Genomic DNA, 144,179 nt, shown 5'->3' with positions numbered 1-144,179 from the left:
TAGATTATAACGCAACTGACTCAGCAAAGGCTAGTAGGCGGGGCTTCAAGAGCTAGACTTCACTTCCCCGTAAACACTAATAGGCAAGTACCACCACAACCACCACCACTATCACAACCACCTCCGTCAATTGCTGGGTCGATGCAACGCCATCATCTAGTTGGACATGTTGGACGGAACGAGCAGAGTCTAATTTGCTTGAGAATTTTACGAAACTCGGTTGTAGAGTTGTGGAGAAATATGAAACCATAACTTTGGTTGGGGAGGCCGGAAATTAGCCAATTACCTGGCTGAGGCAAATAAACTTGGAAAGACCTTCTTCAGTTATAAACGACGAGCGGCCTTATTATCTATGAAATATGAGAAGGGGGAATTTGCTTGTTCTGTTGTTTGGAAGATAAACTGCATCACTAATTATCTACACTGTGGGAATGATGAATCCCTTAGAGTCTGATGAATCTTACTGGCCTGTGGAGACTACTGGTTCGTCCCATCCTACGGTTGGAGGCTACTGCTCTGTAGGATGTTATGTAATCCTCTAGTCGAGAATGTTTACAAAATCCATACATACAACATTCATGAAGAATTTTGTATCTCATCTTTTACATCAACTTTCACATTTACATTTGCTCTGCATAAAATTGTATGAAATAAAAATAAAAATATTCATAAATGATTATACATTTATAGATGATTTTATAACCAAAATTAATAGATCATTTAGTTAAAATACACAAGAGTAATGAAAGTAAAATTTATCGTTAAAATACAAAATATATTACACACTGGTAATGCCCTTTACTGAATGTGTGTTAATGATAAATGCAAATAATGCACAGAGAAATCCTATTAACGTGATGTATCATTGAGAAAACCAGGAGGATTCGAACCCTGTGGTCTGGGAACTCTCAAGCACACGCCATAGACAACTACTGCTTTTGACGACATTGTCAAAAACAATACCAGCAGGGATTAATCTCAATCCTCGTGGTGTAGTGGTCTAAGGTGTGTGTGTTTGGGAGTACCCAGAACACAGGTTCGAATCCATCTCATGGCTCCGAAACTGATTTTCCTCAATACATATAATTGTAATAATCTAACATATTTGGAAAAAACGTTGGTAAGTACTTACTTGTATCTGCAAGTACTTACTTGAATCTGCAAGTATTTACTTCTATACTTATATCTGCAAGTACTTACTTGAATCTGCAAGTATTTACTTCTATACTTATATCTGCAAGTACTAACTTATATCTGCATGTACTTACTTATATCTGCAAGTACTTACTTATATCTGCAAGTACTTACTTATATCTGCAAGTACTTATATCTACAAGTACTTACTTATATCTGCAAGTACTTGAATCTGCAAGTACTTATATCTGCAAGTACTTACTTCTATCTACAAGTACTTATATCAGCAAGTACTTACTTCTATCTACAAGTACTTATATCAGCAAGTACTTACTTATTTCTGCAAGTACTTGTATCTGCTCCGCAAGTAGTTACTTGTGGACACAGTATAAGACTGGAGACATAACTATTACCATAACCTACAATCATCTCCCTAACAGCGACTCAGCTTACTCTCAAAATTTATACAATTTATCGTATACAAATTGTATTAAAATAGTTGCAGTTTTGGCACAACCAAAGAGGCGTAGAAAATGTAATTGAAATAAAGTAATTGAACAACATATACCGTAGCTGTCCTAATTGTGACATATTTACAAAACGTACTATAAAATTTGGATTATGTGGCCTACATAAACTATATAAGATAGAAAGTAATAATAATATCCATACCAAAAGAATGTCACATAACATATAAGTGTATGACAAAAATAAATATGTAAATGATCCGTCCATCATCTTCATATTCATGTCATACTCTGGGTGAAATTAACTTTTAACACATGCAAGACGAATATGACTTAAGCTGGCTATATATTACCTGTCAACATGTCATCTATTAGTAATAATAATTCCTTCATAAGCCAAGGTAAACTCCAAGCTTATTAATAGGTATTGCGTCGTTTTCAGTATGAAAATGTTATAATTCACTGACAAATGCAGGTTACAATTATTATTCTTGACGTACGAGGTAATTAAATCTTTGAGTCTTAATTCCTCTCTGAAATATTTATGTCTGGATTCATGTTTTCTTTAAATTGTCTAGGTTACTAATCTGGGAGATATTTAGTATGAAATTTTCTGACCATTCAAACGGAGTCGTTTATATATTGCTAGATATCTTTCAACGAAAGTTTTGCCATAAACCAGTGTCCTATGTTATCTTTTACAAGTTTTCAGGTGACTGATTATGGTAGAAGTTAGAAAAAGAGTCTTCGGTATAAGTAAATATAAGGATATAAGTATATTTATTTATATCCTTCGGTATAAGTAAAATAATAGCCAAACACCGTACAATAATGACATCAAGGTTATATATATTAATACAGGTGTCTGGCGGAACAGAAGTTGAGATTGATTAGAGCCCAGAGGAATAACTTTCACTTGGTATCTATATTGAAATATAAATCGCAACTGAAAGTAAATTTACTCGAGGTAAATTTGAAATGTTGAAACTGAACATTTCAACTTTCAGTTTTGTTAATTGAAGATGGACATGTGTGAGGAAGTTGATATCCACGGCTGTTAAGTGTTGCGTATTGATTTTTTAGAGTGTGTCGATCCTTGAGTGCAAACCACCAAGAGTGCATAATGCCCTGAGATCTGGGATAACGGGGGTAGATCAAGCACGTTTGGTACCTGTGTGAAGGTCAAGTTACTATGGGACTGATTACTACAAAACGCCCTTTATGTACTCATTGAGAGATTAGACAAGGACACAGTGAAACATTACGATAATGTGAGGAAAGGCAGATGTTCAAAACACGGGAGACATCTCCCGTCACGGAAGATGCAGTCGCACCTCCACAGATCTCCAGTATCATCTATTGATACTGGTAATGGCTCAAAAGTGCCACCACTTACGGGCTATTCATGCCCGTGCCACCTTTTGCGTGGCTTAATCTTCATCATCAGATGTTCAAAGAGTTAGAAGCTGGGGTCTTACGCCTGAGGCAGGAGAGAGAAGATTAGTGTCAGCTCACTTGCTTATGACTTTCTTTTATTCCGTTAAAAATGGCTGCGTCTGAATAACCGAGCTTCACAATAAGCTTTGTTCACAACCGAGCATCGTTCTGTAACACTTAGTCACACCACTGCACAAGGCAGTTGGGTGATTGAGTGTTTGTCTTTTAAGCCAAAAATATCACTCATTTTCCACCAAGCTCAAACGTCAAGTTAAACTTGACTTTTTACTATATACATCTCACGGACGCCCATAATCACGGGCGTGAAATTATAAACGTAACTAAGTTACCAATTAAGAAACACTACGATCTAGTGTAACAGGTTTAGTGAAGGTTCATGGTTACATTGGTATTCGAGTCATTACATGCATACCCATTTAGCTAACCAGTGATAATTGTGCATGGCTAACCACTGATAATTATAATCCATTAGAATAGACACTGAGATATACTGCCCATGTATTGTGATTAACCGAACATCAGTAAGCTCCACTGACCCAGTCGAGTATCGGCAGTGACTTAAGAAGCCGGGTTAATAACTGATTGTCCTGAGTGTTTCGTGAGGTTGTTTCTGGGGGGAAATCAATTACCCATCAGTTACACGTCTCATGTCTTCCTAATGCGATTTGGCTTTGATCAACATCAATCGTGAGTAAATTCATTACACTGCATTAGCGAGTAAATTAATTCATTAAACTATGTTAATTATTGCCTTGTGTTTTCGTGAAGACATTCCAGAGATAATTGCTATTCGCTACGTGTTATACTGATAACATAATCACTTCATAGGCATAAGAATTATACCATCAATTAGTCATTGTTTATAAATTTGATGAGTACCACTAGAGACTCAATAATTGCTTCATAAGCCTTATTAGATCCTCACGACCAAAGGCATCACTACCCTGTGAACACTGTAGAAGGACGACCCACAGAGAACTCCAACTCGAATGCTGTACTCAGAGTGCTCAATGATCTGGTAGTTACTTGTGATTTTGTTTAGCATAAAGAAGATGCTGGTCATAACTGATTTGATGATGTAACTTGTAATAGCAATCAATAAACAGAAAGTACAATCACATCACGCTTACCATCCTGACTTATAAAACCTCAATATATTGAGGTTTGCCCGAAACCTGCCCGAAACGCTGTGCGTAATAGTGGCTTTAGGCTTTGTGTGTACTAGCTCTATATATAAATCCATCAATGTTTGTATCTCACTTTGTATGTGTGTACTTTACCTGAATAATCATTTGATTTGATTTGATATTAAGGTGATGAGTCACAATAACGTAACTAAAGTATGTTGACCAGACCACACACTAGAAGGTGAAGGGACGACGACGTTTCGGTCCGTCCTGGATCATTCACAATCGACTTGAGAATGGTCCAGGACGGACCGAAACGTCTTCGTCCCTTCACCTTCTAGTGTGTGGTCTGGTCAACATTTGATATTAATTTAATTGACTACATTCTAAGTAAAACAGAAATTCGACCATCAAAATGAATACCGAAGTCCATTATTTAGCAATATAATAGTATAGATATTAACATCGTATATACAGAATATACTGGAGACAGCTAGGATCCAGATTTCTTTAAAATATATGTTTCTGTTTCTATTGAAAATATCGTTTATCTTCTTACTATTCATTCGTTAAAAGTCACGAACTGCGATGTATATTTTGTTCGGTCTCCTCTTCATGCACAAGAAGATTATAATCATTGATGACGAAGTATTATCTTCACGATAAGAATTCTCTTAGCCATGAGCTAAAAAAATCTCATGAATAAAGACGTTCACTCTTACGAACCATCTCATCATTAAACAAGCAGGACCAGGATTGTTCTCGTTAACAAAACGACTTAAACCGCCCATGCAATATCTTTGAATTTCTTATTAGGAAACCGAAGAAATGCAGATTCCACAATATACCGTAGCTACGAATATAGAGTGGTGTAGAATACATAGAATCATAACACTGGGTAGTTTCGCCGCTCTCCAGCAGAGAGAGATCCACCACTATCAGGCCGGGACTAAATAAATGGAGGACCCTAATTCTTGGAGATCTACTTCTCATTTGGCAGTGGAGGGCAGACTGAGCTCTATTCTCTGAGGCGACGAGAGTGAAGCTTCCATGACCATGATAAAAAAAAATGATGAGATACTGTGTTGTGGGTTTTGAGTAATTTTGTGTTTTTATTTGTGGGTGCAAGTATTTGTGTATACGCAAGGATGTATTTATGTATGCATGTGTGTGTGTGTGTGTGTGTGTGTGTGTGTGTGTGTGTGTGTGTGTGTGTGTGTGTGTGTGTGTGTGTGTGTGTGTGTGTGTGCGCGTGAGTGTGTGCGTGTGTGTGTGTGTGTGTGTGTGTGTGTGTGTGTGTGTGTGTGTGTGTGTGTGTGTGTGTGTGTGTGTGTACTCACCTAATTGTGCTTGCGGGGGTTGAGCTCTGGCTCTTTGATCCCGCCTCTCAACCGTCAATCAACAGGTGTACAGGTTCCTGAGCCTATTGGGCTCTATCATATCTACACTTGAAACTGTGAAACTGTGTGTGTGTGTGTATATGTGTGTGCATGTTTGTTTCACTTTTAGTGTAGGTTCTCACATTCATTCCGATGATGTACAGGTTCCAGTACCCTTCAGTACTGACATATTTAAATGTGACTCCGAGGGCTGTCATCACCACTTCACTCAGTAATTCATCTCATTATTCGCATCCCCCTCTGGCTAAATACTCTTTCTTTACCTGTCATGCATAGTATCCGAGAAGGGTGTCCAGACGTACTCTACACATGCTATTCTGATGTTGTGTGTTCGACATTCAGTTTGGAATGTTCAACTCTTCCTCATTCGACATTGGCACTGGAGTTATTTTCATTAATATTTATATCCTCGTAACTTGGGAGTTTGCAATTACTAAAGCTCAGAAGTTGCTTTTATTAATAAGATTTTTAATTTATTGCAGTCAATTTCTTTTCAGATTTGACTAACTTCATTTGAAGTAATTTCGTTTACTAATTAATTTCTCTACTAATTTCACTTCGTAAACAAAAATTAATACGAAGGATGTAATTTCTTCTCCCATGTCGTTGAGGTATGTTAAGATTGGAATAAGATCCCGGTGCAGATCCTTACGGGTTTTCCCTCAGAACATCCCCCCACTGTGATGTGTCTGCTCTCTGTTTCCTATACGTGAGTACCTCAGCCACCCAACACATCACTCTTCAAAAACCACAATACGTGCCACAAGCCATCAGCCTTATGTATCCAAAGGTAAGTAGTGATGTATTGTTGATGTATCTACTTCTATAGCAGATGTATACATATATACATCTACTACTATAGTAGATGTAGACATATATACATCTACTACTATAGTAGATGAAGACATCTATAGTAGATGTAGATATACCTATATATCGACGATATATCCCTGCAGGTAGCTGATATTGAGCACTTCCTGAGTCTTGAGAATGCATTCGAAGTTCTGTGGTAAGGTCTTACGAGACTGAGAGTGGAGGTAGACTACCTTTCCTAGATGTAATAGTCTGGGAAAGGAATGGGAACTTTAACACTGTAGTCTACACTACGACAACTAACAGAGGGAATGTGACTTAATGTTAAGAATGAGTGCCCTGATAGGTACAAGCGGAATGTTGTCAATGCTTACGCCAACTGCGCCTTCAAACATAGCTCCAGTTGGAAGCAGGTTGACGAGGAACTCGGTAGAATATGGCAGGTCCTGGCCAATAATGGATCTTATCTTGAGGTTATCTTGAGATGATTTCGGGGCTTTAGTGTCCCCGCGGCCCGGTCCTCGACCAGGCCTCTACCCCCAGGAAGCAGCCCGTGACAGCTGACTAACTCCCAGGTACCTATTTACTGCTAGGTAACAGGGGCATTCAGGGTGAAAGAAACTTTGCCCATTTGTTTCTGCCTCGTGCGGGAATCGAACCCGCGCCACAGAATTACGAATCCTGCGCGCTATCCACCAGGCTACGAGGCCTCCCTGATACTCTAAGATGGATACTCTAATGGATATGTCGAGGAAATCATCAAAAGGACGGTGAGCCGCCTTGGGACTTCACATTCAACAGACAACAGTACATCATCGGTCACTACTATTAAAATATTCTACAGGAACGTCTTCACCACCGCCCATCAAAGGGAAGAGAGGGCCTCCTGGATAACATTATTTATAGAAATGTGACCCTTACTGACACCAACCTGAATATTGAACTAATAATATATTATATGAGCAAGAAGACTGCCAACTTACTCATGAAGAACTCTTCTGACACCATGAAAGAGACGGAGAAGGGGCCACTATATCCGCCCATCACACTGTCTCAGGATATGAAACAGGTCACCGAATATCCGTAGAGTTTAACTTTCGTTAAAAAGTTTTGCATTTAGATAATGACATGTAAACCATTCTAGACACAATCTTCTGGTTACAGTGATGGACAGTGTGAAGTAAAATTGGTTATGGTGAGGGGAAGATATAGGTAGAAAGGGAAGAAAGGGGGAAATATGACAGGGAAATTGGGAGAAAGAGCAGAGAAGAGAAAGGGGGAAGCCCGCCCCGGGCCCTGCTGGGTGCTACATCTATTTTAAATCCATAAAAGATACTGTCTTGGGGGACACCTTGAAGCACGGGGCGTCTAAGATACTAACATCAGAAGGAAGCAAGGCGCTCTGCAACATCCAGCTTCGTTCTGTATATTTGCGTGATGTGATGTGTGTGTAGTATTGACTGAACACTGTATGGACAGACACTCAAGGCAAAACTGAAGGATTCTAATCGGGTGCTCTACCTAATTTTTTATTTCTTATGTTAGTTCTTCTATTATTTCCGCATCTACTCTTATTCTTGCTTCATTTCCATTTACTTCTGCTTTTCTTCCATTTAATTCTACTTTCATCCTACTTTTGCTATATCACTTCATCCTGCTTCTTCTCCCTCATTCTGCTGCTTCAATCCTCTTGTTACATCTTTCTCCCTCTTGCTTTTTCTCTTTCTCCTACCACCTCTACTTCTCTTACCTTATTTCAACTTCGTCCTGCTCCTAGTTCTCTTCCTGTCACATCCGCCTCCACTTCAAGTCATTAATGACATGTCACTAAAAACTCCGGAAACGCGAAGTAGCAATAATCTTATCAGACTGGACGTCACATCCAGTTTTCTTTACTATTTTTTGGAGGGCTATCTGTGTCTGCCATTACGTTCCTGGGTCCGCAGCCCTTCCTCCACTCTCGCCAACCTTCGTTCACTCGCGCAAGTTTTCGTTCATTCGCGGAAATCTTCGTTTACATTCGGAGGCGCTCGCGCGTCCACTTTTCTGAATTTACCTGACAGTCAACTTCTCACTAGTGGCCTCGGAGGGAATAGGAAGCCAGAGGCTTGTCAAGCGCTCCCCCCAATTTTTTTTATAGAGACTCTTCCACTCTTGATGACTTTAGTCCACTCTTGAGGACTTTTGTCCACTCTTGATGACTTTTTGTCTACTTTTTGATGACTTCTGTCCACTCTTGATGACTTTTGTCCACTCTTGGATGACTTTTGTCCACTCTTGATGACTTTTGTCCACTCTTGATGACTTTTGTCCACTCTTGATGACTTTTGTCTACTTTTTGATGATGACTTGTTTTCACTCTTGATGACTTTTGTCCACTCTTGATGACTTTTGTCCACTCTTGATGACTTTTGTCCACTCTTGATGACTTTTGTCCACTCTTGATGACTTTTGTCCACTCTTGATGACCTTTGTCCACTCTTGATGACTTTTGTCCACTCTTGATGACTTTTGTCCACTCTTGATGATTTTGTCTACTCTTGATGACTTTTGTCCACTCTTGATGACTTTTGTCTACTTTTTGATGACTTGTTTTCATTCTTGATGACCGCCATCTACTCTTCTTGAATCCCGAGACAATTTTTGTCCAAATAAAATTTCTAAAGACCATTGCTAATCACGTGAAATTATTTTACTGCAGGAAACAAAATTATTATATGATGATTGTTGACTATGAAAGCACTTTATAAGGGAATGCGGTAAATTAACTGCACAAATATTAGTAGACTAGCCTCCTAATGGTCTTTAACTACCTAATGGTTTCCACACCAACATAATTACTGTTAACTACGTGATGTTTTTCCAAGCCATATGATTTCCGTTAGGAACGTCAGAACCATTAAACTGCATTAAACTGTTAACAACTAAATAACCTCTAAACTACACGACGAATGTTAACTGTGCCAGCAAGAAGTTGTAATTCCATCAGCGGGAACAGTAATGGAGCTGCTCCCATGTAGTACATATATCATGTGCAGGTTACTATATGATACCAACATCTGAACACATATTTTGTGAAATAATTGTGAGAAAAAACGACCATTACTAAAAATGATTCAAGAAGTGCATCAGCCACTGTGTATTGATGTAGTTTCAGTCTATTCTGAACCATTTTCATGTCGAATTTGCAAATGCATTTGCAAATTATCTCTAGATAATTGTCCTTACATTTAAGTTGAGATAAAGACGTCTGTTCTATATGAACTACGATCAAATAAATTTTGCATAATCATTCAATTCTTTGGATAAAATATGTAATATTCTATATGCAAACCAAAAAGTATTCTTGGATAAAAAAATATATACTTGTTGAGCAAGAAAGTATCATCTGTTGGAAATTTGGCTGGTAAATAAAGAATCAAATTTCAAGTCAGATGAATTCAACTGCATTTCAATCCTAAAATCGCTGCTGGAATCCCGTAAGGAGTTAAAAGAGTGAACAGAAGCAATGAGGAGTCCATTGTGCACTACAGATAGGGTGTTCGCTGTAAAGAGGGTGTTTGCTTCAGGGGGGGGGGGATGTTTGCCGCTAAGAGGATGCTCACTGCAGAGAGAGAGTTCACTGCAGAGAGTGCTTTCACTGCTGAGCAGGTCTTCACTGCAAACAGGATGTTCACTGCAGAAATGAGAGAAAGTGAATGGTTTTCTTTTCTGTTAATATGGGAATGGTAGCCGATTTGGTTTATAAACGGACTCGTTTCGGTGATAGTGATTAATGTAGTGATAACAGTATCAGTAGTCGCAGGTAATTTCGGTAGTAGCATTAACATTAATAGTAGTAGTAGTAGTAACTTTAATAAAAATATAAATAGTAATGGTTGTTAAACTAGTAATGGTCTTGGTTAGGGAAGATGTAGCAACAGGAACAGTGTAAGTAGCAGTAGTAACAAATAAAGCTGAAGTAGTAGTAGCAGAAAGAGTAATAACAACAGTCGTAATAGTAGTAATGTCAGTTGTTTGTTAATGTTTTTGCTCTTGCAACATTGTCAGCAGCAGTAGTAAGAGCCATCGCAAGCATTGTGGTTGACCAGAAGGTGAGCCTCATGACTCTCCTCACTTTCCATGATCATTGCATGTGTGGGAATATTGATTTTATTATTCTGACATATTCTCTGCACTATCGCAACCCTCTTGATATAAAAGAAAGTGATATCTCTGTCATTCTTTGCGATCTTGAAGAGAGTTTACCAATCAGAATAACAACTCGATACCTTTGCAATCCCTTTAGCTACTAGCCACAAATTCACCCGAATAATCAAGGAAATAGGGTCTGGTGCACCTGGAATCTATTCTTTCGCTACCATTAGTTGCCGGAGAGCAACAGCTCTTGGCTCGCTTCCAGCACTTAACGAAGCTGAATCTTCCCTCAAGTGAATCGGCGTATATTGTTCCACTCCGTTACAGCTGCTATTACTCAGGGCCCAACCCAGGCAGGCATTACTGTGCGATTCCTCTCAGCTACACACCACACTTCCAAATCCATCCAGCCAGTCAGCCAGCCTGAAAGTCAGCCAGTTAGTCAGCCCGTCAGCCAGCCAGTCAGCTGGTTAGCTAGCCGACAATTCAATTGGTCAATATATTCACTAAATAGGCCACCAACTGCACAAGTCTCATTAGTCCTCACTTTCGTTGCTCTTAACACACGGGGGAAGAGGATAATCACAAGGATAATTACCAAGAGATATGAGAGAAAAGCCATTCGTCGTTAATTGTTCTCGTTACCATACTCTTAACCTAGAATTACTAGCAATCTGCAACAAACCTTTCTCATTTCCACTGATATTTAAACTACTCTGATCACCTCGTAACTCTATAATGATCACATAACACTCATGTTAATCACAGAGCAGAGAACGATTCTTCTTGAGGAGTCTGTAACGATAAACGGGGCTTTGTGAGGCGTCTGTGAGGCATCTGTGAGGCATAAGTGAGGATAACCAATACTTTGTGTGGCGTCTGTGTCAGAATCCATGGTTCAAGCCATGCCTGATTGAACCATGGATTCATTTGTTGTTTTTAATTTGTTTTCCTTTTGGGTCTGGATAAACTTATCTGCGGCTTCCTGGCACTACTGGGTGACGTAGTCGATCATATATTGTACAGTTTTTTCTCCGATTTCTGTTTCACATGGCATTCTCATTAGGAAGTTCCTCATCTCATCGTAGTTTCTTCTTCGGTAAGCCAGTTATTTTCTTTCTGATCCCTTCATACAGCCCTCAGTCCGCAAGTGGTCATAGCCGACATGCGTCTCTGGCAAGGGGCTTTGTTTGGTGTCAGGGGAGTGCATCATGGCAAAGTTTGCAGTGTTGTTGCTCTTATAGTAAGACCATCACTACCACCACCACTACTACCACCGCCACCACCATCACAACCACCACAAGCACACGCCTCTGACCTACACGACGAAAAACCCCGGCCCAGCAAATGAGCGCCTGAGCCACCTCATTGGAAAAAACAGAGAACAATTTTTCAGTTGATTTGTACTGGACGTCATTCGTGCCAGACATTTAGTTATTTCCACGAATTCCAGCATTTTAGTCAACACAGGAGTATCGTACACACTTATATTCGAGATTCACGTCGCAACGAAAGAGTTTCGGGAACTTGTAACGTGTACAAATTTGATCTGATCATTAGCATAGACAAGTCGGCTGAAGTGTATGATATATGAAGCTCGCACAACCTGGAATGAGGCTCCTCCATCACCGGATCTACATATCAGAAACGTCAGAGCACAACGTTGTTCTTGCATAATATCACGATCCAGTGAACAATAACCGGCACTTATACAATTCAATTTCAGTGCTAACTTGTTAAAGTGGAACAAGCGCCTGCAGCAAGCAGTCTCTGCCAATGATGCAAGTGCGTGCAGGAGCATTACTGACGAACAGTCCAAGCAGCCAGGAAGGATATGTGCCGGACCTGCTATCCAGGCAGCCAGGTAGGATACGTTCCGGACCCGTTATCCAGGCAGCCAGGTAGGATACGTTCCGGACCCGTTATCCAGGCAGCCAGGTAGGATACGTTCCGGACCCGTTATCCATAAAGATAGAAGGGATATGTGCTAGTCGACGAAGCCCTAACTGGCCAATAACGAGGCCAGAGCTACTGTCCCTTGGGATCTAAGAGACTTACTCGATTAAGTAAACTGCTGCAATACATATGCATGTATTTACTGGAAGCGCTGGAAGGCGGGATTCCAGTTTCCAGCGGCAAGTACGAGGACATTTGCTGTTATTAAACAAGAGAAAATACCTCCGAGGAGCAAGTTAAAGGCTGAAACCTCGACAGTGATTATAGCACATAATCGTATTTTGTCTAAAACATTAATAATTCTGAAAGTGTTTTTGTTAATTGCCAGATAATAAATTTTGGCTCGGTAGTTTGCCAGAAGGTAATCAAGGACCAAGTTAACGACCAGCGGCACAGCTATTCGCGGTAATCTCGGGGCGATGAATTTGTAGGAGAAATTAAGAGGACGAGGAATGAACTTTAAAATAAAAGAAAAGAAACGTTTGGATGACAAAGTCGCATCATAGACGATGTTTGTCTATCATCGTCTACTTGATAATACATGTGATGTATTGGAAATGTTGGTAAACATCTGATAAACCAGATGTTTACCAACATCTAGTTTACCAGATGTTGGTTTACAGATGTTGATAAACATCTGACAGACAGAATATCTGTGTGTGTGTGTACTCACCCACCTAATTGTACTCACCTAATTGTGCTTGCTGGGTTTGAGCTCTGGCTCTTTGGTCCCGACTCTCAACAGTCAGTCAACAGGTGTACAGGTTCCTGAGCCTATTGGCTCTATCATATCTACACTTGAAACTGTGTATGGAGTCAGCCTCCACCACATCATTTCCTAATGCATTCCATTTGTCAACCACTCTGACACTAAAAAAGTTCTTTCTAATATCTCTGTGGCTCATTTGGGCACTCAGTTTCCACCTGTGTTCCCTAATGCGTGTGCCTATTTTTCTGTGTGTGTGTGTGTGTGTGTGTGTGTGTGTTTGTGTGTGTGTGTGTGTGTGTGTATGTGTACTCACCTAATTGTGCTTGCGGGGGTTGAGCTCTGGCTCTTTGGTCTGTGTGTCACACACTCTTTGTGTGTGTGTGTGTGTGTGTGCGTGTGTGTGTGTGTGCGTGTGTGTGTGTGTGTGTGTGTGTGTGTGTGTGTGCGTGTGTGTGTGTGTGTGTGTGTGTGTGTGTGTGTGTGTGTGTGTGTGTGTGTGCGTGTGTGTGTGTGTGTGTGTGTGTGCGTGTGTGTGTGTGTGTGTGTGTGTGTGTGTGTGTGTGCGTGTGTGTGTGTGTGTGTGTGTGTGTGTGTGTGTGTGTGTGTGTGTGTGTGTGCGTGTGTGTGTGTGTGTGTGTGTGTGTGTGTGTGTGTGTGCGTGTGTGTGTGTGTGTGTGTGTGTGTGTGTGTGTGTGTGTGTGTGTGTGTGCGTGTGTGTGTGTGTGCGTGTGTGTGTGTGTGTGTGTGTGTGTGTGTGTGTGTGTGTGTGTGTGTGTGTGTCTGTAGATATAAACAAATAGTAGGTAGATGGATGCATAGGTAGATAGATTGATAAATACACGGATAGATGGTGGGATAGATGATTGAATAAATTGATGAATAGAATCATGGATAGACAAATAGTAGATAGATTCATAGATGAATAGATTGATAGATGTATAGATGGATGAATAGATTGATAGATTGATAGATAGATGGATAGATTGATAAATGGATAGACTGATAGATGGATAGATTGATAGATAGATGGATGGATAGAGTGATAGATTGATAGATGGATGGATAGAGTGATAGAGTGATAGATGGATAGATAGATGCATGAATAGATGGTTAATTAGATGTATGGATAGATAGTTGAATAGCGAAAAGGATACATTGACCGACAGATTAATGGACACAGATGGATAGATAGATTGCTGAATAGGTAAAAAAATAGATAGATGGGATGGATAGATGGATAGATACATGAACAGACAGCTGAATAGATAGATAAATAGATGGATTGATGGATAGAAGAATGGATAGATAAATGAATAGATATATAGATGAATTGAATAAATAGATAGATTAATGGGTTGATAGATGAACAGATAGAAGACAAAGACGACTCGGACAACGCCGGGTAACCCCTCCAGTATAATATAGTATAATATAAAGAAAAGCTTTACCATTCTAAAACATATAAAAATATATCATTTCAGGAACACACTGCTTATTATATACGTAATATACGTTATATATGATTCTCACAAACGTTCAGTTTTGTACTACTAAATCAGGTTTCGAAAGCGTGTCACATCATTCCACCCGACCTCCCTCTTACTCGGCCTTTTAATACAAAATATGACAAAACGTTAAATATGCAATAAAAAGGCAAATTCTACTGGTTCGTTTTACGGGTTGCAGCCAATGAGAATCCGGTTCGATTATTGGTTGAATATTTAATCCAGTGTGTGTGCACTTTTGCGAGTGTGTGTGTGCACTCACCGAGTTGTGCTTGCGGGGGTTGAGCTTTGGCTTTTTGGCCCCGCCTCTCAACTGTTAATCAACTGGTGTACAGATTCCTGAGCCTACTGGGCTCTGTCATATCTACATTTGAAACTGTGTATGGATTCAGCCTCCACCACATCACTTCCTAATGCATTCCATTTACTAACTACTCTGACACTGACAAAATTCTTTCTAATGTCTTTGTGGCTCATTTGGGTATTCAGCTTCCACCTGTGTTCCATTGTGCGTGTACCATCCGAGTTAAATAATCCATCCTAGTCTACCCAGCCGGCTCAGGAACATCTATACCAGTTGATTGACAGTTGAGGGGCGCTACCAAAGAGACGAAGCTTAACCCCCTGAAGCAGAAATAGCAATAGGTGAGTACACACACACACACACACACACACACACACACACACACACACACACACACACACACCTAGTTAACAACTCAGTAAACACCCACTGCCCGTTACCTCAGTAAACAACTAGTCACACTCTCTCAACAATCGTCGATTGGTGTCTTCATCTCTATAAATTCTTACCAAAATCAACCAGTTTTTGACCACACGTGCTGCTGCTGCTGCTGCTGCTGCTGCTGCTGCTGCTGCTGCTGCTGCTGCTGCTGCTGCTGCTACTGTCTCGTTGCCGCCTGCCACTGCGACCCGCCTTACTCCATTACTATAACTCTTACAACTCTCCCACACAAACCGCACTATCATTACATTTTACATTTTCATCTCTCTTCTTCGTATCTTCCTTTTACTCTCCCTCCTACCCCTCCTCCCACCCTCCTACCCCTCCTCCCACCCTCCTACCCCTCCTCCCACCCTCCTACCCCTGATCTGTTACATCTTCTACCTTTCCTCGACATTTCCCTTCTACAGATTTCTGTAAATATCTGCTCGCTCTACTCCTTCAAAGCTTCGACATTTTTAAGAAGCTCCTCTTTTATACTTCCCACCTCCCGGCCCGCTCTACCACCTTTTCCTGTCTCCACCTTTTGCACTTAATTTTCCTCCTTCTTCATGCCTCCTGCTCCCATGTTCCTTCTACTCATTACACACAGAAATCACAACAGCGTGATGCATCATATGAAAAAAATTTACCATGTCGTAGCTCAGTCGATTAAGGCAGCGTTTGGGATGCTCTCGGACGTAGGTTCGAATCCTCGTCACGGTCATTGTGGATTTGTTCCTTCTACTCTCTCCATTCTACTTCACATAACCTACTTCATACTCCAACTAATCCCGACTCGGACTCTGCTGCGCCGTCCTCGTCTTTCCTCACCATTCACTTTACATATTACGTAGAGAGCAATCCATTACCCCTCTCTCCTATCCCTTGCTTGCCATCACCTCTCACAGATACTCATTGCTAAATTTCCTCTCTCTCCTCCCCGTTCTCTTCCCTTCCTCCTGTGAAATTAGCTGTCACCCCTCGCCTTTACTATCTCACATGGCGACCTAAAATGCTTGCCATTAGTTTCCAGCCTTATACTCCTGCTTCTCAATTTCATTATCCATAACCTGCTAAGCCTTCAACCCAAATATTATATAATATATATATATATATATATATATATATATATATATATATATATATATATATATATATATATATATATATATATATATATATATATATATCGTCTTCCATGTTTGAATATATAAATATTATCCGTGCATATATTCGAAATATTAAGTAGGCAAAACCAAGTTGATTAAATCTTGAAAAGTAAAGGGGGGGGGAACTATCAGGAGAAAGAACCAAGCCATTACGCCTATATAGCTCATGAAACTTAAGAAAAAGATCATTGTTTGAATACACATCTGCACGCGTGCGCATTTGTATTCATTTAAAAGAAAAATCCCACTCTTAGGAAACGAAACGTTAGCATGTGTGTGCTTCCACCAGCGGATTAAAAACCAAATTAAATTCCTATCTCGGTGACCTGTTTCCAAGGACGCCAGCGATAACCAGACAGCTTAATTAGTAAATATTTTTCCGGTATTTCCTGAACTCTTTGGCATGCGACGCGTGAGATGGTTTCCCACCAATAGTCGCTGATGCTGAATGTATTATTCAGATTAGTAGGTCGTGAGTTACTGAACGTGGGAGAACGGTCGAGTGGGTCACCGTGAGAGTCAAGTAAGTACCCGCTGGACATTCCGGTGAAGCCCAGCTCTTTTCTTTCACTGTTGACCTCTATCTTGGAATATTCCTCTTGTTCGTGGTCTTTGGACAAGGGCCAATTAACCAGCAATCTGCTAGCCTTCTTTATTGGAAAGTCGATCATTCCTCGATGGATTTCTTTTTTACTGAGATTCTGGAGTACATCTTCATTGCTGCTTGTAATCTATGCATATTTTTATTGCTGTGTTGTTTTCCATCATATTTCTGGGTGGTTCTGCATTTTATTTTTAAATTTGTATGTTTCGAGTCTATGGTCTTGGGTTCTCCTATTTGATGATGTATGTTCACCTTTACAAATCATGGAATTTTTATGCACTCATTAATTTGGATCCTTGCGATCAAAAAGGCCAATTTTCTTCATTCACTACCCTTCATATACATTTCTCACTCTACTCTTTGGCTGCTCTATCCTCAGTAGAAGGGGTAGATGAGGAGAGCAGATGAGCGTCTAGTAGAAGGGGGAGAAGGTAGATGAGGAGAAGTTGCTGTGGAGAGTGTTAGTGGAAGCTGTTGTGGAGAGAATTGGTAAGGTGTTGTGGAGAGAGTAAGGAGGAGGCTTTTGTTGAGAGAGTTAGACGAGGCTGCTGTGGAGGAGTATATAAGGAGGCTGTTGTGGATGAGAATAGGAAAGCTGTTGTAATTGATGCATAATTGACATATTATTTTAAACATTGTTTTCAATTTCTCTCATGATTCGCCTTTCCTCAAACGTAGTAAGTTTCAGCACATTGAGCATTTCAGTGTAGGTGAGTCATAACAGTTCTTTTGACAATTCGATTCACCTATAATTGTAAAGAAATTTATTTTATGTTTATAAAGTGTGGACACCATTCAGGTGCTGCATACTCCAGAATTATTCGTATATTGGATGTAAATAGCATTCTGAAGGATCGCCTGTCTAGTTCATGAAAGCTGTCTTGATATTGGCCACTTTGCTATATCTTGATTTGCTTTGATAATTTGATCTCCCATTTAAAAGTTTTCAAGCCTCCTCGTTTTCTCCTTGCTGTGATCCTACGTCTCTTCGATTCCTATTTCCTTGTATTTGTCAGGGTTAAAGGAAATTAACCATCCATCAAACCTTCGCTGGAGAGCATCTAGACCTTCTTGTAGTGTCCCATAGTCATCTTTGTTTCAAAATCTCATGAATTTACTAATCAGCAAGGATGCAGTTGAGTCCATTTCCTCTATCATGCCATTAGCATAGAAAAATAATAGAATGGTTACCAGCACCGATTCCTGAGGGATGCCACGTGTGAGGGGAGTAGATTCTGCATCCTTAACGTCCTTCTTATCTTGCTCCCACTTGCTGACTTCAACTCAACCAAACACATCCAGACATCACATCCACCCTACTCTCCGCTCTTGCTGTCCTCCCAACTATTCCAGTCGTCCACCGCTCCACACTTTAGCAGATCCAGGAGCCCTTCCGACCCATTCTCTCCACACCTGGTTAGCCCTCATAATGAAGAGTCGAGTTAAAGAATAATTTAAGATGGTCATTAAGGTCACTTAAGAGCACTTTACTACGAACTGCCTCGTTCTGGAGGAGTTGTGAAGAATACAGAGAATACCGGGAAAAGGTTTGTACTGTCAAGGACAACGAGAACACGTGATATACAAGTGTACTGTGAGAACCCAGAGAACACGTGGGAAACATGGGTACTGTAAAGAATAATAGGACACTGAGATACATGAGTCTATAGTGAAGAACAAAGATACACGTTGGATACATGTCTATACTGAAAGTGACGGGGAGTACACGTATTAAGCGAAGAACAGTGAGACATGAAGCTATATGGGTACTGTCAAGAACATAGAAATACATTAGTGTGATAAAGAACAAACAATAAAGAGCAAAGATGGTATAGCGAGGAAGAGAGAGAAAACACGGAAGACTTTGGTAATGGAAGAAGAGAAAACCTTCTCTAATGTAAAATCTGGACCTCCTTGTATGATGTGAACACTGAACACTCTCCTATAAAGTGAACACTGAACCTTTTCCACTCAAATTTACACTGGACTTTCTCCTATGAATGTAAACACAGGTTCTATTTAGATGCAAAATCTTAATTTACGGGATTTGAATTAAAAATAATGGATGAATAATTCTGTTATGCACTGTTGAAAATCCAACGATATTATCCTCATAATATTTAATAATTCCAATAGTAAAAGTTGTAATATTCCCTTTTAAACAATTTGAGTGTTCCAACATTTTTCAAACGTAGATGAAAACTAACAAACAATTGTAAGTTAATATTTGCGACCATAAGGAGTAAGTTCCTTAACCTCCTACGAACAAAGCTAATTAAAAAAGGAAATTAACACTTTTCCCGTAAAAAATAACCATTCCACCCCTCTCCCTCCCACATATCCCCCATCCCACCCTTATCACTTTCTCTCCCATCTACCCTATCCCATCCCCTACCGTCCCCATACCATAAATATCACCTGCTCCTCATCCATTGTACACATAAATTTTGGCCATGCATCCTCCACTGGATGAGGTGGGTGACTTTTAGGGCCTGTGCCGGCTCCTCGTGATGCAAGACCTGCAAAAATTATGCACTCACGTCCTCCTGCTTGGGGGACGTGAGTGCATAATTATGCACTCACGTTCTCCTGCATACTCTCACGGAGCTTGGGTGCCTGTCAGACCACCCCCGCGGTACCTGATCCTGGTTTATACCTGGTTGATTCCTGGTTGATGGGGTTCTGGGAGTTCTTCTACTCCCCAAGCCCGGCCCGAGGCCAGGCTTGACTTGTGAGAGTTTGGTCCACCAGGCTGTTGCTTGGAGCGGCCCGCAGGCCCACATATACCTAGTTGATGGGGTTCTGGGAGTTCTTCTACTCCCCAAGCCCGGCCCGAGGCCAGGCTTGACTTGTGAGAGTTTGGTCCACTAGGCTATTGCTTGGAGCGACCCGCAGGCCCACATACCCACCACAGCCCGGTTGGTCCGGCACTCCTTGGAGGAATAAATCTAGTTTCCTCTTGAAAATGTCCACGGTTGTTCCGGCAATATATTCCGGCAATATTCAATCCAACCTTAGAGACCGGATAGTGATGCGTTTCTTAATCTTTTCTTCGCCAGATACCTTTGTTTCCTGGTCTTGGAAACACACGTATCATTCACGTAAGCCGGATGATACAAACGTTCATATTGAGAACATAAATGGTATATATATGAACTGGAGAAAATCCTTTACCGGAATAATTAGATCGACCTCGAAAATATTAGTAGATTCGTGAAAACCTGTTTGTTTTGAAAGAGTAAAATTATGGAGCTTACTCGCTTGTGACATCGTATGAAGTTACCGTATTTGGCACTCTCCGTCTCATGTTGGACTGAGGCGTCAGGGTGCCACTGCCAGTAATGACTAAGTCTTCAGACTGAGGCCTCAGGGTGCCACTGCCAGTAATGACTAAGTCTTCAGGAAGAAACATCACAAGGCGGCTCATATACTATCTCATCACCAGTCGTCAAGAATGTGCTAAAAGTCCTTAATCTTATTTTAGTGTTTAGTCATTATAGGCCCAAACTGATCGGATTTTATTCATGTATTATTTCTGTCTTTATCTACTGTAGAGACTTCCTTTTTGTCTGTCTGTCTGTTCGAGGATTGGGTCAGACGATAGAAGCTAGTGTCTAAATTTTGCAGTGCGACGGGTCTTCGTCCTGAGACAGTCATAGGCGAGTCGATTGCCATGCCCCGATCCTCGTTTGCATGGAATGACAAATTACTCTAATTTTCCACCTAGCTAAATACCAGATTCCATCCTCACACAGATTATTGCAACATATTATTTTCTACAAGACGATCAAATGTTAAGAAGCAAATGAAGTAAATAGATTAATTATCAGAAATACATGAATTAAAATCATTTATGTTTCTTATTAATTTATAAAAAAAAATTAATAAGAAACATAGATGATTTTAATTTTATATAAAATTAAAATTTTTATATAAAAATATATAAAGTTTTTCTATAGACACACACACTCAAGCAAAAGTCATAAAATCATAAATAAAGTCAACTGAGAATCAATTCAATGACAATATTGCAGGCACTTGCCTCCCCCGTAGTCTCCATGATGAAATCTTGCGCATCCTCAGGCCACAGAATATATTGGCTCTCACCACACCCGTCTGACTTATGAGGTTTCCCACAAACTATTCACCAGTCGAAACGTTCTCCAGTTAAATAAAAACCTTTACAGCTCACAAACAGTTCGCCGTAAACCCCTAAGCATACAGGTCACCTACCAACATGTGAGAAAATATGTAGTGTATGAAAATGTGTAGTGTAAAATATGTAGTGTATATGCATCCCTTCAATACGTATCATATACGTATTGAAGGGTTGCTAATAAATTTACAAACAAATAAATTTTAGCTAAAAAATAAATTGTAGTCTTCTATTGGGACCTTTGCAAATAGGGGTCACTTTGGCCCACATGATTGTTATAGATAATACTGTTCTAGTTAGCTAATGGTAATTAGTCCCTAATGAACGCATTACTTACTGTATTCTCTAATCATGGCACGTATAAACTTCATCCACTTCAGACCGTCCGAGCACTTGCCGGATTTCGTCCAAATGGGTTTAAATATAAATATAACTCATTATATTGACTCAGACATTGAAGCAAAATTAGTGTGTAACACAGATGAAGGTTTCCTTATCTCTGTTATCAAGTCTATATTGTTCCAAACACTCAGGTCTAATAGGATGGGAAATAACCGACTCCCAAAGGCCTGAATGCATCAGTATAAAAATCTATGATTTGTTCAGATCCGAAACCTATGTTTATGGGCAGCACAAAACCTCTATCAGAGTGTACGAGACAGTGGTTGGCAGGATCAGGTTTGTCTACCGTTACCTGTGGCAGGTGGCTACAGGTGTCGGATCTCCCAATCCTGAGCATTCCAGGTACAAACTCTATGAACAGGAATTTGGTCATTATGATTCTTCATGATGAAATAACCCAACTATTTCTATCTCTCCCCCAAATTCGACCCCGGGATTCCCGATTATGAGTCGAGAACAACCGCAATTGTACACAAGCATCCCTGAATCATTTCCTCGAAAGCCAAATCTGTTTTCAGATTAATAAAATCTGACACAATCATTATGTGGATCTTCATTACTAAGCTGATTTTCAGATCATGGATAAGTTAAACAATAAACTAAGAACAAGAACTGGGTCATTTATCACGTCAAATCAGGTAAGTCGAAGAGAAAGAGCACCCCGGGAGCGAAAGTTCAGAGTAGACCTTGCAGCAAACCAATAAGTTGAAAACAAAAATGCTCTTAGGAACAGAGAAGCGAGAAAAAGAATGAGAGAGAGAAGAGCTAAGCAGCGTTCGTTACCGAGGCTCAACTCCTGACAGTGTACAGCGAGAGATAAAAGCATCTGCAGAAACAGAGGCAAAAAGTTGAGCTTTGATCGCTGCGTCCGAGAGCTTATTAAACAGGGAGAAAAGATTAATTGGAAGCTGACCAGTTTATCGGATGATTACATTCCCAGTACGGCAGAATCAAAGAACGTTGTTCACGTCAGAAAGAGAAACAACTCTTATGTTTACTTTGAGTCATGGAGCAAGAGAGCCGCCAATTTCTGAAAATATTGGAGAGAGAGAGAGGAAGAGCATCGGAAAATGCGTAAACCTTCAACATTAGAGGCTGGAAGAGGAACATTTTCGAGTATTGCTTTTTGGTATACTACTCTACCGAAAAACTATTTTAATATCCTGAGATAAAATTGTGTTACTTAGATTACGTAGATTATATTATGTTACTTAAATTATATTTACGCAAGAATCAACAATTTACGTTTATTATTCATAAATGTGGGTTTAGTACTAAGTCATTAGCACGAGATGGTTTAAGTCTTGGAAACAGAGGGGAAAAAGGAGTTAACAATAAAATCTCCCAGTAAGGAAAAATTTCAGGATCGATAAATTGAAGGCAACAGACGAATATGTTCTTATTAAGTCGATGTCATCAGTTTTCGAATCATTTCATCAGTTGCAGGATCATCATGTCAGTTTCAGAATCAACTGAGAAGTTTCGGAATCCTGTTATAAGTTCAATAATCACCTTATAAGTTTCAGAATCATCTAATCAGTTTTCGAATCATCTTACCAGTTTCAGAATCATATAATCCAGCCTTCATCCACACCGTTACTCTGAATCAGCTTTCATCACAACATTTGCAAATTCAAATCCCTACTTTAACAGCTAATGAAACCTTTATGACATCTGGAAGTTGACCTAATTCTGTTCTATTCATCATTTTCTTATATTTCCTTTCTTCTACATGGCCTCATATTTAGATTTGTATTTTGTATTTTGCTTCTCTGTTCTGTCTTGTTTGACCTGACTTCCTATGTTAATTACTTCCTTCCCCTTGACTTCACCTTCCTTGCTGACTCCTGCTAAATTCCCCTGACGTTCCTTACTGACACCGTTCCTCCTGTAAAAACCATAAATGGTTTTATTTAATCAATTCACTCAAAGTGTGGCGTCAGTTCACTCAGAAAATTGCGTCGTCAGGCGGTCGAGCTCCTAGACAATAAAAAGTCACACTTATGAGGCGCTAATTTTCACAGGTTGGGTGAGGTCAGGTCGTGTCAGGTGACATTTGCTTAAGCTAAGCTGATAATTGCAGACAGTGGCTGTCTTTCCATCGAACAAGCCGCTGAGTGTGATAGCAAGATAGCCGGAGGCTATCTCCGGTAGGCAGAGTTTAGGTCCTGGTTCCCCCCTTTAAGAACCCGATCAGTTAAATGTACATTTGTGATAGCGAGGATCCTCACTCTTCATTGAGGATCCAGGTCGGCGGGGGTCCTTGACTGTCAACCCTACTCAATCCTCTCTCTTACCAACTTAAACACCTCGGTGAGTTGAGCGCGTTGAGATGTATTTTGAGTTCCAAACTTATATGTGGTAAAATTCCAGGAGCAATCCGCCTTTTAATTCTCAATTTATTGTGTGGTGACTGACTCATAACCAGTATTGATTTTGGAAAGTCAATGGATTATAATTATCCACCCATATTCTTGCATCCTCATGAACATGTGTAATAAATGGATAATCTCTAAGTAATTATTACCTTTAATTAATTCGAATTCACTCTCCCCCTTTTATTAGTATAATTTAAAGCTTACTGTAGGGTAAGGTAATTATCGGGAGAAAGCGCTAAGCCATTACGACCATAAAGCACTTGGAAGGGATATGAGGATAAGGATTTAAAATAAGACAGGGAGAAGGAATGGTGCCCAATCACTTGGACAGTCGGGGATTAAACGCGGACCTGAAAGAAACGAGAGCGTCGCTCTACCGTCCAGCCCAAGTAGGAAGTTTCTGCGCCATATGTTGGAAAATTTTCAGGTGTTTAGGTAGCAGGGAGCAGTCCTGCCATCTAAACACCTGCCACTTGAAGATCTGCCACCTGAGTGACGATGCTTCAGTCCTTCGACTTCCGTTTCTCTTAAATTCTCGCTTGTATCCGAATCCCTTTTAGGACCGGAAATTACCTCGAGGATTAACTGGATGAGAAGTATCGACACAGATGTTGGTGGAGATCGCGTTAATGGTGACAGATGTTGATGTATATCGTGTTAATGGTGACAGATGTTGGTGAAGATCGCGTTAATGGTCACAGATGTTGATGGATATGGCGTTAAGGTGAAAGATATTGATGGAGATCGCGTTCATGGTCACAGATGTTGGTGGATATCGCGTTAATGGAAAGATATTGATGGAGATCGCGTTAATGGTCACAGATGTTGGTGGATATCGCGTTAATGGTCACAGATGTTGTATTAGCTAGGTTAAATCACTCTGCCCTTACCACTGCTATAACTTGGTCACGTGTTATGAAATAATAGCCAGGGATAAAAAGCCGGGGATTTCCAAATACTAAGGTAAAGTGTGTATTTTCTCCTCACCGTCATGGGAAAAGGAGCCTTGGGCTACGAGACTTGTGAGGTCTAACTAGAACTCTCTCCTCTTGGTTACAATTAGCTTCGTTTACCATCGGCAAGTAGTTGGAGGAGAGGGTCGGCCAGCCCATGCATTTACACAGTATTATATCCTATGATGTTGAAAAAGGAAAAACCTAATATACATATATATAATACGAGAAACATTTCGAGGCAATGGAGTTACTTGAACTCGCAATCTGGTGATTCCCAGATGCCTGCCTTAAGTAACTCGGCCACGGTAGTTCAATAGTTGATGAATTCAGAACTCTATTGAGTTCTCTGGGAAGGTCTGGAGGCTCCAAACCTGGGCCCAATCAGGGGTTTCTAGCCAACTTGACCACACTCGGCCTACGGTACCACCCTGTTGTAAATACATATGTATTCGGTGTGCATTGGGGCACCAAGGAGAAGCCCCACTACAGTATGGATGTGTCTCTGGATGTAGATGTGAGCCTGGATAGATGTATAGATACCGACAGATTGATATATGGATGGTTGGATATGTAGATGTATGGATAGATGGTTTATAGATTGAGAAGTGGGAAACAGACAGACGCCGGGTACCCCACTAGCAAATATATCTACATATACATATACATAAACAAGGGAACCCATTAAAATATCATATAGAGCATTGATGAATGTCCAGCACTCCTCATCACGGACTTCGACGCTAATACAGTTCAAAGGCTGAGTTTTCAGGTCAGGTGATGAAAAGTCACATGGGAGGCCGTTTAAGCGGAACCCAAAGCATCAACCCCTTTGATACCGTTGGGTCAAATATACACATATAAAATACTTAATAGCTGCGAGGAGAAACATATTTACTTTAACTTATTTTTATGATATTCAAGTTTGATAAACAAATTTTGCTAATACTTTACACTATGGTTAAACGAACACTCAAATTACTAGGTGGATGCGATGGGAAATAAAAACAATTATCCTCGTTACTTGGAATATTGTTTGTTTGAATTTAAAAAAAAATCATAAGCATTTTCTGATTACTTTGAAATGTTTCCAGAACCATTCCACTCCATTTTCATATATTTTTTTTCCTCTGAAAGTTTTATTTCAGTAGTCAATAAAACCGTGACCCCTGGAAACAAAATATCAAAGTCAGAAGTATCTTCTAAAGGTCTAGGTAATAGTTGGTCTTTCCTACTGAGCCCACCCACACACCTTTGGCATATATATATATATATATATATATATATATATATATATATATATATATATATATATATATATATATATATATATATATATATATATATATATATAAAGCAAGTTATTAGCTTTTACATTAGCTTGAAAAGTGGGGTCTATTTTTCCTCTATTATATCTACTACATATATTTCTCTCTAAAACACACACACACACACAGGATATATCACTTATGTCAGACCAATCCTGGAATATGCAGCTCCAGCCTGGAGTTCATACCTAGTTAAACACAAGACAAAGTACGAGAAGATTCAGCGGTATGCCACCAGATTCGTCCCGGAACTGAATGGTATGAACTACGAGGAAATGCTAAAGGAGCTGAACCTCACGGCCCTGGAAAACAGAAGAGTAAGGAAGACATGATAACCACATACAAAATTCTCAGGAGAATTGACTGGGTGGACAAAGGCAAACTCTTCTGCACGGGTGGAACATGAACAAGGGACACAGGTGGAAACTTAGAACCTAGATGAGCCACAGAGACATTAGAAAGAATTCTCTCAGTGTCAGAGTAGTTAATAAATGAAAAACACAAGGAAGTGTTGTGGTGGAGGCTGACTCCATACACAGTCTCAAATGTAGGTATGATAGAGCCCAGTAGGCTCAGGAATATAATGGCATTCAACGAATATATGGGCTTCCTTAGTATATATTGTAATCCCTGGTGTACTTAGAAATCATTACTATATTAAAATCCTTGTTATATATAAATAAATATATATGATGAACCTCAGTTTATGTATGGATACTAAGTTCATATAGGGGATCTTTCGCATCTAAAGGAATTATTAGCATATATGGAAACGTTTGGAAAATATATATGATTTTTTTTTCATAATTGGAAATCTTTGTATACATTTGGACCCTTGGCATATTCAACAATCCTCAGTATGCTCCCCATGACGCAGGGGGTGTGGTAAATGCATTGAAGAGACACACTACTGGTCTCTGAGAGAAGGGAAATTCAGGGCGTGTTAGTGAATGCAGTCTCGAGGCACAATAAATCGTTGTCAGGAGAATTGCACGTAACGAAGAGTTCACTGCTTGACAATGCCACCAACAAAGCCGTTTCCGGGTCCGGAAATGGGTAACTTACGGGTTTGAGAATGGTAACTTCCGGGTCTAAACCAGGTAAGTTACGGGTGGAAAACAGGGAACTTCCGGATTAGAAAGAAAAAAATATTCCCCGACTTGTTTGATAAGATTTCTTACCCATAAATTTAAGAATTTTGTTTTGTTAAAAATGACTATGTGGATTGTTCGTCAGCCTGATGCTAAAATGGGTTTTATAATTTTAAGTGTTATTCTTATTAAAGAATAATACTATCATATGCAGTATATTCATAAGAAAAAAAATCCATGAAATAATTTACTTTCAAGGGATATTTGTATAATTTGAAAATCCTGAATCGAGCATTGGGGTCAAAATTATTTTTTGTGTGTGAAGTGTAATTAATATTCATATTATAAATATTTTACTAATTAGAATCAATTCATAAATAACTATATTATTTGCCCAATTAAGATATATCTCAGCTAGAGCTGCAAAGTTTTGTTCTAAATGAAGTAATAAAAACATATACAAACAAGTTATTACAATTTGCAATTCTGATAATGCACAGGACTTTTCTTCGTAAATTGGAAAGAAGTATTAGTGTTTTGGCAAAATATTATATATATTAATGCATGTGACTTAGATCTGGATCCCGTATGACATCCAATCCCAGTATGATTAACATTTCAATAACCATTCATTCATCATATGTCTTTGTTTATTTTTTACTGATTTTTTTTTACACAGGTGGGTAGAGTAGATGATTTTTGACTTCTGAAAAGCTTTAAGCCTGCTGACAGTCCAACATTTCTTTATCGTGGTAGTTTTTCATGGAACACGACCAGCCTGTTGGCTTATAACCAGGTTCACAGTCACTAACTGAGTGAACAAGCGTGAGCAGTAAAGAATTAGCACCTCGCTCAGCACTGGCGAGGTGCTGAGCAAGAGTGTGTTGCTACTACTACTAACAAGAAGCTATTTTACTGGGATGGTAGAGATATTCATGAAACTGCTTTCAGACAATGCTATATAGATTAGGCAAAAAATCAAGTGAGAGTGGCAAAGGGGATTTAGTAGGGCCTAAATTGGCTGCAAGAAAAGCCAGAAAAAGTGGAGGATAACGAGAAAAATGGCCACATAAATAATGGGGAATGAATGGTAAGGATCTGAAAGCGTAGGGAGGACTTCACCACGATTCTCGCGCCACAATCGCACATGAAACTCTACCGTCATCAGCCATAGCAATTTAGAAGATATTTAGAAGATATTATCAATTTATTAGATATTAGAGTCTTTAAGAATATAAAAAATCAAATATTCTTCAAAACACTATAGGGAGGTGATGTAAACATAAGACTAAGAATTACGGAACTCATTACCAGCCCCTCTCAACCATGGATATATATCTAATATATTCAGGAAACCATTAGGATAAAATATATTATTTAGGGACACTGCCGAAGATCTATTGGCCCATACGATGCGGCTCCTATATATATATATATATATATATATATATATATATATATATATATATATATATATATATATATATATATATATATATATATATATATATATATATATATATATATATATATATATTCAGTCAAACTCCGTCATCAACTAATCAAAGTACCGTGTCTCCCAAACTAGGACCTGATCAAGAGAGGACAGAATATTAATTCATAACGTAAAGATATAATAACAAGGAAAACTACAACAACAGCAGAGATAAAGCTGGAGAAAACAAGAGCAATAAATCTTCACAGAATTTATCTCGGAAACAATGCTTCAGGTCTGGTTTATCTTCAGGTCTGACTGTAGAAATTTGTTTCTTTCCGTTAACAATTGTTGACGACGCCAAACTGTTCAGAAACAATAGCATTGATGATGGCTGTAAGATGTTTTACGAAGGCCATATCAAGCTGCACAAAATTTCTAATAAATGCTTACTAGATTTCATCCAAAGTAAATGCATTGCAAAAGGAATTGGAACAGGAAAAAACAGACTAAAAGAGCAGCTCACACAGGGAAAAGGAAACACCTCAAAGTATTAGAGAAGGAAAAAAAAACATAACCAGGGGACAAAAATACCTTCAAACATCCCATCGCAGTCTCACACCACGTAATCACAGAAACAGAGAACGAGGAGATTGAGAATATCAGAGAAACTATCAGGAATCTAGAGAAGGCTGTTTTCAGATCACTGAACTACCAACGTAAGATGAAAATAGCTGCCTTCTAAAAATACAACGCCAGCAGGAAACCTTTACTTTATCAACTTCCAAAATAATTTAAGAGTGTATATACTTGTAAATATTATTCTCGATTTATGGGGGATTGTGGGTACGAAGACTGTCTGAAAGAAAGGCCAACTACGATTAAAAATAAAAGAGCAGAAGGGGACATCTTCGAGACATTTAAAATACATAGAGGGTACTATGTATTTTATAATAAGGTTTAATATGAGAGGCGATTCAGAATGAGTTGTAAGAACGAGAGTCTATGTATGAAGTTATAAACTTATGAAACAGTAGCTGAAGCTCAACCCATCGCAAGCATTTTAAGTGCGTTTTCATTCAATAATTACATAGCGCGACTTTCCATTTGAGTATAACTAACGCAAGGCGCCTATTGCTGTGCACCGTGACCTCTGACCTTACTCCCCCGCCACAGATGGCTCACCTTCACATCATACATGAGACACTGCACAACCTGACCTTACCTGAGCCCTGTCATTCTTCATCACGTCGCCTCCCACAGCCGCCGCCTCGCCGCTTTCTCACCTCTCGACCACATTCTTTCACAGAATTTCAGGATAACTTTATACATTTATTTTCATCTTGGCTACATATTAGCCTTTGCTGACACCAATGAATAGCCTTTGAAAAGTACAATGATGATATAGATCACGAATATACCGCTAATATTTTTGAAACATGTTTAAAAAAGAATAGGTCCTATATATTAGGTCAACAACAAGTGACTTCCACTTAATATATCATCAACTGTAATGCCCTTAAAAAAACGAGGAGCGAAGCCGAGCTGTCTGCTTTAAGAGAGGAAAACCATCCATAACACCTTGGCGAAGAAAGAGATCCTGAGAGACACGGACCCGTCATTACTCAGAACCTACACCCACTTCCTAGCACCTCTACAAATGGCCAGCAATCTACCCCAGCTCATCTGTAGACAGCTTGAGAGAGAGAAAGGTATTGAGATTTAGCGAAGTTGGGCGTAGTGCGCATGTCCGGGCCCGCCTACACCTCCCCCTTCCCCACCGGCCTCAAGCACTCGGCCAGGGACACATACTGTGATGGTGCAGTAGTCTGGTAGCGCCAGTCCGGGTCAGGCTGGGAGGTGGGTAGGACGGAGCCCAGGGAGCGAGGGAAGGGCAGTGTTAGAGCAGGTCAACCTGTACAAGATGCAACACAGGACCAGTGGTGGGGGTGCCAGCGGCTACCTCAACATCAAATGTGAAACTGTGATCATAACTTACACTTAATTACGTCTATTTATACTCCTGGACTTGAAGTTTCTCATGAGAAAGTTTCGCCAACGGACTCTGGCAGTGTTTTCATGTATTAATATTATGCCGTAAGACACGTGGACGATGTGCTATGTAGAGAAAAACAAAACAAAAACAGAAGTTAACTGAAGTACATTTCTGATGACCATAAGATGTGTTTCAGGAACTAATAAATATTACAACCACACCTGCTGTGATCGTTGAATTGGCAATTGTCGTATATATTGATTCTACTGTTTGATCGTTTATTTTACTGGCGCGACAAAAGAAATATAGTTGCTCTGATCATCAAAATTCAACGTCCCAAACACTTTGATTTATCGTAGAGAAAATAGTTTTGATGCTTCCTGAATGTTTATCAGTTCTTGCTAAAAGGCGCAACATATTAGAAAATCCAGCTGTGCTGCATTGATTATCAGAACCATTATTATGAGTTGAGTTTCAAGACTGCATATTAAATTACTAGAAATAATCGCGTGTTAATTACACTTATTAATAAACTCACATTAGTTCCAGTTCATCTCAAGTCAATCAAATAAAATGTTTGATTGCTTGAAAATGGTCCAGGACGGACCGAAACGTCGTCTTCCCTTCACTTTCTAGTGTGTGGTTTGGTCAACAAAATAAAATGTTTATAAGTTTAGATAATGCTAAAACTTTCTGCGTTGATTTAATCAAAATATTTAAATTCGAATTAGTACGAGTTTACCATAGAGCCTGGCTAATGTTACATCATACGTCACTTATGAAGGCAGTGTATGCCTACACACACTCCTCCATAGTTCTTCAATATAAAGAGGTAGATACATATACTTATTAACAACAATTGTGTATATAATACTCAAATATATGGGAAATTAGATCCCTTGTGGACTAAACCAGACACTAGAATTGAAGAGACGACGAAGTTTCGGTCGTCCTGGACCCTTATCAAGTCGGTCCAGGACGGACCGAAACGTCGTCGACTCTTCATTTTCTAACGTGTGGTTTGGTCAACATATCTTCAGCCACGTTATTGTGACGATCCCTTGCATGATGAAATTTTATCATGCTGTTAACCTTCATCTTGTGAGAGATTTATACCAGTCGAAGAAATTTTGCGCCTTTGTGGTAAGCACTTTCCATGGCAACTGATCTCAAGCAGCTGCTTGTAGTCAAGCTTAGAGGGAGTAGGGAGCCCTGCTTGTAGTGAGGGCTCGCTGACTGACTTCACTCAATAAAAATTGAGTGAATAGAATAACTCAAGGATATTCAGCATATTTTCCTAAAGTTATTCATTCAGAACTCCTTGTACTTGCAACCTATAGCTTCACTCGGCCTCCTACTTTATTCCCATCGTTTCCTTGCATACGATCTATAATATACACACATTAACTCCGACCTCGCCCGTACAACAATGTTGTTTTGATTTTTTGTTTTTCAACAAACACACACACACACACACACACACACACACACACACACACACACACACACACACACACACACACACACACACACACACATATATATATATATATATATATATATATATATATATATATATATATTTATATATATATTTCTTAATATTCATCATTCTTCAAGCTGTTCTATTTTTTCCTCTATTGAAAATGAGCTGAGATGAGTATAGTAATTTTCGTAGAGCTGTCAGGTGGTTTTGACAACTGTCAGGTGGTGTAAAACAGCTGTCAGGTGGTGCCAGCCTCCTGAGATAGCGCGGGCAAATATAGGTAGCCAAGATTACCAGAAACCTTAAGAGTTAATGCAAAGTTTGGCGTCGAGTGAAGGAACACAGGTTATTGTGTATTATTAGTTTTCTTCCTGCAATCAGATGTGGGTCGTCTCCTCTCACCTATAGTCATGCATTCACTCGGCTCTCTTACCTGCATTCAATCGGCTTTCACACCCACAGTCATGCATTCACTCAGCTCTCACACACGCATTCATGCATTCACTTGGCTCTCATACCCACATTCATGCATTCACTCGGCTTAGCCACTCAATTTTATTTAAGAGTTCTCTCTCCCTCTGACATCCGTTTTCTTTCTCTATTACATCCGTGTTCTCTCTTTTTATCATCTGTGTTCTCTCTCATGCATCCATGCTCTCTTTGTCCCTACATCTGTGTTCCCTGTCTTTTACACAGAGTTTTCAATTTCTAGTAACTGTGTTCTATCTTACTACAGTACTGTATTCCCCCCAACAGACTTCAAACTACAGCATTCACCTAATATAGTTGAGTGTCTAACACTATTACACTAACACTATAACAATGGGGTTTTTCCTCACGCCTCTGACACCTCATTAGTACTCGCAATTCAGTTAATTTCTTACTAGAGTAATTCGCTTCTTGTCTTCACTTCATAAGAAAGACAAGTCTCTTTAATTTAACACTAGTAAAGACTTTAAGAATACAAAAAAATAGCACTTATCTCTCAAAGTCGAGAATAATATATATTAAAAATAGCCACAATATGTTTTTAACTTGCTATGATAATTTGTTATTGTCTATTGAGTGCTTCGTTTTTGGGGCGTCTATAAAAAAAGTCTTTATCGCTGTTTTTGGTGAGTGATTACAGGTTCTCTCGTAATGTACATTTCTTTATCTTATCGTTCCCTTATTTTGCATTCATTCCTATTTCAGTTTCCCTTAAATTCTTTCTTCTCTTCCTGCTCGTACTCTTTCGAATATCATTTTATCCGTTATCCACACCTTTTCTTCTCGTCTGCGTCCTCTAATTTTCTTTGTGTTGTTCTCTTTTTTTTTTATCCCATTCTGTTTTCTATCCACTTCCTTGCACTTGCCACATTGCTGTTCTTCCCTTCGTGAAAATTATTACCTGGCTCAGAAATGATATTATTTTGTTGCTGTTGGCTTATCTAAATCACAAGTTACGAGCTCGATTACATTTTTCCTCCACAAGGAAGGTAATTATACGTAATAATAAGTAATTTACTTCATTTTTAAGTATGGGTGAAAATAGGTAATTATCTCACATACATTAGTTTAGAAGTGTTAAGTGTTTTGAATGCCATAAATGATATTAAAGAGAAAGTCTTATTAGGACAAAGATTTATAGATGTGATTTTTTATTTTATATGGTTAAAACAGTGTGTAAATAAATATAATCTACTCTAGATGCCGAAGAAAACTATTGTTTTAGGCTGATTAAAATTATTATTCTAGGCTGCGGAAAACTTTAGTTTTTTACCGGACAACTTTTGCTGTAGGACACCAAAAACTATTGTTTAAAACAGTAAAAACTATTTGGCTACTGGAAATTATTGTAAAACACTGAAGGAAACTATAATTTAAGGCTAAAAAGAAATATTGTTGCTTATGGTTAAAGAAAATTGTTGCTTATAGCTGGATGTAACTGCTACTTAATTCTGCAGAAAACTATTGTTGAAGGCTGCAGAAAAACTGTTTTGACAGCAGAAAACAATTGCAAGCACAGCCACAATAGTTAAGTGGAACGCGAGTGTGATCAAAAGGAACATTATACTGGAAACGATCGTAATAAAGAACACTGAACCTTAATTATTGTCAAGTGCCAGAAGGTGACCTTCAGTGTATATATATATATATATATATATATGTATATATATATGTATATATATTTACGTAGTTTCGATCTTTAGTCTATATATTCTACATTTCTGCTGCAGCGACTCGATCACAGGTAAGATACGCAGTTTTTGTCTTAAATCTATTTACATTTTGGAGTAAGCTGAGGTATTTTGGATTAAGTGTGTCTCTGTTTCTGTGACTATTTCTGTGTCTGTGTGTGTCTGTATGTGTCTCTCTCTCTCCGTCTGTCTGCCTGCATTGTTTAGAAAGTTTGTCTATTTGCACTATTTGCATCCTTTAATTTTCATATTATTTAATACTAGTATACGCATCTCGGCGTATACTAATTTCATCAATAAATTGCATGATTACAAAAACAGTTTACTGAACAGAAAATATTCTTAGCACTTCTCCATCGTTTAGGTAGATGGGAGAAACGAGAAAAAGGAGAATTTAAGTTCTGTTGTCGGAGACAGGTAGACTGTGTATATGTATTTTTTCTTTAGGCTTGTTTCAAGGTCCCTCCAAGATCAAACTGTTGACCCCGCACAACATTTCTCTTACTCCTGGAAACCTATTTACTGCTAGGTAAACAGAGGCATTAGGTTGAACGAAAGGCTCACAAACATTTCTGTTCCGGCTGGAAATCGAACCCGAGATCCCCGATTGAGATTCAAGAACGAATGTAGCTGTACTACTTAACTGTTGGATGCTGAAGAGTTATACAGAAAAACACTGATGTCAGTTTGGGAATATATCCGTAATTATGGCTAAAATATGAAAGATTTTGTTTACTCGAATTCAGTAAGTCCTGGAACTCTTAAGGTCCTCCATAGTGCGAGGACCTCTTATTTCCGAAGTCTTACTTATGATCCACGAAGCTGTTGTTGTCATTGTTCCATAAGAGATGGAACAGATGGAATAATACCATCTTCAAGATGGTAATATTAGTATTAATTATTGAATAAATCCACTAGGACCATGATGAGGGTTCAAACTTACGTCCAGGATGATCCCAGACGCGCCTTAATCGACTGAGCCACGACATGGTAAAAGAATTGCAACCGGGATTGCTATTCCCCTCATACGGATCCTGCAGCCTCTCCGAGACACCAACCAGGGTTTTACACAATTCCCCCCATGCACCCGGGCTCTGTCAACACTCTGTTCTACCTCTTCGCCCTTCAATACACACAGAAATCCCAATAGTGTGATATATCAATTGAATAAATGAATCTCCTTTCTCCTTGTGGATTTATTCATCTGATTTATCACGCTATTGTGATTTCTGTGTAGTGTATTAATTTTATTGTCACATTATTATTATTATTAAAATCAGTTAGTTCCATGAGAAGGATTCGAACTTATGCTCTGGGTACTCCCAAGCACCCGCCTTATACCACTTTGCAATACCCAGAGAACAGGTTCGAATCCTCCTCCCGGCTCCAACTGATTTTCTCAGAAACACATCACGTTAATATGACTTTTGTAATATTATTATTAATTATTATTATTATTATCATGAATATAATTATACGTATTATAATTGTTATTTGCACTAAGCGTTAATACCTTATAAAATAATTATCGTAAAGGTATTTAAGAATTTAAATTCTCCTCTCACTGTTGAGTGCTCTCTCTCTCCCCTCACTGTTGAGTGCTCTCTCTCCTCTCACTGTTGAGTGCTCTCTCTCTCCCCTCACTGTTGTGAGTGCTCTCTCTCCCCTCACTGTTGTGAGTGCTCTCTCTCCCCTCACTGTTATGAGTGCGTTCTTCTTTCAGTCTTGTAGACATGTGGTATTGAATATGACTAAAGAGAATATTCCCATAACTCTACTTCGAATTTTAATGGACCTGACAAATAATGCTATATTATGTGTTTCACTGAAGCACCATTATAACATCTTCGAAGGCAGAGGAAAAGTGATTGCAAATTAACAAAGGAAACAGGAAATGTTGCACTACGGTTGAGGAGAGGTATTACTTATTAGAGGGTACTGTGTAATCTTTCTCTAATATGGCTGTTGATAGATGGGTAAGACTGTTTTATAAATAGCAAAAGGCAAAGTAACCCTTTGCCCTGTACCAGTCAATACTCTCACTAGCATTACTGAGGCACATTCCTATATATATATATATATATATATATATATATATATATATATATATATATATATATATATATATATATATATATATATATATATATATATATATATAATATATATATATATATATATATATATATATATATATATATATATATATATATATATATATATATATATATATATATATATATATATGTCGTACCTAGTAGCCAGAACGCACTTCTCAGCCTACTATGCAAGGCCCGATTTGCCTAATAAGCCAAGTTTTCCTGAATTAACATATTTTCTCTAATTTTTTTCTTATGAAATGATAAAGCTACCCATTTCATTATGTATGAGGTCAATTGTTTTTTATTGGAGTTAAAATTAACGTAGATATATGACCGAACCTAACCAACCCTACCTAACCTAACCTAACCTATCTTTACAGGTTAGGTTAGGTTAGGTAGCCGAAAAAGTTAGGTTAGGTTAGGTTAGGTAGGTTAGGTAGTCGAAAAACAATTAATTCATGAAAACTTGGCTTATTAGGCAAATTGGGCCTTGCATAGTAGGCTGAGAAGTGCGTTCTGGCTACTAGGTACGACATATATATATATATATATATATATATATATATATATATATATATATATATATATATATATATATATATATATATATATTAGACTGAAGTGTTGAAGCTGACATTGTTTCTCGAGACTTTCAAAGCAGAGACAGGGTCAAAAGAAGAGAGAGAGAGAGAGGGGGAGAGCAATGTAAAACAGACAAAACTACTAAGAAGGACCCAGACAATAAAATAGGAACAATTAAAACCATAGAGAAGGGACAAAGCCCTCAATATATAAAATGGTCTATGTTAACTTTTTGAGTCAACAACTTTACAGATATATCTGTATAATCTGTTTATCATGCATAGCAAACAGTACCCATTAAATGACCTGTGTAATTGAACAATTTTCTATTCAATTTGGTTAATAAAAATAGGAAACAACTAGTAAATAGCTACGTATGACTGTCGACAGGTTTTTGTTTATTTGTAACAAAACCTCACAAGGCAGAGTGGAAAAAGCTACATTTTTCATAACATAATATTTTATTGAATTTGTTTTATTTTTTGTGTAATACAAATAATGTATTGCACTAAAGTGTATTACACTTTCTGATAATGTTCGGGTGAAGAATTTGTAGCGGCGGAGCGGTATTCCTGAGATAAAGACCCGACGGATACACAGGGGAAAAACAAATGGTAATTAAGATAAGGATTAGAAACTCGACGTGATTTACTCTATGTTAAAATAATGAGCTGTGGCCTCATCCTCCGCTGCTGCTGGTCCTACACATGTTCCATTATATATTTTAGTTCAAAGATATACTGTCTCAAGTTGTCTGGCTCGGATCACGTGTTAATTCTATTATTTATTGATGTTTATGGAGATCACGAATACGTCATTTATAAACCAGTGTTTGTCGAGTAGCATCATAATTCCAGGCGATGGAACACTGAACTTTACAAGAAAATCCATACTAAAGATAGCAAGAGAAAATTTACAGATTGAAGCTCCACAAATGACTAATTTACATCGAGAATTTTAGCGCCGTGAAGATGACCTTTAAGGGACTTTATGTCTGATATTACGTATTGTGAAGCAATACGTTCATCTTATATGACTGTATAACACATGAGTCAGCTGACTCATGTGTTGACTCATGAGTCAGCAGCTATAAGGAAGGTCGCCAACAGATTGTCCCATAGGAAAATCACCAAAATCACCATTAACTGCTTCAACTTCCATTAGAAATTATTTCCTTGGAACGATGTGGTTTCAAATCACCATCGACAATGATCCAGCAGAACCCAAAGTCAATTTCTTAATCTATGTGCACCTGAAGTTTGTGCACCTCCTTATATGCGTCTGGAAGTTTGTGCGTCTGGTAGTTTGTGCGTCTGCTAGTTTGTGCGTCTGGTAGTTTTTGCGTCTGCTAGTTTGTGCGTCTGGTAGTTTGTGCGTCTAGCTGCTTAGACTTCCGCTAGTTCCACTGTTAGCTAATCTTTGTATTTGTTAATTTTTGTGTCTGTTAGTTTGCGTGACCACGTCATAAAATGTTAGAAAAATATCGAGCATTCAAGAAGGCTGGCTCGCTAAGTTGAAAATTATTTCCCTTCTGTGATTTCCAGTGTAAATTTTTAAAAATCTTGTTAGAAAGGTCAGTTCTATCTGTAAAAGTTCAATTATTTTGCCGAAGTTTCAATATTGTGGTTTTAATTTTTGTCTTGTAAGTAAATTGTGAGATGTTGAAGAACTTTTTCTTGTTATTTTACAACCCAGCTCCTGGGTAGAAGTGCGTAGATATTTAACGAGTAGAATTTCTCGTTAAATATGAGTAGAACTTCTCGTTAAATACGAGCAGAACTTCTCGTTAAATACGCGTAGAACTTCTCGTCAGCTATGCGTGTGCATACCCACTTTAAATATGAATCTGTGCGTCTTAATAGACAAGAGAAGTAGTGTTCACTTGTCAGTAAACACCCCCCAAGGGCACCACACTGGGATAGCCAGCACGCACTTGGCAAGCACATCATTTGTTGCTAGGTGTTGCCACACACACAACACCCCACACAAGTTGTGTTGCACGATATTCTGTGTTTAGTCGACGTCTATTATATTATTTATGATCTTGATGCAGTTGTTTAGGGGGGGGGGGAAGGTCCATTCGAGGATTCAGTTCAAAACTAAGTTTTCGACAATTGGTTACCCTGAAAGCTCTATAAATGTAGTTGTCGTTAAAATGAATTCTTTAGTTCGTTAAAATTTGTTTGTGTGCTTTTAGTGTGTGTGTGTGTGTGTGTGTGTGTGTGTGTGTGTGTGTGTGTGTGTGTGTGTGTGTGTGTGTGTGTGTGTGTGTGTGTGTGTGTGTGTTTTCTTGCGTGTGTGAGTATGTATATGGATCTTTGCGCTTGTTTTTTGTATATGTGTATTCATGTGTATCTTTGCGTAATGGCCTATATTTGGTTGCATTTATGTGAATGTTTGTACATATAATATATATATATATATATGGGCAGTTTGTAACCCGAGTTATATATAATACATATAAAAGATAAGCCACTTGTGCTGCTTCAAGCAACTGACATATACAGCTCATGTGACAAATACATTGACAGAATATTTCGATCATAAACCTTGGCTCAGATCTTGAGAGAAAACTCGAATCACAAGATAAAGTTTTGATCTCAAAGAAGATTTAGATTAAAAAAGAAGCATTAGATCTCAGACGTCATGAAAGAAACTACGCTAAAAGAAGAGGTATAAAAGCGAAATGCATTGAGCAGATTATTGAAAGATAAAAATATATATAAAGAACAGAGACGTGTAATTGACTTACAGTAAATAGTGAATACTGAAAGACCAGCCACCCGGTGTAGCGACCAGCCACCCGGTGTAGCGACCAGCCACCCGGTGTAGCGACCAGCCACCCGGTGTAGCGACCAGCAACCCGGTGTAGCGACCAGCAACCCGGTGTAGCGACCAGCCACCCGGTGTAGCGACCAGCAACCCGGTGTAGCGACCAGCAACCCGGTGTAGCGACCAGCCACCCGGTGTAGCGACCAGCAACCCGGTGTAGCGACCAGCAACCCGGTGTAGATCTTCCGTTCATTCTTTCTTGTGTACAGGTTCGACACTCGATTTTACAAGCCAGTGATAGCTCACTGATATGAAGATCCATGATAAGATATTATCAGAGGCTCTAATGACATCTATGCACGTAATTCATTCAGCTGTTTCTTTACCACTAATAAGAACATTACTGTATATATGTATCTGCCTTGTAAGAGATGGTAACTGAGAGCTAGATCTCTGAGCGGTTCAGGTTGTAAATCACTTCTAATTCTTTATTGAGAAATTCACACTCATTTATGTCATCACTCGTGAATCCTCCCTATAATTTTCTCAGTCCAATTTTCTGGCCATTTACAGGCACTTTCTTTCAGGTGTGGCGCTGTAGCAGCTTAGATTAGATCTTTGCTTCAATAGATGTCATTTATATATTGTTCTCCATTTCTGATTTAATTCTTTCTTGTTCTCGCAAACTTGTTACGGCATTCTTAATTCTGTTCTATATTTGGTTCTTCCATGACCCTTTGCTCCTTTTTTCTCCTTCTGACACATGTTATATACGTTTTTAGGCATTATCTCTGATTCTATGAATCTTTCTTAATTTTCCATTAAATTCTTTGTTGTGATTTTTTCGTTATTTTTCATAGCAAGAACAAGAAGGAATTAATATTTTTGTATTATTATGTGAGGGAAATAAAAGCTGTCATTTCATGTTATCATCAATATGTTCCGCTTTATATTGTGTGACAACCCGTTATCGCACTTTCGTATAGTCAATATTGACTTATTAAATATGTGCATAGGTGACATACTAAACATACTAGTTTACCTTGAAAAGTTGTGTGTGAATATCATGTGAAACCGTGTTGGCAGATCTTGATCCCTTATTGAACAGGTATTATGATATTATTATTAACACCTGCTAGCTCTTCCAGCTAGCAGGTGTTAATGGTCTAATTAACATATCTTCTTCAACAAGCACAATTTGTTTACAGGTCAACAAATTGGTTTCATCAGTAATTCGCAATTCGTCATTCTACACAAAGAATATTAAATAATACAAAAATAAGTAAATCTTTCCAGGTATATAAAAACCACTTGGACTGGAGGGTAGAGCGAGTGTCTCGCTTCACGCAGGTCGGCGTTCAATCACCGACCGTCCAAGTGGTTGGGCACCATTCCTAACCCCCCCCCCCCATCCCAAATCCTTATCCTGATCCCTTCCAAGTGCTATATAGTCGTAATGACTTGGCGCTTTCTCCTGATAATTTTTCCTTTCTTGCCATAAAGAATGTTCCCATTCCACGGAAACAACAATGACAAAAAAGAATTAACAATGAATTTGCAAAAACCCTCAACGTAGCCGAACAGGAATTACGCTAACAACGCAACAAAGGAGTTTCAATATACTATGAATAGGCAACAAAATGCTGCATTATTTATTCCGTTATTCCCGAGAGCTGCATTAGAACGCACGGCCGTTGCTCACGACGCTGGGCTCGTGAATGCAGCAAGGCAATACACTTCAGGTTTGGGAAAAACCTTAGCTCGTTCAGCAAGGACGTTATAAGAATTCCTCGCTCGCTCTCTCTTTCGCGAATACAATGTAATTTTCAGTATGGTTTCTAACTCGTCGTTAACAATACCTACTGTGATCTTCAGGTGCGTGTTTAATTTGTTTTTATTGCATGCTGCTGTAATATACTTTAACGTTCAATTAATGATATTAATGCAAATTTATAAATATCATATTTCTCACTCTCTGTCTCTCTCCCTCATACTAGAGTCCATGTTCCTCTCCATGTGCTCTCTCTCATCTCCTCACACTAGCTTTCTCTTACGTGCAGTAAGAGAAAGCGTCACCCTGTAAGACCTTCCCTAATCCCTCAATGTCTGATGCACAATGAACTCACATTAACGTGATTAAATCAATGAGAAAATCAGTAGGAGCCTTGAGGAGGATTTGAACCGTCTCACCTGGTACTCCCAAGCCAGCACCCTAACTAGCTTGGGAGTACTAGGTACTAGGGCACTAGCTTAGGAGTACCAAGTGAGCGGGTCCCTCCCCGTCACTTTCCTGTACTGTACAAACTGTACCTACACTGTGGGGTACTGTGTACTGTTGCCTGGTCAACGACGACCTGGCCTGGTCGACGAGGGTTGGTCGATGACCGGGCCGCGGGATCGCTGAGCCCCGAAATCACCTCAAGGTAAGGTACTGTACCTTCTCATTCCTGACTGTGTAACAATTTTGTTAGACTCTAGGTAATGTTATTTTTCAGATTTCTTATGCCTTCAGATTATAGGTTTCTAATATTCTCCTCGAACTTTGCTTTCGTCATTGGCTCACACTGCTTGTGACACGTCGTGAAGATACCTGAGGGCGGCCAAGACACAGTGGCCATAGTTCTAGATAATGAGTGCTCTAGATAAAGTGCTCTAGATAACGAGTCGGCAGTATATAAGGTCCTTCAAAGCGTCTTAATAAGCAGTCTGAGGCAAAGGTCAAAACGACAATTTGAAGGAAATGGTAGCTATTTTATATACTTTGGAGGCATAAACAACTGGAAAACCACTCTAACTACCGAGGAACGAAGACTTAGGTTCTATTCTCTACTCATTCTTCTCTACCTCCTCCTCCTTCTCATTCAGTAAACGCAACTCCTCATCTTCCTCAGCATCCACCAGAACCAGAGCCTGCATCACAGGAGAGACTAGCAACAAGGTCTACAGAAAACACAATTTCTAAGAGATGGCGAAGCCAACCCAGATTTATTAGCAGTGGTGGAGTTAATTTGTTTCGAAATTATCTCTGATGCAGTGTTTTTCAGGGACTATGATTCCACATGGAAAAATTACACATATAAATGATGGGTAGGTGTGGAGAAGGGAGGGGGGGGGGGTGGATTGGTCATTTCAATGAACATATATTTGAAGAAATTAATGCTGCAAACTCGATTGCACTCCCAGAGTTCATCACAGTGAGAGCAACAGCAGGAGGGAAGTGGATAGTGGAAGTAATTAATTTCAGGCCTCAGTGAAGAGGAAGAGCCAGGCAGAAGCAGGAATTTCATATGTCGGCGAAAGCAAGACAAGCTTAAACATAATTTAAGGAAAAGGAACAATGGTTTACAGAACAACTCTCCAAGTCAAAGGAAGAGTTTAACCATAAGAGTGTAAGAGATACTGAAAATTGAGAAAGATCTATGGAGAAGGAATACAGGCAAGTCAAGCTTGTGAAACTAGATCGGAAGTTTATTTGATTCTGTTTTTTCTCTCTCTCTCTTGCCTGCGACAATGACCTGACAATGGAAATTATCTCGAACGTGTCGATGATCGAAAATGAAGATAAAAGTTCTTTAAAACAATTAAGAATTAATTTAATTTTTAAAACAATTAAACCCTGGAACTCGGTACCATTATGATATCTTCATACCTGCTTAGTGTTACTTTGGTTCTGATATTATAGTTGAAATGACACCAAATCACTTACGTATATGTGAAATCCTTATCACATGATTGTCTCATCTTTCATCACAATAATCAATTGCGAATTTTACTTTCATTTTCCTGAACCAAAATCACTGGTTGGGAAAACTGTAAGATTTTATCCAGTCTGATCGTCATGCATAACAGTTACACACACATGTGGGGGGACACATGTGTGGGGACACATGTGGGGGGGACACATGTGGGAGGGGTACATGTGGGAGGGGCACTTGTGGGAAGGGGTAACCCCCTCCTACACCCCTGATTCCTGTGGTCACCTTGACTCTGGGTGATTCTTACAACAATAGTGAAACAGCTCAATCATTAACCAGCTGATAGAGGATTCCGTTCACTTAACAGATGAATTGTTAGAACAATAATATGCTTAATTCAAATGAAATACTTTTCCTACAAAGTTCATTTCTCTTATTCTATATCATTTCAAATTCTTTCCAGACAATGAACACTAATATTCAATCGAAAAAAATACACCTTAGACTTTTTAATGCATAACTAGTTCATAGAAACTATGGATTACTTCCTCGTTTCATCACAATCGAGTTGGTAACGGTCCAGGATGGACCGAAACGTGGTCGTTTCCTCATTTTCTGGCGTGTGGTTTAGTTTTCATACCTTCAGCCACGTTATTGCGTCTCATCGTCTGCACAAGGATTACCTGGTCTCAGGCCTCATAATGGCTTCCTTCGCTGTATGTCTGAGTTGCTACTTGATAAGTAGGAGTCCAGGATGGATGTGAGCGTCGTTAACTTTCTTTCCTTTCACATGTATAGGTTGAGTTATTTATGCATTCAGTTCCTAGAATATTCTGAATAATTAATTTTCGACGCTAATATTGTTACCTGAGGCCCGAAACTACAGGTAAGACTTCAATAAGTTCCATGTAAGTTATCTCGGCCGGATTACTTGCATGCTGCTCTTCGTATCAAGTTATTAAGTTTTATTCAATTGGGAATACCACTGAGCTTGAAATAGACGAGCATTCAGCCTAAAATTTGTGAGGACAGGGCGCCATTCACGGGCATAAAGGACCTTTTTATTCTCTCTAAATTGAATGTGTCAGTGCATGACTGAATATCGGTGGCTCACATTTATGTACACACAACTGTCAATACTATAGTGGCCGCACTAGATATGCACTGTTATATATATATATATATATATATATATATATATATATATATATATATATATATATATATATATATATATATATATATATGCAATAATGATCACAAAAACACTGATCCAAGTATGCAGAATAACCACATGTGAAAAATAGAAAATGCTTAACGCGTTTTCGGCTAATTCGCCTTCATCAGAGCAAAGTAGAATGAAGATCTTCATTCTACTTTGCTCTGATGAAGGCGAATTAGCCGAAAACGCGTTAAGCATTTTCTATTTTTCACATGTGGTTAGTCTGCATATATATATATATATATATATATATATATATATATATATATATATATATATATATATATATATATATATATATATATATATATATATTTATTTATTTATTAGCGTGGGTCCGTATCTTCCTTGGCACAGGAGTAAATCCTGCGTGCTCAGCACAGACGTGAGTCGTTGAATGATAAAGGGCTCCGTGGCTCAGACAGCAGCTTCAGAAATTACCATCTTTCCTTCATTATTTGACGGTAAAGAGCAGTGTGTGTAGCGGCAATGACATTACCACTTCCCCGCCCTCACTTGCCTTAACACCTGCACCATTCTCTGTACTGAAAGCACCAGCCGCAAGTAACACAGATAAAACTGCTTGATTTCTTTCGAGTTTATGTGTTTTTCATTTAAATCTTGAACCACTCCTCCCAGTGTGTGTGTGTTTGATACATTTGCTCCATAGAAAGCGTAGCTACTATAGTATATTTGATTTACATGTTTCAAAGTGTACCTCCCATAGTGTTTCTTTACATATGTGTCTCTTAAGAGTGTCACAACTGTCTTATAGTTGTGACACTCTTGGAACAGGAACTCCAAGAGTGTCTGTCATACGTGTCCCGTAGTCATATGGGCTCCAGTAGTGTACTTGACACATTCGTCTTCATAAGGGCTCACATGGTGTGTGTTAATGACCAAGTAACTGTTGACATAGAGAGTAAAGAAGAATATGAAAAATAATACAAAGTAGAAAAACAAAAATGAAAAAAAACAAGGAAGAACATGAAAAAGTATGCAAAGAAGAACATGAAAAAGTATGCAAAGAAGAACATGAAAAAGTATGCAAAGAAGAACAAGAAAAGTAGAAAAAACACATAAATAAATAGAACAAAGTAGTAGAAGTAAACTAGAACATGATATAGAAAACTATGCAAATGAAAAAAAAAATCAAAGAAAAACACGAAAAAGAAAATAAAGCATATGGAAAAGAAAACAAAGATGGAAATAAAAATGGAAACAAGGAAGAGCACGAAAAAAATGCAAATTACAACATGAAAAAAAGGAAAAAAGAACATTAAAAAAAAGACGAACGTAGAAAAAACGAAGACGAACTGGATAAAAAAAAACCAGATGGCAGAGACAGCTAGGCTTAAAAGGGAGGAAGGATTAGGACGAAGGCAGGATTATGGAGCAGTAAGTGCTAGGTAGGAGAAAGGCTTCCATTGAAGGATTCTCAGAGAGAGAGAGAGAGAGAGAGAGAGAGAGAGAGAGAGAGAGAGAGAGAGAGAGAGAGAGAGAGAGAGAGAGAGAGAGAGAGAGAGAGAGAGAGAGAGACAGACAGATAGACAGAGACAGAGCACCAGAAATATGAACACGAAATACGAAATAACTTTGACAACGTTGAAATGACGATGGGAATGTTTTGAGTGACCAGAAGTAAGGGAGAGGGAGAGACAGAGAGAAATACAGAAAAGTGAGACGAACAAAGGAAAGTGGTCGTGAAGAGAGGAAAAGATGGTGAGATGAAAGCGCAGGAAGTGACGAGTGCAACGAGCTGTCATGGAAGGGGGAATGGGAGAGAGGCAGAGAGAAGCGAGTTAAAAGACCGAGAAGACAAAGGAGAAATGTGAGAAAAATGGGTTAAGAGTGAAAAAGACGAAGTTAATGATTGAAGGTTAAAACAGTCAAACATATATGGAGAGCAAGCAAGGCAGAGAGCGAGAATGAGTGAGAGACCGAGAGAGTGAGGGGGGGGGGAAGAATGAGAGAGAGTGAGAGATAGAGTGGGAGGAAGGGGAGAATGAGAGAGAGAGAAGGGAGATAATCAGAGACAAGAAGAGCAGAACGCCTGCGCAGTGGTTTGCCATAATCCAATACAAAATTCAATTCCCAGTGTTGACAGTCACTCGAAAGCTTTCATGACTATAAATGAAGTATTCATGGCTACTTGACGGAGTAGCGCAAACTTACCATTCTGATGCTCTTTTGTTACCCGACGCAACAATAAATCTTTGAGCCAATGTGAGGATGAGTTAGAAACGCGACAGCGCCTCCCTTGGGAAATTTTCACGAAAATATTAAACGTCACTGACAAAACAGACAGTAAATAGCAACAGCAGCGAGGAACAGTCTCAAAATACTTTAGACATTCGGGGGCCAAAGATGAGGGACTTAGAACGCTTTTACATCCAAGTGAGAAAAATAATAATGGGTGTCCTTTGACACGGTGACTTGGGTGTAAATACTAGCTGACGGGAGCTTCTCCGCTCTTGAGCAGAGCAATCGAACTCCCATTGAAGGCCCGAACTCCTCGAAAATTGTTCTTGCCAAGTACGCAATTGTGGAGCGACTGAGTAAGTTGGGCCATTTTCCGTGTGTGTCGGGGGTGAAGGGTATGTCATTTATACTTTGGCGGGGCCAAAATAATGCATCACGTGCCGAGCGGGTGCTCGTTCGAGCTATTGACGAAGGTTGGCGGGGGACGAGATTACCTGCTGTCAGACGCGGATGCTGTCAACGTGATGTACGACTTATTTGGTCGTGGGGTCAGGATATAATTATAAAAATAGATTAGAACATAAGAACATAAGAATAAAGGTAACTGCAGAAGGCCCATTGGCCCATACGAGGCAGCTCTTATTATACAAAGATTAATCAGGTGTAATTGGCCTGTTATGTTCTGTGTTGGCATCGTTATGTTCTAGATTGCCATTTATAATCTCTGTTTTGCTTTTTGTTGGGCTGAAGACATTGCAATGTCTGGAGAGTTATCAAGCCCGCTACAACAGCTTACTGCCCAACCACCACCATTTATACTTTCCTCCTGATCATAGTCCAGGATTAAAGTAAACTCTCATTGTGTATTCACAGATGTATGGGGTTCACCTCCAGGTCTATATAACCCTGTTTACAATCTTGTAAAGTAAACTTAAATATTAGGGGACGGTTTACCGTTCATGAGCCTATTGGATCTAACATGTTAATCCGTCATCTCAATTTAAACATTACATTTTTACGTTATCGTAATCAACGTAAGAAATGTAAGGCATTATGTAATGATCACAATCATATATGTTTTCTATGCATAAGACTCGATATAATAGGTTGGTTGCTTGGGCACGTTTCTGGCAAGACTAAAAAAGGTTATATTTATTACGAAGTGGCCAATCAAGAGAACGGCTGAATATGTAATGTTGTCCTGAAGGCGTCGCTTAACATAGCCGGGTTGTGGTATTTTACAGTGGTCGAGACTGTTTGATCTGCGACCAGAGAAAATATGACGGTATGCAAATGAAAATACTTGGTGAAGCTGTCCATGAGTGGGGTGGTAAAGCTGTCTCTCATGAGTGTGTGATGAAGCTGTGATACCTTATAATGTCCTGTGAGTTACCTGTCGCGTGGCTCAGACACCTGGTGAGTTACTTTGTCATCAAGAGACTGGAACTAATCTCCTCCACTAATGCACATAAGGCTGTTGCTCATAATATAAAGTAGCCATAATCCAAGAGATCTTCGTAATGAGATGTAAAACATTAAAAACACATTTATAGTTGTACCCAGAAGCGCTTGGAGAAACCTTCGAAGAAAATAGTTAGAATTTGCACAATATGTAAATAGAAAACCTGATTATGGAAGAGAGTCAACTTTGGGGAGTCAAGGGAACTAGTACAATATAGAGCTTCAGTTCCAGTGAAGGGAGAGGGAGGGGAATATAGGTAAGGAATGGGAAGGAAAGGAATGAGAGGGAAGGAAAGAGAGGAGATGGAATGAAAGGGGAAGAGGGAAGGGGTTGGCTAGTGATTAGGGGATGGGATTTGGTGGATGGGAGTAGTAGGGATAGGGATTCGGGGAGGGAGGGGGGGGGGAAATTTGAGATGTAAGAAGGCCTATGGGGGGGGAGGGTTAGGGTAAGGGAAGGGGGTATGGGAGGAGAGGGGATCGAGATAAGTGGGAAGGGGTGGAGAAAGGGAAAGACGAGAATCAAGGGAGGATGGGTGGGGGGGGGGAGGGAAGGGCAGCTGTCAGGGGCCTGACAGCAGAGTATCCAGCGCTTCGGATTCGTAGTCCTGAGGCTCCGGATTCGATCCCAGGTGGAGGCAGAAACAAATGGGCAGAGTTTCTTTCACCCTGATGCCCCTGTTACCTAGCAGTAAATAGGTACCTGGGAGTTAGACAGCTGCTATGAACTGCTTCTTGGGGATGGTGTAACAAAAAAGGAAGCCTAATCAAGGACCGGGCCGCGGGGACGCTAAACCCCGAAATCATCTCAAGATAACAAGATAAATCAAAATTTATAACAGTGGTAGGGTAGGGAAATACAAGGTAGGGAAAGGAGGGATATGATTGGTGGGGTAAGGGATGAGTGGTTTGAGAGGGGAGGGGAGAGTTGGCATTTCCATCTACATAATGGAAAAGAAAACCTCAGTACTTAATGTTGACCAGACCATACACTAGAAAGTGAAGGGACGACGACGTTACATAATGCCAGTACATAATGCCTCTCCCCCCCCCCCCCAAAAAAAAAGTCCCATACACGGATCATGAAAACAAACATAAACATCTGAGTGTGTATATGTAAATGTTACACAGCATTCACTTATATGTTCCCATATATGTTTAATACATAAGCAAAACTTAGAGAAACTCTATCAAAAGAGACCGAGCTTAGCTTTGCACACATCTGTCAGCAAGGCGGACAGCCCAACCAACTGTCGTAAGTCACTTGTTTTTTATTTTTTAGATTTATCTACTCATAATGAAATGTCTATGTAGCACGCCTGATGCCTGACAGCTGGGTGGACAGCGCTTCGGATTTGTAGTCCTGAGGTTCCGGGTTCGATCCCCGGTGGAGACGGAGACAAAGGGTAAAATGTTTCTTTCACCCTGATGCCCCTGTTTCTTAACAGTAAATAGATACCTGGGAGTTAGACAGCTGCTACGGGCTGCTTCCTGGGGGGTGGAGGGCTGGTTGAGGACCGGGCCGCGGGGATACTAAAGCCCCGAAATCATCTCAAGATAACCTCAAGATATAGCACAGGCTATAGTGAGCCAGTAACATAAGTCACTGTACATTCCTCATTTAATACAAAAATTCCTTCCTCTACTCCTCTCCATTTTCTTTGCTTCATCTCATAAACAAAACAAAACCAAAAAAAAAAAGGCGGCCAGGAGATTAAATTTTGCATTACATTAACATTTAACACAAAATTCCCATTTTGATAATATAACATTAAACAAATATGCCCATTATCATTTGATTCTTGATAACTGGAATAGTTCACAGTCATTCCACTACAAAGAGATATAATAAAGTAACGCTGAAATACCCCTTACGTGAAAGTAAATTTCATTTTTCAAGTTATAATGAGTTTAGAACTTCTTCCCAAACTTGTCTGTTCGAGAGCCTGCGAGACCACCAATTATAGAAGCTTACGTATGCATTGAAGGAGCTGAGGCATTTACCTTGCCTCTGATCTTCATTGATATTTTAAATCACATTTCTGTCTGTCACTGTCCATCCGAACGTGGAGGACAGACACTCCAGCCTAGCCTCACGTAGATTTGTAGGAAAAATGGTCTGGGATATGGGACAAACACAGGCTGGTAGGGATAGACCTAAGTTAAATACTTTAAGAAATTTAGGCTGTAACCCAGCACCCCCCCCCCCCCCCCCCCGAGTGATTTTCATTAAATCTGAAATTAATTCGGGATGAAATCGGGAATAAGACGTCCGTAGATTGGAACTTGTATCCATGCAATTTCTTAATATATTTTCCGAGAAAAGTGGAATATCGGAAAGCGGAAAGCGGCAAGTTTTTTTTTATTCAAACATGTTTCAATGAATATGACTGCATATTCCGTGTTGATATTCACCACTAGTACTTGTGGCAAATGATTTGTTTATTCCCACTGTAGTGTGAAAATAACACACACACACAAGCAGCAAGGTTTTCATTTCGATATCTTTCACTGAATATGACTGCATATTCCGTGTTTCTTAGTTTCATATTTAGGGCTTCTATCCCTCTTACTAGTGCTCTTGCATCTTGGTTTAATTGGAGGAGGTTTCCTCCAAGATATCATATTTGTTCATAATTGTCTGAAGCTTCAGTTATCGCGTGCGTTTCAGTCAAAAGGAAGGAGACCTTCGGGTGTGGGTTAGGTTAGGCTAGTTTAGAATAGATTTGGTTTCCATTCGTGGTCACCTAACCTGGTGCACACCCGAGGGTCACCTTCGTCCTGACTGAAACGTGGTTACTGGAGCTTCAAACAATTATGAGTGAATACGGCCTATTAGTGTGTGTTTGTTCCCGTCTGTATGAATGCGCACGTTCGTGTGTGTGTGTGTGTGTGTGTGTGTGTGTGTGTGTGTGTGTGTGTGTGTGTGTGTGTGTGTGTGTGTGTGTGTGTGTGTGTGTGTGTGTGTGTATACGAATGTGTTTGTGTGGTGTGCCTGTACGCGTTCAATTGTACTTGCGGGCATTGAGTTTCAACTCCAAAGGTTAACTTTCAATTGACTAGGGTTCAGGAGATGCCCAGTTTGTTGCCATATCTACGCACGAAGCCGTGTATAGTGTCTTCTCCCACTATTTGCCTCCCAAGTTCACTCTTTTTCACAAATCCTCCATTATTGAATTTGCTTTCATGCAAATTCAATGCTCCGATCTTCCCTCTTAGTTAACCAGAGAAGTCTTCATGTAATGATCATGTATCTCATCTTTCTCCTCTCCTCCAGTGAAGTGAGGTTTGGTTACATTAATCTTTCTTTTCATTTCATGCCCTTCAGGTCTGGGTCTACAGTAATGGCAGCTCTCTGGTCTTCTGCAGCTTTATTTTCTGTTTTGCAGGCGTTATAGACTCCATGCTTTCGCTTCATGTTTCAAATTTCGTCTAACATGTGTTGTGTACCGAATATTAAACGTTATGTCATAAAGTAGACCTTTCTCAAGATCTTTCTCAAGTTTCCTAACCAATTGGTTAGGCTTTTTAGTGCCATGTTTCCCTATAATACAATTTATCCATCGTTTTAAATCCAGGTTCCGCATTTGTCATTGGAGCTCAGAGGTGAACGGGGCGATGCTCAATGGTTTCTAATCGTGGCCAGCCTTACCTATACGGTTTATGTTACCAGATTAATGTGCGGTTCAAGGAATAGTTCCGGTGTGATGTGAACCTCCCCCGCTCCCAGACCTGCTCTCTGCCTGACTTCCATTTAATGCCTTGTATCCGACTTCCATCCCCCCAACACCGAACTTAATTACTTTCCGTTTAATGGAACCTCACATTACCAGTGAGCGTGTTTGTCTATATCCACGCGCGTGTTTGCCGTGTGTGTGTGTTTATATTACACAAACACCGACAGTATCAAGCACCAAAATGGAATAAATCTTTCTGCACCTCAGCAGAGAGAGGCTGAAGCCCTTCCATAGTGGAGGCTCCTGCTAGTGTGACCTCAGACTCCTTAAAACACCCAGTAATCCCGCCCGGCTCGTTCAACCAAAACGTGAGGATATTGCTGATTTATTTTTGCGTGCGCGTGTGGCGCAGGAGAAGGGGGAGAGCGCGTGTTCATCTGCACTCGCTCTCTTTCGGAATATTCTCTAAATCCTTTTTCCTCCTCTCATTCCAATTTTTTTATTTTCCCATTCGTATAATTCGTTTTTTTTTTCGTCCAGATTCTTCTCCTCTTCGTTTCTCTTCTTTCCCCCTTCCTTATCTTTATCGTCCTTATCCACTCTGTTCATTCTCACTTCAGTTTATGTTTCTCGTTTTATTTTGTGTCCTGAATTGCGCTCTTCTGTTTCCCTCCTTTGTTGCTGAGAAACAGATGAAAGGAGGATGCTGTGCATCCTCTTGCTGCTGTTGCTGTTCTTCCTGCTGCTGTTCCTGAAACTCCTCTGCTGTTCCTATTGCTCTTACTGCAAGTTCTTCCGCTGTCTTTGTTCATCCTCCTGCCGTTGCTTCTGTTTGCTGTTTGTGATGTTGTATTTTGCTTCTCTGCTGTTATATCTGCTGCTTCTGTTCCACATGCTACTCTCGATACATTTGCTGTTGCTGTTGTATTTGCTGCTGTAACTGCTGCTGCTGCTGCTTGTTCTCCTGATGCTGCTGCTGCTTGTTCTTCCGTTGTTGCTTTTCCTGTTGTTCTTCGTCCTGCTGGGTCGGCGTCGGTGCCTCCTGCTGCCCCAACATTGGTGGAGCAGCAGGAGGTGGAGCTGTCTCTCACTTTTCCTCCTTCACTTTCGCCTCCAAAATTAAATGACTGAGCTATTTAATCTCGGCGCCTCCGTCACTCCTACCACCACCGCTACCACTACTACCGCTACCACCACCATCACCACCACTATTATAATGGTAGTAGTGACATGTACTGCTATTTTATCGTCGGCATAATGGTAGTATACGTTTGGTTTTCACCTGCTACTAAAGTCTCTATCCTCGATGGTGTCCATGTAAACATTAGCAAGCAGCTCTCTTAGTGGGGTAAGCCCGTTGCTACTCCGTCTATCTGTAAATACACGTTTCCTTGCGGTCTGATGAAAGGAACTTCCCTTGTATGTTGATGAGAAGACTCTTCAGGTGTGGCTCGGGTACGTCTAACAAAGGGTGCTCTCGTTTCTGTATAAATGATATGTTCTACTATACAAATGATCCTCAACAGAGTATACAGAGACGAGAGTAACCCCATATTAGATATATATGCATACCTTTCGCTCATTTTAAGTGATTAAGTGAATATATATAATCATATCGTTTGGAAGTGTTTATATTTTTTTCTACTGAATATATTTCATCTTGTATTTTGACATTAGTGAGATGTTTACATTGGCTCTACTGTACTGTGGGTTACCAGCTGTACAAACTGGTATTTTCAACCTCTTATCGACGCAGAAACTGTGCCAAGGTCCTGCATGTCTTTCAATTTTTCAAACAAATTCTTTATTCATTTTCTACCTCTATCGAATAAGCAAATTTTGCATTTTCAATTGAATATATCGACATTTTATGCATACACAATATATTTTATTTACATGAGAGTGTTCTGATGAAATGGTTGCAGAAACAAATACATTTACGCGTTTTTGTGAAATACATTCATGGGATTTTGTAAAATTTATTGATGTGATTTTGTAGAATGTTTAAATAAATTTGTATATATATAAATATAATAGTTTATTTTGGAAACGAGTTTTCTTTGATATATATATAAAATTGAGCACAAAATCATTACTTTAATTCAACATTATTTGGGCGAATATGTTTCATTTTACAAAAATACCTTTTACAGTCATCAATCATCATCTAGGAGGCGACGAAACACTAGACCACTTTATGTTTATCACATTATCACTCCAGTTTATCACAACGTTTTGTTAATACCATGATATCATATTCTGATAGGAATATTCACATGGTACAGGAAACCTAAGCATACTAAAATTATACATGTGACCTAAACATTTACGAAATCACGACGCTACTAAAATTATACAGAAGATTTAAGCATACATAAGCAAGGGCTCACCTTACTTTAAATAAACAGCTATGAACGTAGGAGTATAGGGTCAGGCGAAGCGGGTGATAGCTACCTAACGCGACGGATATCTTCCCTCTCGGTCAAAGGAGGTCCATCAAACAACTGAATTCTCGTTCTCAAGTTCGTTTGAGTGTTAATTTATATATATATATATATATATATATATATATATATATATATATATATATATATATATATATATATATATATATATGACAATGTCAGACCACGGAGGAAAATGAAACAGTAATTTCCTTAAGTACTTTCGTATATTAAATAATTCCTTCATTCCTTCTGAAGATGTATTTAATATACGAAAGTACTTAAGGAAATTCCTGTTTCATTTTCCTCCGTGGTCTGACATTGTCACATTCTTAATCACGTGTTTATTTTCGTGATATACACACACATATATATATATATATATATATATATATATATATATATATATATATATATATATATATATATATATATAAATATATATATATATATATATATATATATATATATATATATATATATAAATATATATATATATATATATATATATATATATATATATATATATATATATATATATATTCTCTGACCACATATTTATACTCCTCACTAAGGTTTTTCAATACAGTTTCGAAAGAGAATTTGTCTAACGATAAGAAAATTTAAAATGTTAAATTCAAATACTTTAGCATATCCATTTTGCGATCATTTAAGTTTGACATATTCTCTGCCAAGAGACTTGTTGCCGGCGGAGACGAAATATTTTAAACTTGAAATCATTTCCCTCCAAAGTTTACTTTCGTAACAAATTTCATCTTCAGATGTATTTCATTTTCGAGCCATTCCTTTCATTTTCTTCATGATAAGATATCAGTTTTTACTCCCGGTGATATATATATATATATATTTCACGAGCGCATTGCGACACAAATTTTTCATGTCTGCATTTTTAAACCAATGTGTCGATCTTTGACGGTCGTTTAATGATGTCACTTATATCAAATGTCGGTCTCTGATTGCCTCCTAGTGACGTCACTTACATCAAGTGTTGATCTCTTTCCGCCTCCTAGCGGTGTCGATCTTTGAAGGCCATAAAGTGACGCCACTTATATCAAATGAATGTTTGATGCAAGTGATGTAAGTTAAAGTAAGTGTTGGTATTTTAAGGCCTCTTATTGACGTTACTTAAATCAAGTGTCGCATTCTTACGACTTCACAGTACGTCACTTTTGTCAAGTGTTCGTGGCACACGCGTTCTAGAACGCATTTAAACAGGCTTATTCTTAATCACTTGCACGCATTAACGAAGAAGCATCAAAGCAAATACTCACACACACGCACAAAATAATACAATAATGTACAAAAATACAAGAGGGCACAAAAGCACAAGCATGCACATAAGTATATTCACGCACACACTCAGTCACACAAAACTGCTTAAGCACACAGTCACACGCACGCACAAGCACACACACACGCACGTACGCACGCACAATATATACTCTACATATAACCAGTGGGGTTCTGCAGAACTTTCGACATGTTTGTGTTCGCAGTTTAGACATTGATATAACTGTTTCTTTCTGCTCTATCTCTATCAGAAAGTTTTTTCTCTGGGGTATTCCAGATGCTGTTTAGGACACCACTAACAATCAAAGTTTTTGCGCTTCTTAAACTTGGGTGAGATGCACTTGCTGTAGCGGGTGCAGTTGCAGCTGGTTATATTTTAGAGAGCGTGTGTGTGTGTGCATGTAGGTGCGAGAGCACGGCTATGTCAACAAGAAGCAAGACACAGACGAGGACGTAACAGAAGATTGAGAAGACCTAGATCACATGGACACCACCTCAGCAGAAGAAAGAGGTCAGATGGGGTCCTTGACTGAGGCGTCTCCTCCCTACGACTACGTACCACGCTACTCTCCACCTCATCTCAAGCCTTGTGCAGACCTATAGTGCAGACCTATAGTGCAGACCTATCGTGCAAGACCTATAGTGCAGACCTATAGTGCAGACCTATGCAGAGCCTATCACACCGCCTCCCGTCGCCCAAAGACTCGTCAGAAAAACAAAATCAAGATCAGGATCCAAGAAAAATCCCCAGTGCCAACCCGCGGTGGATAGACCACCGAACTTAAGCTTCCTCGATCCCCATCCACGTCCTCTTCAAGAATTTCTACTCCTCATCCTGCTCCCCCCCCCCCCATCTCTGCCTTTTCCAAGCTCTTTGGACATAAAATGTGAACCACTTTACTTCTCTACACTGTCTATTAAACAAGGGGTTTATTTTGCATTTTCATCCACCTCCTTCTTGAGTGGATGAAAAACTTCCTCTTGAATATACTCTTCTTGAATATACAGCTCCGGTACATCTGCACAGTTCTCAGCAATAACTTCCATCACTTAATTTGTCGTCTTCCCTTACAGTTTTATCCCCCACTGGACTTCACTGAGAAAATCTTTCACCTTACTGTACTCCCCACGTCTATAGAGTCTCGTATGACTTAGCATGTTCCTTGGTCTATGATCTATCCAGTTCCTGGGGCCAGATTCACGACGCAGTTACGCAAGCACTAACGAACCTGTACATCTTTTCTCAATCTTTGGCGGTTTTGTTTACAATTATTAAACAGTTGATGAGCTCCGAAGCACCAGGAGGCTGTTTATAACAATAACAACAGTTGATTGGGAAGTTTTCATGCTTGTAAATTGTTTAATAAATGTAACCGAAGCCGTCAAAGATTGAGGAAAGATGTACACGTTCGTAAGTACTTGCGTAGCTGCTTCGTGAATCTGACCCCCTGAGTTCTTATGGGTTTACGTCCTTTAGGCTCCGAGTGTTTAGTTTCCACCCAAGTTTGGTGAAATTCGACTTGACTGTGTTCCTCTCGCGTGGTGAGCCATTTATAACATTACACACATTACAATCTCTCTACGTCGAGAAGAAGCAACTCGATATTATTCCGTAGTAATATGTGTTTCTTGATCTTCTTACTAAGGTAATTAAGTCCCTTAAAACTATGCATATCGATGCCTCTAACAAGATATACGTTTGCTTATGTAAGCTCGTCTGTCTTAAGTTTATTAATAAAATCATAATGATGTCATAGCGACCCCATGGCATATATATATATATATATATATATATATATATATATATATATATATATATATATATATATATATATATATATATATATATGCCTATACTTGCATAAACCACAAGTGAAGATAAACAATCTTTGGACAACACCCACCAGTGGGACTCGAACCCAGAAAGCACAACTACCTGATGGCGTAAGGTCTGATGGCGTAGTGGGTTAAAGCATACTAGTTATGCCAGCTACTGGAAGGTAGTTGTGCTTTCTGGGTTCGAGTCCCACTGGTGGGTGTTGTCCAAAGATTGTTTATCTTCACTTGTGGTTTATGCAAGTATAGGCTTATAAGCTGGACACGAGTTCTCTCACATTGACAGTGGCTTGACGAAAAATGCAGACTGACCCCTCACTCATCTGGTGCCTTCGGGAGGTAGAGATGTTTGAGATATATATCTCGAACTATCTACTTCTTTTGTAAGGTCTGATGGCGTAGTGGGTTAAAGCATACTAGTTATGCCAGCTACTGGAAGGTAGTTGTGCTTTCTGGGTTCGAGTCCCACTGGTGGGTGTTGTCCAAAGATTGTTTATCTTCACTTGTGGTTTATGCAAGTATAGGCTTATAAGCTGGACACGAGTTCTCTCACATTGACAGTGGCTTGACGAAAAATGCAGACTGACCCCTCACTCATCTGGTGCCTTCGGGAGGTAGAGATGTTTGAGATATATATCTCGAACTATCTACTTCTTTTGTAAGGTCTGATGGCGTAGTGGGTTAAAGCATACTAGTTATGCCAGCTACTGGAAGGTAGTTGTGCTTTCTGGGTTCGAGTCCCACTGGTGGGTGTTGTCCAAAGATTGTTTATCTTCACTTGTGGTTTATGCAAGTATAGGCTTATAAGCTGGACACGAGTTCTCTCACATTGACAGTGGCTTGACGAAAAATGCAGACTGACCCCTCACTCATCTGGTGCCTTCGGGAGGTAGAGATGTTTGAGATATATATCTCGAACTATCTACTTCTTTTGTAAGGTCTGATGGCGTAGTGGGTTAAAGCATACTAGTTATGCCAGCTACTGGAAGGTAGTTGTGCTTTCTGGGTTCGAGTCCCACTGGTGGGTGTTGTCCAAAGATTGTTTATCTTCACTTGTGGTTTATGCAAGTATAGGCTTATAAGCTGGACACGAGTTCTCTCACATTGACAGTGGCTTGACGAAAAATGCAGACTGACCCCTCACTCATCTGGTGCCTTCGGGAGGTAGAGATGTTTGAGATATATATCTCGAACTATCTACTTCTTTTGTAAGGTCTGATGGCGTAGTGGGTTAAAGCATACTAGTTATGCCAGCTACTGGAAGGTAGTTGTGCTTTCTGGGTTCGAGTCCCACTGGTGGGTGTTGTCCAAAGATTGTTTATCTTCACTTGTGGTTTATGCAAGTATAGGCTTATAAGCTGGACACGAGTTCTCTCACATTGACAGTGGCTTGACGAAAAATGCAGACTGACCCCTCACTCATCTGGTGCCTTCGGGAGGTAGAGATGTTTGAGATATATATCTCGAACTATCTACTTCTTTTGTAAGGTCTGATGGCGTAGTGGGTTAAAGCATACTAGTTATGCCAGCTACTGGAATGGTAGTTGTGCTTTCTGGGTTCGAGTCCCACTGGTGGGTGTTGTCCAAAGATTGTTTATCTTCACTTGTGGTTTATGCAAGTATAGGCTTATAAGCTGGACACGAGTTCTCTCACATTGACAGTGGCTTGACGAAAAATGCAGACTGACCCCTCACTCATCTGGTGCCTTCGGGAGGTAGAGATGTTTGAGATATATATCTCGAACTATCTACTTCTTTTGTAAGGTCTGATGGCGTAGTGGGTTAAAGCATACTAGTTATGCCAGCTACTGGAAGGTAGTTGTGCTTTCTGGGTTCGAGTCCCACTGGTGGGTGTTGTCCAAAGATTATATATATATATATATATATATATATATATATATATATATATATATATATATATATATATATATATATATATATATATATATATATGCCATCATATACCCAGGGCCATATTGTATATCAATGCAATTTGTCAAAACAAAACTTCAAATAATATACTTGGAATGTTTTAATCTTGTAATGTTTGTGGAGTAATATAGCTACGAAAACATTATAATTTTTGAAAATCCGTTTATGTTTGTTTTATTTACATCAAAGCTGTCTCATGGACGTTGCCAAATTTGTTAATGTCACTAAATACGTGAAATTTGCAAACCCTAAAATAATAAAATAGTTGATAGCACTTCGAGACAGAATTATACAATAAAATGTGCACCCAACGTCTCGTGTCTGTACACTAAAAGTTTACTATATTCCTGGGCTAGGTTCAGGACTATAGTAGTCGAGCAGGTTGGTCAGTAAAGTTGTGTGGGGGCATTAATTGCCTTCCCGCGGATGACAGGCCTTAAGCCAAGCCCCAAACAAAAAGAGATATGTTGTATAATATTAATTTTCCACACTAAAATGCTAGTAAAAATTTCACTTCGTTTGTTGCTGGCGTAATGTAATATGTCTCAAACAAGTTTAATAAATGTGGAGGGAAAAAAGTCACATGACAAAGAGAATGTATACAGGAAATTTGGGTAATGTGCATTGTGAATTTGCCTATATGTACTTATCTATGTTTTAGAGGATCTAGTTTCAGTTCGTGTGGCCAACTTCTCAACCCCTAATTATCTGCTGTTGCAACAGGCAACACACATTACATCATTAGAGTAGTTAATGTCATTCGTGACTTAGTAATGATTCTACAATTTCGTATTATAAACCATCTAAGTTATTCTTAGATCATTGCAGAGATACTACTGCAATTCATCACTTTTGAAGCTTTAATTATAATTCCCCAGCAATTGGACTCGATCTTCAAACCTCCGGGAAAAGCTCACTCGTAGCTGGAAGACAATATAGGCTTATTCAAACACTTAGAACAAGTACCACTCTCAAAAAAGCAAATACTCATAAATGTTTGATAAAATTCAGTTGTGTTAGTTATCTATTCTATAATGTCAACAGGTCTCTCATTTACTTGCATTTCATGATCTCAGCCTGTGCCCTTACCTGCCTCTGTTAACATTCTCTGCTCTCATTACTTCATGACTTGAGGATAATGTAATGAAGAACAGAACTTCCTCAATGGCTGCTATCTTTTTATTTGAGACATTACCAAAGGTTTCTTGTACATATAGAAGACAGTGGAAGCTATTATTTTACCCTTCAGCTCAATAGTTTGATTTGAGAAATAATAATAATAATAATAATAATATTATATATATATATACATATATATTCGCATATATATATATATATATATATATATATATATATATATATATATATATATATATATATATATATATATATATATATATATATATATATATATATATATATATATATATCAACCACTCTGAATGGCGAGCTAAGATCGCGTCATTCCTAATTGGTCAATTCCAATATCATAGCTATCTAGGATATTTGTTAGTCCTTTATATTTTACTTTTAATGGAAAACTCCGGTGTCTCTACAAGTCTCCCTGAGTTCATTCACGAGTCTGAATTCATATACATAATAATGAACTTGGAAATGAATATGTATTTCTTTGGGGGAATATTAGACTGCGTAGCAGCCTTAGGATACATGTTGCAGAGTATTCGTTAATTCATCAGTTCTATTGATCTGATAAAACGCACATAATATGACGTCCTAACTTTTAACATTACCAGAAACGTACGAACCCCAGTAACCCACTTAACCTAACTCAACAATGCACAGAAAACTTAAATAATTGTGAGCCGTTGCTTTTTATAGTACTTTTGTAATTTGAACGTAATTTGTAATTTGTTGATGGTCATAACATACAAAATATGTGTTAACTGAGAGGACAGGATGATGTAATAAGGTTCATTAACGTCTTAGATTTGATAACGTTCGTGTGAAGCCCCGAGTGGTGTTTGGCTCTGATGCTTCACTACACAACTCTTTGGCTTCAATATACTGGTGTTAAGGAAGGCTTCTATTATTACCTCAGTAGTTCATTAGCGTACTTAGTATCGATCTTTGTTCCCATTTTCTGATTACCACATTCACAGTCTTTGACAGTGTTGTAGATGCCAATTAGTATTTTGTACAACGTGAGCATATGCTTTGTATCGTGAGTTTTCCAGTGACTCGAAGTTTAATTCCTTCTGTCAGTCCTCGTGCCTCATATTTGTTCCAGCTCTATGACCAGTCTAGTGCCGTACCACTGTTCTATTAGCAGCATCTTCCAGTGTAATTTTACACTTTGTACGTGAAGGTGTACAGTTCCAAAAGTGATTTTTAGCAGGTATCCCCCATTAGCTCACACGAATCAGCAAGTGGATGACACCAAATACGTTTTGTGTTTCTTCTCGCTGTTCACATAGTTTCTTCACTGTGCCACTTTGCATTTAGGTAATCAGGATCTAATTCATCCACTGGAGTATTTTGTCACTCCAGACTGTTTCTCCATTGTATTGGGTCACACTGTCAGAAATCTTCATACAGTCTACAAATATTTAGTCATGCACCCATATCCTGCTCTCTGACGTTACTGCTCCTGCTATGATATGCACGAGGCACTATTTACCATCACTGTACTAATAGTTACAATTTTATTGTGTTACTTTTTATGTACTAAAAATGATCTAATATCATTATCAATTGTCTGTTGGAGGCCAGACTGGGAAGAGGGGGAAGAATGGAAAGAAGGGAAGAAAGAGGAGAGTGGGGTGAGGGGAGAGAAGAGGAGGATAGGGAGAAGGGAAGAAATGGTGTTGATGGGAGGAAATGGGAGAGGGAATGAAAGGGAAGAGGGCTAGAGAGGCGGGAAAGTAGGTGAACAGGGGTTGAAAGGGATAGGTGGGAGGGATGAGGGGTAGGAAGGGGGAAAGAGGAGGAGGAGGAGGTATAGGGAGGTAGGGGACAGACAGACTATCCAAGGCATCACCGGGTTCCCCCTCCTAGTAAAAATATAAAGACATTATATCCTTCGGTCCTTCGACATTATTTCCTTCTCCATATCCTAGCTCATTTTTCCTCATATCCAAGCCCCTTGTCCTAATATCCCAACTCCTTATCATCATATACCACAACTATCTGAGTATCAGATAGTTGTGAGTGTGACTCGAGTTATTCTCACTTTACTATGACTTCCTTCTCATTCGCCTCACTATTCATATTCACTATCATAAGATTATCCGGTATATAGTCATATAGAATATGACTAATCTTACAGATCAAACGTTTCAGTGCACCCCATTTGGAAGACGATTAATTTATTTATTTGCCTGCATTTTTTGGCAAGTTGGGTCATTACGTATAGTTTTTCTCTGAGTTTTTCTCTTTTTAATGTGTTTGTTCTGACCGGCTTATTGGCCCCTCTATTTTTTATGCATCTGTTGAAGTGATGGCTCCAAGAGTTCTTGGTTATTGGATGTGGCGTTTTTGCCTTCCACGTCCCTGTAATTTAAGGGGATCCCTGATGGCCCAGGTTGCGTACCTCTTGATGAAGGCATCTAAGACACAAGGACCTGTTCTAACACCCTTCAGGGAAATGACTGTATCGGTTCTGCAACCGATACATTACTTTCCATGAAGCCTACAGTTATCTAGGTAATCTCTGACGTATTACTCTATGTTCATTGTGTTATTTAGTTCATACGTACATTAAAGTGACTTCACTTTGTGTCCTTTCTGTTATTATTTTGTTCTTGAATTACTTGTTTTTGTTATAATTTTTCAGATATTTCATTTCGTCTCCATATGATCATATTCTCAGTGGATTGACAACAACTGAGGCACATCTCACCCTCTCTTCCTGTATATGACGATGTATTCTAGAACCACTTTCGTATGGAGCTTTACCCTTTAGTTCTGAGCCCTCAGGTCTTCACTGTGTTCCCATCTATTTTCATTAACGTCTTTTGAACGGTCAGTTGGCTTCTGTTATATCTCCGTTCCTCCTACTCCTGACCTCGAGGTATGCGGTGTTGGGGAGGGTAGTTGATCGTCAGAGACAACTACATGGTAGAGATGGATGGGTACAATGGTAGGGGCGTGGTGTTAAGTCAGATGGATGGGAATAGAGCATGTGAGAGGCGTGGGAATAACTGGGATAGAGAGGCTTGGTGGATAGTTGTGGCGTGGGGTTAAGACGGGTGAATTGAGGTAGTTGATTGATGGTAGGGGCGTGAGGTTAGGCGTTATGGTAGGGGTTGGTGGATGGGAGGAGGCTTGGCATATTGAGGATCAAAGAGTTTGGCAGGGATGAGGGATGGAGGCGCTCTCAGATGAGGTCCTTGTGAGAGCGGACCACATACGTCAATATCTCATATCTACACAACAGGAGGATTACATTCTTATCCAGATAACTTATCTCTGTCTAATTTGTCCATTAACCAGAGGATTTTAGTTTTAGATAATCATGTCTTCTATGGTTTTTCTATTTACTGGACCTCATGTTTCTCTGTACACTGTAGGAATCACTGTAGGAATCTCTCTCTCTCTCACTCTCTCTCTCCACGGCGGGTTGAGTGCTTTACGTATTAGAATTTGTATATAAGGTATTGCATTTGTTCTCTAAATGCTATATTATTAATCCTCAGTTTACGCTTTGATATCAAAATAACAATCCTCTGCAGGTATCGATTTTGAAAGGAATATTAAAGAAAAAAATATATGAGTGATGTTTTCGGTTCTCCATTTGCGTCAGGTACGTGAGCGACGCTCACAATTATTTTTTGTTTGCAAAAATATATTTGGCATTTCCTGTCGGACACTGTGGCGCTTTGGCCCTGGTGCTTGTGGTTGTGGAGGGGTGAATGGTTGTGGTGGGGTGAATGGTTGTGGTGGGTGAATGGTTGTGGTGGGTGAATGGTTGTGGAAGAGTGAATGGTTGTGGTGGGTGAATGCTTGTGGAAGAGTGAATGGTTGTGGTGGGTGAATGCTTGTGGAAGAGTGAATGGTTGTGGTGGGTGAATGCTTGTGGAAGAGTGAATGGTTGTGGTGGGTGAATGCTTGTGGAAGAGTGAATGGTTGTGGTGGGTGAATGCTTGTGGAAGAGTGAATGGTTGTGGTGAGTGAATGGTTGTGGAAGAGTGAATGGTTGTGGCGGGTGAATGCTTGTGGAAGAGTGAATGCTTGTGGTGAGGGTGAATGTTTGTTGTGTAGTGAATTGCTATGATGGGGTAACTGTTTATAAGTGGATTGTTGCCTCTGGAATCCTTTCTTTTTATAGTGTATTGTTGGGTCGGTAACAAGAGCTGCAGAATAATGAGAATAACGGGGGCTGGACACCTTTCCTCCTAACTCACCTATCATTCTTCATTAACTTTAAAATTACATCCGTCGTACATCAGACGAGCCTCATCACAGAACCCAATACCGCTGTTTAATATGTCGTATGAAAATGACTTGGAGAACCGAGAATAAATAATGTGCAGAGGTCCAGTAGGCAGGTATGAGTTAGCAGCACCACACTCTCACAGGCCTGAGCCTTGCAAATCTGTGTTGCAATGAATCTGTGTTGCAAAATGTTCTCAACAAATCCATAAAAGTTTTAATTTTGCTTTTTGTTTAAACAATAAACGATTTTAATAACACCCACATTGTTGTATGCAGTAGTGTATGAAACTAGTGAGAATATTGCAGTTTGTGGCTTTGATCCTTTACAAGCACAAACACACACATACAACTGTGTGTGTGTGTGTGTATGAGTATGTGTGTGTGTGTGTGTGTGTGTGTGTGTGTGTGTGTGTGTGTGTGTGTGTGTGTGTGTGTGTGTGTGTGTGTGTGTGTGTGTGTGTGTGTGTGGTATGTGTGGTGTGTGTTTGTGTAATGTATGTACTAGTCTTCCTCTACCACTTCTTTTGTTAAAAAATTCCATTTATATACAAGACTTGCTCATTTGAAATTCCTTTTGATATCTCTGTGCCTTGTATGTCTTTTCAGTATCCTCAGTCCCTCCTTCCCCTACCCTATATCCCTCCATCTCTACCCTCCATCTTTCCTTCCTTCTCTCCTCAATCCTTCCTGCAGTTCCCTCCTCCCTCCCTACCCTTAATCCCTCCTCTCCTATCCTCCATCACCTCTCCCCCTAACCCCATATCCTCCTCCTCTTCCCTCCATCCTCTATCCCTCAATCTCTCTCCCCTCCTCCCCCTACCCTCCATCCCTTCTCTCCTATCCCACATCTTTGGCCATTTTACATTTATCATGAAGCAGGTCGACACAAGCTGGCACTGAACTCAGTAATTTCTTCAATATTTTATGCCTGATAAAGGAGCAGCGTCACCAAGGGGGGAGCGTGTGACCCCTCTCTCTCTCCCCATCGGGTCGACGGGGCAGAAAATAACGCATGAAGTAAATTGTTTAGTCTCGGAGACGGGAGGTACAACGGGCATATGTTGTCCGCACCCTCTGGTTATTTCAGGGTGTTGGGTTGACGCAAGGGGGTGACCTGTTGTATTTCAGGGTGTTGGGTTGAAGCAGAGGGGTGACCTGTTGTATTTCAGGGTGTTGGGTTGACGTAAGGGGGTGACTTGTTGTACTTCAGGGTGTTAGGTTGAAGCAAGGGGTGACCCTGTTGTATTTCAGGGTGTTGGGTTGAAGCAAGGGGTGACCCTGTTGTATTTCAGGGTGTTAGGTTGAAGCAAGGGGTGACCTGTTGTATTTCAGGGTGTTGGGTTGAAGCAAGGGGTGACCCTGTTGTATTTCAGGGTGTTAGGTTGAAGCAAGGGGTGACCTGTTGTATTTCAGGGTGTTAGGTTGAAGCAAGGGGTGACCTATTGTATTTCAGGGTGTTGGGTTGAAGCAAGGGGTGACCCTGTTGTATTTCAGGGTTTTGGGTTGAAGCAAGGGGTGACCTGTTGTATTTCAGGGTGTTTGGTTGAAGCAAAGGGTGACCTGTTGTATTTCAGGGTGTTGGGTTGAAACAAGGGCTGGCCTGCTGTATTTTGCCTCTGTTTCACTTATCATATAATCTGTTTTATGTCTTTAAAATGCCTTAACCAAGCTTAATATTTGTCTTCCTATGCCATATACGTCTACTTTCCTATTTAATATCTTGTTCAGAAAAATGTTTAAAATCTCAAATAAGGTCAAAGTAAACAAAACGCTATTTTGAAACACTGCTGCTTCGAATACTTTTGAGTAGAATAAAATTCGATTTGAAACATATGAACGCCCACCACTGAATCCATGATATTAGTTATTAAATAAAATGACACTTTTCCATGGTGATTATAGCTTACAGCAATTTCTATCACAGTTTGCTATTAATGCAGCAATTTCATCACAGCTGATGTTGGGTTAGAGTTTGCATGGATGGTACAACTCTGGTCTTATGAGTTGACACTACGTGAGTGTTCCTCCACACTCCAGGGGCAACTCTACAATTAAATGATTTATTCAAGAGGTTTGTTAATGAGCTGTTCAGCTGTTCCTCGCCATTGTGTCGGGTGACTTATCTTACTTCATAGTTCGATGTATTTTAAAAATCTAAATGTATTTGTTCTCTTCCTCAATAAACAATGTATACTCTGGATGTAGTGTATAGTTATTCGATAGTAAACACTGAAATGTAGTATGTGTTGTGGATGTTATAAGTATATTCGTAATATTAAATTCAATGACCTGAATCTGATTTATTTTTGTAGTAATTTATTATGCACGCTATACCCACGCCGTGGGCGGGGGTTGATCGGGTTACAGAGTTGTTTAATAGGTTCAGGAACTGAATCTCACATTTTGTTTGGCTAAACAATTGACTATTTTGTGAATCTAGTTCCAAAATCTAGTTACAAAGTTTTCTTCAGGCTTGTCTTCTATTTTATTTTAATTCTTCATTTTATTATTATCATTATTTTTACTCTCATACTTATACTAATCAAAAACTTTATTTTTCTTCCCTATTGCGTTCCCTATGCGTTCATTTGTTTTTATTTTTGCTTTTTCATATGTTACTTTGACCTTACTTCATATGATATTTGTTCCTAAAGTCTGTTAAATAAGAATCTTTAATTCCCTGGTCATCCATTTGCAGTTAAAATGGTTTGATACCATCACGAAATCTTTGTTTCATGACTTCATTCCACAATACTGTAAAAAGTGCTCTAATTTACGTCTACGATACCCTATCATAATTTCCAGACCACGTAATTTATACCTATGATCAGTATAGGCTGCATTATAAGATAGAAACTTTCAGTTCTGAAAATGTCCTAATTTTTTGTCAAATATTTTTTTGATTATGAACATTATTTCCATATTTGCGCTCAACTTCGATAAGCTTAACAATACTGTTTACACACAGAAATCACAATAGCTTGATGCATCAAATGAACTTGTGGATTTGTTCATATAACAATATTGTCTTTGTTAGCTAAGAACAAATCCTGAATACTGTTCTTTCGTTTTGGCTCAGAGATGAGATGTTTAAGGACGACCTCCTGAAACTCCTCAGAAAGCCATAGAGACAGTTTCTAAAATTATAATATCACTACAAGGTGCATACAGATGCCGGAGTGGCAGGGAAGGAATGGGCTGCATTGAGATTAGAACTCAGTGCAACCCGTCCCTGAAGGTTGAAACTTCATTAAATCAGCCCCAGCTGTATTGCGCAGTTTACGGATAATTAGCATGATCAACTCCAGACGTGTTGCACACTGGTTAAAATATGCGTCTGACTAAAAACGTTCGAATCCAGCTAACCTCTCAAGGTCGACACTCAGAAAATGCCAATAATACATAGCTTAAATGTTTAATAAATCCTGCAATTTGAGAGGAATTAGAGCCTCAAGAGTCATCGAGTGCAGTGAAACGCTCATAGTGCGCCTTCACAGTGATCAGCTCTAAGACATAATATATTTGTTAATGATCTCCCAGAGGAGACAGACTGCTATTTGCCAATGTATTCTAATGATGCAATACTAATGATATGCAAAACCAAATTGGAGAATGTCTCAAGGTATGCAGCTTAACTAGTCCTAGGGCTCAAAGTTTTGAAGAACGATAAAAGTCTAAAGAAATTAAATATCACCTCACTTCAAGATAAAAGATACAGTGGTACTATGTTCACCACATCAAAATTCTTAGGAGATTTACAATGGCAGACTATTTGGCAATGGTGATAAACAAACAATGCGACCCATCTGTTAAATAAGTACATAAAAGGACCAGTGGAACTACTTGTTTTCGGTGTCAAAATAGTAAACATAGGGAAAAAACTAGTACGTGCAGCGGTGGAAACAAAATTAATGAATATTTTCAAATGAAGCTATATTACTGCCCAGACTGTTCTCAAAATTGTTTCCTAATGAATAAAAGGAGTGGAGTGATTGAAGAGCAAAGCTCAACCCTTGCAAGGAAAAGATGACTGCACTGAAACGAGGGAGCGTTTGCTGACGATACTAAGCTATAAAGACGAATCAGACCATTGTAAGATTACGATACATTGCAAGACGACCAAAGAGACATTCTCAGGAGATGACTACTAGAATTTGACCCCTGACAAATGCAAGGTTATAAAGGTAGAAATTGGAGCAACAAAGCCACCATTACAGTACAGAGAGAAGGGATAGCAACTTCCCTCTTTCAAAATGATAACATTTAGATTATTCATAACCCTAGCTCTAACACCAGAGGCACACATCAGCAGAATAGAGAAGGAAGCATGAGCCATACTGGCAAACGTCCGCTTATCCTCCAGAAACTTTGACAAAGATCCTCTCTGAGCGTGTATGAAGTTTATGACCTGTAAATGATAGGACCAAGTTAGACAGTGAAGTTATGAAGACATTTTAATGCACAGTTTTATGTATAAATATCATTATAAAATAGTGTAAAGGTGACTGCATTAAGACCACTAATGTTTGAAATGCAAGACTTAACAAAAGATGTCCAGCCCTGCAAGCAAAAGTTGGTGAGTATAATAGGAGAGGTTATCATATCTCACCTATTGTACTCACGTTGCAAGCACGACTTGATAATGCTCCGTCTTGGACCCTTATCAAGTCGAGTTCACACACACACACACATATGAATGCATATTATATATATATATGTCGTACCTAGTAGCCAGAACGCACTTCTCAGCCTACTATGCAAGGCCCGATTTGCCTAATAAGCCAAGTTTTCATGAAATAATGTTTTTTCGGCTACCTAACCTACCTAACCTAACCTAACCTAACTTTTTCGGCTACCTAACCTAACCTAACCTATAAAGATAGGTTAGGTTAGGTTAGGTAGGGTTGGTTAGGTTCGGTCATATATCTACGTTAATTTTAACTCCAATAAAAAAAAAATTACCTCATTCATAATGAAATGGGTAGCTTTATCATTTCATAAGAAAAAACTTAGAGAAAATATATTAATTCATGAAAACTTGGCTTATTAGGCAAATCGGGCCTTGCATAGTAGGCTGACAAGTGCGTTCTGGCTACTAGGTACGACATATATATATATATATATATATATATATATATATATATATATATATATATATATATATATATATATATATATATATATATATATATATATATATATATAATTTAAACGTTCCAATTCCGGAGATCTACGAGTCAGGTTACTGCGTCGTTTTCGTTCTGGAGTTGTATTTTATTGTCTGTGTGTGAAGCCTCGTAAGAGCGTGAAGTGATCTCATGGGAAGCGTGGAGTGTCAGGCTTTATGGCTTTGGTCTCCGTTTCGTGTGTGTGATCCCGACGGGTTCCCCACCTGAGTGATTCCCAGCGCCCCAGGCACAGCTTGGCGCATGCTAAGCTCAAGGTAAAAAACAGAAAGGCTTCTTCTCCTTGCCAGCGTGTGAAATTCTAGCAACATATACACCTGAATCAACGGCTCGCTTTCCTCCTGGTCTTGACAACGGAATTATTTCATGAGAGATTGCATGGTAAACGTTATTCTGCTCTTGCTATGAAAGTTGCAGGAGAGAGAGAGAGAGGGAGAGAGAGAGAGAGAGAGAGAGAGAGAGAGAGAGAGAGAGAGAGAGAGAGAGAGAGAGAGAGAGAGAGAGAGAGAGAGAGAGAGAGAGAGAGAGAGGAAGAGAAAAGACAGTGACGAGATAATTTTTCATCCAAATCTCCCATGCAAAAAGATAATTAAATTGCTCCAGATATACTGTAGAGGAAAGAAAAATTCACTTTTTTCTTTTAATGGAAAATAACTTTGTTATCCAATAAGTATCATAATTGAATAACAAAGGAAACAGGAGTTGTTTTAGATTCAGCGACTCGGAACAAAAAAGTTCCAAGTAGCACGGGCTATGGTAAGCCCGTAATGGACTTACCTGGCACAGGAGCGGGGCTGTAAAAACAGGAGTTGTTGTTGTTTCAGATTTAGCTACTCAGAACGAAGTGTCCATGTAGCACGGGCTATGGCGAGCCCGTAAAAACAGGAGAGAACATATCGGATTTATACTGCTGGGAGGTTAGGTACATACCCATAGGTGAGGAGTAAGAGGCATGGGTCTATAACCAATACTTACTAAGATTATTCTGGTGTAGTAGGCAAGGCGTTGATAACAGGGATGTTATTGTTGGCATGTTTATGTTCCGATCACGTTCTCACTCTCATAATGGGTAGAGCCAATAATTATGTTATTTGAGTATTTATGCTGGGATGTTCAACTTTTATGTGAAGGGCTTGAAGATTTTGTAATCTTCTTACATATTGGGTTTTGTCTACTATGTAGGCGTTTTTATTTTATTTATTGAATATATAAAATACGTGTGTCATTATGTGACACACGTATTTTATGTGTGTGTCTGTCTGTCTGTCTGTCTGTCTGCCTGCCTGCCTGCCCGCCCGACACGGTTCCTGAACCATCTCTCTCACTGTCCATGCCAGTCACTACGACCCGGTTCAATTGCTGAAGATGTGATGCGAGATTATCTTATGTGATATTTATACTGTCATCAAGAACATTTGTATGTATATAACCTCATAATTTTTAGCCCCGACTAATTCTCCAGTATAATCGCAGTTATGTGGAGGTTAATATATGCAAAGCAAGAGAATATTAGCATAAATGGTGGCAGGAGATGAATGATATTTGCTAAATTCTCATCTGTGCCTCCTGCAGCTTCCGGACCGCCTCTATTGAAATACCAGAACTGTGACCAATGTCGCCCATGAACAATAGTGCCAGCAAGTGCCAATTTAAGACTAAATGGCACTGTGGTTGTTATGTGCTTCGCAGCTCTTTAATACCCGGAATTGGATTGAGAAACAATTAAACAGGAGTAGAGATTGTTCGATTTACAAACAGCAAAGAGAAAAGGTCAGTGCTGATTTGCTCAAAGCAGTTATCTGATAATGGGCAGAATATTTACTGTATAAAAGTTCAGTATATAAATACATTAATCTGAAACCGATAATCTTTGACTTCATGCTGCTGACTTTTAACCAATATTGCTAAAGGATAATGCATTTCTTATGGAACTTTTTGTTATACTGACGTATAAATAAAATTAATTCACTAGTTTGGTTGGCAGAAAAATATTAAGTTAATTGCTGAATGGCCTCCTGGATTTTGACCTAGCTGGCATGATCTTTACTAAGTTAGGCTCGCGCCCTTCCTACATCCAGTGAACATATGCGAAATAGTGTTCATGGAATCACAGTGTTGAGGATAGGTTAAAAAAAATGTAATTTTTGCTTGCTAATCCTATTTAATCACTATTTTTTGTTGTATGCAAGCAATACATAGGTTGCATCCTAGCTATATCAATAAGAATTTATACTTGTTTGTCCAAGGTTAGAGGCCAGACGCTTCGAGTTAGCATTACCTAACTTTGCAAGGAGAATGGTCTGCGGTATGGTATAGACATAGGCTGGTTGGGATCGCAAGAACTCAAAGGGGAACGGCATTGCTGGCTTACGTTCTGACCCCCACGACGATGTTTAGCACTGCCCAGTGGTTATCTATTTACCTAGCTAAATATTTTGAAAAATCGTAAAGTATTAATAGTAATATACACCCTTATTCAGTGATATTGTTCAAGGAGTATTGATATTGCTATTTCAAATCTACTACCTTAATGCATTAAACTTTACAACCAAAATGATTTATTAAATAATCACTGGAATGATTCTAGATTTGGACTTAAGACTTGGGATGAAAGCCCTGACTAACGTGGCTGACTGGTCTCACATCTCTCTCACTTGAACTATTACTCAACCTTAAATACAATATCTGAGCTGTTAAACCAAGCTAAATCCATCGAACATCGGCTCAAAAAAGACCTATGACCTCTAGACAAAAATATTTGTTTAATCTGTCAGCAGATTCCTTGAACAAATCCATTTACAGATTGCTAACCTCGCCAAGGAAACAATTAGTTTTGCCTGAGGCAGCAGGCCCTCGCCTCTCACCGTTTCTACAGCAACAGTTTTCTGTTTCTAGTTCAAATGTTCCCTGTCGTCGACTGCTTCTGCACAGCACCGCGTAAGTTGCTGACAACACATTTCGTAACTACTAAGTAAACTCTCGGACGTCTCCCTATCTTCTCAAAAGCATAGGCTTTACTGATGTGACTTCTACTGATTTTCTCATTGATACATCACGTTAATGTGACTTCTCTGTGTTTGCTGATGATAGCCTATATGTAAATGGGTAAGACGTCATTAAATATATCTGTTGAGTTTAGAGACATGATCGTCGTTTAATACACTGATCTCGCTCCCTTGGAGAGAGCACGAAAAATTTCCAGTTTAAACTAATACAGTTTACTTTGCGCCTATTATCCTTTAGTTTATTTTTGTTTTGCGTTCTCGCTCTTCACCTCACATATCTACTTCATTTGTTGAGAATTTCTCTACCACTCTTTTGTTACATGACTTTACAACGGTCGTCACCGTCGTGGTCGAAACGTCGTCACTTCCTATATTTTCAGGTGTGTGGGTCGGGTGTGTAATGTTCAGCCCTGTTATTGTATTTTACTGCCTGCAATTGTTTTCTATTTATTGTTGATTTTCTACATTCAGCTTTATCTTTATTGAACTTTCTGATATTTTTCTTATCTATGTTTTCCTATATCATCCTTTTATTAAACATATTCTCTCCCAAGTCTAATAAATTAAAAGCACAATTCTTTATTGCTTGGGTTTGAGAAGAACAATGGCGACAAAAACAATAACAGACATGTTTTATAAGCCAAATGGCCTCGGATCTTGCCTTTGTTCCTGGTCCTAAACCAAGAGACTCTTCCTGCCAGAGGCACTTTACCTGATGCAAGGCGACCACACGAGCGCATGTGATTGAATATAAAACTTCCTCGATTACTAGTTTGGAGGACAGAAGGAAGGAAGAAAGGAGGTTGAAAGACACGAAAGGCGGGATGGGGAGGAGGTGGTAATGGGGGTGACTGTGGTAGATGGAGAAGGAAAAAGGAGGTAATGGGGCTGGATGTGGTAGATGGGGGGAGGTAGATTGGCTACGGTAGATTGACAAGACAAATCACAAACTTTCACTACCATTAAAATATTAACTAAAATTAAAATATATATTTTCATAGCCTGTGGAGAAAAAGACCTATATAGAGGTCAGGAAACTTGGCAATGCACGTTCCGGATTTTTGTTGTTTCCTGTTTCTCGGTGATGTGGAATAACTATATTGTTTTGCTCAAAGTTTGCATTTCAAATTAGTAATATGGAATTTATCTGGTTCAATCTACCTTCTATTCATGCAGGTTTGTTTTCAAACACACCTAAATCTATATCTTCATTTTTGTCCACATAATCATTGCCATTCTTTAGCCACTCTTTACTGAAGATTCTTAAGTCGTTTATATATTTATATCACACACTGCTTTCTCATCATCAGTCACCCCCCCCTCACTCGACCATCCTAGCCCCCGTCACTTGACCATCCTAGCCCCCCTCACTCGATCATCCTAGCCCCCTCACTCAATTCAGCCCAGTAATAACGTGCTTGGTGTGTGTATTTCAGAGGGCGGGGGTGCAAGAGGGCTGGAGACATGACCATCACAGGCTGTACGACGTCGCTCTCAGTCTCTCTCCTGGCCACCACTGTCATACTAGTCTCCAGTCTGGCCCTGGCTAACGGTAAGACCAACTGATTACAGCATATGTGTTGCCTCAGTACTGATACACAAAATATAAACCAACACTCATAAAGAGAGAGAAAAGCTGGGAAGAAAAATGGGCACTGAAGACATTACTGAAACTTCTGTAATGTTTTAATAACGAATATTTAAGACATTACGTCTTCGTCTTATTTTAAGATTTAAATAAAACAAATCTTATTTAAATTGAAATAAATAAAACTTTAATCTTATTTAAATTTAAATAGATAAAACTTAAAATTTCATTGAAATTTCAATTCATCATACAGCCCAGGTTGGTCCTTCGTCTCAATGTCGTCCCATAATTTCCTCTCCGCTTCCTTCCTGACCAGGATTTATTTATTTCCGTCTCTCTTTAGTGCATCTCTATTGTCTTGTGTTCTTAGCTCTCTGTACAATGGAAAATGTTCATGAAAAAAAAGAGAAAAAAATATGAGGCTGACTTACTGTAGTTGAACAAATCCACAAGGGCCGTGACGAGGATTCGAACCTGCGTCCGAGAGCATCCCAGACGCTGCCTTAATTCGACTGAGCTACTGAGGCTGAGCTTAAGGCAGCGTATGGGATGCTCTCGAGCGCAGGTTCGAATCCTCGTCACGGCCGTTGTGGATTTGTTCATTTGATGCATCACGCAATTGGGATTTCTGTGTGGTACTGTAGTTGACCTTGTGCTCACACACCATCCAGGAGGCGAGACCAATGACCACTACATATTGGTCTTTGGATGCATAGTTCAAATGAAAGACAGAGCAAGAGGGGCAACGTGATTTGATAACAAAAAACTAGCATACTGATTAGGGAAAAAATGTTAGATAAAATTTTTTTTCTTCAAAGTATAGCAGTAGGGGAATTGAGAAGCATATCTGTTCTCAAGATAAATTCATCCTAAAACTAAGGGGACTGGTTTAACAACAGCGTCTTGAAGAAGAAAAGTTCAGGAGGAGAGTTATGAAGAGGCACAGGGAGAGTAGAAGCATAAAAGCGTGAAATACTTGGCATAAAGATCCAGGTAGGATTTAAACTATGATCCGAGTACATGCAGATGTAAATGACAGGACAACATTGAGTTAGAAACTAAAAAACCTGGCTGTAATTGGCAGTGAGGAAACATCTTGATGATCTAGATGTGAAGAAGACCTTAGGACCCAAGAATTTTCACGTAAAGGTTTTACCTAACCATAAGCATATGACTCTTTACCAACCCAGTTAACCTATCAAGCCAGTACCTATTACTACAAGACCCTTAAGAAATAGGGTGCAAAGTAGTACGGCAGTTGGTTCATCAATGACATGACCCATTATAAATTCACTCAAACCGAGTAAGGAAACAGATCACATAATTTCCTGAACTTCTTAATGTTTCTGTACGATGACCGGATAAATCATTCTAAAACCCGAATTAAAAAATAACACTTAATATGTACATACGATGATGAGCTAATTGGGCAGTTCCACTTCCACATTTAATATTCACTTATACAATTACAAAAATTAAACCACATAAAGCTGATATATCTGTGAGAAAATAACTGGAACCGGACGGGCATCGAACCAGCGTCCTGGTTATATAACTTTAAGCAAGGCGTGATCCAGTGGATCAAGGCACGCGTCTGGAGGAGTCTCCAGGACCTTGCTTCCATCTCCATCCCTTCCATCCCCTTGTTATATGATCTATTTATTTAATGACCACATATGTGGTCTTATTTAGATTTGATATATGTTATATGATTATATTTAGACTAATATGCATCCGACCTAAACAATTTGAGAATATATTTTGACATTATGCTTCAAGTTATTTATACCTGTATTGAAAGTTAAATGTTTGATATAGAAATGAGAGCGCCAGCCAGCATTGGCAGCAGTCAAGTATCTTGCCAAAGTAACATTTCTTCAGGTCAGCATCGGTCATTACAAAATAACAAGAAATTACTCTTAATGAAACGTCTCGAAATCAGAGTCTAAACACAAACCTCCGCGAAGCTGCATAAATTCTACTTAAGGTTCTATGTTCGGTCGCTTCTATAAAAAAGGTTAAAATTGAGGGCCATCATGTGTGAGGATGATTAGCTGGAGAACACAACCTCTTAGCGAACCACCTTACAAAATCTATAATGCCTCAGGGGAGATGGGAGAACTACCAGATTGCTGGAAGACAGCTAATATCATAACTATGCACATATTTGTATTGGAATAAATAAACAACAGACCTGTGGAAATAAGTGGAAATAAACAACAGACCTGTGGAAATAAGTGGAAATAAACAACAGACCTGTGGAAATAAGTGGAAATAAACAACAGACCTGTGGAAATAAATGGAAATAAACAACAGACCTGTTTAATATATAACGTTAAAGATCCTAAGCTTTTTAATCATAAGAGCAGTGGTAGACCTAGAATCAACAAAATTGGTGTCAAAGTTTCAACACGACTTACAAAAGGAAAGAATTTTTCGAAAAAAGTCAGAGTTTTATGGCAATGGTCACACATAAAATGGTATAAAATGACTGCATTTTCGCTTCCAGAGAAAGACACAAACACGCACAAACACACACACACGCACAAGAGCTATGAAGAAAGAGATCGAGGGAACTGACCCTCACTACACTGGACGAAAGAAGGAACAGGGAAGACGTGATAACGACGGACAGGACAGATACAAAGTGGTGATTGACAAAGTAGTTATAGAAACAATGTTCATATTAAAGAGCAATAGAAACAGAACATAATTGGACACTGGAAACATAGTTTATGAGTTGTAAATAACTGAACTAGATGAAGAAGTTGTCGAAGCCAAGTCGACACACAATTTAATAAAAATATATGCTAACAAAAACGAATGAAGAGTGTCACTGGATTGAAAAAAAATGAAGGTCGGAAGGCAGGACTTAATAGCAGAAGCTCAACCCTGCAAGCTCATCCAGGGTGAGCACACACATACAACACACACCCACAAATCAATATTGCAATATCCGAAAACCGCAAAATAACATATATGAATATTTTCATTTTACTATGTAAACGACGTTACTCTTGGTGTCGCGCTCAAAAAGTCACAACCAGTAAATATTTTGTGGACAGTGTACGCGAGTCGTCGACCACGAGGCTAGAACAGCCCCATGACCTTCAGGCGCGACTTGACACAAATCTCATTCAAAGAGCGCTCGAGAGTCATACTAATACCCACGCCAAATATACTGAAGCGCATGGATCTCTTGTCTCTAATATATTCAGGCGCGCAAACCTCCTGACACCTCTACTTACAGACACCAAGTTCGTGACACGTTCAGCCATACGAGTCTCTGACACATTGGTCATTTTCCTCCCGTAACTTTTGACACAAGAGAGGTTTGTATTGTCAGGAGATTGTGTTGTAGAATGTATACCACATCTTGCATGTTTTGCGAACTTAAATAAAGAACTAAGAAGAAAAAAATAAAGAACTTTATTTAATATCAATAATATTTATTGAATATTTAGGGGAAAAGTCCGAAATATTCATATATTGAATATTTGAATATTTAGGAATTGGAAAAAGCATTTAGGGTATTTAGGAAAAACAAGAAGTTCACCTTCCACAATATACTCTAAGCTCACAGTTTCGTCAATCTGTCAGATATTTCGCGTTTCCGTTTTATTGGAATTAAATCCGGATTGGGGCATTAAATTTGTGGCCATAAGTGTGTTCTTTAGCAAAGCCGAGTGGGTACTTACGTCCCTGTTATTACGTTAAAGAATTATGAGTCCTGCAAGAAGTATATCCGATAAGATATACTGCCAGTATATATGAGAATATAGTGGCAGTATGTTCTCTACGCCTCAAGCTTACGTGGTATAAAGCGGGGTAGGCACCATGTCTCTCCTCTCATGTGCTGTACTTAACATGGAGTTTTGTCCTTACCGTAACCTGATAAATTCGTTGTCAGGAATTTTTATGACTTACTAACTTCTTTTTATCATGCTAGTTTGGAAGATGACATAGTTGTTGTACATGAGTCAAGTTTCTGACGTATATCATTCAGGGGGCACAATTGTGCAAGGGGGGTCTTGGGAAGGGGGGGTGGTGGGGTGTGCACATGACCACTGTGGGGGGGGGGAGTTGTGCATGGAACCACTGGTGTGTGTAGAGGGGGGGGGGGGGATATTGTGCACAGGAGTACCGTGAGGGGGGGGGGGGGTGTAGTGCATGTATTCCTCAGAACCTGTCCTCTGAGGGACGGCACGTAGCAAGGAACTTTATCCTGCCACTGAACAGGAAAACAGTCGCTATGATCTTTAAACCCGTGTCCAGGCAATTCGGGGATTTCCGTTAACCTAACCTTGAACAAAATATGAGCTATTTTCATAACTTGCCTGACGATCACGACTGACGATCATGTGATCGTTGACAAACACCAAAATGAAAGTCAATTTTCACACTGGCAATGGTCAGTATGAGAATATGGTTTCGTCTGTAAAAGTGTGATCAAATCTGGTTGTCTCTTCAGCCCAGCAGAGGCGACTTTGATGGCTCCAGCCTCTATTGTTGTGAAGCCATTCAAACTTTAACCATTTATGGACTCGGCTTGAAGGGGTAACTTCTGGAGAAGTCAGTGTGCTGTTCTTTGGGACCACTGTGGGAGTGGTTCCATTGCTGAAAATTGCTGAAAGTTCCACTATGATCGCTTCTGGCAAAGCCAGGGGGGTCATTTATGGTAAAGCCACTATAGTCCCTGCTGCATGAACCACTCTGGTCACTACTGCAATATTCACCGGGATCAATACATTAGAATCCAATTTGATTCTAGCTGAAGAATCAATTAGGAGTCACTGCGGTCACTGTTGAAGGATATCGTGATATCACCTCCTTGGGTTCCCCTGTGTAACTTCAACCAATGTTACAGGCTCTCTGCTCAATGCTAAAGGAACTATTAAGCTCACTTCTGCATGATCTTCTGTAGTTTCTCTTGCATGATTTTATGACTGCATCCTTTCCTGGAAGTCCTGCCGCTTTTATCGTATCTGTTATGGTAAGCTCTGAGAGCGTCGCTGTGCTTACTACTGCATGAGTTATCTAGACTAATACCGTAATTTTATACATGCTCAGTGATGAAAAGGTGAATGTGATCACTGCAGCAAAAGTTACTATGGTCAATGCTGCAAAAGTTAATATGGTCAATGCTGCAAAAGTTACTGTGGTTACTGCTGCAGGTGCTACATTGGTAAATAAGTGGAACGAACTAGATGAGGAAATTGTCGAAGACAATTTGAAGCTTTAAATGTAAATATGATCAGATTTTTTTTCGAAAAGAGCTCAATTAGATGAGTACACATACACACATACACACACACACACACACACACACACACACACACACACACACACACACACACACACACACACACACAGGAAGGTAAAAAGTATTTAGCAGAAAGAAATGGAGAAAATGAAAGTAAATTGGGAGAATAAACTACATGAGCTAGATTCAAAATGGGAAGAGTAAGTAAGAAAGTTGGCATACAACATGGGCAAACATGATTCTTAAAGAGGAATCGAAAAAGCAGCATTGTTTAAATCTTGAAACAGCACAACGAAGGGTTATGGATGGAAACTAGAGAGGCAAATGAGTTGTAAAGACGTCAGAAATAACTTTTTCATTTCTAAAGCTCTTGACAAGTGGAATAGGTTAGAAGTGAAAGTCACTGAAGCTAATTCGATTCAAACTTTTTAATGTAAATATGATAAAAGCGTGATAAATGAGTCATTGTATTAATCTAAGAACTTCCGGAAAACGAGGCCAGGAGCCTTGCTCGACCCTGCGAGTACAGGTAGGTGAAAATATTTAGGTGAATACATACACGTATCTGTAGTTTAGTTGGGCCAATTTCATTTTACATATCCAATAAATTTTTGCTTCATTTATTTACAATTACAAAATAATACAAACGCGCACATCAGAGGCACAATGACACCGCGGCTTAATCATTGATCATTAAACTCGGAAACAGGAAATATCTATAAATAATGTACAATGCGTTGTAATCTAGGTTCACCGAACAGGTCGATCGATATAGAGAATAATAAACACAGCGCCGGTCGCTTTGATCAGCGCGCGTCATGCTGTATTTGATGAAACTATCAACCTTTTATACTGTATATTAGGTATTGAATTTAATCATGGGGACTATAAATGTATGTCTGTACACAAGAGCAGGCACACGCACGCACGCGCACGCACACACACACTCACACACACACACACACACACACACACACACACACACACACACACACACACACACACACACACACACACACACACACACACACACACATACACACACACACACACACACACACAAGTGTAGATATGATAGAGCCCAATAGGCTCAGGAATCTGTACACCTGTTGATTGACGGTTGAGAGGCGGGACCAAAGAGCCAGAGCTCAACCCCCGCAAACACAACTAGGTGAGTACAACTAGGTGAGTACACACACACAAACACACACACACCTATAAACACACTGGAGAATCGGGTGATCTTATAAACTATCTTTAGTTTTAAACTATCTAAAGTTAAGTTTTATAAACTTAACTTTAAGTCTTATAAACTATACTCAACACTACCAGGACCACAGTTGATAGAGCATTAGCCTTCCATGCCAGAGGTCTGGCGTTCGAGGCTCCTAGCGCCCAAGATGAATAAAATATTACATCCACGGTAGTGTGGTACACAGTTTACAGTTTCACAATCGATTTTATAATGGTCCAGGACGGACCGAAACGACGTCGTCTCTTCAATTTCTAGTGTGTGGTTTGGTCAACAGTTTACATGACTTTGGGCGTGGATCACCTAATCCTCTAGTGCTCAGGTGGCAGCCACGGGGATGGCAAGTTCTCCTGGATAGAAGTTAGGTGCCGTAGGATACTTTTGAGGTCGGAAATTTGTTACGTGTCTAATGAAAATATTACTGAATGTTTTTGCGATGAGTGAGAGGTAATATTTAATTTTGGAAATTATATGTATGATAATTTAAAGCTCGGTTTAGTATACTGTGAGTGCGTGCAACTTGTTGAAAGGGAAATACTCGTTCATCATCAGAATATTCCACACACACCGTGTTTACGACCTAATGAACAAGTTCAGAAATATGGTATACACAATATTTAGTGAAATTTCAGGTTTGAATATCAGTTTACTTCAGCTCATCTTTTTTTTTTAACTTTTCAGTACTTGTAGAGCGGTTTTTAAAGCTGATACTGTATTACGATACTGTATTGCGATACAGTATTACAATACTGTATTACAATAGAGAATTATGAGTTATAAAGTAGACACACAATATTACGAGATATTATTGAATCTTATAAAGCCGTGTTAGGTCACAGTATTACTGTACAATACTGAATTATGGATTATGAAACTGATAAAAAATTACGATACAGTATCACGTTCGTATAATTATTCATTATTTTTATACAATATCATAACTGAAAAGCTGCTACTCTATTACAATGCAGTATTCTGGTATACTTTCCGATATGCAAAATAATTATTTTTAACTGGTCGATCTTTGGAAAAAATGTTTTCTCAAGGAGTAACGAGCAGCACAAATATAAATTATGAACTCCAGCTCAATTTTTAGGTTTCATGACGCTGTTGTTGAAGTCGTAAACACAAATTGTAGCAGTAAACAAAAGCTCTTGAAATTTATGGAGTTGACGACACTTTTTTTGTTGCTTATAATCATTCACTTTCAGTGTGTATGTTTGGGTGTGTGTTAAAGTGTGCATGTTTGGGGGTGTGTGTTAAAGTGTGCATGTTTGGGTGTGTGTTAAAGTGTGCATGTTTGGGTGTGTGTGTTAAAGTGTGTATGTTTGGGGGTGTGTGTTAAAGTATGCATGTTTGGGGGTGCGTGTTAAAGTGTGCATGTTTGGGTGTGTGTTAAAGTGTGTATGTTTGGGTGTGTGTTAAAGTGTGCATGCCTCTCTGCATGTAATGTGTATATTACCCACATTAAGTTTCGTCTATATATCACACGCACCTTTTTCACTAATGTGTCAAATGCTTTTGTTTTATTAGTATTTAAAATTCTAATGTGCATACATAAAATTCATATATTTTATGTATGAAATACGTGTGTGTATTTATAGTATGCACTGGAGACCAAATTGTATCAGTATTCCATGTCGTTACGACATCTAACATGTACAATTTCAGTTGTATTAAATGCGTTTAATTTGTTATTACGTCTGTTATTTGGTGCGGCAGATGCGTCTGAGTGGCCAGACGAGATGCGGGGAGCGCCGCCCATCCAGTACTCCACCCTCAGCGGCCCAGCCTTCCTCGTCAACTCCACTACCATAGTCAGCGTCGTCGCAGGAGCCACAGCCCTCCTCCCGTGCGGCGTCAAGAACCTACACAACTACACGGTAGGCAGGGGGCACCAAGTTGGCAGGGGCACCAAGTTGGCAGGGGCACCAGGTTGGTAGGGGCACCAGGTTGGCAGGGGGCACCAGGTTGGCAGGGGCACCAGGTTGGCAGGGGGGCGCCATGTTGGCAGGGGCACCAGGTTGGCAGGGGGCACCAGGTAGGCAGGGACACCCGGTGGGCTAAGGCACCCTTTTGGCACGGGCACCAGGTACTTAGAGGCACCTGGTAGGGAGGGAGGAAGGGGCACCCAATAGGTAAAGGCACCAGGTAGAGAGGAAGGGACACCCTATAAGCGGGGACAGCTCCACGAAGGGACGGTGAAGCTTGACAAACTAATTTACGCCCTCCTTGAAATATTAATGGATGAGATTCTTAATTTACACACAACATTCAGAGTAATGGTTAGGTTAATTCACCACAGAATGTTAACCAATTTGTAAATTGTTAAATAAAAATGTGAGCAATTACAGAATATTTGTAATGCTTGCAAGAGAGTGAAGTGCTCGGGTGTTGGAAGCATTAAATGTTAAAAGATCAGTATTTCCCAAGTCTGTAATGGAAGGCTTTGGGCTCAAAGTGGATGAGACGCTCAAGCTGTCTGCAGGGAGTTCATGGTTAATGGGTGTTGATGGATAGAAGGAGGTGATTACGGCTGGTAGGAAATGATGATGGTTGGTGTGAGTTGATGGTTGATGGGAGAAGATGGTCTGAGAAAGTGATGATTGTCACAATAACGTGGCTGACGATATGATGCCTAAATCACACATTACATGTAGATACGACGACGGTCCGGTCCGTCCTGGACCGTCCAAACACACAAACGCAAAAATGTGGATGAGAATTATCGATAATGAGTGGGGCAAAAGAGACGACTGATGAGGAGACGATGTTGACCAAACCACACACTAGAAATTGAAGAGACGACTGAGACGATATTCTGAAGAGACATCAGTCATACGACGGTGAGGAAAAAAAATTACTAGATGAAGATACGTTAATAAATAAAGATGTGTATATATGACGAGAGGAATGATAAAAGATAATTTCTAAAACACAAGACAGGTAGACTGAATATTTCGATCCTAAACTGGGACCCTTTTCACTGCTGATTAGGGTTATTATTCCATCGACTACTGCGTTATTGCACTTTATTCTCATATGAAGAGAGATTTATGAAAGAAGATTCCTATATATATAAAGATATATATAAATGAAGACATGTATAACTAAAGATATATATAAATATAAATATATATATATATATATATATATATATATATATATATATATATATATATATATATATATATATATATATATATATATATGCAACAATGATCACAAAAACACTGATCCAAGTATGCAGAATAACCACATATGAAAAATAGAAAAGCATTTTCTATTTTTCATATGTGGTTATTCTGCATATATATATATATATATATATATATATATATATATATATATATATATATATATATATATATATATATATATATATATATATATATATAAATGCTCAGACACAGACCGACAAAACGGCTCACAAAGAAATAAACCCAAATGGAAATGAAAGATAAATATATACCTGAAAAATATACAAAACTGCTGAGATATAAACAAACACGCAGAAAGAATTACAGAATAAGACAAAGATATATCTGAACTAAAATATTTAAGGAAAGAAAAATGCTAAACATTATCAGAGAAAAAAAGAAAATGAGACACACAAAATTATTCATGATCACTCACACACGTAAATATATATATAAATGGACTCCAATATGTAGAGAAAATATAATGAAAATTGCACTAATAAAGAACAAGTCACCACAATGGCTGAACATGTGGTACAAAATTATTATTGTTCATTAGAAAAGGAACGTCCATAGCCGCTTCCACCAGCAGAATGATCAATAACAAATGCTTTCTTGCTAATTAACCTGTCCAGTTAGGGTGCTGCGCCGCCAGCAGCTCTCATAATTAGCTGGACTGTTTTGGTCTCGTTTTCCTATTTGGAGCAACAAGGTGTAAAATTAAACAACTGCAGCAAAAGATAGTTAAGTATATAAAAACAAATGTACATATGTGTGTGTGTGAGTGTATGTGTGTGTGTGTGTGTGTGTGTGTGTGTGTGTGTGTGTGTGTGTGTGTGTGTGTGTGTGTGTGTGTGTGCGTGTGTGTGTGTATTCACCTAGTTGTATTCACCTAGTTGTGCTTGCGGGGGTTGAGCTCTGCTCTTTCGGCCCGCCTGTCAACTGTCAATCAACTGTTACTAACTACTAACTAATTTTTTTCTGTCCTTTTCTGTCCTGTCCTTTACCCATTTACCCCTTCGTCCCTTACCTTTCCCTCCCCTCCTTCCATCCCTTCTTCCTATCTCATCCATGACTCATTTCAGACTTCATGAAAAAATCGCTTGGAGGTGATTGGGTACACGCTGTATTTCTTAAAGCATTTAAGTTAGGCCTACCTCGACTAGCCTATATCTATCCCATACCCAACTCTATTTTCCTTACCTATTTAGGCGAGACTAGTTCCACCCAGATATGACAAAAAAAGAGATGCATCTTCTATTCAATTTTTAGCAGTTTTTTTAGTGCTGCATAATATTATATTTTCTGAGGGATAAAGAAGTAGATAAATGGGAGGTGTTGAATACAGTGCACTCTGCTACAGGTGTCATATACCGTGCACGTCTCCCACAGGTGTCATATACCATACACGTCTCCCACAGGTGTCATATACCATACACGTCTCCCACAGGTGTCATATACCATGCACGTCTCCCACAGGTGTCATATACCATACACGTCTCCCACAGTTGTCATATACCATACACGTCTCCCACAGGTGTCATATACCATACACGTCTCCCACAGGTGTCGTGGATACGGGGTAGCGACATCCGGCTCCTCACCACCAGTTCAGTCACCTACACGTCAGACTCCCGCTTCGTGTCTGTCAATCCTTCAGGAGGCGAGCAGTGGGCGCTGAAGATTCACTACGTGAGGAAGTCTGATGCTGGCTTCTACCTGTGTCAGGTGTCAACCACGCCCCCCATCTCCCTCACCGTCAACCTTACTGTCCAAGGTCAGAGTCACAGTGTCAGATCTTTCTTGTATGTGGGTGAGTTCCAGGGTGAGAGTGTGGGGGTAAAGTACCAGGTGAGAGAGTGGGGGAACTGGCCATAGTGGGAGTGTGGGGTACAGGCTAGCGAGAAAATGTGGGGTTTTGTCAAGAGTGGGAGTGTGTGGGCTTCTGGCCAGAGTAAGAGTATGGGGAACCATTAAAAGTAAGAACGTAGAGGAATATGTAAAGTGAAAAGGAAGTAGTAAATTTTTAGTAAAACATCAGTTGTGGTGAAATAACATTACACACACACACACACACACACATACACACACACACACACACACACACACACACACACACACACACACACACACACACACACACACACACACACACAAACACACAAACTTACATCATACCTCTAAATAAACGATCGTGTTTGGAAAACTTTCTCTTAACCTTATTAAAAATATATTTATCAGTAAACAGTGGTAAGGAACATGATAATACAAATCTTGACCTAATTCAGGGCTTTTAATATTGTCTCACCCCAGTGCTAAGACTGGAAAAGTCAAGAATTTGGGAAGGGACCTAAACAACCCAAGGTACTGTCATGGTGTGTCAGGACTGCCAACATCACATGTCACTAGCTGTCATTTTGTGCCAGAGCTGCCAACATCATCTTTTACCATCAGGCAGCACCTGTGGTGGAATACTCTATCAATGACCACCACATGTAGCTGTCAGACAAAGAGGGGAGGGGCCTCGAACGCCATCCGTAAGTCTCACATTACCTTGGTACTGACAGAGGCAGTGGCCAGCGTACAGCCGGGTCGAGAGGTGTACGTACAGAGTGGGAGCCGGCTGGAGATGGTGTGCCAGGTGGAGGGGTGTCCGGCTCCCGCCCTGCTGGCCTGGACCAGGGATGGACACACTCTTCTTACCGCTGACTCTAACACCTACAACCTGGCCAGCGACAATGGCACCACGCCCATCTCCAACCTCACCCTGGCACGCCCACACGCCACACCCGCGGATTCTGGCACCTACAGCTGCACCTCCACCTGTACCAAGCCCATTAACGTCACCGTGCACGTGTTGAAAGGTGAGTCATGACACATATTGACAGGTGAGTCAAGATAGATGTTTAGAGGTGAGTCATAATTCACATGTTGAGAGTTGAGAGGTGAGGAACTGTCATATGTTGAGAGGTGAGGAACTGTCATGTGTTAACAGGTGAGGAACTGTCATGTGTTGAAAGGTGAGGAACTACCACGTATTGAGAAGTGAGGAACTACCACGCTCCTCACCTCTCAACTTTTGCAAATATACAGGAATCTAATTGCCAGTTAAGAGATGCTAGTATGGTCCTTCAATCAATGGACTGAGTGAAAGGGATTCACATAAAATAAATCAATTATTCTGATTACCATGTACTTTAGGAAATTAATTTACTCAGAATTAAATGGAACTTAAAATCTGACAACATAAGTATTAAATCTATTTCATCTACTTCTAGTACCATTAAAGAAACGAGACATATTTCGACATTTATTTTGATTTAGATCTACTCAATCCTATACCCAGAAAGAGACGAAAATTGATACAGAAAAGAGCTGGAGGTACTTCTCCCGCCAGAGGTAAAACCTGAAACAAAAATATTGACGAACGGCGCTCTATGGACAAACAGATTTCAGCCTTTCAGAAAAACAGCCGTTGAGGGTAAACAACCACAGTGTTCGTGCTTTGTGTTGCCTCAAACAAGCGTAATAGAGCAGCATATTCTATCATGAACAGTGAGAAAAAAATAAATAAATATATTAATAGTAACAGTTGATTGATTGACAGTTGAGAGGCGGGCCGAAAGAGCAGAGCTCAACCCCCGCAAGCACAACTAGATGAACACAGTGACGCAGTCCCTGCCCACCACAACAGTAGTCCGAGCTATTGATTGCATTCGGTATTCCAGTTTGAGCAAATAATTCGAAATAATAGAATTATTATTTTTGTTTAAATGTGGGATAAAATATTAATTTTATCCCACATTTGTTGGGTCTAACAATCCCAAATACAAACTAACGGAGAGGCTTTTGAATATCTCCCAATTAAACTTCTCTGAAACCTAGATCTTTGGATTTACTATGACAGACATGTTATTTTGTGCTGTGGCGGAAGACCCGCACAGGTCAATATTGACCATGAGAAAACATCACTGGTTCCTCCCCCTCCCAATAAAATATTGAATAACGCATATGTATATGTATATGCAGCGGCAAGTTACCAGACATGGAGGAGTGCTGGATACCTTAATAGCTGAGAAAACAATATTGGTTACATCAGGACTGACAACCCTTATGGCCATAATAAATATTGTGCAGGCTACAGAATACACAATGTTTGGGAGTGTCCTCTTACAGGACCACAACCGCTTCCTGAGGTCGTCCACCTCAGACTATTCGAGATGAACAGTGTAGACTACACACATTTTATCACGTTAACTGTCACGAAAGACAGAACGCCTGTCAAATAATATATCTGTCTATTAACATGTGCTACCACTTGAGTTCACCTGGGAGTGACACCTGATACGAGTGCTGAATCATCCGACAAGCCTTATGTAGGTTTGCAGCCTACAGGTCCTCCCGAAAACTGATGTCAAATAATGAGACAAATTTATCCGTTGAGGAAGCTTGCCAGTGGGAGATTTGCAATTATACTTCTGCAAATTGCATTTGAACTTCATCACTGTATTTGAAAATTCATTCTTCTTGGAGCATCCAGATATTGAAAGTTTCAAGAATGCATGGTGAGGACAGGGAAATGTTGTCTCTGTGAAGCTGTGCACCATCGGAAGACGCTGCACAAACTTCCAAACTGTTTTCAGGGAAATAGTCTCAGGTCAACACTCGCCAAAAGACATACTTTACAGATGACCCTGAACAACACACACCAGTGGCTGACCTCTAAATCCCATACCGTTCTTTCCAGACGAAGAGGTCAAAGATCCTTTACATATTTGTCGCGAAGTAATCTGATCAAGTATTGAACATCTGACAAGTATTATCCGGAGAGGGAAATAAATCTAAAGGAAAAAATTCCATACATCTTTATGTGAATACCATTATGGATCAATCTCTCAATACAATGAAATTACCATTCATCAAGGCACATGGACGGTAGACCGACGGTCTCGCTTTATGCAAGTCGTCGATCAATCCCCCGACCGTCCAAGTGATTGGCCACCATTTCTTCCCTAATACCCATCCCAAAAACTTATCCTGACCCTTAACAAGTGCTATATAGTCGTAATGGCTTGGCGCTTTCTCCTAATAGTTCCCTTCCCTTCATCAAAGCAACGTTGTCCTCCTGGACTGTAACGGACCAAGGATGGACAACAAGGGTATATTAAGAATTACCACAATAGTCACTTGGGGCACCACTAGCTAAACACTTAAGAACATCTAGTTCATTTTGAGTCTGATGGACCCAGTCACCCTGGGGAGCCACATCAGCCAGACTCCACCTCGACAAATATGCCCAAAACTGGACACTGCACAATTGTGCAAACAAAGAATAAAAAACTATTTTTAAAAATGAGCTTTATTAATCAGATTTACAATGGAACTCTAGTCTGCCCTATTTATTGGGCTCGGAGTCGTAACCTCCCTGCAGGGAACGTGTGGAAAATATAAAATTGTAATATGTATATGTTTAAACTGGGGCCTGACCATACCTTTGTGACTAAAATTCACTTTCGGATTAAAAATGAGCGCATTTTTTATGTGTTAAAAATATGAAATTTAGATTTGTATTGACAGATGCACGATAACCGTTGTAACAGATTTTCAAATAAATTACATTAAAATTAAACATATTTACTTAATATGACTAAACCTAAAAAATAACGTTCCGTGAGAAGCTATAACTTATATTCATATAAGAGCACATATGTGAAATATAATATTATCACGTGTCTTTGTCTTTGACATGTAATACTTTGACGAACTCGAGGCTGAAGCCAAGAGCAGGGAAATAATTAACATAAAATATCAATAAGCTACCCATAATCACATTAATTAATTACTGAATTAACTCATAAACGACACCCCGTAATTGATGTGTCGGACCGTAATTAATTCCGTAGCTCTAGAATTAATTAGACGTCAATAAAAACGAATCAGCATGCGGGGCGCCGCCAGCCCGTCCTCCAAACAAAGACCCAAAGTCCATTCCATGCACCCGCCAAACCCCCCTGTTTACGAATGAAAAACAAATGAATGAAAGCCTTCACATTCCCCAAATGAGAATATATATATATATATATATATATATATATATATATATATATATATATATATATATATATATATATATATATATATATATATATATGCAGCTGTCTAACTCTCAGGTACCTATTTACTGCTAGGTGAACAGGGAGCATCATGTAAAGGAAACTGCCGATTTGTTTCTGTCCCGACTGGGAATCGAACCTCAGGCCCTTAGGACTACGAACCCCGAGCGCTGTCCACTCGCCCGCGAGGCCCTGTGTGTGTGTGTGTGTGTGTGCGTGTGTGTGTGTGTGTGTGTGTGTGTGTGTGTGTGTGTGTGTGTGTGTGTGTGTGTGTGTGTGTGTGTGTGTGTGAGTGTGTGTGTGTGTGTACATATTTGTACAATACAACTCAACAACACTGTACTCAGTTCTCTAACTTTTCCTCCGGCATTCCGACCACTCACATATATCACGGCTATACACGCTCTCAGACACATGTATCACGGCTATACACGCTCTCAGACACATGCATCACGGTCACACACGCTCCCAGACACATATATCACGGCTACACACGCTCCCAGACACATGTATCACGGGCACACACGCTCCCAGACACATGTATCACGGTTACACACGCTCCCAGACACATGTATGACGACTACACACGCTCCCCGACACAAGTGATATAACACTCTCCGTGTACTTAGCGAGGGGCCGTGGCGGTCTTCACGTGGTGCTCGTCTTATCTGCGAGCTCCACACACCGCCTCGCTCACCAAGGAAAACTATTTAGACTTACCGTCCGGCGGAGGCTGTGGTCTCTTGTGGCGGACAAGTCCCCCAAGCATTATGTTGGCTTGCACGTCTGGACCCGGGACAAGCCTATAGCAGGGCTCAGGATGAAGTTACAGCCTCTAAATATAACCTAGGCCACAGAATGGTTCCAAGTTAACACATATTCAAAAGCAAACATCATAGGGTAACCCTGGCCTCGGTAGACTCATGGCTGGCTCCAGGGTCGAGCCATGGACAGGTCCCAGGAGAAATCCCAAGTGAAGTGCCAAGGCAGAAGCGAGGTTTAGTGTTAACATTTATGTCTCTGTCAGATGGGCCATTCATGTTGACAATATTTTCTAACAGTCTACCAGGAGTAATTGACTTGTCCCCCAGAAAAATGTTCACGACTAAACAGCTCTGTTTATTTAGAACATGCTACAAGCTAAATGTTAAATTTTATTGTATTACTTGATTTGGAAGTTAAAAATACTGCATTAGAATGATACGTTTTCCCGAAGGGAAGTGAGAGCAAGGATGAGTCTGAGGATAATGTGTGTGTGTGTGTCTCTCCAGGGGAGGAGCTGGCGGCCATGCAGCACATCAACACCTCCTCGCCCGGGGCTCTACCCAGTGGCGTGCTTGCTTCCTTGCTGGCGGCGGCCACGGTATTGCTGCAGTGCTGCTGGCCAGGGAGTCTGCTGCTGCTGCCTCGCCCTCATCCACTCACCCAGCCACTACCACCAGTCTGGGGACCCTCCACGCCCCTCTCCCAAACGCTGACAATCAGCTGAAACGCTGAGGTTGGCGAGTGAGAGAGAGACAAAAAAGACAGGCGAGCTGACGACTGTTCTTTCCAGGTAGGAGAAGGTAAACTTCTGTTTTTCTTGGGAAATATTTTGGTCGTACCATTTTTTTTTAAGAAATTCTTTAAGCATTAATAAAGTTTTCGTGTTGCAGGTTTGGCTGTGAGGATGAGATCTCTACAGCCTTCTTGCACAAAGAGGCTCACCGAACCCCCCCCCCCACCACAAACGTGACTAACTCCCACAGCATTACATTTGATGTTAATTTTTTCATTAAATTTTTCGTCATTTTTCATAAACAGTGAGCATGATTTTTGCCATTTACTATAATACGGAATAAGTGTAAAAAGTAAACATATATATATATATATACTTGGTATAAACAGTGTTTTATTCTGCCTGTAACTTCACTATTATTACACATTAAAAGCCCTTATTTATAAGAGACAAACTTACACCGACTCCCATAAGATCCTTGTGAACAGTAGCATACTTAATGGTAACTATGGTAATGGAATTATGGTAACTATGTAACTATGGAATTATGTAACTATCGTAATTATGGAATTATGGTAACAAAATTCACTTAATAATGAACACCAGAAGTTGAAACCAGGATATGTGAGTTGAGATTTGCCAGAGAAGAAAATAGGTCTTTAGTTTGTTGTAAGAGAATCTTAATTATTGCTGCAGTGTTAATAATTCGGAAAATTTATGCAGATAAGGCGGGAAATTAACTAATTATGCATTGTTATAAAATTTGGTTAAATATGACAGCATTGCTGGCGTTGTTGATCTATTAATGTAAGGTTTCTTTGAATCTGTTTTCTTAGTGTCAGTATTAAGACGAGCAATCAAGTTACCGAAATTTACGGTAAAGAAACTTTAGAAGTTATTGAAGGATTTATTTTTACAACGTTATGTTCCTCTCTGGATCATCTTCAGGTAAGGAATGATTATATAAAGTACTGTTTTTTTACTAAATACACGAACAAAGGAGTCAAAGGGGTATGGGATGGAGGCAATCAACCACAAAGTAAAGGGATAGGACCAAATATAGAGAAAGAGGTGGATAGGGGTAATCGAGGATAGGAAAAGAGGGGTATATGGCCACTCAAACATTGGGTAAGGCTTTGGGCAAAACTCTGCTATTCTCAGTGGGTGGAGGAGACCTCTGCAGAAACTTCGTTATCCGGTAATGTTTGGCGAGATTTGGCTCTAAGTATTAACAAGGAAACGAATTTGTTATTCTATTTAAGGAGAGTTCTTTTTCTCTTATAAGAATAGCTTCCAGGATTTATTTTCGTCCAGGTGGGAAACAAATTCCAGGATTTACTTTCGTCCAGGTGGGAAATAAATTCCCGGATTTACTTTCGTCCAGGTGGGAAATAAATTCCAGGATTTACTTTCGTCCAGGTGGGAAATAAATTCCAGAATTTACTTTCGTCCAGGTGGGAAATAAATTCCAGGATTTTTGTATTATCTACTAGCAGGCTCCTGTTGGGTGTCGTGTTATGCTGACTTTGCATATGGTTTCTGAGGCCACCAGTAACTGGTAAACAGCAAGTAAGTCTTCTCAAAAGCTTTGTGGTAGCCATACCAATATAGGTAGATCGGGGCATGTAAATTGGCATACTACGTTTGATTTCTTGGGAAGGGTTGTATTGTTTATTGTTATAAAATGAGTTTAAATATTGCACCCGAACTAAGTAATATTTATTTACAAATAAATTTGTTTATTAAGGCATTAAGAAGTAACGCTGTTCATATCCCTGGAAACGAAAACAGCATTAGTTAGGGAACGAATTATGTGTTGATGATCATTGTAAATATTATTTACATATAGGACCCGACTCTTATTGGTAAACGAGTTTCATGTACACATGTACCATTCATGTACCAAAATGGGTTTGAATGTACATGGGTACATGAATGTAATATTCATCTTCGTCTTAGAATGTACTATTCATCTTCAAAATAGTGCGTGAATGTACAATTCATGTACCATTCATGTACCAAAATGGGTTTCTTTCTTGTCTTTTCTTATATGCTAATTATTTTTCTTGATTTATTACATCTGTCAGTAGCAACATTAAGACATTACTGATAGTCTAGTCAATATGCTGAAAAGTTCTTGAGAGGAATTTCGGCCATCTTGCAAGAGAATGAAATAAATCATTAAGATCCTGAAGCCTTTTATAATTAATAACAGAATTTTTGATAGATGCAGAAAAGAGGTCTTAACTTCTCTCGACTTACAGTAAGCTTCTTTCTGGGAAGAACATTGTTAAGCACCATTCCCAGTTGACTCCTCTATTGCAGACCCCTCTCTGTGACGCACGTTCTCCACAGAGAGATTAAAATCTGATTATATCCTGGGCGGCAAGAGCTAACAGTCGTGCAAGAGAAAACACATGCAGTATGCAAATGGTTCTCAAACAGTTTTGGAGAAATATTTACCGTGCTACGAGTTTTATAACCAGCTCATATCAATCTCAGTTTGTTTAAATATTTGCGCAAGAACCACGTTAATCTTCTGATGAGATCATCAGTAATAGATTATAATATAAATGCCTTTAAGAAGGAATAATTAGTATATAACTTAATGCATGTTCTAATGCCTTACACAGGAGCCAGTACTCTGTATCTGGTAATATGGCAATATATTTACAGTATTATATTTCGACGAGGAAAATTAACTCACTAATAATACAAATCTTAATTCTATCACTGGGTTGGTGTTTGGTTATGCTGTTTGTGTCCTAATGGGACTTTAGTTTTAATCACCCCAAACTAACACATAAAATATATATATATGAATTTCCTACCCTGTTCCCTAATCGTAATTTTTTTAAAATTTAGGTTAAATGCTAAACTGATTTAAATGAACACTATTTTGTATTCAAAATTAGCAGAAACTTCATAAGGCGATTAGTATGTCACTAAAAATTATATTAAAACTTCATTGGTTTGGATCGTCAATTAATCTGCCTAAGTTCACTTTCACTTTAATTAACAATCATGTTAGGTAGAGGGTGACGCTGGATCCAGCTGTGGTTGCTTAGAGATATTATCTATATATATATATATATATATATATATATATATATATATATATATATATATATATATATATATATATATATATATATATATATATACACATATATATATATATTTATATATAATGTGTATATTCTCACACTACCAAAGTGTTTCTGGGCTCCTTTTGGAGATTTTTCCTGACCCTTTATCAACAGGCTATGATTAATCGTATGTCCTTAGGAAGACAATCAAGTGAAAGTACATATAGGACAAAAGTCCTAGCCTAGGTAATAGGCCAAACACAGCAGAAGGGTCGTGACATCCGACTCCACTCAATATTTTATGTATACCAAGTTTCATTCAAAATTTACCTCTACTTATGGGCAGGGATACAAATTTCCCAGATCCTTCATCCTATTTACAAAACTCTCCGACCCCGCAAGACTCGTGTGTACAAAAATTCATCGAGTTAAACACAATTAACTTCGAGACTCAGATTAATGATAATGTTTTAATCCAGCTGACAGTCACTAACTTTTGATTCCGAAACTATTTATTTCTTGACATTTTAGTTGTTAAAGATGTCGTTCCGAGTATAAATATTTAACAAATATTATTAAAATTTAATTTTGTTGGATGTCCTAATTTGTTGGCAATAAAAGGACGGAATGAGCGCCATTTATAGAAGTATTCAACAACAAAGTTAGTCTTTTACGAACAATTTTCAGGAAGGTATCATGTTTACCTTTCAGTGATAAAATATTAGCTTTTAAAAACGAATGAAATTCCAGTATAGTTTCCTGCAGCCAAAATACAAGCTGCCAGCTACAACTTTTTAAATGCAAATTATTGTTCTCATTTGACTAATTCGGTTGCTATATTTCCAACAGATGAGCTGAATGCGCAACTTTCATATTAGTTTTTAATTAAAATTGTAATTGCATGTTATGGAACTGAGATCGATCACAGAGCACTTCACGCGTGGAGAAAGCTGATGTTTCTATCAACATTATGGCACTCTTTCCTTTAGGGAGAACTTTGAGAGTTTCTTATTTTCGTTGTGTTTGCTGAATGTGTACTCATGTAGTTGTGATTGTGGGGATTTAGCTTTGGCTCTTTGGTCCAGCCTTTCAACTGTCAATCAACGGGTGGCCAGTTGTGTGTGTGTGTGTGTGTGTGTGTGTGTGTGTGTGTGTGTGTGTGTGTGTGTGTGTGTGTGTGTGTGTGTGTGTGTGTGTGTATGTGTTCACCTAGTTGTGCAGGGGTTGAGCTTCGGCTCTTTGGTCCCGACATTTTATAAACATTATAAAAATCTTTCTTTCAGCTTACAATAGTATTTGTTAATGTTATATATTTAAACTACAGAATTATAATATGTTGCTTATCAACATGAATTATGAAGAGAAAGAAGTGTGTCGTTACAGGTAAATGCCCAAACTGTCCTCACACACTTAACGCACTGAAATATTAAATCTTTTTCGAACGAATGAGAAACAGGCCTGAAAGGTTCAGCCAGTCCTCATAAACAAAGGCCAAAGTCTATTCCTTGCACCCACCAAACTCAATGTTTATGAATGAGAAACGATTATCACACGACTCACAACTGATGACGTCCGAACACTTCTCGAACAAGTGCTTCCCTGACGAATTTTGTTCGAACCTCAACGCTGTAAATGCTTCCCACACACACACTACAAATACAAATAATAGCCAACAGAACCTAAACACCGAACCTAACCAATGCCTAAATATGCACAATATGCAAATATTTGCGAAAATTCTTGTTCTGAATGAACAAAATGTTAAAATATATGAATGCGTCTTAGGGGGTCGACCGTTGGATAAAATGGACTTGGTCTGAAGACGGGTTAGAAAGGTTATGTAGGTAGTCTTAGTAAAACGCTTCTGGAAACTCCTTGACGCTGGTTAACTCTTAAGAACGACCTGGAATACCAGTGCTGGAAAGATATATTTTAACAGCAAATGTCCTCGATAGTAATTTCTAGTCATTTTAACTGGCAATAAAAAATGTCCTAACAGACCTTTTTTTGTGAAAGAGGATATCATAATATCAAGCCCTATCTTAAGTTTCATAAATACAGCTCTTAATTTCGCAAAATATCCGCCTACGTAGACTATTCAACGAGGATTTTCAGGAAAAATATCTATATATATTTTTTTGCATGCAAGATCTGAGCACTGCAGTGGCAATTACATTTTATCACGAGATCAATATTAATGAATAGAACCCCGACGGTAAAACTGCTCATTCTCCTAAAGTGCTCGTTGCACTAACTATATGAAGCATTCAATGGAAATAGAGTTAGAGAGAGAGAAAGAGAGAGAGAGAGAGAGAGAGAGAGAGAGAGAGAGAGAGAGAGAGAGAGAGAGAGAGAGAGAGAGAGAGAGAGAGAGAGAGAGAGAGAGAGAGAGAGAGAGAAAGAGAAAGAGAAAGAGAGAGGGGGGGGGAGGGAGGGAATTATCAGGGGAAAGCGCCAAGCCATTACGACTATATAGCACTGGGAAGGGGTCAGGATAAGGATTTGGGATGGGACGGGGGGGGGGGGGGGGGAAGGAATGGTGCTCAACCACTTGGACGGTCGGGGATTGAACGCTGACCTGCATGAAGTGATTTTGGTCGAGAGATAGTTAGAAATGGAGATGAAGAAGATGAAATTAAGAATGGGAAAGAGACGGCAAGAAAGAGGGGGGAGAGAAAGAGAAAGACAAAGGAGAGTTAAAGGGACAGGAATGACAGGAACAGAGAGGGAGAAAAAGTGATAGTAAAAGTAAGGAGTGACAGGAACAGAGAGGGAGAGAAAGGGAGAGTAAAAAAAAAAGGGACAGGGAGAAGGAGAGAGAGCAGAGGGGAGGGGATGAGTGGAAGTGTTGAGAGACTCGGTCACCGCCGGGTATCCAGTCTTCTTGACTCTAAATATAACAGACGTTTAATATTTTAAATCGAATCATATTTTTTAGCATTAAGTTAATGAGATCTCACTTGGACTATTTTGTCCAGTTGTGGTCCCTATTTCCTAATTGACAATTGGGTCACTTTTCTTCATAATTGGCAACAGCAGTAACTCCGTAATGTTCAGGTGTTTTCTAGAGACAGCTCAACGATGCATTACAAAAGCTGAATTCCGGAATTAGATTCTTTTCGCTGTGACAATAAATTAAGAATGTTGATGAAACATTCTCTTATACAGTATAGAACGCTAGGAAATTTTTATGCTGCATTCATATGGATGAAATCTTTCATTTATTTTATTTGTTGTTCATTTTTGTTGACTGCATCACGTGTTGCCTCCTCAATCAATATTCTTCATGATTCTGATATTTTCGACTTGATAATAACGTTCCCAGATACTTATGACAGGTGCAAAGAAAAAAATAGTTGTTCATTGTCGTTTGTTTTACGAAATATTTTGTCCTACACTTGGTATTGAGAGCAGGGTCTGTCAAGAGCTCCCTGATTAGTTCTTGGTCAAATGTCCTCATCGACAATTCGGTGGAAGCGACTGAGATCCTGCTGTTGAGAAATAATGTCATCAACACAGACAAAAAAAAAAAATTTGCATTTTGAGGCGCGGCAAAGATAATTTTCTTCCTAAGACCGGTTTTGCCGTTATCTATAACAAAATTATTGATTATAAATGCAGGCGATGAGTCACAATAACGTGGCTGAAGTATGTTGACCAGACCACACACTAGAAAGTGAAGGGACGACGACATTTCGGTCCGTCCTGGACCATTCTCAAGTCGATTGTGATTATGAATACTCATTTTAGAACGAGACGACCCGTTTTAATTCATAGGAACCTTCTGTGAGAGGAAATAATATGACTGCTTATTCCTATTTATTTTTGACTGATTAATAGTGACTACTTCGCTTCTTTCAGATCGGCGTTTCATCTCCGAACGTCCAAGTGGTAGTGAGCTGTTTCTCATTCTGTCCCAGCTTCTGTCATGTTCTCATTTGCCCTTCCATGTGCTATTAAGCCTCAATGGACAATAGTTTTCCTAAAAATTACGTTATTTTACCAGAAATATTAACTAAGGTCATTCTAATACGCCTTAGGATATCTTTAGATATATGCAACAGTGTTATCTCCTTCAAGTAGATTACATGTTCAATAATTATCTGTTCGAATTAATCCTCTCGATTCCTTTAGTTATTTTATTTATGGTTATCATATATCACAAATTTCTTTGTATCAGACGGAAGGTTCCGTTCCCTTTTCCTCATCAATGCTCGTGCTTCTCATTGTTGAGGCAACATGTGCATTCCTTGGCTGCGTATTTCAGAATTAGTCTAACGTATGTAGTATACAGTATTTTACCTCCTTACTCAAATGAGTAGTCATTATTATTTAATTTATATTTTATTTGAAATTTCAAATCCTACTCTTCCCGAATTCTACTCATAACTAACACCCTTCCCACTGTGGAAATCGTGTGGAAGATTTAAATTTACCTGTTACTCAGTCTACCATAAATAGAATTACCAATATACAGTCTGCTAGCAATTAAATTATAATAATAAATAAACTTAGCCACATAATTCCTCAACGGTTTGGTGCTGGGCACCGATCCACCTATGGAAGATTATTAGAGCAACAGCAAGGATTATTGACCGACAGAAGTATCCTTTAGCACTAAACATAGTCCGGTAATAACGTGAGCTCTCCGTGTATATATATTAGAAGCTGGATAATCATGCATGAAATTGGATTAAATTTTGACAAATGAGCCGAAAACAGCTAATCAGTGAAGTCGAGAACTGGTAATGAGTGACTGGTGTTAGTACACCAAGCTGTGTATAATATAACATGTGTGTTATATAACATATATGTGTGTTATACAACATACAACATGCTGTGTATAATACAACAAACTGTGTATAATACAACAAGCTGTGTATAATCCACCTAGCTTGATAAAAATAGAGTTAATGCATAAATTTGTTTCGAATAAAGTTCCTTCATCTAAATCTATATAATGTATTTTAATATTTTCTATAATAAGGAGTCTAAATGAATATTGTCGTTGATCATGTTAAGAGTCAGAATGACACAAATAGTAGCAGGAAAGAGTGTATGAAACTCCAGGTATGTTGATTTCCAGGTTGTTTAAACGTGCCTTTTCTTTACGTGGTTGACAGAGGACGGTTAAATACGTGTTGACAAGAGTGAAATTTTTGTAGAAAAGATAATGGAATTCTTTGTGTAATTTAGAATCGCTAAAAATGCCTCGTTGGATGCGGCTGACGACACAGAAAAGTGTGCAAGAAAAAAATAAACACCCCAAAAAAACTGAAGCAACACAAACCTTCTCACTCATGTATATAGCCAAAGTGTTCTCGATACATTCCAATGAAATTGCTTAGATGATCCTCCTGTTAACGTGTTCGACGGACCTCAAGTCTCAGGAGAGTGTGGAGTGAGTCAGAAAAGGAAAGCCACTGGTGCCATGGAAGCAAAAACAAGATTGGAAACTGTGATGTACAAGAGTTTTATGAATAAGTGACATGTGTAGGAAATGTCATAATAAAGCACCTTACAATAAATGACCCAATTAAAAATATAAATTTAAGGAAAATAACATTTCTGCCCGTTATAGATCATACCTATCATACCAAAATATTACACTTGCTCTGTCATTCATGTCTTTACCTCCATCATGACCTACAGCGTATTATATAAACAAACTATATAATAATGTAAAACAAAAGCTATATAATGATAGAATCTAAATCAACTTTAACACAACTTGTATATTTCACTTGAAAGCATGGTCAATGCTTCTCAATAACTGTCGCCCACAAGAACGTTTAATCACATTTTATCGTAAACGACGTTAAATATTCCGCTGCTCAAGTCAGCAGTTTTTTGTCCAGTTGCCATCAGCCATGGTTGAAGGCCATCAGAAACTGTGAAAAATATCTGAGCGGTGAGCTCGTAGAGGCGATATTCATTTTAGAAAGTTTTAAGATACGGCACCATGCAGAATATTTATAACCCAATAGAAGCTGTATTTGCAGCTTTTTATCCCACATGGATAACAGTTAATTATCTGAAGTGGTAATGATTCAACAGGAATGTGGGGGGAGTAAAATGTGCCTCACTCTGCGCCCTCCTCCGGGTATAAGATGCTATATTACTCAATATACTGCTGTTTGAGTTTCTTCATTAATCTCAGTAATTTTGTCACATTGTGAAAGATGAATAAATGTGCATATTAGTGTCAGGGAGCATGACTATCATTCTCACGAACATGTGTACCAAGAAAGATGGTTGTATCATGCGAGACTCAAGACCACAGCATCCCGAACATTTGAGGAAACTGGAGTCTTAATGCTGGTTTCGCTATCAAATTCCAAATGACAATTTCATTCATAATTTTATCTGTCGGCACATGATATCCTCATACCATGACTGCCTCTGTCTCACCACTGTGTCCATCAAGGCCTGTCACATCAGAGCACTGAAAAGGTCCACATCGGTTAGCTAGAAGCACACTCAATAGCTGCCACTTCAAGCTAAGGGCTTCATCATCACTACCGGAGTTGAGACGGGTATCGTTCGGAGGCAGAGCTCATGATGTTATTCATCTGATGCTCATTGCCATATTGATGCTACAGCTGCTGAACTTCCAGTCAGTGATGATTACAGTACATACGAGGACTGATACGAGGATTAACTGCAGACCAAACCACACACTAGAAAGTGAAGGAACGATGATGTTTCGGTCCGTTCTAGAACATTCTCAAGTTGATTGTCATTCTCACATTCGACTTGGGAATGGTCCAGGACGGACCGAAACGTCGTCGTCCCTTCACTTTCTAGTGTGACGTTTGGTCAACATATTTCAGCCACGTTATTGTGACTCCTCCTCTGCATTAACTGCAGAGACTGTGTTAAATGGTGTAATTAATATCCTTGATATTTAATGGAACAATAATGAAGAACTATGAGAGCGATGCAACCAAGAAGCGTGGAAAATTAAGGCCCTTTAACAATTGAACAGTGACGGCTTCATAACTCTCTTCACCAAGGACAGATTCACTCATATACTGAACATGCATCTTTCTCTTGGATGGTCTGCCCTCAATCTTATCTCCTATTTATGGACTCATATCTAGCTTCGACTCAGCTGCACTTCCCATTGCTTCGGAGAGTTGCACTTAGCCTTGCTGTTATGTACAAGACCAACGCTCTCAAGGCTTTCCTTTAGTTTTTAGTACAGGGTTTCAGGCTTGAAACGTTCCACAGTATTAATACTCAGAAAACTGCTATTAATACAAAGCTATTCACCCACCAGCAAGTTTAATCTCACATTACGTCTACCGATGACTTCAATCACCATTCATCACGGCCGGTCCTTGGGTTTTGGGCGCCCTGGCCAAACTTTGGCGCCCTTAAAAGTGATTTTTTTTTTAATTAAAAATTCCCTAAACATTGCTTATTTGAGATGCCTAAATCTTGCGGAGCACCAGCAATTTTAATGGTGCCCTCTGAATTACCGTTGTTAATTTTCCTCTACACCATTGTCACAAAGTAGCTACGTTCACTTGTATCTTTTGAAAAACTGTTCTGTTTAATAATAGAATGTGTCCCATTCACTATACTGTCATCAGTTTTCGCCACTGATAATTTATATGGCTAGTTGGCTGGATCATAGTTGACATTTCTTTTGAGGGGGAGATTTCAAATTTACTTTCAAAATTCTCAGAAATCCATACAATGACATTATTGCTCAAATCTTCAACAACATTGTATATGCGATCGTGATGTTTTGGTTCATGAAAGCAATCGTTATTTACTTCAGAAAATACAGTATCTTCAGTTGATTTGACTTCACAAATAGATGTAAAAACTGGAGAGACTGCTATACTTGAGGAAACTGTATCTTAAGTGTTACCACTATTTCAATACACTAACAACAACTGACTATATTTTATCACATCTGATGATTGCAAACTAACTTAAGAACAAAATAGAAAAAACTCCTCAACAACTATATTATAATTCCCTTACATTTCGGCATGCTCTGCTGCCCAGCCTATGTGAGGTCCAGCGTCCTGCCAAGTGATCGGACGCCCTCAAGAAACAAGGAGACGACTAATGAGATTTATTATGATTACACCTGACCAGGGCGACCTCCTCACTCCCATCTTCAGTCACCAACTCGGCCACATCATCCCTAGTGACGTGATGAAGCCAGGTCATCACGGGACGGGCCGTGATGACCTCAGCCTTACTTCATAACTATTGGAAACTATACTGAACATAAATGAATAGAATTCTGGTGAAATATTAAATATCCCTTAAAATTTAAAGTTCACTAAACATCAGTAATTGTTGTAAATAAACTTAAGAGATATGCAAAGTTTTACATCAATCACTGCACCCGTTACCCACGTTATGAGCCCCTTGTGGGGTCTACACCCACCCTAGGTGGCGCCATTAGGACGATATAGGGAAAATATAGCCATGTCCTAATGGCGCCCGAAGGACGTGGCGCCATTAGGACGAGGCGCCCCAGGTAACTGCCAAAGCTGCAGGTATCTTAAACCAGCCCTGCGAGGCGAGAGCCTAGCAGTATTAGTGTAAGGAGAGCGAGACGAAGCTGAAGTTGTAAAAGTAAGCCTCGCAGCACAGTGCAGGCTGGAGAGTCGAGCTGGTGGCGTCGCCTTCACTTTCGTCTGTGTCGTGCTCGCGAGAACAAACTGCTGTGTCACCGCCCCAACGTCAATGCTCCGGGCAAGCAGAGAACTTTAGAATTTAATGGCAAATCTTGTGAAACCAAAGATGAATAAAACCAGAAAGAGAGAAAGAGAGAGAGAGAGAGAGAGAGAGAGAGAGAGAGAGAGAGAGAGAGAGAGAGAGAGAGAGAGAGAGAGAGAGAGAGAGAGAGAGAGAGAGAGAGAGAGAGAGAAAGGGGGGGGGGGGGAAGGGAAGGGAATTATTAAGGAAAGCGCCAAGCCATTACGACTATATAGCGCTAGGTCAGGATAAGGATTTGGGATGGGACGGAGGGAAGGAATGGTGCCCAACCACTTGAACAGAGGGGGAGGGAGAGCACATCAAAATGACCTTCGAATATTAATTTAAATTATTATTATTACAAATGTCAGCCATTTTAAAATCAACTGATTTTTGAATAAAATGTAGCCTGACCGCCCCTTCCTGCCCAAGAAAAATATTTGCAGCAGGCGGAAGTATGTTGATGTTCAATAAACAGAGAACAATGTCTCGCGCTCAGATTTTTAATCAAAGCATTAAAATGCAGACGTGTGATTGTAGCGAGTCTCCTTAATGAGGCGGAATATAAAACACTGGGCTTTTAAATCAGACTTTCTCGTGGCTTTTACTATGAATTTTCCTCGCTTGAGTTATGATTTTGCTAAAGTATTTTGACTATAATCCTACGATATTTAGGTTTAATTTGGAAACAATAATAATTAATGTTTAGCCATGTGTATTAACGAGAAGTTTATTCTCCCTGAGTTCATAGCTGATTGCACTCTCACACTGCTATGAACTCTCAAAGTTCACAGCAGAGAGAGAACTATAGTCGTGTATCTGTATATACTTTGTTTTGGTGATTTTGTTTGTTTTCTCTTAATATTCATCGTCAGGCACCTGACGGCGCCTCTTTCAATATTTTTTTATTTATTTACGATTTTTCTTTTATTTGAATTGTTCACCCATGACTGTGGCTCTCTGCCTGATGCTGGCTGTCCACCACCTGAGGAAATTGCTGTTCAGTCAACATCAGCATACATTCGTTTCCTTGCATTCTTCAACATACATTCTTTCCCATCCAGCATTCATCATTCAACATGAAGCTTTTTAGGAGCTCTTTACACAACATGTGTGATGTTTGGAATTCTATTTTTTTAACTATTTATAGTTTTAATATCATTTGGCCAACATCTGCTTACCTTAGACATCTGTTACTACACATTTGCGTAGCAGAGACTTCTTTACTCAACATTTGTGTAGAATAAAATTTATTAATTATTATCTGTGACATTTGTGAAGTTGAACTCTTGACTCAACACAAGTGTAGTGTAGCAACTCTTTGCTTAACACCTGATCGGGGCTCTCAGACTTTCACAAGATTAACGCAGACATTAAGAATATTCCTATATTTCCCGTTTCTGTGGCATCTGGCGGTTTTTCTTGAGAAGGACAACGAGGAAACATTGACTAAAGACGCTTGGAGTTTTACATGACACATCACACATTCCGAATGAAGGTTTCTGCAAGGTCGCTAAATGGGAAACATGCTCATCTTCTCGTCATTGTCAAAGCTTAGACATGATGGACATTTGGGTTATGTCTGCTCAATAAATCGTTAGTAGTTTCATAAATAATATTTTTTTCTGTGCGCCTCATGTGGGTTTTATATTATTCATAGGAGCTATATGGATCGTATTGATTCCAGGCTTTGTCCGTTCTTAGTGATCATTGGGTTAAAAAATTATATATATAAATTTGTTATCATCATAGACTCGTGTGGATTTTCATCTTCATGATTTTAATTTTCATGATTTATTAATCGTATTGTTGAAGGGGATTACATTGACCACAGGGTTGCAAGGAGCGCGATAGTATCTAAGTTCATATTAATGACATTGTTGAAGGGAATTGATTTTAAACAATTGTATTAAGGTGAATTAATATTTGGCCATATTGTTGCAGGTTGTTCAATACTGATGAAGGTATATTTTTTCCAGAATACTGACGATAATTCTTTTTATCACAATGTTAAAAAAGTCCATATTGCTCACAAAATTGAAGATGGTTCATATTGATTATAAAATTGCTTTGTGTTCATCTTGATTACATTGTGACGTTCAATAAGTAATTGCTCTTCATAAAATGTCTAACCCAAGCCACAAGAAGACTTAATCATTTCTGACCATTTATTGACCAGGGTGGAATGTGTGAGGCATAAATATATGATTATGCAAGGTGTTCCAGGACTCTGGGTCTTTACACTAAATATTTCAACGTCTGGAGGTGTTGTGCCTCGCAATGGAAACGATTTATCGATAAATGATTTATAGACGAGGATACACAAGAACATAATATTTTTAGACGCGATATATATTGACCCTTGGTATATATGATATATGAATAGTTGTTGAAACATGGGATGGTGCGCTTCGGTATTAATTTATTTATATATATATATATATATATATATATATATATATATATATATATATATATATATATATATATATATATATATATATATATATATATATATATATATGTGTGTGTGTGTGTGTGTGTGTGTGTGTGTTTGTTTTGGTAGCAGTCTTTCCTGTAGACATATATTACTGAATGTGAGAGAAAAAGAGATATCAATTATTCTAGCGGAAATCTACTCTGTGTTCCCCACATTCATCTTCACTTGAGAAGGTACTTGAAAAATTAACTCTCCAAAGTTCATTCTGATACCATAGGACCCAGAAGTTATAGAAATTGCTTCACAAGATATGATGGACTAACTCACCTATGGTTTAACCAAGATTTTAAGGAAACTACGCAATTTAGCACGAGGACATGGAGAACACCGGAGACTTCTAGGAAAACACAGTCTTCTCAGCTTTCTTTTCCTGGCATATTTTAGTAACCCTGTCCCAGAGGTCAGTGAAGATTATCAGGCCTAACTTTTGCTTTCTAAATCCATACTGCCCTTTGTTACAAGTTGGTCCACTCCAGATGCTTCATCACTCTCAACACGATTACTTTCTCGAGCACCTGACACGGTAAACTTGTCAATGACACAGATGTGTACTTTAGTGCCTCCAGTTTGTTGCCTTTTATGAATACCTGGACAACATTTGCCTTTTTCTAAATTATTATTTTAAATTTTAGAGTCCGGATGACAAAAATACTTTTGCAGCCACTTTCAGGAGCCATTGTAAGATAAAATGCTTTTCACTTGTTGAAAACCGAGTACAATGTCATCTATTGTTTCTTCCAGCCTTTCAACTCTCAGCCTTGGTCTCCACGTTTGTTATATTGTAAAGGCCTTCTGAAATCTTTTGTTTAATTCCTCCCATTCCTCCCTATCATTTTTGTGAGATTTTCCCGTTTCCTCGTAAACTTGTGTGCATGTTCACTCACTGTTTTCTCTCGTTATGTAGCTATAGACAGCTCTGGGTGGTCCATAGTGTTTGCTGCAATGTTATGTTTAAGTTACTTCTCAACTTCTCTACTTTACTTGGGTAAATTAATTTCTGGTTTTCTTTAGTGCCTCTCCATTGTCTTATGATCCTCGTTCTCTATGCTTTTTGGGATTTTTTGGTCGTATGTTCAGCTTCCATTTCTTGCACACTGAACCAGGGATTTTCTTTACTTTTGTCGACCATCTCCTTCTCGAGTAATATGAACGGCATCGTTGCACCAATACATTTCCGAGCTATGAATTATATTGTCTCATTTATGGTCTTTTCTTCCACTTGTCTCTCCCACCGGACTTCTCACAGAAATTCCCTCATGTTGTTGTAGTCCCTACGTCTATAACCTCTCATCTTTCTCAATAAGTTTCTCTGTCTAACCATCTCCTTCAGCTTCACAGCGCATTCAAGCATAATAATGCAGTGAGCACAAGCTCCTAGCTCCCATACACTATCATTTTAACATCATCCTCATTTGGGGAAAACACCAGGTCTAGCTTTACTAGTGGGACATCTCCTCTTTCTCTTATTGGTTCTGTAATAATAATAAGCTGTTTTAAGCAGTGTTTTTCTCCCATGTGTGCCAACTTTGGTGAGTCTCATTAACTCGGGGGGTTCTCATTTAGTCAACGTATTAACATGAAGTTAAAAGTACCTAGTATTAAAATGGTAGTTTTGTTTCCCCTTACCACTGTGACTGCTATCCAATACCATTAGGCAATTTTCGTTGTATCTCGTATTGTTCTTTTTGCCTTCTATTGTTTGGCGAGGAATTGAAAATCACCAATTCCACCATCTTTGTGTCTCCCACTGTTGTTTTTCCTAGTATGTACTCTCGCTGGTTAGATTCCTATGACTTTAGTTACCATTACTTCTTCAAAGTGTTGTTGTGGTAACAGAGCTACACAACCTCCCCCTATGGTCACCCTATCTTTCCTCACTACATAATATTCTCGTGGGAAGATTACACTTTCTATAACACTTGCAAGTTTCGTGTCCATTATCGTGATAATGTGTGGTTGTTCTTCAGTCATTCTTTCCTGTAACTCTACCACTTTACTGCATCTGTAATTCCATCTGCATATATATGTAAACAACGTTATGTTATTCAACAAAAGTAGGTTGCTTTTGTTTTTCACGAGTGGTTGTAGTTCATGTTAGTGCATTTTTATGTATGATAGTGGACGGGCGTATGGAGATCTATTTACTCTTTCCTGTTCGTTTGAAGGAAGGAGTAATTTTCGTTAGCCTCATTCAGCTGAGCAGCCCTACTATTTGTTTTCTCTGTTGCTTTATTAAGTTAGGCACCTACAATATTTCGCTCTACTGTCAGATTTACTTTTTTTGTGTACTGAGCGCGTCATTTTCTAGTTTCCTTGCATTCTCATTTGCTTTTCTTCCCCGATTTTCTTTGCTGCCTTTCTCATTAGACATGTTTAATAAATACTGCATGGTACCTTCAGTATTCTTTAAAATATATCTATTCTATCAGTAAATATTTAACTGGAGTGCTGCTCTTAAAAAAATGGTCGATTTCACTAATTCTGAAACCTATCTAGCCTCTAGGACATTATCTATTTCCATTGTTCACTCTCATGCCTGAATTTGGTGCAGATTATCAGTTATTTCATCTTGCTCATTCTCTCACCTTATTTGTTCTGGTAATTTGCAGGTTACCACAGATATTTCCCCTCCAATTTCTGCTTTGTACATTTCACGAGTTGGAGATTTTGCAGCCAGTAACACTGTTGACTTATCCTCTTTTCCTCTTTTCCCCGACTCTCCTATAATCCTAGCCCTAATTACACTCTATTTTAGGCCTAGTAGCACACATTTATGTTATACTAGGCCTTGGAATATTTAAGTTCAGGTTTAAGCTATATTTTATCCTGTTTTTTCCATCAATAGTACAAAAAATGCTTTATTGGCGATCCATCACTATATTAACTATTTAGTCGAAAGTACTAATAGGTACTATCATTTCAGGAGGATGAGTTGATACATTCACATCCAAATAACGTTATGCCTAGCAACTTTAAACTATAAATGTTTCCCATTGGAGCTTTAATATAGCTTCCAGAGCACACAGAATAAATTCTGTGAAAGTGGTGGATACTGTTTAACCAACTCCTCCTTGAAAATGCCCACAAACACATTACGTCTGGGCTGCATGATCATTGCACGGAAATAAACGACTGCACGGCGTTAACCCATCTGCATAGAGAGGGGCGCTGGCCAAACATTCAGACTACTTATGAAGGCGAGTATGCAAATATGGTACGCCAGATTCCTTCCTGGCCAAATATTCTGGGATGAAATAATCTCCCACAATTATTTGGTTCCTGAAATGGGGCAGCAGCAGCGTATGGGAAAAACGAGAGAGAGAGAGAGAGAGAGAGAGAGAGAGAGAGAGAGAGAGAGAGAGAGAGAGAGAGAAGGGGGGGGGGGCAGGGGGGGGGGGGCAGGGGGGGGCAGGGGGGGGGCAGGGGGGGCAGGGGGGGGGGGTTATGTTGATACATCAAGATTATTTTTACTTTTAAAAAAATTCAGAGTTAACCTTGATCATATACATATACAGCTAATAATAGAAACTCTTGTTAATTAATATAAATATACAAATATATTTCGCAAATTATTGTACACTTGCAAAAATTCTCTTTTATTATCCGGGATCAGAACTCTAAATTTGTCCCCATTGATTTACGTTAACAAATGTTTATTTTATTTTGATAGTGATGTTTTGTGCACTTGAACCCTCTCTGTGCGTTAATCCTCTTCCCCCCTGTTGTTGTCATCGGTTTAGTAAACAATGGAGGCCCTAAGGTCCCTTTGACCCTGTGGTACTCAACCTTAAATTTGCTCATTTTGACTAAAATATTTATGTTGGCTCTACTTGGTGTGGGAACAGTAGTCAGAAGACATTAAAATAACGTGAGGACTTGAATATTTTGACGAATTTATCACCAGCAATACACATTAAAATGATTAATCAAGCATCATATGATGCTGAGAATGTAACTATGGGCTACAGGAATCTAAACAAAAAACCACGATACCATCTTCACTGTTGTAGCTAATGCTAGACTGTGTATATGGCTGTCTACAGTGATCTTCACTGTTGTAACTAATGCTAGCCTGTGTGTATGGCTGTCTACAGTGATTTTCACTGTGGTAACTAATGCTAGCCTGTGTATATGGCTGCCTACAGTGATCTTCACTGTTGTAACGAGTGTATGGCCATTACATGAGTATGCAGTGTTAGAAAGGAACCAACACCTTACATGACACATAAAACAAAGATGTAGAAAATAATCCATACTGGTGTCATGATCGCGAAATTCAGTATGCATAGAAGTTCTTACAAAATCGAGAAAGATAAATTCTATGCCAAGGTGAGACCTGAATATCGGGTCTTTCTAAGGGTTGTGTCCGGAATAATGGAACATTGAAGGGGTGGAGTCAAAATAACAGGCCACTCAAGGAATGGAAACAAAAAAAGGGTCATTCCTTGGGTGCCAGGCTATATGTCCTGTAACACTAGAACTTGTAACCATTCGAACTCTTCCTCTGATAATGTTAAAAAGGTTTATCGAAACGCATTTCATAGTGTCAGGGCCAAATAAAATTGGTAAATTAACCTAGGAGTTAATTTTTCAACATCCTTCTCAAGTGAGGAAAAATAGAGAAGGTTCGTGCTAGAGGGAGCCGGTCGGCCGAGCGGACAGCACGCTGGACTTGTGATCCTGTGGTCCTGGGTTCGATCCCAGGCGCCGGCGAGAAACAATGGGCAGAGTTTCTTTCACCCTATGCCCCTGTTACCTAGCAGTAAAATAGGTACCTGGGTGTTAGTCAGCTGTCACGGGCTGCTTCCTGGGGATGGAGGCCTGGTCGAGGACCGGGCCACGGAGACACTAAAAAGCCCCGAAATCATCTCAAGATAACCTCAAGAGTCATTGATCTCACGCTTTCTGTCATATTCAATAATATACGACTACAAGAGAGACTGCTACCAATATATATAAAAATTTATGTGGATAAAATGAATTACATCAGTCGAGTGTAGGAAATAGATCCGATTTCCAACAAAGCATAGGAGTGTGTACATGTATTCATGTTTCTTCATCAGTCGAGCACACCATCACTCATGCATTCCTCACATTATATACTCATCCTTACCCAAACTGCTTGGTTCCCGATGCTGCTTATTGCAAGCAATTCACATTTTTTAATAAATATTTTAACCTTTCCCTCCACGTAACTCTTTATATACATTATTCAAAAATTTATGAACTTTATTGAACTCACTTCTCGTTTATAATCTACTGACAATTTGTGGTTCTAATATAATGGAATAATCTACTTGAATCGCAAAATCGCACTTTCTTTGTACCTTCAGCTTTGAACGGAGAGAGAATAATTTGCCTAAGTCACCTGGAACTCCACTCGCAGGTGCAGCTATGCCACAGGATCATCACCAACATCATCAACAAATCCAAAACTTCCTCAACATCCATCTCTCCATCTTTGGTAATATGTTTATTGTTTGTGATGTGTGTCTATGTATGTATTAACACGATGGACTGAACAGGGTGAGAATAGCTTGAGCTACCTCATCCCCTTTGTGTGTATTTTAATAAACTTATTTCAATTTCAATCTCTCCATCATACAAACTTCTCCATATGCATATCTTTCTCCTCTCGTTATTTCCTCGCATCATTCGTCTCCCCTTGTGTTAGTACTGCGCGTTCTTCGTCATTCCTCTCTTTAAAACCACGTATTGATCGCTTGTAGTAAAACACTCACTTACACCCCTGAGCGTATCTATTATTTATGAAAACTTAAGAGAATTTATGATGTGTAGCTTACACTAAGGTACGACCTGCCATCGACATGGCCAAGACAAAACTACCAGATCACATCATGTCTAATGACCTTACCGGCCAATGAGAATTCAAGGGAAGTTTAGAGAATTCCTGAGACTGTGTAACACCTCACTTACTCTTGCATTAAATATATACATCTGCTAATTTGTATTAATTTCTCTCTACCTCTAGAGATGTTGAAGTGAGCTTTAGCAAACACGTCGTTTAGTAAAAAAAACGAAAGGCCCATAAAATGTTTAAATGAACTTTGAAACGTTAATTTTCAAATCTCTACCCAAATATAGATGAACAGAAATATTCGAAATATTCTTGCTAGAATCCTAGAGCTAATCTTGATAATCATATTTAATATCGTTTGTTTACAAGAGGGACAACTTCTAATATCTAACTCTATACGAGAAAATGTCTGTTTATGCGAGGTTGGGGCCAGACGTCAATGGCTAGCCTCACTGAACTTAAAAAGGCGATTTGTGATTAAATAGCGAGTTTCATAGGGTGATTACTCTTCATGCTGTTGCTCATGTCCATGCTTTTCATGAGGTTGGATTGCAAATACATGTTATAATTATTTTCCTTACACAGCATCAACCTCAAAACTCTTCTTGTTTGGCTTGCCACTAAACATAATCTTCGAGACAGATCACTAATCTGAAAAGAAACGAAGACTTCGATGCCCACTATGCCCTTTGTTTACAGGAATTGGTCCTTCCTAATGTTAACCTATTTTTTTCAAGGGTGTTCCATCTAATTACAGCTTTAATCAAATAAAAAAGATATATTTAGAAAAAACCTCCACTTTCTACGACCCATAGTGGAAACTAGCCAACACAGCAACCAAGAATTTATCAAAAGTTTCTATTTTGCTCAACAGAATTTAACGACTCGGCAAAGGTAAGTTACTGGAGTACTAAAGCAACGTTGTGAGGTACACAGTCCCAACCCCACACACACTGCAGCACTGAGCCAGATTTTCTCACACACCAGCCTCGTCAAAAGCTCAATACAGTATAGTGGGAAAGGCCGTGTCGAGTAACATGTTTGCACAAAGTTAAAAAAACAAGGTAACAAAAGTAACGCGTTACCCTACCATCGGTTAACGAAATTTACCTTCATAACAAGAATGCATTTCAGTCATTCACTCTGAATTACAGTGATCCTCAACTTCACAAAAAAAATCTACAAACACACGTGTGATCTAAGACAAAGTTTATCATCCTCCCTTTGCTTTTTGTTTTTTAATTTATCCCCATTTTCGAGATAAAAATCCTGCAGTGCGTTTGTCCCGCCTTGACCCATAAGATCGTCCTAACATTTTGGTCACCAATTTTTTCTCCAGTTTTCTGAAGATGAAAGAGCTGTGGTGGGAGCAGACCTGCGTGGAATCACTGAATCTTTCCAGCGGCCTTTGTATTTTTAAAATGTGGAGAGTGCAGATTGTCTAAGATCTTCCTGGCTTTCACATTAACTTGAGCATGCTTTCTTGTCTTTTATACACACACACACACACACACACACACACACACACACACACACACACACACACACACACACACACATATACCGGTGGCCGAGCGGAGCCGGTGGCCGATCGGACAGCACGCTAGACACGTGATCCTGTGGTCCCGGGTTCGATTCCGGGCGCCGGCAAGAAACGATGGGCAGAGTTTCTTTCACCCTATGCCCCTTTTACCTAGCAGTAAACAGGTTCCTGGGAGTTAGTCAGCTGTTACGGGCTGCTTCTTGAGGTGTGTGTGTGTGTGTGTGTGGTGTGAAAAAAATAGTAGTAGTAGTAGTAGTAGTAGTAGTAGTAGTAGTAGTAGTAGTAGTAGTAGTAGTAGTAGTAGTAGTAGAAACAGTTGATTAACAGTTGAGAGGCGGGCCGAATGAGCAGAGCTCAACCCCCGCAAGCTTAACTAGATGATTACAACTAGGTGAATATACACATACAATCACACACACGAAGGTGGGAGACAAGCTTGAGCCTCTGATGTGTCAGAGATGTTAGAAAGTTTTTTTTTAACGTATGTGTAGTGAGTAAATATACTATTAGTGAGTCTTCCCTACACTGTTTTCATCACGGTAACCATCTTCACTGATCGCTTCCCTACTCTTCACCATCATTCCTATCCTTCACCACCTTCTATCTCCTTCACCGCCTCCTCTTTCACCACCGTTTCTCTCATTTACCGCCCTTATACATTTGCAACACCCTACCTCCCCTTCACAATCTTCCTTATATTTCACCAGCACCTAACTCTTCTCCTACTTATCTCCACCTACCTTGCCATTCCTCAACTTCGCTACCCCTTCACTACTTTCCCTACCCTCTATCCCTTTTCCTATTCTTTATCACCTTCCCTTCTTCCCCATTTCCTTCCCCATTTCCTTCCCTTCCCTTCACCATCTTCCCATCCCATACTGAGTCTTCATTTACACACAAGCCATCTGGGGCAAAGGATTAGTAGGAACATTAAGAAAAAACGAAATACATGCATAAATATCTACAATAAAGTAGGATATTGTATTAAAAAATACAATACATAAGAAAAATAATCACGTAGACAAAATTATGCTCAAACAATCTCATAATGGAATCTTGAATTTAGCAAGATTGAAAACTGGTATCATTTGTCATTTCCTGCACATTGGGGTCAACTACAATCTGTCAATGGCCAGACCTAAGCAACTACCAGTCACTTTGCAAAAATTAGTGTGGTTTGCCTAAAATATTTGACCCCCAACTTCGAGCAGACAAATAGGCAAACAAATAGATAGACAGACAGACATTCTGTCTGTCTGTCTGTAGATATAAATTTATATTGTATTGTAGCAAATTTGCTTATATATGGCACTGTTTCGAAACCTAATGCAGCCCTGCAGAGGTGTGTGCTTTCCTTATATATATATATATATATATATATATATATATATATATATATATATATATATATATATATAATACAAGGGCGACCTTCAATCCACGACTGTTTAAGTGGTTGGGGATCATTCCTTCCCCCCGTCCCATCCCAAATCCTTATCCTGACCCCTTCCAAGTGTTATATATAGTCGTAATGGCTTGGCCCATTCCCCTGACATTTCCCTTCTCCTCGGGTTAATCCTGGCAAATATTGATAGTTTACTTTAGTCCTCAGAAATCCATAGGATGAAAGTATACTTGCCAGTTGCTCGAAGGCTGAAAAGGCTTAAACATATCACCAAACTATAGAACAAAAATTTTGCTCCGAAATAGCACCTTAGAGTGTGGGAAATAAAATTTTTTGCGTCAATAGCGTGGAAAATAACATCTCTGCATCAATACAATAAGGTTTATAACATATCTGCGTCTATACAGTGGGTTAAACATCATCACTACATCAGTGTAGATTGAAATATAACATCCCTTCGAAAATACAGTTTGGAAAATAATATGAACCATGGCATTGCAATGATGAGGTAAAAACGCTCAAAATTCGACTGCTGGATTGTTAATAAAAACAAGTTAAAATTTCCGTAAAAAAAAAGAGATGATTAAATTTGAGACCAATTAGTAATTTGATGCATTTTTTAATGCAAAAATGCGTTTATGAAACAGAAATGATGAAAGAGAAACTGCAGCACTGGTAACTATTCCTTCTAATTAGAGCAACGACAAATAAGTTGAGTTGAATCTCGGCTGCATTCGCAGGTTGGGTAGTGAATGCCTATCGTCAGACTCCTCCACCATGTGAAAATTAATAGGAAAAATAATTTATAGAAATATAACTGATCATCTATATCTATAATCGAGAAATGTATGTCAGTTTTGGCTCCTATTTCGAACCTTGGGGACTGATTTCAAGTCTGAAATTGGGGTTTAGTTTTCTAGAGAGTTTTTCAAGAGGATTTTAAGTTGTTAATACTACCCCAATTTTCACACAACATAGCCAGAAAGTTTTTGAATTGTTGTTACAAAATTGTATCAGAATAACAATTGCAAAACTATTGTTCTTGTTACACAGTGTGTTTGCTGGGATTGTATGTCTTAAGAGAGGGTAGGAAATGAAAGGGAGGTGGCGAAGTGAAGAGGGGAGAAGGGTAGATGTAAGAAGAATAGGTGGGGGAAAAAGATGAATGGAAGAGAGGTGGCGAGAGAGATCTGGAGGAAAAAGGTGGGAAAGATAATGAGGGAATGAGAGGAGGGCGAAGAGGAAATGGAGTAGGGGAGCCTTGGGGTAGGCGAGGGAGAATAAAAGGAGGTGTTAAAGGAGGATGGAGGAAGAGGAGAGAGGGAGGAAGAAGAAGGGGGAGAGGAATGAGGGAGAAGACCTTCTCGTACCTCATAACCTTCTCCCTGTTAACCCCAAGTGTCTGACCTCACACTTTGGACAGACAAACACACACAAAAAATAAACAGAAAAACAGACATTCTTTGTCTTATAAATATAGCTAACGGAAGGCAACTATCAGGGGCAGGCGCCCAGCCATCACGACCATACAGCACTTGGAAGGAATCAGTATAAGGATTTGGGATGGGACGGGAGGAAGGAACGGTAACGGATATAAAAAAATAAAGGATATATATATTATATATATTAATCATATGAGTCGTCGTTTCACATATATAAAGCGCATATATTCCACGTGTGGTTCGTCATTACAGCCAAAAAGATTTAAAATTATTTATTTTACAATATTTTCACTGGGCACTATTATATTTACTTTTGTCTCAAAATGTTTCCTGTTGTAGTTAAGAAGCAGTTTCATAGTCGTTCGAAAATTGTACATCTACATAAACGTAATCCAAAAATAGGATAGAAAATAATAAGACTAAATCCCAACATCACTTGCATAGGAAATTGCTAAATAATTACAGGAGACCTGATTACCGGAGGCTGTTCATCTAGAAAGTGTAATTCAGAGTCTCGTTTGGGTCTTGGGACGAGGAACAAACTCTCCCTCAGGGGCTGAGGAATTCATTAGTTTTGCTGCCACTTGATTAACTCCGTATCGTCTATTGAGCGCAGCACTCTTGATTAATCTTTTTGTGGCACGATAATAAGTTCTTGTTGTTGTGAGCTTGATATAGTGAAACACATTATCATTACCAGCATAATAATATCATTAAAGACACGGTCCTTAGTAGGGGATAGTCTTAGACTACGCTATCTCTCATTATATATATAATGAGAGATAGCATAATCTCTCATTATAATATATATATATATATATATATATTATATATATATGTATACTTAACTCTCGTGTTTAGGAGAGTTGTGCCTTAAGCATAGACACTGTGTCTTCCCATATTAACAGGGACTTGATGAAATTAACGTCTAAATGACCCCTCACTTGCTCTAGTGCTCTTGGGAGGTGGTGATCTGTGGTGTATTTAAATACTCCGAAATTACCATCTCTTTTAAGGGTCTGAGCGGGTGGTGGAGCGGGTTAAGGCGTACCTGTTATGCCAGTTGCTGGAAGGCTTCTGTGCTGGCTAGGGTTCGAGTCTCCTGGTGGGAAAGTGTTCTAAAGTTGTATATATATATATATATATATATATATATATATATATATATATATATATATATATATATATATATATATATATATATATATATATATATATATATATAATTTATATATATATATCAGCAGATGGTGTATACAACAGCCCGATTGTTGATTTGCTTCGTTTTCTGCTTTCCTGTCAGTGTTCATTTATTGGTATTCATCAGTGCAGCGATCTATATGGATGATATTTGCCGGTCCTTCCTTAAGGTAAACGTGATGAATGTAGTCCTCCCTCGTGACGGAGGTGGACTCCAATGATGAATTAATGGCAACAACAAAAAATATGACATGGAAAATATTCATTGTGGGAATTTTTCCTGAGCAAAAACAAAATACTTTTCAATCTGAAACATGTGAAACTCTATTTTCTTCTTCTGAAGAGACCATTCAGTTAAGCTGTCCGAGAGGAAACGTATGATTGTAACTTTCTAGTTTACTAATTGGAAATCGAAGATAGGCAATTAATCTCTCCTCTGTCTGTCTGACTCACATGTTTGCTACAAAGAATGTGAAGAACACTCCTTTATATTCTTAGACTTTAACAACTGAGGCATCCTTCTCTTTGAACACTGGTTTAAGACCAGGTTCAAGATAAGTTTTAGCTATTTCTCATGTAAATAAGAGACAGATAATAATGAATTTTCACAATTTAAAACATCTTTTGCTGCGAGTCTTGTACTCGCGTCGATGTTACTCATTGCTTCATGATGGAACCGTAAGTAGAGGACATATTTTTGAGTATTTTTTACTTAAATAAAATTAGTTGTGATGATAATTGTGATTTTTTGTAATTAAATTCTAAACCGTATACAGTATTCCGTCTTTTTGAACAAAGAGCATATTGTTAATAATGTAAGAAAAGCCGCTAAAACACAACAAAGTTTCTATTTTCCAAATCAGTTTTGTGATGAAGTAGTCAATATGTACCAGAAATAATAGCTAATGGTGAGGGCGCCGGAGTTTACACGATCCTTTGGAAAGATTGCAACAAGGTTTACAAGGGTCAGGCAGGCAAATAAATTCGTGTTATTAAACATAAAAGGCCAGTCAGATATCGCCATCAGAGCTCATTATGCAGTAACTTTAGTGAGTGATCAAGGAATTCTCAAGGAAGATAGAAGTATAATTTATCTTCAAAACTACGGTTGCAAACTTAAAAAAGGTAGTCTAATATTAAATAATATTATATCAGGAGAGTAATTTCCAGATTTGGTGAACGATTTGACAAGATTACTGCCTGACAGTTCTGGGTACACGGAGTTCCTTCACAGGAGTGACGGGTATAGACCAAGGTGTCCCTTCACAGGAGTGACAGCTATGGAACAAGCTGTCCCTTCACTGGAGAATCAGCTATAGAACAAGGTGTTCTTCCACTGGAAAGACAACAGAGCGGAGACAAACCCATCACCAGCTTAACATCCTATTACTTAACCTGTGTATAATACCCGGAGAACACGCTACACATCTGCCTGTTTCCAATCTATATCGCATGATGAAAGTACCAGCAATGCGCCGTTACTTCCAGCATGACACTGCGTGGTGGGTTTACCCAGCACTGGTTTGGTCCGTTGGTCGCAGTGCAAAGGAACATGCTTGAGGGATCTTTCTGTCCCATGCACGACAAATTACGATTGTACGGGTCTCTGTTATTGGGCATAACCTGTAGCAGGCTAAAAGGTACGGAACTACACACTGCTGGATGAACATGACATTGGGTTTCCGGTAATAATTGACCCCTCTCAAAGCTTCGATCTCAACCCTGCAATATGGAACAGGTCACGACTTTCAACATACGTAGCTGGCGTTCGGCATGGTTTGATATATACATATATACATATATATATATATATATATATATATATATATATATATATATATATATATATATATATATATATATATATATATATATATGTCGTACCTAGTAGCCAGAACGCACTTCTCAGCCTACCATGCAAGGCCCGATTTGCCTATTAAGCCAAGTTTTCATGAATTAATGGTTTTTCGACTACCTAACCTACCTAACCTAACCTAACCTAACTTTTTCGGCTACCTAACCTAACCTAAACTATAAAGATAGGTTAGGTTAGGTTAGGTAGGGTTGGTTAGGTTCGGTCATATATCTACGTTAATTTTAACTCCAATAAAAAAAATTGACCTCATACATAATGAAATGGGTAGCTTTATCATTTCACAAGAAAAAAATTAGAGAAAATATATTAATTCAGGAAAACTTGGCTTATTAGGCAAATCGGGCCTTGCATAGTAGGCTGAGAAGTGAGTTCTGGCTACTAGGTACGACATATATATATATATATATATATATATATATATATATATATATATATATATATATATATACGGCAAATAACTAGCAAAATAGAGAACACACCTGGCGATGATTATATAGAATTAAAACAAAAAAAATATACTTCTCATTCTTAACATATAATAAGATGACGAAATTTTGTGGACGTCATGGGATTTCCCCCGAGATTTCTGCCGTTTATAAAAGGACACAAGTGAGAGAGAGAGGGAGAGAGAGAGAGAGAGAGAGAGAGAGAGAGAGAGAGAGAGAGAGAGAGAGAGAGAGAGAGAGAGAGAGAGAGAGAGAGAGAGAGAGAGAGAGAGAGAGAGGGAGAGAGAGGGAGAGAGAGAGAGAGAGAGAGAGAGAGAGAGAGAGAGAGAGAGAGAGAGAGAGAGAGAGAGAGAGAGAGAGAGAGAGAGAGTGAGAGAGTGAGACAGAGGGCAGATAATAGACAAACTGTCAGAGGACCACAAGACGTCTGTCTGTCTGTTAAAAGTTATAGGCTATTCGCTGGATGGATAGATAAATACAGATAAATGGATGGAAAGATAGATGGGCAGTCCCGAACAACGCCGGGTACCCCACCCCTAGTGTGTGTATATATAAAAATAATTATAATGTGTGTGTGTGTGTGTGTGTGTGTGTGTGTGTGTGTGTGTGTGTGTGTGTGTGTGTGTGTGTGTGTGTGTGTGTGTGTGTAACTAAAAATATAATATAATACTTGAATGGGTATCTGGCTGTGCCTGGGTCTGTCTTCTCCCTTTTTTCCCTTCAAACTCTCTCAACTCTCTTATCTTTACACCCTCTCTTTCTACTTTCTTCCCCTCACTTTTTCACCCCACTCCTCTCTTCTCCTATCTCCCATCGCCTATCCTTCTCACCCTCTCTCCCCATGTTGTTCTCTCTCCTCCATCTCACACTCCCCTCCATCTTTCTCCCTTCTCTTCTTTGTCTTCCAACTTCTCCTCTCTCCCCCTCACCTCTACCTCTCTCTTTCTTTCTCTTTCCCTCTTTCTCTTTCATATATTTTTATATTATGATGCACTAAAAAAAAACTTCTAAATCTACATAAAACACTCCCCGGATTTCATAGTTAATGAAAATAGGACAGATGCCAATATTTCCATAAAGGTGACACTAGGGCTCACCTCGAAACCACCTGGGGACCTCACCTGTCCCACGTGTCGTCTTGGGAAGCTGGGTGACACTAGCCCCATACATCTGACCTACTCTGGACAGACAGACAAACACATATTTTTCATTATAGGTTATTTAGGGATAACAAATTAGGAAAGAAATATATGAAAATATGCTAAATATGGCAATGTGTCATTAAATATGAGAAACGATTCAATCATTGATTCTTGCACGGATTTTTTTCTATATTTCTTATATTTATCTTCACTTGAGAAGCGAAAAATTAACCCTCCAAAGTTCATTTTATAGTTTTTATAACCTAACGCTAAGAAATACATTTCATTGAGGCTGTCAACATTTTAAAGTGCAGGGTTTAAGTGGATGCAAGTTAACTGGAGCAATTCAATATATAACCAAGAAGGATAAGGTTAAGTAAGATGTTACATCATCTACGGGCTCATCATAGCCCGTGCTACTTGGGACTTTTTGTTCCAGGTAGCAAATCTTTAACAACAAGTAAGATGTCGCACAGGCCTGCAAGTCTTCTGCAGTTTTCGTCACTGTGTTCTACTGACAGCGGAAGCAGAGTTTAGTTGACATTCTACCTTGGTTTTGAGGATCCTAGAATGCAGATGAGTGTGAGCTGATGTTAATAGTTCTCGAGATTGCTTTAATATGTAGTAATTTGCTAATGTTTAATATTCTATTGTCATTATATCCACCGATTATTTCGGCGTTGTTGTTCATGTATTCTATGGTCATGATCTGGTGCTTTAATAGCTATGTCAGCCGTGGCGAGGCCTAGAGAGCCAGGCAGTATATATTCGTGTGGCGTGCTGGTCATGTCGTCATTCACCGCCAGCCAACACGCAGATCAACAAACATTGCCAACCCACTAGCAGAGCAGCATCCATTCCCAGCCAACCAGAATAGGAAAACCCACCGTTATGAATGTTCTGGTGAGTGTCGCATATTCCCAGCTCTGTTGAACGTTTATTGTGCACCTATATCCCATCCTGCACTGAGCAATTGCACATCAACGCTCCTGAAAACGGTTAATATAATATAACCTTCTGTAATATTTTGCGTAGCTATCAAATACTGTTTTGAAACTGATCTAAGTCAGTCATAATCAATAAAGAAACAGTCTGAAGGATTTTTAATGCTAAATGTCTTCGTTAGAATCAAAGCGAATATTTATGCACAAAATTACGTTAGACAGTGATCAGTATAACATACATATATGATTATATGTATGTTATATATGATTATATGTATGTTATATATGATTATATGTATGTTATATATGATTATATGTATGTTATATATGATTATATGTATGTTATATATGATTATATGTATGTTATTTATGATTATATGTATGGTATATATGATTATATGTATGTTATACCACATGATTATTCATTATTTTTAGGAAAAAGACTCAATGATTGTTATCCATATATTTAGTCACCAGTCTATATGAGAGAGAAACTTGGCAAGCATAACATTAAATGCTAAGAACACACTATAAAATTTGCGCCTATTGCGTCTATCGTATCTTTTATTTTGAGTCGCATAAAGGGCATGTTCGTGTCAGGGGCGAGGCAGTATGTGAGGCAGCTGCCCTCATACTGCTGCTCACAACATACATCAACATAGGTAAATAGTTATTACACGCAGCCGCAACAGCCTTGTTTATGAGTGAAAAACTCTTTACACACGACTCATAACTTGTAACGTTCGAACATTTCTGAAACAGTACTTCGCTGACGATCTGTGTTCGAATTGCCAGTGTGTAAATGTTTTGCCCACATACTATAAATACAAAAAATTGTCATAAGAGTTCAAACGTTTACCTAACATAACTCAGGACAAAACTGGGAGTGACTCAGTCATCACCCCTTGTATTTCGCATATTTATTTTTAAATGTGTAAATCAGATGTGATTCACACATTTAAAAATGCGTTTTCCGGATGTTCCATGCAGTCTGTCCACCAATAAACTACCCTATATTTTTATACGAGAATATCAGATAAAGTTATTGTAGCAGGCCAAGATTAAATTATTAACTAATTAATTAGTATCCTGTTAATATGACGAATCTGAGTCAAACATAATGTGCAATAATATTGGATGGATAGCACAAGACTATCATGTGCAATATTTATGTGCAAGATAGCACATAAATATATAGCACAAGATAGCACTCTTTGAGTCAATATAATTCATTCAACCCATTATAAGTTTTTGTTCTCAGGTCTTCACTGTGTTGTTGGTGGCCTTCACAGCAGCTGAGCATCACAAACGCAATGCTGAGCCGTTCTTTGGTTGGAGTAGTCGGAGTCGGGAGCACACTCGTCCAAACAGCTACTATTACAGAGCCCCGAGGCCCCAAAATGTGGGTTTCGGAATGAGGATTGGAGTTGGTGGAACCGGCGGGATTCCTGTATTTGGAACACGTTCGAACATTGGCTATGGCATCCGTAGAGGTAGCCGCGAGTTCCGTCGCAGACATCGCGAAGCCGAACCCGAGGACGGCTACGACTTCCGCCAGTTCTTATAAAAGCGATCAATGGATGATGACGCGATGCTGTGTGGACTGACGGACGTGTATGCTCAAGCAATCATGAAACTGGTGCATGTGTTTAATATATCTGGATTGTTGTAAATTTCTCTCAATAATTGATTAAAATAGAGTAAATATTTGAAAATTAATCCATGTATTTCATTGAAAATGTTGAATCCTTTACATAAATATATAGTACATTAGAATTGTTCTGCTGTATCACTCTCTCTCTGTCTCTCATATATATATATATATATATATATATATATATCTATATCTATATATATATTCATTCACCCAGCAGTAACAGGGTACCTTGTTGTAAACTGATTGGTAGGTCTTGCTTCAGGAAAACTAGCAAGGTAACCATGAGCTATGGAAAGGTGAAGCACTCACCCTGCTAACAGGAGCAAGAGGTCGGCTGTTCCTCTAACATCCTGTGCACAAATAACGTCAGAATTAATATCATAAAAATGACGTAACGTCTTTCTACGTACCAAGCAAGTATGCCTCGGGAGGGACAGAGTCGCGAATGATGAGATATTTGGATTACGAAGATTTATGGGATTTACGCTAATATCCACTTCTACCCTCCCTGCCTCCCTCCCACTGCCTACCTGCTTCCCACCTACACCCCACACCCTCCCTTCCTCCCACCTACACCCCACACCCTCCATGCCTTCCACCTACACCCCACACCCTCTCTGCCTTCCACCTACACCCCAAACCCTCTCTGCCTCCCACCTACACCCCACACCCTCCCTTCCTCCCACCCACACCCCACACCCTCCATGCCTTCCACCTACACCCCACACCCTCTCTGCCTCCCACCTACACCCCACACCCTCCCTTCCTCCCACCCACACCCCACACCCTCTCTGCCTTCCACCTACACCCCACACCCTCCCTGCCTCCCACCCACACCCCACACCCTCTCTGCCTTCCACCTACACCCCACACCCTCCCTGCCTCCCACCCACACCCCACACCCTCTCTGCCTTCCACCTACACCCCACACCCTCCCTGCCTCCCACCCACACCCCACACCCTCCATGCCTTCCACCTACACCCCACACCCTCCCTGCCTCCCACCCACACCCCACATCCTCCCTGCCAGTAACTCCCTACCTATAATCGTCACATTTCTTCAACACCGTTGAGTTAGTTCATTACATAAACATATTGATGGGTCTGTTGGTTGTCAACACACAATCCTAATTTTTGCGAAAATACAGGATATACAATATGATGAACCCCTTGTTACTGTGTCATTAAAGATGAATCAGAAGACTGGCAATCTAACTGAAACTCTATTTACCTTTGTTTACTGAAAAAGCACAGGTAAATTAAGTTGCAAGTCAACCATGTTTTGCTATGTTAATTTATGCTCTCAGGCATAACATAGCAAATGTTATGTTATGAGGGCAAATGTTATACCCTCAGACTAGCAGGTGAATACGCATACTAGCAACAAAGTTACCTCTAGTCTAGCAACAAAGTTAAATTGTCATATAACAAGTTAATTTTAATTATCTTTGTTTCAGTATTAAGTGAAAACAAGGCTCTCAGTTTGTTACAGTCATAACTCACTACTCCTACCTTTAAAATGTCACAACTCATTCCTTTCACGCTTAATCTGTCATAACTCGCTTATTCTTACCTTAATCTGTCAAAGCTAACTTCTCCTACCGTTAATCTGTCATACCTCACTCCTCCTCCCCCAAATATGCCATTACTCACTTCTCCCCTCCTTAATCTGTCACACCTGACTCCTTGTTTCCTACCACCGCCTCATTTAACTCTCAATCTGTCACCATCTTCTCCACCATTTAACTTCTCTATGGCGAAGCATTAAAGGCGTGGACTCGGTCCTACCACAGATCTCTTACCAAACTTATCCAATATGTTACTGTCTTCACATTCTCACACATAACACCCAACACGTCCACACTATATATTCCACAACAGTTCCTGACTTGTGTGTGGATCTCACCCTCTCGTCTAGTGTCTAGTAATGACAGCAACTTTTAAGATCGTCCATTGGACGTTAATTCAACATGACTCACTTTCCTGCTTTTACAGGAGCTTCGGGTGACATTCTCAAGTTCATAAATGTGTTGAAAAACTGTTAGTGTTATGTTAACGTATTTTTGTCTAAGAGAGAGAACCATGAGTGTCTGTTTATATGACTGACAAATATTGGATTTGATAAGGAGCTTTAAGCAATTGTTGTTCGTCTCCTCGTAGTCATCAGGATCTTATTTCTAATATGATAACTATTCACTTTTAGGAATCAAGAATCCTATGTTTTCCTTCCCAGCAAATTAGCAAGTCGTTCCTTACACTAAATACTTCACATTTGTTCGAGCGAGCCACTCGAATATTTCTCTGAAATATAATATCATTGTAATTGTATCTCGTTCACATACTGTGTTAAACGTAGACGTTGAATTGACTTTTGTCTACCTGGAAGTGTAAGCCCGAGGCATCCCATCTGACCTGTCGAGGTTAATGCTCATTACTGTCAAGTAGCGTTCATATTGCGACGGTTATTAATTTCACTTAAACGCCGTAATGTTTACATTAGAGTTGACAGCGAAAAGGATTTCGTGAACTGAGATGACGAAGTGGAAATTAACGTGAGTTGGTGTAGATTAGTGCAATTATATACGATAAAGGCTGACACTAATAAAGATAATGATGATAATAAAATAAAACCTATATATGCAATCTCTTCGCTACTAGGTTGACACATAATAATACTCACATGAAATAGTACCTAATGACGCAGTGGTAAAACCCGTCTCGTGACTCTCGGGTAATATGATCTGGGTTTGAGTCCTGGCCAGGAAGAAAATTGACTTCACGTCAATCATTAACTGTTCGCCTCTGTTCACCCAGCAATAAATAGTTTCCTGGTTGTAAACCTATTAGGGAGTCGTGTTCCAGAGAAAACCTAGTGCGTAAGGCATTCCATCAGCTATAGGAAGGGAAAGCTCAGAATACATAAGTCGTCTGATCCTGTACCCTTCTGAGGAAATAATAATAATAATAATAATTCGTACCCACTTACACTGGCTGGTTTTAACAATCAACAGGTCAAGCTCAGCTGACTCGCTTCTTCCAATCATAAACATTACTTATTTGATTTATTTCAGCCTGCAGGATTCTCCCACCTCTTGGCTGTTTTATGAGGACACCTTCACTGGCCAGAGTATTAGAGACAAAATATTGCTCTAAGGGTCAAATATTTTTCTGGTAGCTGCATTCTCGAGAGACTCCAGATATTTTTAGGAATCACGCTGCCTTTTTAGCGAGAATGACGACTGGAAACCCGATATCGTCTCCAGTGAGGCACGATGACCCTTCAGAAGTACGTTTCGTGGGCAGGTATGCAATGATCCTTAGGAACCTGAGCTACGTCTTCACATATTTGTGTATCTATTTTCGATGGAAGTCGTTTGCCTGTAATGGCTAAATTTATATAAACCTGCGATTAATTGTTGAAATTATCACACCCTCAGAGAACACACTATATATGTGAATATATAATTTGTTCATGGATAAACGTTTTTTATATGGATTGTTTACTTTTTCTGCTTTCAAGATGTTATAATAGATATTATTTTATTATTTAAATATGAGATGAAGTATATACGACCATCCTCAATAAGGTTTATTTGAATCTACTTGTGTACCATATATATAGAGCGGCGACCTTGTACAGCTGAGCGGAATATCGTCCCTTTGAGAGCATCTGGTTAGGTCAAGCATGTGATGGCTCTTGAATGCATGTCCTTTCTAGCACGCAGGTCGTTAGTAATACGGTGTCCCTTCAGCATGAGTTTCCTTCAATAATAAGCAATCCTGCTACCATTCTCCACCTGTTGCAAGGAGCCTATCGGGGTCATTATAATTATCCCTCAATTACGAGGTGTTATACATTCCGTTTTCATTTAATTGCAAGGCATTGCAATAGCGTAATGATCCTTAAATGGTATGGTGATAGTTATACAGCTTCCCTCCTCCAGAAGAGTCCTCTAGCACAATGGAAACATGAACAACTTTGAGGATCTTTTTTATAGGAGTGATCTGACTTCCTGCACCATTTATCCTGTATTTCTTGTCTACACAGAGTGCAAACAGCCGGATTTACTTTACGCGGGTTATAATTTGGGTGATGTGTTAAATTAATAGTTTACTCAGAAGGGACGAAAGAGGTCACTCGGGTTCTTCATAAATAATACCACCATATATATATATATATATATATATATATATATATATATATATATATATATATATATATATATATATATTACTTGTGTACCATATATATATATATATATATATTACTTGTGTACCATATATATATATATATATATATATATATATATATATATATATATATATATATATATATATATATATATATATATATATATATATTACATTTAACCAGCATTTTTTTCTGAGCATGTTCCATGAAATCCTTTGCCAAAAAATGTGCAGGCGACATCATTTGTCCTGAGCCTGTGTTGTCCGTCAGGCGAGCCTGGCCGTTCCGCTTGTTAATGGGCGCTGTAGCAAGCACTCTGAGCTCCACACGAAATATGATCAAAGTTTGGGACGAAATATACGACTGTGGAGGCCGTCAATAATAAACTCACTGAACCACTGAGTGGGACGAACACCAATTACAATGGAAATTCACAAGGAATGGTTTACCAATTACACTGGGAATTAGCAAGGAATGTTATACCAGTTATAATGGGATTTCTCATGAAGTGGTACACTAATTGAAATCAGAATTAGCAAAGAATGATATATCATAAGATGGGAATATGTATCCCCCATTAAAATGCATATTCGTAAGAAATGTATATCATTTAAAAAGGGTATCCTAATTGCAACAGCAAATCGCTAGAAATGTTAGAACATTTTCAATGGGAATTCGCAATGATTATATACACAAGTTGAAATGAGAATTAACAGGGAATGGTGCACTAATTGAAATGGGAATCCGCAGGAATGTTTATCTTAAATTTCCAGTGAATTGTTTCTATTAATGTCTGTCGGTATTTGTCTGTATTTATGTCTGCCGGTATATGTTTCTTAATTTCTATAATTTTGTCTGCTTGCTATATGTCAGTAGAATAGAAACTTGACGGTTAGAAAGGCAGAGTCCAAGAGCTAAATGATCGATCTTGCAGGCACAAATAGTAAAGTAAATACACACACACACTCACATGTGAACTACACATTTTTCACTCTCTACAAATATTTGTTCAAACATGTATTGTGAATCACACAAACATTTAGAATCATAAAAACAAACTCTGATCGACAAACTGCCGCAATGGCACTTGATTTTAACAACAGCATGGAACCTGGCGGAGTTTGTGTCTCCATAAACAACACCTAATGCACGCGCCTCTCTCGAACTCTACTGAGGGATCCAGAGTTGCCCAAACTTATTTAATACGATGTTTGCTTAGATTTATTACGTTACGTTTTGTTAGCGAACGTCGGCTCACTGTTGATGTTAGCGAACGTCGGCTCACTGTTAATGTTCGCAAGAGTTGATTTACTACTGATGTTAACAAGCGTCTTATGACTGCGAACAATTTATGACCGCGAGTGTCATTTGACTGTTGATATAAGCGAGCCTCGTCCCATAATTTCAGAAGATATGATGAGAAGCTAATAGGAGAGTTGACCCAAAGTTAAGAGAAATACCCGTTGCGATATTTCTCGAAAACTTCAAGCATTAATTGACGAGAACTATAAACACAGCCCTAATAGACATGGGATTTTCAGATTGTTTCTCTCATAGGTTAGACATTTATTAATTGGCTTGCTTGTGTATAAATAGGAACTACCTCTGATGGGGTCAATATGCCTTCTGCAGTTCCCTCTGTTCTTTTTATTTTGTCAAAAATCCCTTCAAATGTGCACATTCACCTGATGACATGACAGTGTTACTAGGAGATAGGAATGCTCTGTTTATTGTCAACTATTTCCATGTTTTACCCATAAATTGAATTTAAACATTGAACATTACTAAAACTATTTCTTGCAAACAATTTTCGTGCTAAAAAATGTCGGAAAAAATTTATGATTTGTATTTATCTGTTAAAACAAATGAAAAAGTGGTATATATATCTACTTAATATATATTTTATATAATATCTATTGAATTATATATATATATATCTTTAGGTAAAACTTTATTGGAGGAGTTTTAATTACTTTTGGGACCTAACCACATCTCTCTCTCTTGATTAATCAGCGTCTTGTCCTCGGAAGGTGAACCATTAAGTGACTGAGGAAATGAAAGATCGCAACTGGGTGATGATTTGTTAAGGGCAATGACTCTCTCCAGAGTCTTTGAGTTTGACTCAAAGACTCTCTCTTTTCTTTTAGTCAAATTGTCTTAAAACCAATTTAAAAAAATAATGATTAAAATCTAAATACTGGGTTCAATTTTAATTTAATTTGTTTCTAGTGAAACATTTGTTTTCCTCTCCTATTATCACCTCTCTTTTCCTTTGTCTCTTGCAGACGACGAGTCACAATAACGTGGCTGAAAAATGTTGACCAAACCACACACTAGAAAGTGAAGGGACGACGACGTTTCGGTACGTCCTGGACCATTCTTCAAGTCGATTTACAATCGACTTGAGAATGGTCTAGGACAGACCGAAACGTCGTCGTCTTTTCACTTTCTAGTGTGTGGTCTGGTCAACCTTTGTCTATTGTGTCTGTCTGTCTGTCTGTCTGTCTGTCTCTTGGTGTGTATTATAAATTATTTTTTGAGAAGCGAATTAGGGGGCATCAGAATTATGATGGCTGAGTGCCTTCTATTACTGCCAACTACTGACTGTCCGCGAAGTTGGACCAGGTGGGGAGGACCTTCAAGAATATTGGCTTTATACATAACTGTCAGTCCACCAACATCTCGCCGGTGGTGAAGGCTCTGATTTCCTAACTAGCCAAAAGAGAAGAGATCAAGACTGCAGATAATCCTCTTCACACAATTCTCTACCTTGTCTAAAATTCTGATATATATATTTAACGTCTCTCTGGCTTCACACCGCAACAATTATTCTCTTTCTCTTATCAATTGCAACTTCCATGGCTCTTTCTCTCAAGTATTAGTCTTCCCGACTTCGAGTTCGGTCCTTATTCTCGTACTCCAGGTTCTTACAGTTAATATGTTTGCATCAATACAAGAAATTTGTGTTGTACATTAAAACTGATTTTCATCCGATGTTATCTCCCACATTTTTAATCAAAAATATTTTAAGAAGGGTCTTGCTTATTTGTGGCCATATATGGCATACACTCGCGCTTCCTGAAAATAAACCTTTTCAAAAAAGCTACTATTAGGTTCTAATGTATTTACTAAATAAACCTATTATTGTTATTATTATTATTCATAATAATAATTCATGATTATTATTCATTCATATTATTATTCATTTGGCGAGGCTTTTCCCGAAGTAATTCACTTGGAAAGGACATTATCTTCATTTGCATTAGACTATTAAAGTCATTATGTTTAATTTCCTGGTATTTATTTGTATCCAATACACATTCAGTTGATTTTCTTCTTAATTTATAAAGTTCCTGCCTATCTTTTTTATTAAATTATCTTCTTCGATATATATCTAAACAAATTTTATTAATCTTATCTATTTTATTTTTCCTCTACAAATCCTCTGTGTTGTTTAGCTTCCCTTTCGAAAAACATGATTTGGTGAGCAGGTTGGCCGCCCTTCGGTTATTATAATCCTTGAAGCAACGGTCGAGTTTATATTAATTTTTGCTGAGAGGCGCAGCGAGAGAGACAGAGGAAGATGTGAAGGCGTACAGGAGTGGGAGGGAACGAACGTGAAGATCATCTTCAGAGAGATGGAGGGAAGCGAAGGAAAATATATATTATAATTATACAATACTTGGAATGTATATGAGGAGGAGCTGAGGTATAAGAACTGTGTAATGAAACGGTGAATAACCACTTGAACCATCTGGGAACGCAATCCGGCCTGCAAGAAGCTAGACCATCACTTTATCATTGAAGGTTAATTATTAAATTTCTAAATTATATCATATTATGATCTTCTGTATTGGCTATGCCATATGCTGTTCTCGACACTGATCGTCACAGATATTGTAGTCTCTCCAACAACTGGGTCCATAAGATCAGCTGCCTGAGACCAGATTCCCGAGATCAACTTCCAAAACATTGAGATCAAATCCTTAAAGACCGGTTTGTGAGGCCTTTTGCCGTATATCAACTCTCTATAATCCCACGTCACTTACAAGAAAGACCGTTTAATATTCTTAAAATGTAAGTAATCAAGAGGAGAGTAATTTGTAGCAACCGAACAAAAGAATCTGGCAACTGTGTCTAACATCGAGGTAAACTAGACGGTTTTACTAATAAAATAAAACCCTAAAAAAATTACTTACATAACTTGATTAAAGGATATCAGTATTAAAATAACCCTTACAACATAACCTTAACATAACCCTTACAACATGAACCTTACAACCCTTAGTTTGTCTATTTGATAACTTCTCGCAAAATCGTCCCAGTAAATATTTATAAATGTAATAAATGATGAAGAGGATGACTTTAAAACCTTATAAAAGATTACAGCCCTTTCACATGTAACCTAAATATTTGTGTATTCTAGGCCTTGTATCTTTGTCCAAGCGTTCCTGAAAGCACCAATTAGAACACAAACGAGCAAACCACAGACGCGCGGCCAAAATACCTTAACCTTTAACATTTCCCCAAATTTGCAGGATTTGCATTGACATTTTTCACCGGAACTCGTTTTTTGATAGATAAAACTCTTTTTACGGAAAAGTTGTTAAAACCGCTAATTTTGTACATAACTTAAATATAGTTTCTGAATTCATTTTCCAAAGCGTAGAGCGCTGATATATTAATTCTGTACGTGTACTGCAAATCACATTTTCTGTTATTCTTTAAATAATTGATGAATTTTAATTTTTCAGTGAACTGTATAGATGCTGCACTTTAATACAAAGTCTATTAATTTCAGGTCACTTTTGTATTTCTTCACTAATCAATTTTCCGAAACAAAAGTTTCTTCCCGCCTATTCATAATCATTATATAATTTGATATAAGAAAAGTAGATCTAACTTGTAAGAAAAGTTGATGAAAAAATTAGAATTCTAATTTTACTACTTGGATTAATATTGTAAATCTATGAAATTAACACATAATTGAACGACGTTATTTCTATGTCAGGGCAAGGCGCATAATTATATAAAACGATTCCCGAGAGCAATGGCTGGAAATTTAATTTCTTTTCCAGATAAAGGAAGGGAGGGAGAAAATGAGGAGGGAGAAAGTGAAGAGGGAGAAAGCTAGGAGGGAGGAAGAAGTTAGGAAGGAGGAAGTGAGGTTAAAGTAACTGAGGGATGAGTCTAAGAGAGAGAAAGGAAACAGTAAAAGCAGATACAAAGTTAATGATAAAAATAAACATAAATTAAACAAACATTGCTGACTTGAATTATGAAAACTGATTAAGGTATGACAGCTTAACAGTAAAAATAACAAAAAAGCCTCAGAACTTTGGTTCAGCTCCTTTCCCTTGACCACACCCCTGAACCTAGCCACCACTGTGTTCCAGTGGTGGCCAATGACAATCGACTTGAGAATGGTCCAGGACGGACCGAAACGTCGTCGTCCCTTCAACTTCTAGTGTGTGGTCTGGTCAACTGTGTTCCAGCCTTACCCCCAAGGAGCGTGGAGTTTCGAGTCTTGCCTGTACTAGAGATGGCTTTATGCGTGCGCAAAAATTTTCTACGGGAAAACCATGAGCTTCACTGAGCAGGTTCTATGTCCGGCTTACATTGGATCCAACCCTAAGGACACAGGGATTCGCACATTTTGCTACGACGGCTCAGCTCCAAGTAACAGTCTCCGCTGGACGGTAAGTCTAAATAGTTTTCCTTGGTGAGCGAGGCGGTGTGTGGAGCTCTCAGATAAGACGAGCACCACGTGAAGACCGCCACGGCCCCCCTCGCTAAGTACACGGAGAGTGTTATATCACATGTGTCTGGGAGCGTGTGTAGCCGTGATACATGTGTCTGGGAGCGTGTGTGACCGTGATACATGTGTCTGGGAGCGTGTGTGGCCGTGATACATGTGTCTGGGAGCGTGTGTAGCCGTGATACATGTGTCGGGGAGCGTGTGTAACCGTGATACATGTGTCTGGGAACGTGTATAGCCGTGATACATGTGTCTGGGAACGTGTATAGCTGTGATACATGTGTCTGGGAGCGTGTGTGACCGTGATACATGTGTCTGGAAGCATGTATAGCCGTGATACATGTGTCTGGGAGCGTATGTGATCGTGATACATGTGTCTGGGAACGTGTATAGCCGTGATACATGTGTCTGGGAGCGTGTGTAGCCGTGATACATGTGTCTGGGAGCATGTGTAGCCGTGATACATGTGTCTGGGAGCGTGTGTGACCGTGATACATGTGTCTGGGAATGTGTATAGCCGTGATACATGTGTCGGGGAGCGTGTGTAGCCGTGATACATGTGTCTGGGAACGTGTATAGCCGTGATACATGTGTCTGGGAGCGTGTATAGCCGTGATACATGTGTCTGGGAGCGTGTGTGTCCAGTCATTGAAACGAACCATTTCATTTACCTAATAACGTTAGGAAGGCGGAGCAAGAAGCCAAACTCGACTCTGCAAGCGCATCACGCTGACTGTCTCTGTCAGACAGAGACAGACAGAGAGGTGAGATGACAGCATCAAGGATCTATTTAGTGTGCTAGAATCTGTTTCAGTCAAATTTAATGCATTTTGACAATACCTTTAATGTTGTGCTCTCTGATGTTTGACACTTCGTTACCAATTTCCTTTCCCTGACTGACCAAACTGGCTCAATTTAGCCCTTATGAATGAGCCAAGCATAAAGCCTTCTCTCTCTCTCCTCTTTTGTTGATGAAACTAAGTAATTCGACGTTCTATATCGCTGACTGAATAATTAATCGAATTAATTAATCCCTTCTAATCATTAAGGGTTAATTTTTAATTCCTTTTTTTTCTGGTGCTAAGTGAGGCTCGCTCGCTCTCTCGTTAACTGATCAATAATTCCCTTAATCGCTTAATTCTTATATTGCGCATACGATCATTAATTACCATCCCCCCCCCTCTCTCTCATTAGTTCCCACTTAATATTTTGTCTTTCTTCGAGTGGGAATTATCGTTGATCATTGGCTGTGCCCGGACTTGGTTAATGGCTGTGCCCGGACTTGGTTAATGGCTGTGCCCGGACTTGGTTAATGGCTGTGCCCGGACTTGGTTCCTGGCTGTGCCCGGACTTGGGTCCTCGCTGTGCCCGGACTTGGTTTCTGGCTGTGCCCGGACTTGGTTCCTGGCTGTGCCTGGACTTGGTTAATGGCTGTGCCCGGACGTGGGTCCTCGCTTTGCCCGGACTTGGGTCCTCGCTCTGCCCGGACTTGAAGACAGCCCGCTACTCTCTCGCTTTCATTGCCTTCATAACGTCTCAATTCTATGGTATCATTAATTATTATTATTGCAAATGTTATAATTATTATATTCATAATATAATTATTTTATTATTAATAGCATCTTATACTATTATTTTTTTGGTATTACTATTTATAGTTTATTAATATTGATAGAGAAAATCAATAGAAGCCATTATCAGGATTCGAACCTGCACAATGGGTACTCCGAGGCTTGCTCCCTAAACAACTCAGCCACATCATACTCAAAATATTATTATTATTGGTATTAATAATTAGTAATAATTATTATTATTACTTAAATTATTATTAGTCTTCTCGCAGATAATAATAATATTGGATAAAAACCTACATTTATGTATATGTGAATTTTTTTGTAAAGATTTACACCAAGACTTTCTTACTCTCCCGAGTGCTTTCTCAAAGTCTGAGTGTGAGAGTCTGAGTATTAGGTCTTACCAACGAGTTGTTAAGTCTTTGACACTTACATCTCAACGACTAAATCTAGTCGAGTGGTTGAGATGTAAGTCTCGTCCTAATCACACACTCAGACTTTGAGAAAGTACTCAGGAGAGTGCGAAAGACTTTGAGAAAATCTTTACATAAAATTCATATATCCATAATTTTTTTTATCCAATATTATAATTATTATTATTGTCGGTACTTAAATTTTTGTAACTGTTTTGCGTGAATAACACTTAAGCATCCAGGTGTTGCACTAATCCTTGCAATAATATATATATTACGTGACATTAAGATGCAATATCTTTTAAGTGGGTTGTCTAGAACAGCGTCTTGTCACTGTACGTCTTATCTCTGGCTGCTATATCTTAACTCTTTCTCAGATCAAAATCTGTTTCTTTTTTGTTCTTGGGACCAGAGTAACTAAACATGGTCCCCAAGGTAAAATATTTTGAAAGATTTCATTATCGGGAATTATCAAATACTTTAAGTCATTTATATAGCTTAGTCTGCTTTCATTTGCTAATACATAAGCCTTGCCGTTGTGTATTAGCACTTGCTTTTTAAAGTATATTCACGGAAGGAATGACATCTGAGGCCAACCTAAAAAGTTCAGTAACTCTATACACTATTCATTTAGGCGCATGACTTCCCTAAGCCGCTTAAGCTTACACTCTAATCGTTCTAACAAAAACTTTAACATAAGCTCAAGCAATATCCAAGAAAATGACATTCAAATCCTCTTCGAATTTTTGAATTTCGTTATATTTTGAATTCGTATGTATTAATAGACTTAACACACTGCCATTATCACTAAAATCATTTTGTTTGTACTAAATAAATCTTGTCGAGGTAGTTTTGAATTTTGTAATACTAATATTTTTTCTTCACTGTTTGTTATATAATTATTGTTGTATCTTGTTTGATATTGTCAGTTGTTAGGGCTATACACACACACACACACACACACACACACAAACACTAATTGTATTAACCAATGTAACTCTTGTAACTTTTAAAAATTTAAAAGTTACTTTGGCTTCGTCTATCCAAAAGTGGTACTCCCTTCCTATAATATATATATATATATATATATATATATATATATATATATATATATATATATATATATATATATATATATATATATATATATATATATATATATACAAACATTGATTCAAATATTTTTGTATTGATAGTGGGATGCAGATACGGTGACACAGATACTGTGATACTGATACCGTTATACAGATACTGTGACACAGATACTATGGTACTTGACGGTACACAAAAACACGTAGACTTGAGGCTTCTCACATCGATCACGGTATTTATCATGACTAAAAATCAGGTTTTTAATTTATATTATTTTTCCAGTAATTGTCTCCTATTTCAATTTTTTTGTGTTTAAATAATTCTTTAAGTATTTGCAACTGCTATTTTAGACTAATGACAACAATGATTTGGACTTAAATTGTGATGTTTTCTTGCTGTATGGTTTTCCTTCCCAGTAGTGGAGTCCACAGATAGAATCCTTTGGGACTCGCAAAACATGTTTGAGTAATATAATTACCTCAGTCCAAATTGGAGTGCGCTTCCTAATAGTTCAATTAGGTTGTGCCAGAGTCAAGGGATGCAACATATTACCTGACCCCTGGTGACCTGACCACTATAATAGGTCACCAGGTCCAACATGGTGACCTACTCCCGATTTTCCGACTCCTGATCACTTAATGCAGTGTTTTGTAAGCCTAGCTATTGTTGTAGTTTATTTTAAGTTCCGTACTAGACTCGCCTCGATAATCTCTTCTTTTTAACCCTTTGTTCTTGACGGTTCTCTTACACTAAATAAAGGTTTCATTACATCATCCGGCTCCTCTACTTTCCCAGCGTCCACCAGTGTTTCCTAATCTGCCGTTTCTCATTTGGAACATTTCCCCTTGTCCACTCTCAATTCCCCTCTATGTCTGAAAACTTATTATATCTCCCCAGTTTCATTTTTTTTCTACTACGTTGTCAGGTTAAGTTCTTGGGAGAATATATATGTAAAGTGATTGTAATCTTACAAGCACTTTAAATTTTACCTCCGTTCGTTTAGTTTCCTTGTTACGTACACATTAGTTTGTCTCCCTATGGAGTTCCTCATAGGAAATCCCTGTGCAGTAGTGTAGTTATATCTTCTCCTGGGTGTCATTATGTATCAAAAATTTTAATGTGCAGTTGTCGCACATGTCATTTATGACTGCCACTCCTTGTGTAAAGATTATTTCCTGTAGAGTCATCTCCATATACCACCTATCCTCTCTTACATGTTAAGAGAAAGTTCCTCTCTGTTGCCTCTAGTAGTCGTTATTACCGATTTTATTTTATTTCTCAAAGTCCATCGTCTCCTTGACCATTAGTTAGGGTCTTAGGTCACGGTTTTCTGTATTTTTTTTAGAGAACACCAACACTGGGTCTATTTGTCTCTTTCCTGGGGTTCAATATACTTTCGTGCAGGGTTTCAGATCCCGACCACCACCGGCATGACTTTGTTAATCATTTAATATCATTCCTGCAATGTAGCTCACCTACCTAAAAATTATCCTAAGGGTTTGTTAGTGCTCTCAACTCAATAACTGGCAATTTATAATCTGATAAACGATACTGAATAATGTTGCTTCTACATATTAGTTATAAAATGGTAACGTTTACTATGTGGTGGCCTATGTGGCGCCACATAACGTTGACTATGTGGTGGTCTATGTGGCGCCTTCTGGTTATGCTGTGAACTTTTGTTGTAATTTTTTAAATATTAAAATTTTTACAGGTTTCTGTAATTGAAACGAATTAATATGTTGTAATGAATGAATAATTTGGAAAGCCACTTATAATTTCTGTGCATCTATTATTCAATTTTCAGCATAATTACAAGACTGCTACGCACGAATTTCTGCTCAGGACACCGTGAAGTTTAAAGGTTGGTAGTAATGAATTCCGGGAGGAAAGTAATGAATAAAAGCATAACTTTTTCTTCCTGAAATTAGAGCAAAGCATTTCTGTAATATGAAATATTTTATGTCACTGCAGCGAAAATATAATGAAACACCACTCTTTCACCCCCCCCCCTCTCTGTACTACTCTTCTCTCTCTCTTTCTCTCTCTCTCTCCCTCACACACACACACCTGACCAGGGCTACAACGTGGGCAAAGAGACAGATATCGGTGGACACAATGGCTGTAGCCTTCAATGTTATGTGACCAATTAAAGCACTGCTGTGGTAGTGATAGGCGAGACACTGAGGTCTCACTGACAATGAGAGTTTTACTGTAATAATTCCTCATTCCTTGGTTTACGTAATGCCACTGTGTCAACCAGAAAATCTGCAGTGCATACTTTCGTACTTAGGTAAATAGATTGGAACACACGTGTAACAACACGTTACAAAACATTGTTCTTGAGAACAACAGTTGTTGATATGTGCTCGAAATACTGAAATGAACAATCATGTATACACACGCACCGAGCCCCACAAAACACAAATGTACACACACGCGCACACAGGCACACGCACACTCACACTCACGCACATAATCACACACACATTCAGACAGATACGTCAGTTTTGATCTCTTGAAAACACACCATTTTTTTAGTAGAATTCCAAGGGAGTGGACTGAGCTTTGATGTATAGAGATATTTCTGTCTAGTTGGGGCAATTATCAAAGTAAAAAAATGAGGAAAAGTGGCATAATAAAAGAGAGAGAAGAGAAAAACAATTTTTTTTTCAATACGAAATAGAGAGGTGATAGAAGCATAAAAATAACGAGGGGACAAGCGTAAAGTGATAGAGCCGGCGAAGAGTGCCTGAAGTGACAAGGGATGGAGAATAAGTGCCAGCAGATATTTGTTGGTGCCAGTATAGTTGACAACAAGTGCGAACAAGCCAGAATGGTCCCCAGGACTATATGCAACTGAAAATTCACAGTTTTCAGTTGACAACAGGCGTCTATAAGTGCCAACAGTTGCTAAAAGTTGCCAGCAAGCTGCATAAAGTGTTCTCAAGGAGTCCTGGGAAAGTATACATTGCAAAATATATAAGCAGAATCCTTGCATAGTAACAAACACTCCTTCCTCCTTCACTTATACATCCACACACAGTTTTACTCGTATTTTATCTCACTCAATCACTGAAACTGAGTTTCAACATAAGCTTAAATACACATACATGGTAAATATGTCTACTCAGTGTTAATGAACTACGATGAAGTCTTGTTCTGTATGAGGCTTAATGTAATAGAATAAATTAGATGGGTTATCAAAGTTAACTCAAAAGAGATTAGAAGTTTTGCACTAAACTACTAATGCTCGATCCTGCAAGCACACCCAGATATGCATGTCCAAATTAGATTAGCACATATATATGAATCTACAAACCACAACTTGGTAGTCTAGTAACTTAATAACCATAGAGAAGTAATTAAACATTTCGTCTACGATCATTGACCAGTTGAAACGAGTTTGAAAGTGAGATAGGTAAGGAAGGAACCTCGACTATGTTACATTGTAGATTAGAAAAAAGACAGCAGTCAAGAACAATTAATATGGACTCCTACCGACTCATATGAAGCAGCACAGTAGCTATCACTGAATATAGCACAGGTACATATTAGGTGAATGCACACAGGTTCCAACATTCTCCACAACAGTGCAAGGAACCAACGTAAACAAACATACATGGCGGTGTCGAAAACCGTGAAGCAGCAATACAATCATTCGAGGTGAAACACATTCCCGCCGCATGCATTCTCATCTACAGGGAGCAACTCGTGGCCCGTAAAGCGAATTTCAGCCTCGGAAGATTTATGTATATATCTCGGCCGCAAAATCTCTCTCACAACGCAACAGCGGACCGTTTAGAGGGCAACTTAAGAGACCAAATAATAATATTAGATGCCTTTGTGAGACCTTGAAGGCGCTAGTGTGTGATTAGGAGCACTTGCAGCAACACGAATGACGTGTTCTGTGATCTGTAAGTGTGACATGATATTGCACGCACGAACAAGCGCGCGCACACACACAACACACACACATGCACACACACACACACATGGACACACCAGAGCGTCTCGTGGCCCAGTGGAGAGCGCTCGGTTGCCGCAGTCCTAAGGGCCCGGGTTCGATTCCCGGACGAGGCAGAAACCGGTCAGAGCTTCTTTCAACTCATGTCCATGTTCACCTAACAGTAAATAGGTACCTGGGAGTCGGACAGCTGCTGCTATCTGCGCATTGGGGATGAGTCCTATTACAAAATTTCGGCCAACATATACCATTCAAAATCTTAAGCAAGATCTAAATTGTTAGTGATCAATAGCGCTCACCAGCGACAACTCGGCGAGTCAGGCGGCCGTGGCCTGTATGTAGCGAGTTTCCCATGGCAAAGGAGAGCTCTGTATCTGTAGACCTGTGTATACCTGTAGATCTGTAGACCCTGCAGGTTTACAGAGGCAGGGAGCACTCGGGTGAGAAACCGAGAAATTTATAATTTTCAATACGAGAAATTTCGAGATTAAACCCCGCAATAATACATTTTAGTGTTGGTAGGGAGAAATATGTGGTATGATATTATGTTTAGCAAAAAAATATAAATTCCTGCAAGTAACAAACAAAAATGGCCATCAGAGGGGGAAGCAGACCGCTCCATATAGATCAATAATTTAGCCCTTTAATGAAATCCTTTCCCAAGTTACTAATGGAGAAGATTAAGCAACTTGTCACAAGAGAAGTGTTAAGCCGCTTAGGGAAGGGAGATGAATAGAGGGAGGATCTGGCGAGACGTAATTAGCTCGTCATCACCTGACAAATCGACAGACAGAGACAGACAGTCAGACAGAAACGGACAAAATGGCATTCAGATACACATCAATTCAGAAACACATCAGACAGAAAAGGATTCAGAGACACACAGATTAAGGCTCATTATACGGGACACTCTTACTCCAGCCGATGTCTCGGGTCATCATTCCTCGACTGGCTGCCCGATGGTTATCTTGAGGTTATCTTGAGATGATTTCGGGGCTTTAGTGTCCCCGCGGCCCGGTCCTCGACCAGGCCTCCACCCCCAGGAAGCAGCCCGTGACAGCTGACTAACACCCAGGTACCTATTTTACTGCTAGGTAACAGGGGCATAGAGTGAAAGAAACTATGCCCATTGTTTCTCGCCGGCGCCTGGGATCGAACCCAGGACCACAGGATCACAAGTCCAGTGTGCTGTCTGCTCGACCGACAGGCTCATATGGGACAGAATAACAGCAAGACCTCTTTTGGTTTTAAGACAAAGAGCCATTTACATAAATTCACAGGAACAAAAGCACAGAAAAGCAACAGAAGATAACCAAACGCCCTCCCCCTCACCCCATGACGAGAGTATAGCGTCACAGCACTGACTGACCTTTTAAACTATGTGTTACCTGCCAGTTTACCGTCCGCGTCAACCTTGTCCCACAGTCCCCACGGCGTCCGCCCACCGTACACTACCTGGCTCATATGCACACTGGAATGAAAGCCGGCTACCGTCACCGTTTTCTCCCTGATGTTGATGTCAGAACCTGAAAGGCTAGAGAACTTGTAATCCAGTTCACTGTGGGTTGTATGGTTGGATGCAAGATCGGCTCCGGCTAGCACAATCAAATGAGAATACTCACACACACACACACACACACACACACACACACACACACACACACACACACACACACACACACACACACACACACACACACACACACATACACACACACACACACACACACACACGCACACACACACACACACATACATCCAGCCTGTGTATACATTGACTCCATACACAGTTTCAAATGTAAATATGACAGAGCCCAGTAGGCTCAGGAATCTGTACACCAGTTGATTGACAGTTGAGAGGCGGGACCAAAGAGCCAAAGCTCAACCCCCGCAAGCACAATTAGCTGAGTACAATTAGGTACCTAAACAACAGGAAGCATAAAGTTACTGTGAGGGGTGAGACCTCAGACTGGCATGATGTCCCCAGCGGAGTCCCACAGGGTTCTGTACTCGGCCCTATCTTGTTTCTTATATACGTGAATGGTCTTCCAGATGGTATAGACTCATTCTTCTCAACTTTTGATGGTGATGCTAAAAGTAAGCGAAAGATTAAGAGAGTAGAGGACTGCAAGAGGCTACAGGAAGTCCTAAACAGACTGGAGGAATGGTCCAACAAATGGCTACTAGAGTTTAACTCAAGTAAGTGCAAAGTGATGAAGATAGTCGTAAGATGCATTAGGCCAAATACAATGTACCAGCTAGGAGAAGAAATCCTTCAGAGGTCAGGAAGACAGAAAGATCTGGAGGTTGATATCACACCATACCTGTCCTCTGAAGCCCACATTAAAAGAATAACATCAGCGGCGTATGCAAGGCTGACAAACATAAAAACTGCCTTCAGAAACTTGCGAAAGGAGTCATTCAGAATCTTGTATACCTCATATAACAAACTAATACTGGAATATGCGGTTCCAGCCTGGAGTCCGCATCTAATTAGTTTTGTGTTTAATGCCTCAGAAAGCCTAGAGGATTCAGTTGAATCCCAGGTTACATTACGTTTTAGGATATCGTGGCCTAATAGCTTAAGGCATGTGCCTGCGAGTACCCAATGTGCAGGCTCGAATCCTCTTCGTGGCTCCGAATGATCTCATTGATACATCACTTTAATGAAATTTCTTTGTACATTATTATTTTTATTATTAGTATTATTGTTGTTATTATATTTTTATTACTGGAGGACCATATTCCAGAATGCTGAATTTTTAATTTAAATGCAATGGGTCAGAAGTAATGAATGAATATATAAATAAATATAATTTCTATGTAAACATTTCATGCAATTATTTATTTTCCCTTTGCCATCGACCAAATGAGAGTCGAGCAAGTGAGGGGTCGACCAAGTGAGGGGTCGACCAAGTGAGGGTCGACCAAGTGAGGGTCGAGCAACTGAGCTTCGACACCAAAACAATTCTCTACGTTGATATATTTAAATAGCATATTTCCCTTACTGCAAGAACTGTAATTTTGATTTCCAGAAAGACCTTGAGG

At 39.1% G+C, this 144,179-nt stretch overlaps 1 protein-coding gene and 1 long non-coding RNA gene across 3 annotated transcripts; both read left to right on the top strand.

The window, feature by feature from the left end:
* The first annotated feature begins 30,750 nt into the window (after window positions 1-30,750).
* Window positions 30,751-92,732, top strand: LOC123763673 (zwei Ig domain protein zig-8). Of its 2 annotated transcripts, none has more exons than XM_069304320.1 (8): window positions 30,751-30,809; window positions 34,378-34,664; window positions 74,869-74,984; window positions 83,258-83,418; window positions 86,302-86,512; window positions 87,303-87,599; window positions 92,120-92,403; window positions 92,504-92,732. In XM_069304320.1, the coding sequence occupies exons 3-7, from the start codon at window positions 74,897-74,899 to the stop codon at window positions 92,335-92,337; spliced, it is 975 nt and encodes a 324-aa protein (XP_069160421.1). In that variant the 5' UTR covers window positions 30,751-30,809; window positions 34,378-34,664; window positions 74,869-74,896; the 3' UTR covers window positions 92,338-92,403; window positions 92,504-92,732. The 2 variants fall into 2 exon arrangements, with proteins under 2 accessions (XP_069160421.1, XP_069160420.1); XM_069304319.1 differs by having other exon boundaries at window positions 34,169-34,664.
* A 29,542-nt stretch (window positions 92,733-122,274) lies between these two features.
* LOC123763799 (uncharacterized) lies at window positions 122,275-124,197 on the top strand. The gene is made up of 2 exons (XR_011222688.1): window positions 122,275-122,437; window positions 123,740-124,197. It is a non-coding gene; the product is annotated as an uncharacterized lncRNA (long non-coding RNA).
* The last annotated feature ends 19,982 nt before the right edge of the window (window positions 124,198-144,179 follow it).

Source organism: Procambarus clarkii, chromosome 52 (assembly GCF_040958095.1).
Source record: "Procambarus clarkii isolate CNS0578487 chromosome 52, FALCON_Pclarkii_2.0, whole genome shotgun sequence".
Lineage (NCBI taxonomy): Eukaryota > Metazoa > Arthropoda > Malacostraca > Decapoda > Cambaridae > Procambarus > Procambarus clarkii.
This window is presented reverse-complemented; position numbering and strand designations above follow the sequence as displayed.

Bases quoted from the DNA above. Each gene is read 5' to 3' on its own strand.
- LOC123763673 (XM_069304320.1), top strand. From the start codon at position 74,897: ATGACCATCACAGGCTGTACGACGTCGCTCTCAGTCTCTCTCCTGGCC. The intron at 83,419-86,301 runs GTAGGCAGGGGG...CGTCTCCCACAG, and splicing joins AGAACCTACACAACTACACG to GTGTCGTGGATACGGGGTAG. The intron at 87,600-92,119 runs GTGAGTCATGAC...GTGTCTCTCCAG, and splicing joins CACCGTGCACGTGTTGAAAG to GGGAGGAGCTGGCGGCCATG.